The sequence below is a fragment of the Centroberyx gerrardi genome, chromosome 1 (assembly GCF_048128805.1).
Source record: "Centroberyx gerrardi isolate f3 chromosome 1, fCenGer3.hap1.cur.20231027, whole genome shotgun sequence".
NCBI classification, from domain to species: Eukaryota; Metazoa; Chordata; class Actinopteri; order Beryciformes; family Berycidae; genus Centroberyx; species Centroberyx gerrardi.
In genome coordinates, this window is record NC_135997.1 from 28278364 (window position 1) to 28382105 (window position 103742).

General features: G+C 41.9%; 5 protein-coding genes across 5 annotated transcripts; 3 read left to right on the forward strand and 2 right to left on the reverse strand.

Annotated features, from left to right (window-relative positions):
* The first annotated feature begins 298 nt into the window (after positions 1-298).
* Positions 299-8419, forward strand: ap3s2 (adaptor related protein complex 3 subunit sigma 2). The gene is made up of 6 exons (XM_071897348.2): positions 299-475; positions 1936-2027; positions 2488-2599; positions 3110-3181; positions 6763-6870; positions 7238-8419. The coding sequence occupies exons 1-6, from the start codon at positions 407-409 to the stop codon at positions 7361-7363; spliced, it is 579 nt and encodes a 192-aa protein (XP_071753449.1). The 5' UTR covers positions 299-406; the 3' UTR covers positions 7364-8419.
* Positions 8420-8728: 309 nt separating this feature from the next.
* LOC139910158 (aminopeptidase N-like) lies at positions 8729-28526 on the forward strand. Its single transcript, XM_071897383.2, has 21 exons — positions 8729-8902; positions 14374-15125; positions 15378-15520; positions 16100-16239; positions 16563-16689; positions 17929-18083; positions 18623-18736; positions 18957-19100; positions 19665-19730; positions 20439-20504; positions 20640-20815; positions 21164-21240; positions 21463-21596; positions 22858-22913; positions 23015-23162; positions 24089-24180; positions 24372-24482; positions 24660-24827; positions 25684-25824; positions 26701-26782; positions 26952-28526. Exons 2-21 carry the CDS (start codon positions 14503-14505, stop codon positions 27102-27104), a joined length of 2916 nt encoding a protein of 971 aa, XP_071753484.2. The 5' UTR covers positions 8729-8902; positions 14374-14502; the 3' UTR covers positions 27105-28526.
* A 1188-nt stretch (positions 28527-29714) lies between these two features.
* LOC139910140 (aminopeptidase Ey-like) lies at positions 29715-41734 on the forward strand. Its single transcript, XM_071897360.2, has 20 exons — positions 29715-30340; positions 31876-32018; positions 33126-33265; positions 33974-34100; positions 34721-34875; positions 35041-35154; positions 35299-35442; positions 35777-35842; positions 35992-36057; positions 36892-37070; positions 37206-37282; positions 37386-37519; positions 37618-37673; positions 37754-37901; positions 38549-38640; positions 39584-39694; positions 40225-40392; positions 40622-40762; positions 41034-41115; positions 41573-41734. The coding sequence occupies exons 1-20, from the start codon at positions 29715-29717 to the stop codon at positions 41732-41734; spliced, it is 2931 nt and encodes a 976-aa protein (XP_071753461.2).
* A 973-nt stretch (positions 41735-42707) lies between these two features.
* On the reverse strand, positions 42708-43804 carry LOC139910141 (uncharacterized). The gene is made up of 2 exons (XM_071897361.2): positions 43085-43804; positions 42708-42794 (listed from the first exon to the last, which is right to left on the reverse strand). The coding sequence occupies exons 1-2, from the start codon at positions 43802-43804 to the stop codon at positions 42708-42710; spliced, it is 807 nt and encodes a 268-aa protein (XP_071753462.2).
* A 15527-nt stretch (positions 43805-59331) lies between these two features.
* Positions 59332-74517, reverse strand: sv2ba (synaptic vesicle glycoprotein 2Ba). The gene is made up of 12 exons (XM_071897347.1): positions 74043-74517; positions 69942-70122; positions 66999-67150; positions 66007-66140; positions 65226-65315; positions 63231-63344; positions 62782-62870; positions 62453-62617; positions 61503-61636; positions 60762-60962; positions 60461-60620; positions 59332-59515 (listed from the first exon to the last, which is right to left on the reverse strand). Exons 1-12 carry the CDS (start codon positions 74515-74517, stop codon positions 59332-59334), a joined length of 2079 nt encoding a protein of 692 aa, XP_071753448.1.
* Between the last annotated feature and the right edge of the window lie 29225 nt (positions 74518-103742).

Below are 103742 nucleotides of genomic sequence, written 5' to 3' on the forward strand. Positions count from 1 at the left end.
GTTTAATGCCGCCCATTTGGTCACTTCTTATTTATTTTCTATTTCATTCTTTGCTGTATTTGCTCATTTTGTCCTGCTGCTGGAATCAACCAATTGCCCATTAAGTTTTCTCTGACTGACCATTCACTAATGTTAGACAGTGGGTATTACATGTACATATTACATTACATATTTCATAACATCATATTAAATCGCATAATAAGTCTGCGTCATTTTAATGACCCGTGCGGAACAAATGATTTGAGGACTTTGTTAGAGGTCGACTGCTGAAAATGGAGACGTAACCGGATGTAACCAAAAAACCTTTCCGGCAGCTGGGAGACCGTTAGCACCGTCGCTATCTAAGTCGTCCCAGTTAAATTAGAGCGTGTTTAATATTGTCATTTGAAAACACCAGAGTATAAAAATGATTAAAGCCATCTTGATATTCAACAACCACGGGAAACCGCGGCTGATCAGGTTCTATCAGTATTTTGTGAGTATTTTGAGGGATGCTGTTCAAAACATTAGCCTCTTGGCTAACGCTAATGCAGTAACTTCAATCTCATTTAGGTTAGCTAGCAGTTAGCTTCCTACTTGCTTTTGTCTGCTAGTGCTGCCACCACCATCATTATCATCACCATAATCATCAAAATCATCATCATTATCACTGCTTCGCATCATCTTCGTTGTTGTGTATTTATTGTCTTGGCTGTCTAACATTTAACGAAGAGATACAGTTTTGTCAAAGTCACAGATGCTAACGTTAGCTGATGCTAGTTTCAAGGGTGTACTGGACCTAAACTCACTTTATCCACATTGTTATTTGCAGAATACCCCCTTTTTAGGCTGAAATTAATCTTTATGACATATTTTCATAGTGTAAATCATAGTAAGCAGCATCAAACTGATGTAGATGTGGTCTTGCCAAAATAAACAAAGCATAAATGATGCTTTTCTGAAAATATATTGACGGTTGTTAGCCTTATGGTGATCACCGACTGGGGGTCATAGTTTACATCTTTTTATGTACGACTGCAACACTGCTTGTAACCCGAGATAAACTTCAGCCTATATCTATATAATAGACCTATAGACCTATACCTATATAACAGAGATCAATGAACCAAGGTTAAAGATCAAGGCTCGCCCTGAACCACAGTAGCAAGCAACTATTGTGCCAAGCTGCTGTTACATCAAAGTCAGTCAATTGCAAGGTGTCTGACAAGGCTAATGAAAGCGTTCAGGAACCACAGTTGAAGTTTAACTAAAGGTTGTTAGCTTGCAAGATACTGTAGTTGGCACACTATACTTTGTGACATGACAGAAGTTATTTGTTGGTAGATTAATATTTCTTCATCTCCTTGCGTCCAAATTTCTCGAAATTAGAGGAGCTGTGTCAAATGTTTTTTTTAGTGTTGAATGTAGAAAAAACCTAAATACATAGCCTAAGTATTTTGGCTATCAAGACTTTAATCATTTAAATGTGATTTAGTATAGACTGTTATTATGTGTTTACTGTCTGTGAGTGGAAAGTTAACAGTTGGATAGGTAAAACCAATGATCACGGTATAGCCATTATCTCTTGGTACTTACTGGTAAATGAAAGTGAGTTTTATCCCAAAGTGAGATATCCACCATTTGAAGAAAGTGACACTTACTATGACATTGCTGGCATAAACATAAAACTCATAATTGAATATCATTGAAGTTATTAGTTATCTGGTGTCCTTTACTGTCAAAACAGTAACCTTTACATGATATAATGATGTTTTTTTTTTAATGCTCCTTGGTGCCTGGAGGTCCCTGTACCACTTTCACTGTTTTCTCAGCCAACTAGATGTTTAGAATGTAATAGGACCCCAAATGATAGTTGGGTACCTGTAGAGGTGACTGACTACAAGCCACAGACCGGTTACTAGTGCTTAGTAGACAGTGTCATGTGTTTCCTGGCAGGCGGAGGATCTGCAGCAGCAGATAATCCGGGAGACTTTCCATTTGGTGTCCAAGAGGGACGACAACGTCTGCAACTTCTTGGAGGGGGGGAGGCAAGTACTGAAGAGTCTGCTGTGGTTCTGGATGATATTCACATTTTCACATTTGAAGGATTAAGCACCTAGGCCTATTTCTTTATTTATAACCAAAAGGATTTCCAAAAGTGTTTGTCAGTGGCCAGCTATGTACCACTGTTGACAAACTGCTGCTACATGACTGCATTTGTTTATGGATTTTGAGACTCTAGTTTATTGACAGTGTTTGTAAACATTGGAGTAAACCACAGCTGTAATTTGAGTCATGCTGTGTTATTACAGTTGGAAAAAGCTTTAATTTCCATATCCAAGCTCTTGAAGAATCTGTGTGAATCTACCTATGATCATTTACATAGGCCCAACAACTAATTTCAGAGCATGCATTTATTTGTTTGGTTAAAGAATGGCATTCCTGCTGTCCCAATATTACTAAACACAGCATAAAGTTAGATCAGAAGTTGTTTTTTTTTGCTTGCAGTCTCATTGGCGGCTCCGACTACAAGCTGATCTACCGGCATTACGCCACCCTCTACTTTGTCTTCTGTGTGGACTCGTCTGAGAGTGAGCTGGGCATTCTGGACCTGATCCAGGTCAGCTGCTACTTATCACTCTGTGTAGATATTTAATACTTGTTTTCTGAGGTGGAATCACATCTCCCTTTCCCATATTATCTTCTATCTGCTCTGAAAATGGTCCAGTCTTGTAAAAAAATAAAAAAATAAATTACCTCTCCCCTCAGCTCTTATTTCCTAACCTAGCTCTTTTCTATCATACATGAGTATTAGCTGAATCTTTGACTCTTGACCTCCTTGGTTGCTTGTAATGTTGATGTAGTGCTTGAATCTTACTCTACTGTTGACCTCACTGGAAGTCTCTCTGGAAAACATAAATCACTCTACATCACTGATATAGACAATCAGTGTAGCAGATTGCCTTTTTAATGCAGTTGTGGTTAAACTGGACTTGGCTGAGTTATCACCTGGAATGCTGATATGCCGTTATCATGTTTCTGATAATGTCACTTCAAGGATCACTCTTCCATATGTGGTCATTTGTATGAGAAATGAGATTCTTGACCTTGTAAACCCTCTTCCTCGTAGGTGTTTGTGGAGACGCTGGACAAATGCTTTGAAAACGTCTGTGAGCTGGACCTCATATTCCACATGGACAAGGTGAGATGAGGCCGCATTTCGGCTGTTTTCTGGGGTTCTGTCTATTCGATAAGCTGCTGAAGTGGCTCCAACAGATGATGGCTAGTTTTGCTTCTCGGATCGATGGTCATGTTCAAGTGTTTTTGCAATGCATTACAACTGCAAGTATGAAATGTTAATTGACACTGTTGAGTTCAGTAGCGTTGGAAGGGGTTTGATTTAGGCCTTGTTTTAGCAGCAGGGCATTAGCTGTTGCATTAGACTGGACTGCTGGTCCGCACGTCTTCCGGCTCATTCTCAGACCTTGGCTTAGGTCCTTCCCTAGATTTGTCTGTTTGAAACCAGACAACCTCGCTGATGAGGGTGTGGCTCTATAGTCAGCATGGAAGAAGGGTTAGGGCTTTTAAGGATTATATGGCCCAAATGGTAATACCTATTATTTTGCTAGATATTGTGATGATAATTATTGATCACGATTTTTGGAAACATCATTATTTTACTCCACTTTTGGCATCTTATATAAACTACAGTGGGCATTCTAAATGAATTGAGATGTTTCAATATTGCCGATGTGCCAATATTCTATGATTATTAAAGCTACAATGTGCAAGTAAGTTTGTCTTGACTTACTTCATGCTAGCAGTAGAGACTGAAACTGTGCAGACTTTTACTGCAATATGTTCTTCAGGCGGACACATATTAACACACACACAGCCCTAGAAAAATGGTGATGATGATAAAAGGACACATTTCTGAATATGCAATGTAAAGTGTATTGTTGGTCAAGTTCCATCCAATGAGCTGTCTACCTACCTATGATTCAGCAGGGAAAAGGTATTTTATAAGCACACAACTAGAATATCAAAAGAAGCAATAAAGTGATAGAAAATAATAAATCCATCAAGCAATAAACACAACAATAGACTATAAACAATTATGGGATTATGTAAACATATGCTTCAACACGCTAAGTGGATTGTAAAAGTGGGTATGGGAAAGAAATGGATTGCTAACATTTGTCTTCCTTCTCTCAAGAAGAACAAACGGTAATGAATAAATATGAGTAATAGAAAAACATGATAACAGTGAAAAGTAACAGTGTTGCTGCTGCCAAGCCTAGGGAGGACTGCTGGAGGAAAATTGCAGTAAATTCTTATCACTGCCCGTCATTACAGTTTTTTATGATTGCTTAAGCGCGATTTTGAAAACGGGGCTCATTTTGTCAAAACACCACACACAACAATTCACACAACCACACACACAAGTAGCAGAACACCTCAGATCTTTTGCAAAATGAAACACTTCATTCAAAACTATACAATAATTTATAAAAACCCAATTTTGTCACTGTATGGCGCACACATGGTTCATACGATCTGATTCTGTTTGAACCAGTTACACACTGCTGTGCTCAATCTAAACACTTTTAACATTTCTACTTTTCTAATGATATAGTCTGGGTTTGATTTTTTCAGAGATATTGTTAGAGTAAAGTACATGAATATATTGACCAAACACAACACACAAGACCAGTACTGCACACTGATGAAAATATTTATTTCTCTCCACATTGTAAAATCAGTCAATACATCCATGCATTTCCAAAGGTTGCATTTTGCACTGAAAATCAGAACAGAACATATTCTAAATAGAATATAGTACATAAACACAGCAAAAACATTTGTGGAGACAAAAAAGAAAGCACTGCAACGTTGCCTTCCATTTTTGTTGAAGACAGGTACACTCACCTGTTGCCTTTTTATAGTGCTTACGCCTGATTGGTGAGTTTACAATTAAGCACCTAAGTGTCTGTACACCTGACGGCCGTGTTTGATCAATTGGTTATAGGTGTGGTATTTTGAAAGGCAGTGCCTTGAAATGGCAAAGAAGTGACATCATGTTAGATTTCTGTGTCTAATGTAGAGAAGTGTGTTTAGTGTTTTGCAAAACACTGTGTGTAGTGTTTTGCAAAAAGTGTGAGGCTGAGAATGTGCTTATAGTTGTGCAGATCTGGGCTGAGGTTTTGCTCTCTGAGTGTCAGTTTCAATAATTGTGCTTTATGTGTCATTTTAGTGTGTAAGCAATCGTAAAAAACTGTAAGACAGTGTTCATTCTTCTCATTGAAGAAGTCCACCTCATGTTTCCCAGGGCTGTGGTGATGGAATATGAGTGCAGTCTATATGTCGGGAATCCTATGGGCAGACGACGAACACAGCCAATCTGAAAAAAAAAAAAGCACTGTCCCGTGTTTTTGACAGGGTCTTATTTGCGGCATGTTTAGCGTCACTGTACTTTATTTTCTTACTGCTTTCCGCCAATGTTGATGTTGCTGTGACTTCCCTGCTCTGTGGCCACTAGCCTCACCTTGGTAGCCACAACCAGCTCACCACTGGCCACACCCACAGCAAATATCGTACGCTCAAAAATGTCCCGAACATCACCGAAAAGACAATTTTAGGCAAATGCAGGGGTGTAGGCACAAACACAGGGTCACAGACAGACGCAGACTGATCATGTATAATATATCCTATTTAGGTGTCATTATTTTAATGTGAAAGTTGCATATTGTAGCTTGAATTGTGGAAGCTAAAATTTGGATATACAATTATACATGATTGACAGTGCAGGCCAAGAGGGTTCTAAGAGTAAGGTAGTGTTAAATTGAAGTGCTGCAGTGTTCAGGCTTCATAGCAGCTTACTTGTCTCTTCCCGGAGCTCAGTGAGATGTGTTGCTGGAGGCTGATCAGACGCATCCACGGCCATCTTGATTGAATTTTCCCAGCAGGAAATTGATGTCATGTGGTGCTGAGGGGTTTGGGCCGAGGACTCGTTTGAAGTCGGCGCTGTGATCCGCCGAACAGGAATGTCCTCAAGATGAAACCTGGGAATCTCCCTCCCAGACAGAGGCCTTTGCTTTCTAACAGAGAGAACTCTTCCTGGCCGGACAGCGCTGTAGATGTGGTCAAACTGTAATTCATACACATTTGCAATATTCAACAGACAGTTTAAAGTTCTTTTTTTTTTTAAACAGAAAATTCTAATATGTCATGAACACACTGAATGAACTAATTCTTGAGCTTGGTTTATATTTGCTGTTGTATTCACAAGCCATCCAGTAAAATAGCAACTATTTTCTGTCTAAAAATGTGTTTTCACTGTCTAAGTTACTGAGCTGCTTTTCTTTTCTGCAGGCTGCATCACCAGTTTTTATGGGTTTATAGCATCTTTGTCCTCATGTCAACTCAGGAAACTGCTACCGATGTAGTCGTCTTTTTATTGTTCACATCGAGTTAATTTGTTACCAGCAATACAACAATTTTTAAATGCATTATTGAACACTATACATCATAATTGTACGGCTGCATGAGGCATGGTTTTTATTTGGAGCCGCCAATGTAGGACGTTGCCGAGTGCAACTTTAATTATTGAAGCATACATTTTACATTCATTATTTTATGTCTTTTGGCGGTGTATTCTAAATGTTAAGTTACATAAAAAGAGGCATTTCTTATGACAGTAAATGAGTTGGCATGTACGGCGGTGCACAGGGTTTTGCTGTAGTCTTACTGTGTGTTTCCTGCTGGGTTCTGCTCTGTCTGCAGGTCCATTACATCCTGCAGGAAGTGGTGATGGGAGGCATGGTGCTGGAGACCAACATGAATGAGATCGTAGCCCAGGTTGAGCTGCAGAACCGCATGGAGAAGTCAGAGGTCAGACTCTGCCGGCCACATGAATGCATTTTCATCCATCACCACAGTGGCTGACACATCACAAAATGCATCTTCCTCCGTTTTACTGCCAAACTAGATTTTAGCATCAAATAGGACTCCACATTTCCCAGCCTGGTTACCAGTATTTAGTAGACGGTGTAATGTATTCCCAGCCTGGTTACCACTAGACAGTGTAGCTTACTAGCCACAACCACAATTGGCCAGCATGGGGCCGGTGTTCATTTCACAACTTGGTGTGTGTCCTCTTTTGATTTTCATCACGCTGCACAGTTTTCACCTCTGTTACGCAACAGGTAATGAAAGATGTGTGATGTTGTGATGATATTGTTCTCTTTTGTTCGGACAGGGAGGGCTGTCGGCGGCACCGGCCCGCGCCGTCTCTGCCGTGAAGAACATGAACCTCCCGGAGATTCCCCGCAACATCAACATCGGAGACATCAATATCAAAGTGCCGAGCCTCTCCCCGTTCTGAGCGGACGGAGGGCGGCGTCCCGGCTGAACTCTGCAGGGCCGATGTACTACTGATGGCTTTGTTTCCCTGCAGCTCCCCTCCAACCAGCTCTGCTATTAACACGGAGCATACTGATGTTTTTATATATGTACTATGGAACCGCAGCAGCTTATTCTCGCCGCCATTCCCCCCCCCAACCCAATGTTTTTACATGTACGGGAGATGAGCTGTGGATTATTTTTGAGTTCTACTGTATTCAAGTTACAGATTACTCCAGTTTTGGGATTTGCACAACATTGTAAAGTTTGATGCTATGAAGCATAAAGAGTAATATTGACATCCGTGTATATTCTGCTATTCCTTTCATGTTTCGTTTTCTATTTCTCCATGTAGAGTTGTTTGTTTTCTTCTCATACAGTTTGCCTCTCTTCTTTCTAAATGAGCAGTGAAGTGTGTTGGCCCATAGTACTTATTTCCTGCATAACTTTTCCAAATCTCCCTAAAGTTCATCACTGGTTTTCCTGCCTGAGTTTTAAAAACCTCCCTTTGTGTCTGGAATGAGCTTATGGAGTCTGCAGACCTCACTGTAATATGATCCCGGGCTTCTGTATCCGACTATTATATTCTCAGATCTCGTACCTCTTGTTGTAAGTGTCCGTACTCTCACTATCTGGGGTCAGACTCTTCCTACATTTGTGCTGGACTGATTTCTTTAACCCATTTGTAATATATTACATGTGTGTTTCTAACTTCTTTGTGACTTGTGAATAATGTTATTGTTCTCCTGGGTGCAAAAATGCGGGCGCTGAGCACAAAAAATGTAAATGCTCTTTAGGTCCAGCCAAGTTTCAGTGTGTTGTGAAAGGCTCTTGCCAACATCTACTCTTAAGAGAAGCAGAAGGCTAACTGACCTTTTTTGGATCTCTAAATGATCTCTAAATGTTTATATGAAGTGTGTTTGTGTCTTATCGACTGTACCTAGCAATCTGATTAAGGGGTAGCGTTCTCTGAAGGGGGAAATCAATCAGTGTCAAAGACATTCCTCGCCAATGTAAATTAAATAAATGAAAAGACAGATCCCTGTGAGATTGACTTGTGTTTTTATCATGCACTGGCTCCTCCTTTACAACCCGGAATATGTCAAAGTCATGATGTTTCTGCGTCTGAGTCACCCGGCTGCGGTCGGCCAGCATCATGTGAACCTCCGCTACCGAAACCATCTGTACATTTTGTACCGCTAAGCATCTTCTGAGCCGGGTTCCTCCTGTTTAGTCCCATGCTTAGCCATAATGACTTCACAGTTTTGTTGATACAGGCGCATTCTTTCAACCCCCCTCCCACTAATTCAGGGAAGGTTTTTGTGGAACTGGAGGGATTTCCCCCCCCTCCCAACATCGCTCCTCTAGGAAAACCTGTGGTAGCTTTCACCACCTCCCACCTCCGCCCTCACAGATGGAGAAGGAGTGTTTCCCATCAGCCAGGATCATTCCAGCTCAACCTCCACGTCTCGCACAGTCTTAACACAGTGCCTGTAGTGGACATCCAGCTGCAGAGGGTTTGGTATGTAGTGTTTTCTCCTTTATCTGATATTTGAGAAGTTTGTGTTTATCCACTACACAGCGTCAAAAGTGGGTTAATTGCCAAGTTGCATGCTTTGTATGTTTCAGCTTGCCGTGGCAAAGTTGATGTAAACGTATCAGGCATTGGAGTTGCCTGTGTGTTACAGCGTTATTTCCCAGCTGGTGCAATATTTCCCTGCTGCTTTTACACAAAAGGAGGTTTCTCAGAAGTGGGTCCGCAGAGAGAAGTGGCTGTGGGGTTCTCAGGGTTGTGATTGAGCACCGACTTCAGTAAATGTGGTTTATATTTGCTGCACTGGTTTTTGCGACAATACCAGGTGTTAAAACTGGAAAGCAGCTTACCATGCGAAGCCTTGGCTTTCTCAGGACTCCAGGGTAATTGGAACTGTTGAGTGAATGGTCAGGCAGAGAGACAGATTTATCACTGGTCTGTAGCATGAATGCAGCTTAGACAGAATACATCCACAGTGAGTTATAGTTTTGTAAACACAGTGTATGGAAACAGTGACAGCATAACAAAGTCTGGGATAGGTTGGCATGAATCAGTGCCAAGTTATAAAGTCACAGATCCGGTTCATGACTGTTGCCTTTCTCTGTCTCTCTCTTTCTCCGTTTCATATCATCTGTTTAAAATGAAATACCTTTATAATAATCTACGAGTAACCGCACCTTGAAATGGTATGCATATTGTAAATGGAGTGCTTGTCAAATGCTTCCTGCTTTATTGAGTAGGAAGTAATTCATCCTGTCCTTCAGTCCCACTCTGACCATTAGGACTTCTTGGCTCTATGTGAGGTTTATCGGTCATCTGTCTTCTGTTCTGGGAAGCCGACATCCAGCACGGGATCTGCTGGATGTAAACTCTGCAGCTCCTTCAGCTGGGCCACTAACAGACTAGCCAGAGTTTATCTGACTAGCGTTGAGCTGGTAATGGTTACCACATGGCATTGATAGTGAAGGCCACAGGTTCATGTGCAAGTTGAGGTTGTGAAAAGGTGTTTCCTCACGTGTTTAAGATAGGATGAACTTCATTGATCCCTAACCTAATCGGGTCAAAGAATAGAGGTAAACAAAGAGTAAAAGAGGGAATGAGGGATATAAGTAAAATGAGAGTGTCTGTAATAGTAATCAAATGTTTCTTCATGATAGCCATAATAAAATTTACTTTAGGATGGCAAACACAACAGGGTGGTCACATGGTCCTCTTGTTGCCATTTCTTCACTTCAAATATGTGACTTTTGGACCCCAAGAAAAACATTTGCTCGGAACCCATGTTAAGTTGGTCTAAAGTGACAGTCAGGACATTAGAAACCATTACCCAACTGGAATGCTGATTCTATTCTATTGTTTTCACGCATTTACTATTTCAACAGTTTTATCATGTTTCAACTATGACATAATTAAACTTTGACCATTTGTATACACCGCACCTAGAACAGAACCTTTGCTGTGGTCCGTTTTAAGATTTGATGTTATTTTTGGAGTCACAAGTCATAGTTTAGTCATCATAAAATGACACATATGGACATGTCAGTGTTTACCTTTGTGTTTTGTAGCCATTGGTGGTCAGTGGTAAGACTCAGATTTAAGAAAAGGTTGCACTAAAACTTATTTTTTATGCTGACACAAGCCTTATTCTAAACATTGGTCACCTAATATTGGGACATTTTGGCTAAAATGTAATGATTCTTTTTATATTTATTCCACATTTATTTTCTCAAGGACTGATAGCAATACAGCCCACCACAGCTCAACGATTATAGAAGGAACATTCCGTTATGATTATGATTTAAGATGATCATTATCGCAATCATTTTTAGGAAGTAATTATAGTTAGTAATTATTTGTAAATGAGCATTACGACAGCAGCAAATTAGTGTCTGGGAACTTAGTGTATTTCAACTGATATCTTAACATTTTCCAAATGCAGAAAATACCTGTTGAGAAATGAACTGTAGGTGCCTTCCTCCTTTTGGCATGGCCTGGCAGAAGCGCAGACTGCTGACTGGGTCTAGTATGTTTCATATTAGAGAGCAATCCTTTAGAATAGAATGTCTTAAGTTTGTGTGGTCTTAGGCTGCGGTGGATTTAATCAAGTCCATTATATCCAGATGTTCAGGCCTTATGGGATCCCAAACTCACATAGCCGATGTGAGTTTGGGATCCCATGAGTTTCTCTACTAACATGATACGGTAGTAGATAAAGTTGCATGTCAATTTTTTTTAAAGCCTTAAGGGCTCATTGATCTTTGCTCTGCAGGTCCCTGCTTCATAATAAAATGTTTGAATAGTCTTAAGCATGTCTTGTCACTGCTCTCGCCTACTGCTGCCTGACTAGAGAGTAGGCTGAAATCCCTTCTGGCCAACCGTTTACCTGTCCAGACTGTCCAGTTTGTTGGGATACAAAGGCTGCATTGTTAGAATTCATTGGAATTCAAATTTGCATCTTCACATCTTGCTGTGACCTGCGCTGTTGAGCTTGTTCCTCCAAAATGTCTTCATACTCTGGATCTGAGTCGGGCTCGAACATGTAGCATGTCTTGGAGCGGCAGCCATTATGCTAATGTCTTCTTGTTAGTTTGCTCTCTCCAAAGGAGGAGGGGGCGGGCCTTCCAGAACGGCCAGCCAATCAGAGCAGTAGCTCATTAGCATAAGAAGCTGCTTAGCCTATGTAAAACGATATTGTCTTGTAGGTTAACTGGTGCGCAAATCAGATGTGTATCACAAGAGCATGATAACTAATTGAGGCTACTATGTTAGCTAGCTAATAAGCTGTCATCTAAACACAAAATTGCTCAGATTCATCAGTGGTGAAACGCTCGCTTCCCGGTCAAAAATAACACAGAAATGAACCAAGACGCACGTTTAGATATACAAGCAGCTGTTCACAACTGCTGCCCAAGAGTTAAGGACCTCCACTATGGCGGTTTACGTCACCTGAAAGCCCTGCTCTATACTGCAGTGTTTTAGAACTGTATTATCACGGCACATGGCCTTACATCAGCTGAACCAGCACAGTTACTGATAACTCTGGGTGTTTCTGTTCTGTTCCCTGAACGCTGATTATATGATGATGCAGAGCAGGAGGAAATACAGGCTATCAGATAAAAAGGGAGGGAGGATTATGTCACTGGAAAACATTTTCACTGTCAGGGTGTTATAACTTTAAATAGGCTAGTAAATGTGATGTCTTCCACTGTCCCCTCACGTGAGGGCCTATCCTGAGTTTCAGTATGCACTGTACTACTATGTTAGGTGTTACCACTGATTCCTGTGTAATTATTGATCTCGGAAATTAAAGTGATTCAGATTTTGATGATGTAGAGTGGGAAGTATAGAGTCTATGTCCCTCAAAGGGGAGAATTATGTCACTGGAAAGTTTTGGTGCAGTCACATGAAGATGCTGTAATTATGTTGCAGTCAGTTCATGATAACCATCGGAATGACTACGGTTAAAAGCCTGCTTCCTGCTTTCAAACTCATTTGAAGCTATCGAGACACCGTGATTCAACTCGACGATTCGTGATTCTACTGACTTTGGTTGATAATATTACTTCATAGGGAAGTGTGAATGTTTTTTTCCCCTGACCTGTCATTCTTATATCAGTACTCAGCTTCTTAGAATTCATTATGAATAAATTCCAGCCTTCTGCTCTCTGTACACCGGCTAGATGCAGGAACTGCAGATTATCCATTATAACATTTATGGACCTTGTTTTATTGAATCTCCGTGTCAATGTTTCCAAAGATATGATGAACATTTATGTTCTTCCAGTATATGAGCCTGGACTACATAAAAAGCGTTGGACAGCAGGGATTAAAGATTATCGGGGCAATATATCATCATATCAATCATCCAGATATGTTCATGTCTATTCAGTCTCCTATTGGCTACCATCTCTTACACACATGCTCCTGATTGGTGGATGCATCTTATTGTTCAGGCAGTTTCTCTGTTATCTATTAAAACAGATTTAGCTGTTGTTCCCCACTATTCTGTTAGCTTTAAATGTTCGGTGTGTCTAGAAAAATCTAGACACACCCTTTAACTACCGTGACAGAATTGACTTTCAAATTAAATGTAATGGACAAACATCTAGCCAAAATAATCAATTCATTAACACAAATGCATAGGGACAAAATCAAGGGTGCAAGTGCATCAACAAAAAACAAAGGGTTAAACGTCAATGTTAGACGTCAAAGTTCATGCTTTCATCAGTGTTCTATGGAGATCAAACACACCGCTCATTAAGATAAGACTTCCTACCTAGATGAGAGAATTGACAACAGGTGAGTCACTTCGACTTCCTCACACTTACCAATACATAGATCAACCTAGCTTATCAACCAGAGGTGGAGATCTGAGATCAGTCAGTGACTACAGCCCCCCGCAGTGAACCCACAGCATTCTGACTTCACAAGCAAAGCAATGTATAAACATATCAATAAAGTAAACAGAACCCAGAGAATCAAAACTGCCAGAATCCATAATTTAGCCCCCCTCAACAGCAATGATACAATAAAAACAAATAATCGATTTCAATAATCTCTTCCATTTGTGCGCCCTACCATTGCCACTCCTCAGCAGACATATTAATTGGGTCAAATGCACTAAAACTTTCCTGTCACATGTCTACCCCATTCCCACACACAAAATGCTTGTGCGGACAGTTTAGTAGATCAGAATTGGCACTTTGACGTGTGCAACGGCACCAGACACACTTACTGTCACTCACACTGACAATACTGTATGGCCCTCAGTGCGATACCCAGAGAAGCACTTCTTGAATATTTAAAGGTTTTGCTTGTAGCATGTTTAAACATATATCATTGTCATATTAATTATGATACTTTGTATAATCACCGTTAACAAATTAGATGATTGGTAGCCTCTATCTCTCGCCAGTGGTACTGTTAATATTAGTGTTCATTTAAGACCACATTTCTCATAAACCCCAGTTTCTCCCCGTTGCAAAGAGGATGTTGCTATTTGTCCCCTCCCCCTGGTTCATGTCTTTCACTTTACTGAAGAGGTTAAACATGTTGGAAGTGATTTGTCCATTGCCCTTTCACTTCTTCCACCATCTGCCATTACCATAAACTTTGAATATTCTAGCTCCAGTTGCTCTAGAACAACGTCCTCACCCTGTTGTGTTCTGTAGTATCTCTTTGTGTTCTAAAGCAATCCAGCAGTTGTAGAGGCTGCCAATGTCTTGTTGGTGTCTTTTTTGTTTTATGGTCATTATACAAATGTTTCAAAATCAATGTGGTAATAATTTATTGATGTTAAATTGCTACACATGGCGCTTTTAACAATTAAACATTAATGACAATTTGGAACATGGCCTTTAGATTGTACTGTGCACCACTACGTGACATTTAGGAATCTGAGAATTGGTGAGCTGCGGACTGGATGACTGAGGTCTTTCGATCTTTCCATCTCTCCTTAGGTGTTATGGAAATGTGTTTTTTGCCATGTTAATAGCTCAGCCATTAACCGAGCAGGGAAGAGACCTTCTGCCTTAAAAGAACACAGACTGAGATCCCTCAGATTTCTGCTCTGACCTCCTCTATCGGCCATGGGGAAAGGCTACTACATCAGTAAAAACCTGGGCCTGGCAGCGATCGTCCTGGCTGCTGTCGCTGTGGCTACCATCATAGCTCTGTCTGTAGTCTATGACCAGGAGAAGGCTAGGAACCAAAGGAGGCCTGGAGATGGAGCAGCAGGCAGCACCACCATGCCTACACCCTCTACCACCTCCTTCTCCTCCACCACCCCCTCCACCCCTAAGGAGCCCTGGGAGCGCTACAGACTCCCCGACTCCCTCTCCCCCGTCTCCTACAATGTGACCCTGTGGCCTCGGCTGGAGCCCGACGCCGGCGGCCTGTACGTCTTCAGCGGACGCTCGGCGGTGGTCTTCAGATGCGAGAAGGAAACCGACCTCATCCTCATCCACTCCAACAAGCTGAACCTCACCACCTTCCAGGGACACCACGCCAAGCTGAGTGACCTGGACGGAGCGGCCGCGCCCGGCATACAGAAGTCTTGGCTGGTGGTGAAGACGGAGTATCTGGTTCTTCAGCTGAACGGCAGACTAGCCGTAGGAAGGTCCTACGTTCTTTACACTGAGTTCCAGGGGGAGCTGGCAGACGACCTGGAGGGCTTCTATAGGAGCGAATACATGGACGACGGTGTGAAGAAGTAAGCAACCTTTCACACGTAGCAAAAGAATAAGACTAAAACTAAATCTAAGACTAAGAAAAATAATAATTTTTAGAATATGTTTTAAACTGACATGCCTTGCTTGTGAATGTTTACACAGTGCACCGTGATTCTCCTCTTTAGAGGCAGTTCATTTTCATGGTTACACTGTTCCTCCTGTTGGGACTTTGGAGTATGTGTCGTTGGATTAATGTTGATTCTGTGTTAATATTTAATTGGGACATTTTCCAGAGTTGTCGCTACCTCGCAGATGCAGGCGACGCACGCCAGGAAAGCCTTCCCCTGCTTTGACGAGCCAGCAATGAAAGCCGTCTTCAACATCACCATCATCCACGACCGGGACACCGTGGCTCTGTCCAACAGCAGGGACATCGGTCGGTTTCAGAATCAAGGAGTCCCTTTTAATTCCTTTTACACTCAGTGGAAGCAGATTACATTAGATTAAATTACCTTAGATTCAACTAGATGAAACTTTTGTGGGGAAACCGGGTCAATGTAGAAGCAAATAATAAGATAAAGATAAGAATAGAACAAATACACATATTGAAGATAATACAGTAAATAATTGCAACACAAAGTACACAAATGGTGGATAATACAAGATGTTAAATAAAACGAAGCTCATGAATGTCAGCTTGAAGTCAATGTTCAAGTGAGGAGTGCAGTGAAGTGGGCAGTGGTTAATGTACTGCGGGTGAGTAATTCCTGACAAGTCAAGTCAAATTTTAGCAAACATTGCATTACACAGCAACAAAGGGCACAAATAGAGAAAAGAACAAGAGAGAACAAAGACATCACAAATTCTGAGATATAAGGCCTCTGTGTTTGTGTGTGAGAGAAAGATTTTGACTCTAAATAATAAATAACTTAGGCAACATGTCATGAGAATATCAACAACTAAATGTTAATGCTAACAGAGACTCTGAGTCCAACTCTTCCCTCTTCCTCTCCAGATGTTGCCGACTCTGTCATTGATGGCGTTGCTGTCAGAAAGACCACGTTTGAGCCCACAGAGAGAATGTCCACATATCTGCTGGCGTTCATCGTCAGCGACTTCGCTTACATTGAATCAACCCAAGACAACAATGTGATGGTAAGAAAGCAGTTTTGTGAGGGCATTACACCATTTTAAAATCTGACTGCAAAATACAGTTTTAGTTTCTAACATTACATTTCATATTTTAGACATTTAGCTGACTCTCTTATCCAGAGTAACTTGCAATGAGGTCAACAGCAGAATTCAATTCAATTCAAGCAACGAATATTATGGATGACAAGGGTCAGAGGTCACAGTAAAGTATTCTGTAACCCCAGAATGATCATATCAGAGAGAAAAAAATAAAAATAAAAATAAGAGCTGAGGAAGGGATTTTTTGTTCAGTTAGTGCTGACTCAAAGCTTCTACATTCTTTACAGGTTCGAATTTGGGCTCGAAGAAAAGCCATTGATGACGGGCAGGGTGCCTATGCTCTCAATGTTACAGGACCCATTCTTAAATTCTATGAGCGCTACTACAACGCAACGTATCCCCTCTCCAAGTCAGGTAGGATAACTCTGCATCAAGATCACTGGCAAACGTTTGCCAATGAAAAACTAAAATGAATTACATTTCCATAATCTCACTGTGCTAGCATTCAGGCTTTGCATTTGGGAAGTTCTACAGCTTGTGTTCACTGTGTTCAGGCTTTGCACATTTACCTTTTAGTATTCTTATGCAGAGAGACTTCCAAAGATCGCAACAGTAGGATAAGCTTCAATTCCTAGATCACCAACATTACAAGCAACCAATACAAGGTCAAGGGTCAGACTAAGTCACAGCACCCAGACAGTAGATGGAACAAATATTACTCTGACCCTAGAATGGTTCTCAAAGCTACTGTATTTTACCTGGGCACCGTTTTCATTCAACCATTATTTAAATCTTGGGAGACACATTGAGGATGGGTTTCTCAGTGACAATGGTGCCAAGAATTACAATGAGCAATTAAAAACAACATTATCTAAATAGAATGTAAAATACACACATGTATGTATATATATATATATATATATATATATATATATATATATATATATATATATATATAAAAACAGACACATTATGTCACAAATACATACACAATCCACAGAAACTTAGGAGGCATACATGCAAATATACACAACACAGTGCAAACACAATCAAAGTCGAAGGTAAAGAACAGGTATCAACAGGCTATTTAAAACAGGTACAGTTAGATACCTCTTGAGACTAGATGAGACCACTGAACAGACTCACAGGTATCGGTGTTTCAAGTTTTAACAGGTTTTGCAAAAGCAGGAGCTAAAAGCGGTTTCAGAATTGACGCTAGGAACCTGAAGCATGATGTTGTTGGAAGAACGAGTCTGGTAGGGCCCAGTGCTCCAGATTTGAAATATAAGGAGGTAATCTCCCATGTGCCAGTGCTTGTCCCGCCTCATATAGATTACCTGAAATATAACACTGGAGCACTCATTCAAGTCTGCATGTTTGTACAAACTTGAACGAATGGTGGATGGGTGGATCAGGTGTATGCCAAATTTACCAGTACGCCCTCATGATGCAGAAAAAAGTATATAATGGCAATAAGCAAAACAACATTAAATTGCCAAATGTTTTAATGGTGTGGTGTGATGCTCTATCTATCCAAGAGATAATGGATCGCATTGGGGCTAGGCCTATACTGTAAGTGCATACATTTTTAGCCTTAGCGGTCCATTTCTCGGGCACCTGAATTTGACTTCCTGATGTCCTTGTCCTCTCCAGATCAGATAGCGCTGCCTGACTTCAACGCCGGTGCAATGGAGAACTGGGGCCTGGTGACGTACAGGGAGACGGCCCTGCTGTATGACCCCATCATCTCCTCCACTGGAAACAAAGAGAGGGTTGTCACTGTCATCTCCCACGAACTCGCCCACATGGTGAGCTACCACATTTCTGTCAAACCACTGACATCACATCCTGTATGACATCACCACATGGCATGTGGTGGCACACTAACGCAATTTAGAGGTGGTAAGACCTGTAGCTACAAGTTTAAATACTCTCTAGAAAAAGCAAAAAGGGTAGGCTACATACCAAATGTGCTTCCTCCACAGCTTTTGCTCGTTTGAAGTTAACATTGAGACAAGTTTACATCGCTAGCTTAGCTACAACACTAGCAACTTCTCAGAGTAAATTTGAGTTAATACACACTCTATGGGTAAATTAAATGAACAAGATGAAACTGGATGAAAACTCTGTGGGGGGTAATAACGGCCGCTGCACATTGTTTAAACCTCACCTTTGTAAAGTTTTGTTTTGCTAGCTAGCTAACTGTAGCAGCTGCCTTCTTGTTCCTATGGCAGCAAAAAAAAGTGAGCACCGATGCCAGGCTCCGCCCCAGCGAAATGTGACTGGTTTCCCTGCCTGTCTCCTGGTGTGTTTCCTTACCTGTCTCTGGGTGTGTTGTGTTCTCCAGTGGTTTGGGAACTTGGTGACTCTGAGGTGGTGGAATGACCTGTGGTTAAACGAGGGCTTCGCCTCCTATGTGGAATACCTGGGAGCTAACCATGCCGAGCCCACCTGGGACATTGTAAGAATAATGGCTGTACCTTTAAGAGACTGTCACAGCGAGTCTACACACACCTAATAAAACATGTATGTTTCAATCTTTATGTTCATGATGGACCCTGTGTAGTATGAGAGAGGCAGGGGGTTTCGTAATCATATTTCCTCTGGCAGTGTGGCAGTAGCCTGTACTGACATGTTGGTTTAGCTGGCTGGTTCTTACTCATCTCTCTGCTCGGCTACAGAAAGAGCAGATCATTCTCTATGAAGTCCACAAGGTGTTTGCTGTGGACGCCCTGGCCTCCTCCCACCCACTGTCCCGCCGAGAGGAGGAGGTCAATGATCCTGCCCAGATCAGCGAGATGTTCAACACCATCTCCTACAGCAAGGTCTGATCCTCTGCTAGGGTTTCATACAGGATCTGATACTGGATCTTATCAATGATGTTTCCCCCATATATATATATTATATACATATCATTTTGCAACAGAACTCTTCATTTACTTTGGGGAGTAAGTAATCTTCATGATTTACTTCATCTGATGAACCATCACAACTGTCACATTTTTTTCAATAAGTTGCTCTTACACAATACAACACTGGCTCTCAACCTTGGTGGCAGGCAACCCCCCAAAACAAGGCAATGCCTCCTTGTGAGAATGGAGCACTTTGAATCAAAATGATGATTTCTATTTTCCATTTTCAGACAATAATTAAAATCATGAAAATACATTTATACAATGCAAATATATGATTTTCACATTCCATCATCTCTCAATGCCCAAAAATCAGTTTTGAGAACCACCGCAATACAAAATGTTTTAATTTCTATTCTAAGCATATGTATCAACAGGCCAAAAAAATTTAATATCAGCCTTGGATTGAATGCAAGATTCTTTGCTCTGATGAGAAGTTCAGACTAATGAGTTTCTGTGTGTTTGTGCTGTTCCCAGGGGGCAGCGGTGCTGATGATGCTGTCTGAGTTCCTGACTGAGCCTGTGTTTGCCAGAGGACTCAGTGTGAGTATTAACTCTGAAGACATCATCACTCTATTACTATATGACTGCTACTGTGGTGTGTAAGTTGTGTGTGTGCACTTGTGGTGGTGATGGTCTGTGTGGGTATGACCAAAAATGCTAAATGCGTCAGATGGTCACTGACTATCTGTCTGCTGCTTGCCTACCTGTTGTGTGTATGTGTGTATGAAATGCATTCCCCTGAAACCTTTTAGATAAAAGTTATTTCAGAGTGTTATTTTAAATACATGAGAAATAATGCTTAAATGATTCCTCTGGTGTTGGTGAAAGTTAGTCTCAATTTCCAGATTGGCTTCTCTCCCTTATGAAATTGCTGTTGCTTTTAGTTTTTTCCTTTTATATTTTACATAATTATCCTAATGTTTGAAAACAGCAGCGTAGCAGAGACCAAACTAGCTTGTTGTTTATCGGTAGCTCAGGAGGTGGGACGAATTGTGGAATGATAAATCTAGCTTACTCCATGGACTACTTTCAGTGTAGTTGAAGTGCTACATAAGGCAAGACTTCCGAACTAAACAGACCCAACCGTTCAGGTTGAGGGCTTTCTGAGCATGTGCATTGATTTTAAAAAGTGCCGCTTTCGTCAGTCAGGAACTACTTTTCATTTACGAATAAAATGTATATTGTATGCATTCCCTATCACTGTTACTGATGGCTGGCCTGGTGTTTCTCACTACTTTCTCTCCTCAGTCTTACCTGAATAAGTTTGCCTTCAGCAACACGGTGTATACAGATCTATGGGACCATCTCCAACAGGTTGGTTTGATGACAAACAAACTTAACAGACACAACTTTCAACAGCGACTCAGTTCATTATTTTATAAGGAATATGAATGCTGTTGGTGTGTGTGTGTGTATGTTCATATATGCCTGCCGTCTGTCTGTTGCCAGGCAGTAGAAAACACACCAGGTATGCATCTTCCACACACCATCCACGACATCATGAACCGCTGGACTCTCCAGATGGGGTTCCCAGTGGTGACCATCGACACCCGGACAGGAGGTATCACCCAGAAACACTTCCTGCTGGACCCAGAATCTGTAGTGGACCAGCCCTCTCAGTTCAAGTAGGAATCAGTTTTACCTTATCCTGTAAGTTCCATGTACAGGATATATGAAGAGTTTCATTCCAAAAACGATATCTTCCATTTGGGAAAACTGACCCCTACTTTCACAAAGCGATAGCTGGCATGAAAGCAAACACACTGTGGCTTGCTGTTATGAGGCGTCTTCAGACCTCTGCATCAGTGGTGGGTTCAAAGTCCTGACTGAAGCAAAGTCTTGCCAAAATGGATGTATAATGTTTTGGAATTAAACCCTAGATATAGTATATATAAAATGTATGCTTGTTAAAACCAGCATCACCATTCAACTTTTACATTTACTCATCTGTCTTTTTCTGTGTTTCTGTCCAGTTACACCTGGTTTGTGCCAATTAAATGGATGAAGAGAGGCGTGGAGCAGGAGCAGTACTGGCTCCTTCAAAACACAGGTACAGTCATGTTAACCCCCGCTGTGGTCCGGGGATTTAAACCAGTGCTGGTCTGTCACTGATGTGAGCCTCCATTATTACTGATGATTTCACCAGCAAGATCATTCTGTAATCTGTAATTATGTTAACTACTGTACAAACTTGACATGTATTGTAGACACAGAAACATGGATGACAGGACAGTGCAATTTATTAATACACAGGGTATGATGTTTTTACCAGACACCCACAGTCCGATGAGAGCATCAGGAGAGGACTGGGTGCTGGCCAACACCAATGTGTCTGGATACTTCAGGGTGAACTATGACCCTGATAACTGGGAGCGTCTCCTCCACCTGCTCAACACCAACCACCAGGTGAGTCACTCACCTCCTCACCTGTCTAATGCTAATGTCTTTAATTACAATGTAAATGCAAGAATATTACATGAATTTTGAGGGTATCTGTGAGCCCTTAAAATGTCAGAAAAAGTCTTAAATTATCTAAATTTAAGGTTTTAAAAAGTATTACAATGTTTTCAATCCATATTAGAGGTTGTTTGTATTGACAGGTTTCTTTGCGCTTCATCTCCACTCTTAGATTAATACAGAACAGGGTTAGTAGTACAGTATGCATCCTACCTGCTTTACTAAACACAATTGGACTTCATGTCTCTTAACAAATCTTTTCCTATTGTCGTTTATCTTATTCTGCTCATTTATAGTTTCAGAGCTTTCATTAGTTATGTTAAATCAGTAATATGCTGGCTTTGCCAGCTTTGTTTCTTTATTTTGGATTTTACATTGGTCTTAAATTCAATTCCAGGTAGCATTCAATTTGGCTTTCTGAAACCTGCAGCCAGCCTGATTGTATGCATGATAATAATGAAAAAAAAAATGTATCCTGAGTTTTTGCTGAGTCAGCAGCTGCTCTGTTTGCTCCAAGTTTGTGTGTGGTTGTGAGTTATATACAGATAGCGAAGCCACCAGATGTGTTTGGTTATTTGTGTGTGTGTTGTTTTGACCCTGGTCAGGTGGTGTTTGACCTCACTGTGTTCTGCATTAATCTATTTTTTGTTTGTAATTTTGTTAATGTGCGATGGGCCTGTAGGTCGCTGGTAGGATTTCGGTTTGAATCCTGGACCAGCTGGAAAAATCTGAGTGAGGAAAGTGAATATAAAATGCTCTCCGTTAACAGCTACTGTTGACGTGCCCTTGAGCAAATCACTAAACTACTACCTGCTCCAGTGGAGCTGCTCAGTAACCAACAGTAGAAGACTGTGGTTGTACTGGGCAGCTCCCAGTGTGAATGTCTGAAACTGTTTGAATGTGGAGCTGAGAAAGAGCAGGGAGCTCAGTCAACCTTCCCTTTAAAAATGAAGGTTAAAAACCTAGCGAACATCAGCTATCAGGCATATGGAGACATGCAGGAGCCATGTCTTGTCATTTGATCTGTCATGTACGTAATTGACCACTATATAGGTCAGATCGACTCCTGTCTGTTCCTGTGCTCCGATATCAATATCACCATACAATGCTAGTTTGTATTGCAAACAAACAAATAAATCAAATGTGTGTGTGAGTGTGTGTGGTATGTGTGAGTGGTAAGAGGCTCACTAATCCTCTTCATCTCCTTCAGGCTATACCAATCATCAACAGAGCACAGATCGTGGATGATGCCTTCAACCTGGCCAGGTGAAAACATTTTCTCACACACTAACACACTCTCACACATTACCTCTTCCACTACTTGGTAGTGTGTGTAAAGCATGTGAATGATTTGTTCTTCTCTGTAGAGCCAAAGTAATCAATACAACGTTGGCCCTGAGAACCACCAAGTTCCTGTTCAATGAGACAGACTACGTCCCCTGGGAGTCAGCGCTGAGAAACCTCAACTACTACATCTTCATGTTCGACCGCACTGAGGTGTACGGCGTTTTACAGGTCAGTGCTGCAGCACTGATACTGATACTGATACTGAGGCCAATACTGTTACTGATAATGATACTGATACTAAAACCAATACCACTACTGCTAATAGTAATACTGATACTAATATTAATACTAATAGCACTATTAATATTAATATTAATGCCAGTACTGATACCAATACTTATACTGATACTAATAATGATACTGGTACCAATACTAATGCTACTAATACTAATACTGATACTGATACTGATACTAACGCTAATACTAATACTAATACTGATATTATTGATACTGACACTGTAATACTAATACCAACACCAGCACCACTACTAATACTAAAATGAATACTAATACTCATAGTAATATTAAAATTAATACTACTTATAATATCACTATTACCATTATTATTGCTATTATTATCTCTATCACTACATATACTACTACTGGCTGACCAGAGGTGTCACCAGTGTGAGAGTGACTGCTCAATATCTTTCTTTCTTTCTTTTTTAATGTCATTTTAAATAGTTGTGGAGTGTGTATGTCTTTTTTCTGTTTTATGTGAAGCACATTGTATTAGCCTTATGTATGAAATGTACTATATAAATAAAGTTTGCCTTGCCTTGCCTTACTGCTAATAAAACTACCACTACTACTACTACTACTACTACTACTACTAATGATAATAATAATAATAATAATAATAATAATAATAATAACAGTAATATACTCACTTTTCTATAGTACTTTTCTTCACAAAGTTGCTTCATAAAGTACTGTATAGAAAAACAAACATACTAACAAAACATTAAATCAATACAAATCAATAACAATGCTATAGGCGTAAAAGTTTCCAAAAGACTAAAGACTAAACTTTATAAGGGGAAGTATAAAAAGACTGGACACCAAAACTATTGCAGATATTTTTTTTGTTTTAGGCATACTTCAAGAAACAAGTCCGACCTCTTTTTGAGCACTTCAAGACGCTAACAGCTAATTGGACCAAAGTACCACCGGGACACAACGACCAGTAAGACATTTTACACCAGAAAATTTATTTTTTATGAAAGAGCAGGTGACTTGCCACCTGATGACTTTTCTTTGAGATATAATTTGATTTAATACAGTCTAAAATTAGTCCGATATTACATTTTCCACATGCAATATTGTTATACTATATTGTAAATTGTTCCATATTTCCTCCTGTATCTCCCTTCTCAGATATAACCAGATCAATGCTATTGGAATGGCCTGCAGTATGGGCGTGGAGGGCTGCAGGGAGCTGACCAAAGGCTGGTTCAGACAGTGGATGGAAAACCCAGGCCACAACCCGTAAGCACACTGGAGTTTAACTCAACACTCCCCTTTTATAAATTGTTTTAGCTGAAACTCTTATCCAGGGTGACCATTGAGGTCAACAGCAAAATGAGCTTCAATTCAGCTCGCTACCCATTGAAACTGACATTTGTTATTGATTTTCTGATTGATGTTTGACATGGTGTTGAGCAGGATCCATCCCAACCTGAAGACCACAGTGTACTGCAATGCCATAGCCTCCGGCGGCGTGCAGGAATGGGACTTTGCCTGGAGAATGTTCAAGAACGCCACGGTGGCAACTGAAGCCGCCAGACTCAGGTCGGCCATGGCCTGTGCCAAAGCTCCCTGGCTTTTGAACAGGTAGGCACATCATCCACACACCTGGGAAGAACCAGTGGTGGGTTTTTTTTCCCATGGCACCTTGGGGAAGAGGTAAATTCAGGTTAGTCAGTCGAACAACATCGAACAAATTACGTCACTCCTCTATACCTGTACTCTATCAAACCAAATTACAGATTAAAGCACTTGAGAAAAATGACAAATCATGTCAGTTCTTTATTGAGCAGCATCTAATTAATGAAATAAACATTTTATTAGTGTGAATGAACTTCTAGATCTTCGACACAACAGGTTGTTGGCTTGTCATGCATGGTGTGAATAATGCAAGTTTGGTTGTAGCATAGAACAGTGAATGGGTGATGTGTTTGATTTTCAGCAATCTGGGTTGGTGCGTTAGCCATTTAATGGTTAAGCAGAGGTTGTTGTGTTTGGTTGTAGATGGGGATTCCCCGTATCTGGGTTGTTAAATTGACCAACCCAGATCAAATCAATAGGCATCTTTTGCACAATTATTGTTATTATTTTTACAAAGATGCACTGGTTTCAGTTGATAAATGAAACTGTTACCTGTTGAATATAGAACAGGCTATGATTCAGAATACCTTTCAAATGCACTGATTGGGTTGATTAAAGACAGTGCAAGTCAATTTGAATGAAAACCTTTATATGAAACGTTTTGTTCCAAAGTTTTTTATAGGATAATAGGTAACTTAAATCCACGTTTAACAAAACTATGACCCTTTTTAGAGACTGGATCCCCTAGATTTTAAATATATTGAATGATGATCCTCAGGTAATGATTCTTTTCCAATACGGATATATGAAAAGGGCATTTTGGAAATGAACTCTTAATATAGAAATGTCTTGGCTTACCCAGGTATTTGGAGTACACCCTGGACCCAACTAGGATCCGGAAGCAGGACGTCACCTCCACCATCCAGGCCGTGGCCAGGAACGTGGTGGGGATGCCGCTGGCCTGGAACTTCGTCAGGGCAAAATGGAGCTACATTTTCCAACAGTAAGACCTGGGCCCGATTTCCTAATTAGCTGGAAAAATAGTCAGCACTCTCAAAAAAATGAATTAATGAAGGAGCAACATTTAATACATAGCATCCACAGCAGCCCTCAACTGAGTGTAAAAGTGGAAAATGCTGAGGATTTCTGGGTAAAGGTCTTTAACTAAAGTGATAACTTTGCCTAGTGCACAGCCTGCTATTTTTCCATTACTTAGCCGGGGAAGATTTTCTACGCATGCAAGCACTTTTTCAGCCCCTCCCTGCGATAGTTAGTATTAACTAGAACTGCAAAAATAGCAACATTGTTGCGAAATGAATCAGTGACCACATTGATGATGACGACCAGATGGTGATGACGACGAAGGCATGTCGCAACTTGTTGATAAAAATACACATCACTCACTCACCAAGTTTTGGAGCCCTTTATACTTCACCCAGTCTGTCTTTTTATTTATTTGCAGAGCACTACCAGACTCTATTTGCAGAGTTTACGTTTTACATTGACATTTAAGTCATTTAGCAGATGCTCTTATTCAGAAAGACATGCTGTGCAATGAGGTCAACAGTAGAATAAGCTTCATATTCGACTGTAGGTCACCATCATTACTAGCAAGTAATAGTAAGGAGGAGGTCAATGGTCAGAGCCACAGAGCCCTGACAATGATCCTGTGACCACAGAATATTCATGTAAGAGAAAAGTGCTAGGAAAATAAATTAAAATAAGAGCTAATTAGAGAGGCCGTTAAGTTATTGTTTATTGATGATTAAAAGCTTGAAAATTGTGGTTGCCCTTCGTCAACTTGTTTAGCGAGAAACAAATAAGTAGTAAGAAAATCCATCTTTAAAATGAACTGCTTCCTTCTCTGTCTGTCTGTCAGGTACGGAAGAGGATCCTTTTCCTTCTCTAATCTCATCAACGGGATCACGACAAGATTCTCCACAGAGTTTGAGCTGCAGCAGGTATGCAGCCCACAGGGCCGCAAACACACTGAGACACACACTGTAATCTCATGAGGTTATTCAGAAGAAAAGAAAGATGCCAAATACAGAAAGTCTGTCTGTCTCTTATTTGTTTCTCTCTCCCTCCCTCCCTCCCTCCCTCTCTCTCTCTCTCTCTCTCTCTCTCCAGCTAAAGCAATTCAAAGAAGACAACCTCCATGTTGGTTTTGGCTCGGCGACCTTGGCCCTGGAGCAGGCTATAGAGAAGACCACAGCCAACATCAAATGGGTGGCAGAGAACAAAGCCCATGTGCTGAAGTGGTTCACTGAGGAGTCCACATGAGACCGCATCCAAACCAAAACGTTACTCTCCGTGGTTCAGTCAGGGATCAATAATAAACGAGAATCATTTTAATCCAGCTCTTTGTCTCGGTGACACGGCTGCAGAGACATATTGACAACTGACGACCTCAACTTCAGTGCAAAGGGACAGCGCAAGACGTGATGGACAGTACACCACACATATCTCTCCTCTACATCAATGATGTAGTGGTCAATAAAAAGGATGGTGAGCTATGACCTCTAGTCAGTGATCATCATAAGGCAAACCAGCACCAATATAAACCAAAATCAATTCTACTTTCAGAAAAGCATTCATTTATGCCCTTTCCCCTTGAAAGACCCTATCATCATATAATTTACATCATTCAACGCTACTTACTATGATGGATTCACTGAATTCCACCATGAGCCAAAACAGCTTTAATGTGCCTTAGGATTGATTCTCCAAGTGACTGAACTCTATTGGAGGGACGCCACACCCTAAGCATGATGGGAAGTTTCTGATTAATTGCCTTTCATGCAAATGACGTACATTCAGTTGAACTGTCATGTCAAGATTGCGTGTGCGTGCGTGTGTGCGTGTTCATCTGTGTGTATGCAAATGTGCGTTGAATGCAAATGTGTGTTATTGCTCAGCAGATAGCCAGTGTTTTCTCACTCTCCAGCTACAGCAGGTGTACAGCTGCTACAGGTGCAGTAAAGGAATATTTCCTGTAGCTCCTTCCACACATGAAGTCAGGATATTATTCTCAACGCTGGATATCTGTACATGGAGAATCATTTTGCCCTGCAATTGAATGAAGTGGTACTATTTGATTTTTATTAGGTTTCAATTTGTTTATCGTTTCATTATTCGCCATGAGATGTGTATGTTTCCGCGTTGCACTGTATGACACGACTGTATGATGATTTTAGTTCTTGTATGAAGTGTCTCTGTCCTATTTAAGCCATACATACAGATTTTGTACCCGCTTGACATTAACCACAGAAGTAACATCGTTAAATACATAGCATCCTCTCCATGCTGTCATCTGAAAGGAATTGAAAGCTTCAGATGATGTCTTTGTAAGTGATAACAGTATCTAACGCACAGCCTCTCAGCTTGGATCACCCTAGTGGGCATTTGAACTAATATGAACGCTTCTCAAACCAGAATACAGCTACAGCCCCCAGCACTCCAAAGAAAATTATTTTTGTACTATAGTCATTGTGGTGAGCTGGGAGGGGGGGGTGAGTGTTTGTCAGGCTGATGATACAAGTGGTACCGGCTGAATACCTTTAACTATACAGAATCTAATCCCTGGTCTCTGTTCAGCTGAAGAAGCTGTGATCACCCTGATGAATGCTGTCAGAATCTGTTTGTGTTTATTGTTTTAAACGTATGATGGCTTCTGAAAGGGAAAAATAAAAGACTGTACCTAGACTGCGATCTCCCTGTTGTTCATGTTCCTGTGTGTGTGTGAGACTACTTACTTTGGAAATTGCTCCTGTCATGCAATCAAGTTCTAAACTGGAAAATGTACCCAGATATACTCTATAGTACTGTCACCTGCTCCACCTGCTCCAGTTCATTCTCTATGGAAGTGTTTTGTTATGGGCAAGTGACAACATGAACTGATGTGGAGCTTCACTGACTTTTTACTGACTTTTAGGGTTAATTCCATTTTAAAATGTGACCTGTATATAGTTGAAAATGTTGAAAAACGCTAATGAAATTTACAAGGACGTTACATTTAAAGTTTCAAAAATCCTTTTCAGGGTTCCAGAAGTTATTTTCATTGTCATAATTTAGCTAAACGTGTGCTTCGAAATGATATAGACAGCAGCACAACACAGTTGACATTTCTTCATCCTGTCCGGTCATTGGCTGTAATGATGATTGTACACGCAGGTTTCAGAGTTCCTGGTAATATGAGGTGTCCGACTGTCAGCTTCATCATCCTCCCTTCTGCTGAGTTGGCAGCTGATGTTCCTATTTCACTTCCTCACAGTGGGACGGGGTTGACATTTAATACCATCTACAGTATGACTTGAAACAAATGAATAATTATTTCCTATACTATATTTCCTCAGACCAAAAACCAGATGGCACGACATTATGATGTAATTTTTATCTGTCAGTTCTGTTGAGGCGAGGGCCAGATGGAGAAAAGGTGTGCCTCCAGTTTAACCAGTGGAATGGCTCCATTTATTAAAACAGTTTTTTTGGCCAACTATAGTAAACGTTGGGTAGTTTAGCGCTTAATCTTTTAGATGAAATAAAAGTTTGTGCAGTTTTCTGAACCCATCCTTTACCCGTTTCTTAACTGAGAATGTAATCCTCATTTCCCTACTACAGCATGGCCGAATCTGCATATGCTTGACATTTTCAAACAGAGCACACACACACTTCTGAAAAGGCCCCTCATTCAGAGCCATAATAGAAGTATAAAGTTCACAGATCAGGTTGTGCTCTTATCGCAAGGGGTTTTTACAACCCGTTGTTTTGGACTTTCGGCTGTTTCGCCCCGCCCCTCGAGATCAGTTATTAACTTTGGGCTGTATCTCTATATACGGCAGGGCATAAATAGCAATCAGTTTCCACCTCCTGTCTTCTTCCTCTGGTGGAGACATGGGGAAAGGATTCTACATCAGCAAAGCAGTGGCAGTGATTGGTGCGGTGGCAGCCGTCGCCGCCGTGGCCACCATCATAGCCCTGTCTGTGGTTTACTCTCAGGAGAGGTCAAAGAATGAAGTGACAGCTCCCTCCACCGCCGGCCCCGCCACCACCACCGCCTTCCCCTCCACCACCACCGCCTTCCCCTCCACCACCCCCTCCACCCCTAAGGAGCCCTGGGAGCGCTACAGACTCCCCGACTCCCTCTCCCCCGTCTCCTACAATGTGACCCTGTGGCCTCGGCTGGAGCCCGACGCCGGCGGCCTGTACGTCTTCAGCGGACGCTCGGCGGTGATCTTCAGATGCGAGAAGGAAACCGACCTCATCCTCATCCACTCCAACAAGCTGAACCTCACCACCTTCCAGGAACACCACGCCAAGCTGAGTGGCCTGGGCGGAGCGGCCACGCCCGGCCTGAGCAAGACCTGGCTGGAGGGTCCCACCCAGTACCTGGTGGTCCAGCTCAGCGGCAAGCTGCAGGCCGGCCGGTACTACGAGCTCCTCACAGAGTTTGTTGGAGAGCTGGCCGACGACCTGGGAGGATTCTACAGGAGTGAATACATGGAGGATGAAGTGAAAAAGTATCATGTTCTCATTTAATTATACTTTCTAAGTCTGTCTATCTAAGTTTAGGTACTTTATTTTAGCTTTGTTTACTTGGGTTAAGGTTAAGGTTAAGGTTAAGGTCATGGTTAGGGTTAGTTATTTCACACTGAGGATGTAAACAGAGTACTAGTAGTTGTCTAGTAGTAGTGGTAGAGATAAAAGACCTGGACAGTTTTGCAGGCATGGGGATCCATCCCAGGGTTTAAACCAAACATTCACTTTGAGATGAATCAATTCAAGGCTGAGGAAAGCACTGTGGAATCCCTTTAGATTGAAAGTAAATCCTGATTCTTCTGTGTGTAATGCATTTAAATGAAACGTGTGGGGTGGGCTATGCATGCCATGGATTGTCTTTGAATTCCACTCCCTTACCAATTTAGTGAATGAGATTTAGTGTTTTATCCCTTTAAACTAGGTACAGGACATTTCTCTGTTTGGTGCATTCATCTCTATGGATGTACAGCCGTCTCAGTTAGTTATTTGTTTGTCGTTTTCTAGCTCAGCTTCAATCTGAGCCTGAAAAACACATAGAAAGAAGAAGTCAAAGAAATCAAATCTAAAACAAAAAGGAAGAGTTCCATACCAAAATGCTACAGATACATTTTGAAAGAAAATTGTTGCCTGATGTTCGTTACTCAATATTTCAAAAGCAGGTACCCGGCAATTTTTTTTCTTTTAAAGGCAAAGACCTTTACAAAATGGTAATCTTCTATAATAACTTTAAAAGAAGGAATCCCTCCTTAAACACTTAAACTCTGTGTAAAAAAAAAAACAGCTATTGGTGATGTAGACCTTGCATTCCTGGATCCATTGTCAGTTTGGTGTATTTTTCTTATTCCTGTGGATAACTGGCCAAACATAGATGACGTGATGTCATGTTGAGATATTTCCAGCAGCTACGATGAAGTTTGGTAGGAGAAACATATGTTCAGCTATATAAAATATCAACAGTAAAACACTCAAGAATCAAAGAGCAAGGGCTTCTTTCTAGACTAAACATGTTGCACCGACGTTTAACAGTCATACAGGAAGAAATGCAACAGTACCCTCAATAGTCCACAATACAAGGCAGCAACAAGGCTTGTTGCATTTGAGTAAGGGGCGTGAGTCTCACTTTTCCTTGACTGGAAAAACTCTCTTGATACTTTGCTATCACTATCAGTATTGCTCTCTCTACCTGAGAGACATAACGAGAGACACTAACTGAACTAAGTAGATAAGGCAGGTTGAAGGAAAGGGTACGATTACACAACAGCAAGCAAACTAAACACCCAATCACTAAATAACTCTTGGAATGCACTGAACATCACAGATTGATAATATTTAACAGTGCAAGAGTAATGGAGTTCTCCTTTAACTTGTATTTTATTACTGAAATCTATTCAAATTATGGATATCTCATTTTGTAGTAAAACTCTTCAAATAAGCACAACTAGATAAGAAAATGCAGTCACATACTAACACTTCTGACACATGCTGAGTCCTAACCGTTGGTGTTTGCTCTCGTCAGAGTCGTGGCCACCACTCAGATGCAGCCGACCGACGCCAGGAAAGCCTTCCCCTGCTTCGACGAGCCTGCTATGAAAGCCGTCTTCCACATGACGCTCATCCACCCCCAGGGCACTGTGGCTCTGGCCAACGCCATGAATTACGGCAAGTTCACGACTCAGTGCTTCTCGGCGCAGCTCACGTACACGTGAAGAGTTTCCTTCCCGAATGAGATATGAAGGGTTTCCTTTGTTTCCTTCCTAGTAATTATTTTCAAAAACACAGATGATGGATTGTATGCTCAAAAACGACTTAGAGCAGCTTACGAAATAAACATCTTAAAGCTGTGCTAGGTAAGATTTTTATGGAAAAATACACCTGTCTCATCAGCCTGAATCACAAAGTGAAATTCTGGTGTCAGGTTTGGTCACTAGTTGGAAATTGTCTCCACACGGGAAGTGACGAATCAGTGAAATACAAACAGTCTCCTAAACAGAAGTGAGCAGTGCTTCATCCAGATCTTTTTCCTCTCTCATCCCTTTGGTATCTTTGGTATAAAGCATCACAGACCGGCCGGGTTGGCAAACAGTCACTTCTCGATGCCTTTTGGAGCCACAGATGTGACCAGCAGTCAACATTTTTTCCTAAATGTATATGCAGGTGTTCTTGAATAAAGTCAAGTGGTGATCAAACATTTGAAACACTGTAGGCTGCTCCTGAAACCTGGTAATCATGTGCTGTCTTGACAAAGCCCCTGTCCAAGCTACAGCACTGCACTCCACACTGAAAACTGCATAGGAAACAAAAGGCATTCTTCGTAATCTATAATACTGATGTGCTAGCCATCACAAAAGCCCCCAATTGTTTATATGCCTTGTAGTTTCTCCACAAGTAGCCTACTGCAACACCCACTGCTGCTTAATCATTTTCAAATGTTGTAGAAAGAACTGAACAGGAATGTTGTAGCACAAACCACTTGCCAGACCATTGAAAGGGGAACCTAACTTGATTTTTATCAGTAATTCTTCTCAGAAGTGATCCAAAATTGGGAAAGTAACATGTAGCGAGCGTGCTGCAAAACATGGGACTTCTACAATAGCTACATGTGTTTAATTTGTATTTTATTATATCTATATAACATGCACTCTAGGTGACCAGCCTGCATGGACTTATAAGACAGTCTAAATAACTTCTCTACTGTAGGCACACAGTGAACCCTTTACTGATTGTCTCATCTATAATAACCCTGCTGCTGTCTTTGTCCCCACACAGAGACTGTTAACGTCACGATGGATGGCCACAGTGTTATTCAGACAAGCTTTGAACCCACACAGGTTATGTCCACCTACCTGCTGGCTTTTGTCGTCTGTGAATTCGCACACATCAGCACGCCACCAGGGGCAGAAGTTTTGGTAATCCTTCATTACATCCTACTGTCAGCATGCAGAGTACACACTTCATTTTATTATATCTTCTCCACAGCAGGGCAAATAGGGCATTATTGGAATTATGCCAACTCTTGAAAATGATAAATGGGAGTAAAATAGCTTTATAGGACAATGCCAGTGTCAGAGAGTTATAGCCCATTTACTACTGTCTATGTCTAGTTAACATTTCTCCCAATCATTTTGCAATGCATGCCTTATGTGATAAGATTTTTTTTAACATTTGCATTTATTTTTTTTTTAACATTTACTTACATTTTTTTTGTCATTTTTAAAATACAAACTTCACTGTGTCAAACCCAGTTTGAAATTAACCGCTCTCCTTGGGCACAATGAAATAACAATAAAACAAAAGTTCTGACAAGGGGGGCAAGAGAAAAGATAATTTTTTCTGCAGGAATCAATAAACTATTACATCATTTATCAGCTCTGAGAATGGCAGTTGGTCCTAGTACTAGTGCTACTACTACTACTGCTAATGAAAACCAAAGTGAAATCCAAGCTGCTGAGCCCTGCCGCCCTGCTCCTCTACAGGGGTATTTGTCAGTCAGTTGTGGTCCCACAGAAGGAACATTATGCTGTGTGTCTATGCTGCCCTCTACTGGACACAGTTCATGTTTCTGGTCTACCACCCCCTGTCTGTCCCGTCTGGTTAAAGCATTGTTCTGTGTCCAGATCAGAATCTGGGCTCGGAGGAAGGCCATAGAGGAGGGCCAGGGAGACTACGCCCTGGAGAAGACTGGACCCATACTGGCCTTCTTTGAGCATTACTACAGCTCCCCCTACCCCCTCAGCAAGTCAGGTAGGAAGCACACAGCTCTGCAGCAGGGACTCGTTTACACTGACACTGACAGCAAAGAGGGATGCAACTACTACTACTACTACTACTACTACTACTATAATTACTACTACAACTATTACTACCGGTACTACTACCACTACTGATAGTATTTTATATATACTGTATATTAACCATGGGTTTATGAAAATCAAGAACCATGATATATTTTTTGGACACACAAGTTTTCAGCCTGAAAGCAGTGATATACACTGGTGGTTGGGGTCTAAACAGGGATTTAGATTTAGTTTAGTTCAGAAAAACTTTATTATCCCTCATGGGGAAATTGGATTTGCACAATTTCATTACAATGAACTACAATCAAATTAATACAACATGATGCACAGATGAACAATTTAGAGCTATGGGAAAATAAAAACCGCCCAACCCTAACACACACACAATACAACAACACACCAACCTAAACTCAGTTTATCCACCTTTTTAAGTTGACATAAATCTTTATGATTTAAATACATGGCATATATCATGATGTATGTAGTTTACCCTCTTTTTTATTTAACACCACATCTCTGGTCTTAAGCACTGTAGGTACCTGTAGTAACCTCTCTAATTGTTTCTAGACCAGATAGCTCTTCCTGACTTCAGCGCTGGAGCCATGGAGAACTGGGGCCTGATCACCTACAGGGAGACGGCCCTGTTATATAATCCTGCCATGTCGTCCAATGGAGACAAGGAGTGGGTGGCAACAGTCATCTCCCATGAGCTTGCTCATATGGTACTATAGCACTAAGGACTAGCAATGATGTGCTGCATCCCATAAAACAATCAATCTTATATAGTAATTTCCTCTCATGTTAAGCCTTAATATGAAATGAAGTGACTTGTTAGAATGGACATGTTTTGCAGTGTGTTGCACTAACACGATGCTATATCCCCCCAGTGGTTTGGAAACCTGGTGACCATGAGGTGGTGGAACGACTTGTGGCTGAACGAGGGCTTCGCCACCTACGTCTCTTATCTTGGAGCCAACTCTGCTGAACCAAGCTGGAATATAGTGAGTTTAGCTCTTTAGCCCGTTCACTCAGGACACTTCTTATAGAAACGGGGATGGGGAATGACCACCAGCCACCAGACAAATATGCTTAAAAAATGCCTAAAATGCAAAAATGTAAAGGAACATTTTACTGTGTCCCTCCAGAAAGACCTGATAGTTCTGAATGAGATACATGGTGTGATGGCTGTGGACGCCTTGGCCTCCTCCCACCCCCTGTCATCCAAAGAGGAGGACGTCCAGAAGCCAGAGCACATCAGTCAACTCTTTGACTCCATCACTTACAGCAAGGTACAGTAGAATTGTGGGTAACACTTTAATGGTACGATAGCCTAATTATCTGTAAGATTTTTATGCAATAATACACCTGTTTTATCAGAACAAATCATGAAAGGAGGCTGCTACAGAGAAGACTCCAGGATCCTCTCTCATTCTCTCACTGTCCTTAATGAAATAATAGTGAAATTACGCTATTTTCCATTTTTGCTGGGGAACCCCCATCAAGGGTACCACAGAATTAAATTACTAATAAATCACTCATCACCATTAGCAGATCGCTGTAGCCCTGTCACATCTGATAAGTCACTCTCCAGCCCTGCTAATGTCCTGCTGCTTGTCATTCCAGGGAGCTGCGGTCCTCAGGATGCTGTCAGAGTTCATCACTGAGTTCGTCTTTTCCAAAGGACTCAGTGTGAGTACAGATGGTAGATAAAACAGATGAAACCCATAGATAAAACTCCCAAAGGTTGATATCTAATCTGTAGGAGTGATAAAACTCTTGATAATTCAGCACATAGCACGGCCAGAGTGTAACGAATGTGTTGTTTCCTCTGTCTGCAGACGTACTTAGAGCAGTTCGAGTATAACAACACAGTCTACACAGACCTTTGGAAGCACCTGCAAATGGTAAGATGGCACCGGACGTTACATTTAACACACCATCCTGTCAGCACGACTGCTTCCTTACCACACAATAGCTTATATAAAAAGAAATACCACCATTTTTGAGTCTGTCCATACAGTGGGTACTGTAAAGGGGACTGCCACTGAATTTCAGTATGAAACTTGATCTCCCTTCATGGCCTGAGGGATTTCTTTCTGTCCTAAGCTGTTATAAACTCTTCAGTGTAGCACCAGAGATCTGTGTGTCGGTTGTATAACCACACTGGGCTGGAGTGACAGTGATGTAAAGTCAGCTCTTTTATCTTGCATGTAACATAACTTGTTCTTGGCTCTCAGTGTTATGTAGTAGTATACTGTAGTTCATTGTTCTTTGAATTTTGCTGAGTCAGCCTCAACAAGCCATGGGCATTCATCAAGACAGCAGTGCAACTTCATGATTGTTTTGTTCCTTTTAGTTTCAGCACTTTGTGACTTGGTGCCATACAAATACTTACTCTTATTGTTATTGTTTAAACTCTCTAAATTTACACTTTACATCTCAGGAATTTATTGGACTCTCGTATCCAAAGTGATTTCCAATGAGATCAACGGTAGAATAAGCTTCAATTCCTAGATCACCAATATAACATGCAACTAATAGTAAGGAGGTGAAGGGTCAGAGGTCACAGCACCCAGACAATAGATGGAGCAAATATTCCTGTGAGCCTGTGAGTATGTATTAGTATTGCTGGTAGCAGGGTGGGCTCAGGGTCAGAGAGACTGTGGTTGAAGCAGAGGATTTTCCTACAGGGACAATAAACTATCACATTGTCATGATTTGAACGGTCTTCTTCCCAGGCGGTCGATGCTACCACGCCCAGCCTAGAGCTGCCCTACTCTGTGGAGGACATCATGAACCGCTGGATCCTCCAGATGGGGTTCCCAGTGGTCACCATCGACACCCGGACAGGACGCATCACCCAGGATCACTTCCTGCTGGACCCAGACTCTGTAGTGGACCGGCCCTCACCCTTCAAGTAGGAATCCATTTTAGCCAATGACTCGTGTGTAAATGTATTGTACCCTATTATACTGACCTCACCGCCTCTCTCTCTGTATGTACGCTGTATGTGTGTACGTATGTGCATATGGATGGATGGATGTGTTTCTAGTTATGAGTGGTTTGTCCCTATTAAATGGATGAAGCCAGATGGATTTGAGAAGCAGTACTGGCTCCTTAACAAAGAAGGTAGGATTTCATTCCGGCACACTCTCAGAGCAGCTTAAGGATGATGAACATTGTATAAAAAGATCAAGTTTTCCTCTGTTTTTTTTATCTCTATCCCAAACAGATACAAACACAAACATGACCATCGGCGCCGGCGAGTGGCTGCTGGCCAACATAAATACAGCTGGCTTCTACAGAGTCAACTATGACTCTGAAAACTGGGAGCGTCTCCTCACCAAGCTCGGCTCCAGTCACCAGGTACAACACCTGCAGCTGGAAATGACACTGCAATACTTTCTATGTGCTTGTAAATGAATATTCAAACGTCCAAACTCAATTTCATGTTCATTTTTCAGGATATTCTAGTGATCAACCGAGCTCAACTCATCGATGACGCTTTTAACCTTGCAAGGTGAGATCATTTTTTTATATAAAGCATTATTGTCACATTTTGACAGATAGATGTTGAGTAATTTCATGTGTCCTATTCAGGGCAAAGGTGGTGAACACGACCCTGGCTCTGAGGACGACCAAATTCCTCATCAGAGAAGTGGAGTACATGCCTTGGCAGACGGCCAGTCGCAATCTGGACTACTTCTTCCTCATGTTTGATCGCAGTGAAGTCTATGGACCCATGCAGGTTTGTGAATGATAGTCAACATGCATTATACTTGGTAAATAAAGTGATTCTGATTCTGACCATAAAAAATTTGCTTCTATAAAAAATTATGGAGCAATGCAGATTGGGTCTTTATGATAAAAACTGTACTGGATAACAGCAATTGGCAGAACAATGCCAAGGCAGTAGAGGAAAGGTAAAAAGGTAATAAAAAATAGTACAGGAAACATATAAGGCAATATAAATAAATATTAAACTATTAAAGTGTCTGAAGTGCCTAAGTGGTGTTGAGCATTAAGTCTGGTGTGATAAATAGCTCCTGTGTAAGATTGAGTCCAAGGATATATTTTAGGATATGCACTTTATTTCCATTTTGTAAAGAAAAAAATGTATCTTATGTTCAGTGCTCAATATTTAAGAAATGCTGATTATTACATGATTACTTATGATGTAAGTAAAGGGGTGATGAAAATTAATAACTTCATTAATATAGAGCAGAATACTTTCATGCCAGTAGTTATTTTCTCAGAGTGTGTGTCACATTGTTCAAATAGTGGCTATATCTAACTGAAGAATGTAACTCCTCATTTAACCATTTCTACATCACCTCTTTCTCTTCTCAAAAAGAAACACAAATTAACAAAACGTGTGGCATCTTCATCCTCCAGGCTTACATAAAGAAACAGGTCACTCCTCTTTTTAACTACTTCAAAAATCTCACTGTCAACTGGACCAAGATCCCTGATGGACACACTGACCAGTAAGGAACTTAATGTGTTTGCCTGTTTCATTCCTGCCTGCTTTATTCTTCTGTAATGCTGTTTTGAATTGGCATCTGTAGCATTTATTTTATTGTGCCTTGACATTTCAAAGTGATTTTTGAGATCCCTCTGTAGAATTCCCATATGATACCAATATGACCAATAAAAGTGTAGCCTTTTTAACTCTATAGGCTATATTAATTAATTAAGGTTTATTATTTATTATTATGATAAACCATAATAGTAAAAAGATCCTTCTAGGCTGATGTGATTCAGTCCTACAAGCCCCTAACAGCTGAGTCAAATGGTATTTACAATCATTTTCCCGGTGATTTATACATTGACACACACAAAGAGCCCCATCTCTGTGGTGCTCCATGCAGATTAAAACAAAAAGATGAAACTTTAACGATCCCCATGGGGAAACATGGGTAATCTGCCGGTGCAACAGTCGCTCCCCATCCGCTGTCGTAGGCTGAAAACTCATCTTCTCAAGCAGTGTCTCTCATTAACCCTCTGCACACTGATCACATCCCCCTCTCCCATATATACCTCCTCCATCTTGGAAAAATATCCTCCTATTTCTCTCCCTCTTATTTGTTTCTTTACCTAGCACTTACATTATCATTCTGTGGTCACAGGAATGTTGTCTAGACGTTGTGACCTTTGACCCTTGACCTCATTACTACTGGTTTCTTGTAATGTTGGTGATCTAGGAATTAAAACTTATTCTACTGTTACACTCATTGTCAGTCACTCTGGATCAGAAACTGTTGACTATCAGTAACTATTGGCTATCAACATCTGTCTCCTTATACCCATAAAACTAAAGGAGTAAGCGCTCCAGAGTTCAAATAAAGCGCTCCAGACATGCTTGGTGTGAATCACCCTTACTGTCAGTGTTTTCCTGCCTCTCTGATCGTCTCCTGTGTTGCTGTCCAGGTACAACCAGGTGAATGCTATTTCCATGGCCTGCAGCACTGGAGTGGAAGGCTGCAAGGAGCTGACTAGCGGCTGGTTCAGAGCATGGATGAACAACTCCACTAACAACCCGTACGTTCACAGACCACACCCTCCTTCCTTCCTTCCTTCCTTCCTTCCTCCCTTCCTTCTTCCATTCCACCCTTGATTGCTTACTTAGATCTTTCCTTCCTTTTTCCTTTCTTCCTTTCCCTCTAAAAAATAAATATGCCACGTTGTTCTAAACCAGCTCAATGCATTTCAATGTGAATGCTGTTAACTGCTGATAGTGTTGAATGTTGTCCACTGTTTTGTACGATGCACAGTGTTTTCTGTGCTCACTCTTGATAAATAGAATTGTATTGTTGAGTATTGTAGGCCTGACTCACATACCATGTGTTCTTTGTGTTTGTATTGTTCTTCCTTGCCTCCTTCATTATTGGTCTGATGAAGATCTCTATGTTTGGAACATGCAATTCTTTTTGCTTTTCTTTGTTATGTTTTAGTGTTGCCTTTTTATTATTTCAGGATGAGTCTTTCCTCATTACCTCCCTAATTCCTTCCACTGCTATAATCACTTTGACTCTTTTCCTTACCAAGCACATGTTCTTTGTATCGTCCAGCATCCATCCCAACCTGAGGTCTACGGTGTACTGCAGTGCCATAGCAGCAGGAGGGGTGGAGGAGTGGGACTTTGCTTGGTCCATGTACAAGAATGCCACCATAGCTTCGGAGGCTGATAAACTGATGTACAGTCTGTCCTGCGCCAAACAGCCCTGGCTGCTGAACAGGTCAGTAGGTCTGAGACAGGATAACCTTCAACTGCTAAATTCAGCTTGCTCAAAGTTCTTTTTTTTTTATTTAGTTTTTGTCATTATTATTAGCCTGCATTGACAGAGAGTGGTCACTACTACTTTTGCTGGTGCCTACTGAGTAAGATTAGATTAAACTTGGGTTGTTACAGCAGCAGAAGGTGATAGTACACATTTGGCGTTTGGCCTCACTGTGGGTGTGTTTCAGGTATCTGGAATATTGTCTGGATCCAGAGAAGATCCGTAAGCAGGACGCCACCTTCACCATCGTTTACATCGCCAGTAATGCCATCGGCCAGCCTCTAGCTTGGGACTTTGTCCGGGCCAACTGGGACCATATATTCAATGAGTGAGTTTTTCCTGATGGACACAAGTGCACAATTGTGCCATCTGGTGGTGCTGTGTAACTCAATAGCCAGAGCAAGGCACTAATGCTGCCAGGGTTGAGGGTTCTGTTCCCACTCATGCTAAACATGTATGCAGTCATTGAAATGTAAGGAGGTTTGGATCAAAGCATCCACCAAAACAGCAGATGTTACACAGTCTGGTGTTGTTAATGCAATGATTTAAGAAGAGTCAAAGCCTTTTCACAAGGTATTTTATTTTTGCCTTTTCTTCAGCTATGGCGGTGGATCATTTTCCTTTGGAAGACTAATTGATGGAGTGACCAAACGTTTCTCCACGGAATTTGAGTACAAACAGGTACAGCTCCTCTTATATTTGTTGTTTTTAAGGTAGCAACAGTTGATGATGATGATGATGATGATGATGATGATGATGATGATGATGACGACGATGATGATGATGATGATGATGATGATGATGATGATGATGATGACGACAAAGACAACAATACTGGGGTTTCATCCTGGTATATGCTAGTATATCCAGGTATATACTGGTATATTCTGGTATATTCTGGTATACTATGGTATATCCTGGTATATACTGATATATACTGGTGTATGCTGATATATTCTAGTATACACTGTTATATTATGGTATATATTGCTATATGCTGACATATTCTGGTGTATACTTATTCTGGTAAACTGGTAAATCACATTTATATCAGAATTATCATATATTCAATGAGTGAGTATATACTGCACATATACGGTATTAAATCTCATTCATTTTTCATGCTGTTCCGCTCCAGCTGCAGCAGTTCAAAGAGGATCATGCAGCAGGAGGGTTTGGCTCAGCTGCCGCGGCTCTGGAGCAGGCTCTGGAGAGAACCAAGGCCAACATGAACTGGGTGGCCATGAACCAGGAGCAGGTCTTCGCATGGTTCACTGACGAGGCTGCTTCTCCAGTATAATAAGCCAAATAACACTGCCCTGTCCAATACACAGCTGAAAGTTTGTAAATGTAGTTTTCTATCATGCAAATGTTCTCTATGACCACTAATTTTTTCTCCAGCTGAAATCAAATGTTTATAGAGATATAAATATTATGAATGTGATGTTTATGAAGTTGAAGGATTTGTTTTTTAAACTGTAAAGTTGCGGTAAAGCCTTTTATGGATAAAGTTTATTTGATACCAATATCTTCTTTTGTATGTTCATGTGTTAGATATGTACCGTCAAACCCTGACTAATTTAGAAGAATTCGAAAACTGCAATGTTAAGACTGGAACTATCTGTTTTCTAGATTCCAGTAATGTCAGCCCAGTCTCTGATTCAGCTGTGTCCAGGGCCAAATGGATATCATGAGGTTTTCTGCAGCGTCTCAACCGCTAATGGTGTTTACTCAGAGAGAAAAGGTGCCAATTAACTGGTCCCAGTTCAGCTGCCAGTTAGCCCAGCAGGGGTCTTTCCTTAAACACTTTAGAGTGGATGTGTTCTCTGTTTAGCGCCCCAGTGTTTGTCTAAGCTAAGCTCCGTCTCTGCCGGGCTTCAGAGTCAGAATGAAGAAGAGGACTGAGCCAGGCACCAAGTCAGCCTGGATTCATTTGCTTAATTTTGCTCAAGTTTAAAATCTAAACTTTTTTATCATAGAAGTAGAAAACTGGCAATATATCCATCTGAATTCAAAATAAATAGAGTAAGAATAATAGGGTACAAAAAAAAAGTAAGGGCTGTTATGATAAATAATGAATTTTATTCTCCGTACTCTTCACATTGTGAAAACCCAATAAATATACAATTATTTACAGTAAAAAAACATACAAAAAATATATATATTTTGTTTAAAATAACAAAAAAGAAGTTTTGTCCTTATCCTTCGTCAGAGGTCATTGTTGCAATGAAAGTGGATAAGCAGATAGAGTCAGTTGATAGCGGCCGTGTCTTTCAGCACTGTCCAGAGAAGGCAGCATGTTGTAGCTGCTGCTGTGGCGTCCAGTACTGCTGGTTGGTGAAGCAAACTCCACTAGAAACCTGACAACAGACAGACAACAGATGCTGAGTTACTGACATTGTTCATTCAACGAAAAAAAAGAAAAAAAAACACATTTCATGGTATCGATATACTTTACAATAGCGTTATCACTGGGTATTCACATGTGGAATAAACTATGGACAATTATTGTAAGTAAATGAAAAGTTTGTAAATGAAAAGTAAATGAAAAAGCCATTGTAAAGTTAAGGGTTACAGTACATCTCTGATGGAAAAGCCACTATTAAATGTTTAAAAAGTCATTGAATTGAGACCATGGACATGAACATACCTGGTATGAGTGCTGCAGAGAGGACAGCTGGGGTGTGAAGGCCTGCTCCAGTGAGTCCATGGCATCATAGCCTGGTTCCTGTGGGCTGTAGCTGGCGGCCGGCTGACCCAGGATCTGGCTGAGGGTTTGGGGCTGCTCCACGAAGCCCGGGGATCTCCTCTGCTCCAGCGTCTCCTCGCTGAGGCCCAGCTGGGCCGACAGGTAGGAGATGTAGCGGATGGTGAGGCGCAGTGTCTCTATCTTGGTCAGGGTCTGTCCGGCCGGGGCCACGGAGGGTGGGAGGTAAGTCCTGAGGTGATGCATAGCCTTGGTCAGGTCCCTCATCCTCAGCTTCTCCCTCTCGCTGGCTGTCTGCCGCTTCTTACCGGGGTACCTGGACCTGGGTTTCTTGGCGGTGCCAGTGGTGGAAGAGCCGGCCGTGGAGGATCCGGGGCAGGGCAGAGCCTGTGCCGTGCTCTGAGGTGCTGCTGGGCTGCTGAAGATCAAACAGTCCAAGGCGTCCTGTTCATTTCCACCGGCCTGGAGGGAGGTGGGGGAGAAGCAGAAGGAGTCCACGGAGGAGGTGGGAGACAGGCTGCTGCCGGCGCTGAAGTAACCGGGGTCCGAGGCCGGATCGTAGGCAAGGGGATTGTAAGGCTTCTCCAGCAGGGAGTCGCAGTCAAACAGGAAAGAGCTGTGGTTTCCCTGGAGCTGGAGAGGAGAGCAGTAGGACATCTCCATAGCTGCTGCTGAAGAGAGAAGCAGGAGTAGCAGTAAAAGTAGTAGTAGTCGTTGCAGCTTCTTCCCTGAGCAGTGAGTTGTCAGTGTGTTGCTGGTAAGGCAGGCAGAGGATAGTGAGGAGGACCAGGGAGGCTGCTCCATATATGTGGTGTGAGGTGTGAGGTTGCACCTCCGGCAGCCACCTCTGGTCCTGAGAAGCTCTGGGAGCAGGGCTGACACCCAGGCCAGGGGGTCCATGGGAAGCAGGCCCGCTCCAGGATAAGGTGTGACCTGGCAGCTAGCACAGGCATCATAAACTAGACAGATTCACACTATGCAACTCTAGCATGGGAACATAAGCATGTTTGGGACAGGGACTCGACCTGGGTCACAGGTCTGTCTCTAGGCCTGGCTAATGGACAGGCATGAATTGTATTAGAAATCTAGAGGATGGTTGGCTGGGATCGGGAGCAGCTAAATAATTTGTTCCCTAAAAAAAATCCCTTAACTATAAACTTAACTACAGTTGAGATGGATGAATATTTGTTCCAAGAAAACCAGCTGTCTTTATCTTGTCTCAAACAATCACCTAATTAAAAGACACAGAGCCTCACAATTTCACAATCTTCCTGGTTATGAACTGTTTTTTCTCCATGCTTACATAGTAAAGACAGTTACAACAACAGACATCAAATCAAAAGTAAAAGAATTGAATGAATTAAGTAATTGGCAGCAGAATGATTGAATGAATGAATGAATGAATGAATGAATGAATGAATGAATGGCCTTGTGGTTAGCAATGAGAGAGACCGTCCCAGGTTCGATCAAACACAATAGTCAGTGCTTCACCCATATTTCCTGATGAAACATCCTTGTGCAGGACACTGACCCCTACCTACTCATTAAGTGTATGAGCGTCAGATAAATGTCTTAAATGTTAAATCTTATGGATGACACAACTTTACTCGCACCATCCGTGGCCACTTTACCCTCGAATACCTCATGAATTGTGATGATGAAAAATGAAGAGGGATTTTGGCAGGTCCACCAGTCAGTAGTACTACTGCTTTCTTTCTTATTTGGTTTCCTGCTCAGTCTGAGGCTGCAGAAGTGTGCCGGGGCAGCTGTGAGGCGTGAGGAGTTCACACCTCGTCCTGTTTGGACAGGAGTAGGCCTCACTGTTAGCCTGGGAACTGGAGCTCAGCTAGCACTAAGCTACTGGCTAACACATTTTTTTTTCATGAGAGCAAGTTAGAGTTGAGAACAGACTATTAGCACAGGAATAATAGACAAAATTGCAGCCTTCAATCAATTCACTATTGTTAGATGCATTAACAGTAGTGATGATTCAACAGCCATATTATATCTTTAAGAAGTACTTCATGCCCCCCCCCCCCTCCATGAATCACACCCCTCCTCTAATTGCTTTAATGTGCCCTTGTCTTGAAAATACTCTCTACTTCCCTCCTTATTTCCTTTCCTAACACTTCTGTATCAGACATCATCATTGTTAGATCACAGGACTATTTTGAAAGGAATATTATTCCTCCTCCTCTATTCCCTCTTATCAAATTTGCTCTATAAAAAAAAAAACTCTAATTCTTTCCTTAGCATGTATTTCTTTTTTCTTTTTTTTTTAGCATTTCTGTCAAAAATATTGTGAGGGTGCTATCTGACCCTTGACCTCGTTATTATTGGTTTAGGAACTGACTGTACAGTTGCAATTTGGAAAAGAGCAGCTAAATATGAAAACAGCTAAATATGAATTTAAAGGTACAGCAAAAAGCTTGTCAGATTTATAGTTGAACATTGGCACATAACTGCTGCATGTAGATTTGCATTTTAAGTGCAAATCTACATGCACTTGAAAATCTAGAAACTGAACATAACACATCAACATACATTTGACATCATTCAAAACACAAAAGGTATTGCATAACAGATTTACATGTTACATGTAGCAACACATCACACTTGTGTCTTGCTCTGGCAATTAAGATCTTTGCTACCAGATCAAAACAAAAAAAATATGGAAAGGCTTTGCTCCAAAATGCTACGTAATCCATATTAGAAAATATCGTATCTGATGTTATTGCTCAATATTCTATTAAAAGTGATAATTGCATCTTCTAAAGTATTTTTAAGAAGTCTAAGTTTGCTAATAACTTCATTAATGTTCAACAGTGGGTTTTACTTTCACCCAAGAAATTTGCAGAATATGTATAGCATTTCTGAAATGGAAGATATCTCACTGGTTTATTTTTGATATCCTGTGGGTTTGATTGAAAGCCTGAGTGTCAGGAGAGGACTGTGGATCTGAGTCCAGACCAGCGTTCCCACAAACCTCCGTGTCACATTTGACTCCTGGTCTTCAGCAGAGGTGCAACCTATGGATCCAACGTGTGAACCGGTCTCGCACAGCTTTCCACCTCCTCGGTTATGCAAGAAAAACAGCCGTTGGAATTAGGAGAAAAACATCTCAAACACTGAGTCAAAGTATTGATTTGGTTGGATTTTTCTGAGGGCTTTAAAACACATTTCTTTAATACAAGACACATTTCTTGTAGGTGCAAACTTAGTGGTTTGGTTTTTATTTTCTTTGTGTTGGACGGAGGTGTGTGAGGCGACACTGGAGCTGACAGCTGACTCATGGACTAGCTCCCACAGTAACCTTTGACCCCACCACAACATTATGTAACCTGATGAGTCACTGGACCAACCACTCAGCTCCTCTTCATCTCTATCCTTCCTTACACTCAGTGTTAGATTGATTGCATTGCTGAGTGCTTACATATGTTATTGTTACATACAATATAGCTGTCACTTCTCTACTGCCCTGTTGCATTATAACACTAAGTTATACTGTATGTTTGCTTGTGTTACTCTGTTTCATATTATATGATATAATTAGCCACAATTCTGATTTGCAGCATTACATAAGACTTGAAATCATGCAGGCTGCTTGAATATAATTTAAGAGTTTTGTTCCAAAATCAAATAATCACCATTCAAAAAGGAGAAACACTCATAAAATGATTGATAGCACCATATTAAAACAGATTCTGGTGCTTTTTTAAAGAATAGTAGGCAAAGCAAGTCCTTGGTTGATTAAATGAGAACACTTACAGACTGGATCCTCTAGAGATATTGAATGATAAACTTCAGATAATAATTTTTCCCCCTAAGTAGATATATAGCTTTTTGAAAATGAACTCTCTAATTCCATTGTGTTGAATTATTTCAAACGATGAAGTGCACTTCATTATTTTGCATGATGAATCTTCAGCAGACTATTCCCAGCTGATCCTCCACTTTCTTCTCTCCCTCCCAGGCTGATAGAGAACCCATCTCCCCTTAATCCACATTAGCCCTGACTGTGTTTACTCACATGTAATGAGTGAATAATCAGCATAGCAGTGCTAACCCTTTCATCCCAAACCCTTTCAGCCCGGAGAGTTTATTAGCTTTGCTGTGATGAAAGGCCTAAGTGAGTATATTAGGCTCTGTGTTAGGCTTGCTGCTTGCATATCAAATGAACTGCATCTATGTGGCAAACCAAACACTCAGGTCTAATTCTCCTCTACCTGATATGCAGATCCACACTTCTCTATGAATATTAAAGCCCTCTCAGTTGGTCTTAGCAGGTAATTAGGGCTATAGGTGAGAGAAGGGGGGAAGAGTGGGGGAGAACTGATATCTTAGTCTAGACTTAGCGGTGCCAAGGACTCCTCTTTATTTGCAAATCCCCATTAACAGAGATACACTAAATAAACTAGATAAACTGTGGCTGAGGCTGAAGCTCTGATCTGCTCTGCTCTGCTCTGGCACAAACCTTTAACCAAGCTTTTCACATGTACCATACCATGACAAAAAAAAAAAAATCACATCATGTTCACAGAAGGACCTAAAGTCTGTCTGTCTGACCTTATTCTACTTTATGGTATTTTTTATTTGCCATGGTATCACAAAAATATTCCCATAATATTCCTAGAGGGATATATAGTGTGTCTGTGGTGAGTTTAGTGACCTTATCCCACTTTATTTTATCTGCAATGGTATCACAATAATATTCCTATAACATATATAATTTATAGTTTTGCTGTGATATTTGTATAGCATCCTAAAATTTATCATGGGATTACCGTAATTCTTTTATATAAGGACATGCAGAGGGCAGGTGAGATGTCATTGTGCTTCTGAGTTGTTGTGTCTATTTGTTGATATTTTCCAACCAAAAGTATGCAAGACCATAATGGGTTCATGAAGACCCCAGAGATGATGTTGAGAGGCATTTATGGGTTGGCAGAGTTTTGAAATAAGGACTTTATTCTGTGCATGTCATAAATATTATCCACAAGTGGGCTGCAAAAACATTTTAAGATGGTGGATCATATGGCTTAGGTGTACCATGTAGTCGTGACCTCACAGGTTCAGATCTGACCTTTGACCTTTGTCTCGCTCTCCTCTATTGTTCCTTTCCTGCTTCACTGTACACATAGTTAAATTATATTAGTTTGTTGGATGAAATCTAATACAGTGGTTCTCACCCTGGGGAGTCAGTTTAATTCTAAAATACAAATTAATTGCTGACTTAATTAATTTTGAGTATTTGCAGCCTCCAGCCTGAACGTTCCCCATCCAGCATGTTTCACTGCTATAAAGCACTCTTACATTTGTTCTAATCCACAGTGTATCCAGAGGAATATTTGATCAAGCGGTCAACAGACTGAACTCTGAGCTGAGTTCACTGTGGTTTTCTCACCTTGGCTCTAAGAGCTTCCATTTCCCTGCTGATGGTTGTAATGACGGACAAACTGAATCAGAGTTTTCTGTTTTCTCATGGCATGGCTCGCCATTGTACCCCTTTCTCTCTTGTTTTAAGCACTTCTTTCATGGTGACTTGACTTGTGACTTGCTTGACCTGAGCAATGACTTGACTTGTCTTGCTTGACGTTTAGCAGTGACTCGACTTGACTTGCTTGAGTCTAAACACAGTGACTTGGGACTTGCTTGAGACTTGAAGGTTAAGACTTGAGACTTGCTTGTGACTTGCACATGTGTGACTTACTCCCACCTCTGGTGAAAAGAGAGAAGTTCCCTAGATCATACTAATACTAAAACTAAATCTAACACTAACACTAACACTAACACTAATACTAAGATTAGTACTAAGACTAAGACTAATGCTACTACTGCTGCTAATACTTAGACTAACACTAATACTATTCTAATACTGATGCTGTTACCACATAGTAATGATAATAATAATAACAACAATAATAATAATGATATTTATGTATAGCCTAGCACTTCTTAGACTTAGCCTATCACAAAACATAATACTAATGCAAATATTCCTACTACTAACAGCAATATATGCTTTAGTTAAGGCAGTTTTTCAAGCATACTTATGAAGGTCTTTACACACAGTAAAAGCAATAACATTTAAGCCATAGGGTAAACCATCAAAAATGAGACACCCGACTAAAATTGATAAACAAAGAAACAGACCATATGAAAGCCTGTCTGTAAAGGTGTTGGGCTTGTGATGAGTTTGCCAGCCTAAGCTCCTCAGGCAGCCTGGGAGCCTGGATGGTTCAAACCTGGTCAGGTTTGGTCTGTCGATGAGATTAGAGGAGAGAGAAGAGAAGCTGATCCCCACTAGACCTGGGTCAAATAATTCTGATTGTTTGTTTTAGCCTGCTTGGAGTACCAGATGGGTGGGGTTTACTGGATCTGAACAATTTCTTAAGTGTGAAGCCATTTGCCATTGTCACAGAAAGTTAGACCAAACTGACTTTCCAGTAGTTCCCAGTGATTGTTAAATCTCTCTGGTGTTCGTTGTATTGTCCTGTGTGCCCACCCATCTGGAGATGAAGTAGGATAAAACAGTTAAAAGCACGAGTGAGTGCATAAGGTTTTTTACTGGTAATATATTGTAGCTTGTTAAGTATACTTTGTATTATGTGACAACTGCAAAACGATGATGAAATGAGAGTTGACTGGTAATCTTGACTGTTGATTGTAATTGTGTGTTATTTCCATGCTGCACACCAAATTGCTTTACTGAGGACGCTGAAGTTTCCTAATCTAATTTTAGAGAAATCTTGAGTTTGTTCAGCAGATTGTCAATGTGACAGTATGACCAGGAGAGGGCGATCTACTCCTGTTTTTATTTAAATGAAAGACTTTCTCCAGGAAATGTTGACTGAGCACCATGCACTTTTCCAGAAACATCATGTAACTAAATAAAGACCATTCACAGAGATGATGACGCAACATGACACATTTTACTGTTTTATTATAAATAGTGGTATAAAGAATTATAAAAATAGTTCATAGACATATATCGATATTTACATGGAACATTTCATAGGACAAAATAAATAACACTGAAAATAAGATATACATTTCAAATAAATTACTGGTTTCACAGTGAGGCAGTAAAACAGTGAACTAGTTTGTCTGGCTGTTGTTGGCTGATGATGAAGAAGGTGGAGAGTTTAGCCCCAATACTCCCTTGGGACCAGCGGGCTGCAGAAGTCTTTGCCATACATCTGTAACAAATCATAGATACAAAATATTGATTAGGAGATTTTATTAGCATCTTGCACTTAGAATTATTTCAAAAACATGCAGGATAGCTGTTGAGTTTTACACACCTAATCAACAAGATTATGTATGTATAAGAAAAGCAATGATTAGGAACTTTTAGCAGTTTGTACTGAGTATCACAGGTACGTAAGCATGCTTTAGAAAGGGCTTAAAGTCGAGATGAAACGGCATTTCGAGAGTATCTAACTTCCGTATCGTGACGTATTTCCGAGTGAAACAGGAAAGACAGGCGGGACATAACGTTGGGAGGAATTTGATTTGAACGTTGAAAAGTGGGCGTGCCATAACACCCGAAGACACACCGAAGTACCATGCTGTTGCTAGCTAGCTAATGGGTGGATGTCATGATATTATTGGTTGAAATTGGTTATGGGCATGCTCACGTAAGCACATGGCATATTTTGTTTTACAGGAAGAAAACATGATTGAATTTTGATATAAGAATACAAAGAAATTGATTTTTTGTATTTTTTTTTGGCATATATTGGTATATAGGTGCACAATATGACCGGGGATGTGATCTAAAAGGGTTAAAAAGGCATTTTTCATTTCATCTCGACTTTAAGGGTGAGAAACTGGCTCAATGTGGTATTCTACCACTGACATGACTTGTCTGTATTTTAGAGCAGGAAGAAGTTCTAGTACATACCTGACAGGAGGAGGGGTGCGTTGCAGGAGGCGACTGCAGGACGCCATCCATGTTGGCGCTCAGGACGTCTCCCTGAGCAGCTTCACTGTACAGTCCGCTGTACTGACGCAGGTCTACTCCAAAACAACAATTCCCAGAATGCAGCGAGGCGGGCTGGCTCTGACACGGGCCAGGGTACTGGCTCTGGTCCAGGCTGTGGCTCTGGCTCTGCAGCTGGGCCCACTGGCTTTCCGCGGAGCTGCACTGGAAGTAGCTGGAGATGTCCGGCGAGGAGGCGTCGCTGGCCGAGCCGTCGCCTTGCTCCCTCCTCTGGAACAGCGCCTCCTCGCTGAGGCCCAGCTGGGCCGACAGGTAGGAGATGTAGCGGATGGTGAGGCGTAGCGTCTCGATCTTGGTCAGGGTCTGTCCGGCCGGGGCCACCGAGGGCGGGAGGTAGGTCCTGAGGTGATGCAGAGCCTTGGTCAGATCCCTCATCCTCAGCTTCTCCTTCTCGCTGGCGCTCTCCCTCTGCTTGCTGCGGATCCGGGTCGCCCTGGTTCGGCCCGACTTCCGGCCCGGTCCGGACGTGGAGGAGCGGGCCGAGGGTTTGAGACTCTGGGGGTATCCGGTCTTAGCCCCCTTGGGAGTGGACTCCGGCGGCTGCTGGTAGGAAGGGGACAGGCTGGAGTCCATGGAGGGGACGGGGGAGAGGGTTTCCGAGGAGGAGATGCTGGAGAGATCGGAGTCGGAGCACCACTGGTACTGCAGGCCGTAGGCGAGCAGAGGGACGGAGGAGGTATCCATGTTGTGCGGAGGGACTCAGTGGTCAGACTGGGAGGACTGGGAGGCTGTGAATGCCGCTCTGCTCCGTCCCTCTGGCTTATAAGTCCAGGCCAGGCCACAGAGGTGTGAAGTGACACCTCCGCAGACTCTCCCAAACCATCACTGTCTAAAGCAGAGGCTACTGCCCCTGAAAACACACACACACACACACACACACTCCCTCCCTCACTCAGACCCTCCTCTCTCTCTACCTCTCTCTCTCTCTCTCTCTCTGTCTGGGAAAGTTCAGCTGCAGGAGTGGAAGTGTGAATTTCGACTCCTGCTCAAAACAATAAACAGTTTTTGCTTCTTGGGTTTTTGTCTCTGCCACAACCCTGATGCATTTTGCACATGTTTTGGGGGTGAAAGGAAAATTCCAAAAGATTGGGAAATCTGTTCTGATTGATCTAATTTCTCTTTCACTCATTTTGAAACACCAAAGCCAAAGAGCCAGTCAGCCAGTCACTGGACAGCTATAACAGGGAAGATATTGTTCACTACAAAATAAAACTGTCTGTTGAGAATTAACACATCTTCGTCTTGTCAAATGAGGGGTTTGATCACTGTCACGTCTTCAGTGGCAGCAGGTGAACATGGTCCTTTATGGTTCAATGGGTAGAGCAAGGTGCTAAGACTGCCGGGGTTAAAAATGTATACCATCATGATAATGGAGCTTTGGATAAAAAATGTCCACCAAATAGCAAATAAATTAAGTAAACTGAAGGGAAAGTCTGCACTAACCAGACTAAGTAAAACACACACTGTCCAGGAAGTTCTCATGTATTTTAGACCTTCATTGGCATTAATCGAATCAGTCCTGAACTCTTATCTTTACTTCTTTTCCTACCACTTACATGATCATTTGTGATCACGCTGTGACCTCTGACCCCTTCACCTCCCTTATCCTGATCTAGGAAGTGAAGCTCATGCTACTGTTGCTCTCGTTGTAAGTGGTCCCGGATAGGAGCCTGTGCTAAATGCCTAGAATGTAAATGTAAATGTGTGTTGATGTCTAATGAAGTGTGATGACCTGCATTAGCCAGCTAAAGTGGAGGTGTGATGGTTTCACACCCCCGAGAACGGAGTCTGGAGGCGTCACTTCACACCTCAGCTGTGAGAACCAGGCCCGCTAGAAACTACTGTCACCGCTAACCTCTCTCTATCCCTCTCTCTCTCCCTTTTTGCCCATCTCTCTCTCTCATCCTCTCATCCTTCTTTCACTTGTTCCCCCTGTCTCCTTTTCTCTCTTCTTCTTTTTCTCTCTCTGTACAGTTTAGGAGAAAAGGTTTTGGTCCTAAAATCAGTTCTCCGCCATTCAGAAATTGTGACACCTATTCTTACAAAATAATACAGCAAAGTTACGGCAAATGATGTTACTTTTTAAGATAGTAGGGAACTTCAGTCCTTGGTTGACTAAATGGGAACACTTTACAGACTGGATCCTCGGGATTTTAGCGACATTAAATGAGACAAGTTATGAATGGATATATACTGTAGTGTTTTGGGGATTAACTCTTTATAGTCAATTTTCCTTCTTGACTTATTAAATAGTCAGATTGTGCCAAGTGGTAAGTTTGAGATAACTGAAAAGCCCTTGTGAACACTCATACACCCACTGGCCTTGTTCATGCTCACATTTCTTCAATGAAAAGCAACACAGAAGAGCTCAACAATGCTCAACACACTCAGATTTGGAGTCAAATTTCAGTACTTTTTAAGCCATTACACTGTATTTTTCCCTCAGCAGCTTGTTACGAGCGTTTTGTTCTTAAACTTTATATTCCGGACATGTTTATTAGATCATCTTAACATCAGACCTGTCACACATCCCAGCCCTACAGCAACAGAGTAGATAATTCCAGCTCTTCCCAGCTCAGTTTTCATGACACATCAGGGCTTTCAGCTTCAAGGCTTTATCGCCCCTAATGGCAGAATCGGCTTGCGGCATGGCATATAACACCATACACACTCACTGAAATGAACAGATGAAATACAAAAATGTGCATAATGGCAGGGTGGAAGTGTTCAGAGAGACTGTCCTTCAACTGCAGGACCCGGATTCAAGCTCCTGTGTAGGCAAGTAGCCTATTATTATAAAACAGTAGAAAGGGCAGTAGAGGAATGACTGGGGGAGTCAGAGGCAACAAGGAATATACAGTAACACAATACATAATCACAGTAAACTAGATAAAATACAAGAAAATTACACAACACCTTAAACAAACTCGTGGAAAGGTGGGTGTTGTGTCAGGCTGAGGCCAGGCTGCAGTGAACTGGGGTTGAACCCGCAGTGTGACCCTACCGGTCACCCTGACCAAGGTGAGGCTATGGGAGCCTGGCTGGGAGTTTGGCACCTCTGGGTGGACGCCCACCCACAGTAGGCTCTGAGGCTGGGCTGCCTGCCACCTGTCTGGGCCTCCTGGGTCCACCAAACCCCCTCCATGACCTCCGCCATCTCTGTTCCTGCTGCATGGAATAATATAGAATTAGCTAAAACTGGAATTAACCCTGTGGGGAAATTGGGTCGCAGCAAATAGTGATGGGATACAGCAAAGAAAAATAGAATTTAAATAAGACCAGAGCAAATGTTGGTTATATGAACATACACTACTGACAGTCTCAACAGTATAAATGTATGAAAAAGTATGGACTATAGCATCAAGACTTACTTGACTTGACTTGCAGCAGTACTGCGACAAATTAAATATATATACAATATGAGAATTTACCAAAAACTGTGAAAGATGTATAGTATGAAATAAGTGAAAAATGTATAAAATACCAGTATATATGCAATATATAACAAAAGAGAGGAAATATGAGAATATGAAAGAAAACCATATGTGAAAATTACAGCATGTATGCAGTAATAATAATGCAAAAATCTCCTTTCTTTCTCTCTCTTATCGGGAACCAATTTCTCCTATTGGAAAAGTACCAGAGTTGACCTCCTTCCACTGCTGTTGTTTGGACACCAGTGTGTCCAGACTGGGAAAGCTTCCCTGCTAGTTCAGCACTGATATGACTCTGTATTGTGGATCCCAGTACGACAGTCTGAGGTCCCAGTTAGAGTCATTTCTGCTGAGTGTCTGTGCGGTTCAGACAGAAAAAGATAAGAAACCCACTGTGACCTCTGACCTCTCTGGATGGAATAAGCTGCAGAGTCTTCTTCCTCTTAGTGAGTTTGAAGCAGCTGTTTGGACTATGGAAGATCGAGGGTTGGTACGTGTTGATGCTTTGATTAATGCTTAGGTCAGACTTTAAGACTGCTCCAATCTTCCAATCAGACTAAACGGCTGGGCTGCTTGCCATCCTGTCAGGAACCTGTTCACACTACACAACAGTACAAAGATGGGGCATCACACACATGGAGAGGAGAGATCACACACTACCTGATTCTGTCATTCAAAAGCATTTACCCATACGTCCAGAACTGTTCACTGTAAATATAATTACAAAACAGGTGTTCTATGGTTTCTTGCTTTATTGTACAGAAGCTACTGTTTACATTTACATAACAAATGTATTTTGAAGTGTCACAAGGATAATATCGATGAAGAATTTCGTATGAGGCTTCTTTCACTTCATTTGTAATTGCATATTCATGTTGATTGATCCAGGCATACTGACATTTATTCCTGCAAATAAAATTGTATAGCAGCTTAGGTGAATTTGGGAATCTACTGATGTAAACTACCTACCTACCGTTGTTGTTAAAGTGACTTCTCTACTGGTGCATTCTCTTTTTCACCCCCCTGTATTTAAATTCCTAATCTTGTTGGGCTCTGACTGGTCTGGAGTTGTCAAGAGGCACAAGTCTCCAGTCTATAGCCCGTTCACACTACAGGAGAATCTGCATCCACCGTTAGGATGGTCCAGTCAGGCGTAGAATGAGCGGAAAAATCATCTGGTGTGACCTAGCATTAAGTGAGGCAATGAGAAGGTCAGGTTTGGGAATTTGGGCCACTACAGCTGCCGAGAATAGAGGTGTAGATTGGAAAACAGTGAAGAGTGAAAAAGGTAATAAAGGATGTAAACACAAATAAAATCAAAATCAAAAAGAGACCGACTTTACCATGTTAAAATATGGGGATATATTTCATTTTAGGCATTTAGCCGACATGCCAGAGCAACACACAGTGAGGTCAACAGTGGAATGAGCTTCAATTCCTAGATCACCAATATTACAAGCAACCAATAGTAAGGAGGTCAAAGGTCAGTGGTCACAGCTCCCTGATAATTGATGGAACACATATTATCGTGACCCTAAAACGATCATGAATGATAGAGAAGTGCTGGGGAAAATCATGGATGATCATCATGGGCAGCAGGGTGGTGTAGTGACCAGGGAGGGGTAGGGAGAGTGGGGAGGTTCTGGGTTCAAGCCCCCAGTCGTTCCACCCTGCTGAAGTGTCCTTGAGCAAGACAAGCTGGCTCTACCAGCTCCAGGGCTGCTGCTCTGCAGCTGACCCTGACCTCTGACCTCCCTGTGGAGGGGGGAGAGAGAAAAGAGGGTTTTCCTACAGGAAGCAATAGAGGAGCACATTACTTTATTGTGAATCAGTCCTAGGTGAAGTTATGATCTGTCTGAAATCCGTGTAGTGATAGGGAATTGTGTGGTTACTGGGCTCAGCCTGTTTGAGGCCTGTGAGAAATGGTGGTGTGTGTGTGTTGTGTGTGTGTGTAAGGGGTGGTGGTGGTGGTGTGTGTGGGGGGGGCATTCTGCACCCTGGGTGTGAAACATAGCAGGCAGCCTGATATGGTAAACTGGACTGGAGGGGTCAAACAGAGGTGGACAATAAATTTCATCTAATTGTAAGAGAGTGACATTCGCTGAACATTTCACCCTACGGGACAATAAAGGATTGAATTGAATTGAATTGAATTGAATTGAATTGAATTGAATTGAATTGAATTGAATTGAATTGAATTGTCTTTCACACAACTGGAAACGTCTATACTACTATATTTTCTGTATTTGAAAATGTGCACAATTTGTGTTAAAACAACAATTGTGTATTGATTTGATGAGAATGCTATGATAATATTCTATTACTCTGGACCTTTTCAAACTGTGAAAACCTACAAATGAACCTATAACTGAAGTAATGTTGATCTGCCAAATCTCCCTCCAATTAAATTCAAACAAAATCAAACGTTAAAATTCAAGCCATTAGTGCCCGAGAAGAACATGCATGTTCTCTTCACTGCCCACTGCAGTTTGACATCCTGCTAAACCTGGTGGACGGATCAGCAGTGTGTCTTCACACCTCGGCCAGAGTAAACACATCCTCCTACTACTGACACTTGCTCACACTTGTGTGCTGCCATGTTTTTACAAGCCCCCCCCGCCCCGCAAGCCCAGCTGCTATAGACATGGGAACAGGAATACTCCCACTCACTGATATGATACATAATATCATATCAAAATTATACTATTACATTGTCATTTTGAGGTTCAAGTCTGTCACTAACTGGTAGGCCGTGAGAGGAAAGATTCAGCGTTTTCTTGACAAATAAAAAATTCTCGCACATCAAATACAATTACATTTTTTTTATTTTTTACCATCACAAAACAAAACAAAAAATTCAAGGTTCGTCTGTTCCTGTGTGTTAGAACAGAGACAAACAGTGCAGCACTGCAACGCTAATTTACTCTCTGTCCACTAACTCAACATACTGTAAAACTTCCCACCTGTCTTCACAAGTTTCTCTATCTGCCATAGTAAATATTCCCAATGCACTCTCCTTCCAGGGAATGCTATCTTCTCCTCAGCTTACTTTAAAAGGAAGAACATTAGCTGTTGAATTCACTCTGTCTAACCTGCGCTGCCACCTTTACATCATGAGGACCACAGCGGAAATGAATCTGACTTCATCATGACATCCTCCGTGATTTTATTTGACGTTTCATGTGTTTTTCCAAGTTGTCAAATCACATTAAATCAAATCAGAAACTCCCATTACTACTACTGACACATACGGTAGCCACTTAGTAGTTAACTAACATTCAAAGTTTAGAAAGAAGGGGCTTATCTTCACAATCGTGATGCTGCTTTGATTGTTTCCTTCATTGCACCCCATTTTGCATCTATCTATCTATCAACCAGGGAATCGGACTGTACGCCCTCACATTAATACATCCTGTTCATACAGCTGAAGGATTTATTCCAGTCATGTTGGAGCTACTATTTTACAACTAATATACACGTGTCTAAAGTATGTACAACAGCAAATACAATATTGGTAGTCAGGCTATAGTGTTTAGTAAATATATAGACATGTGGAGAACAGCCACACACACACACAGCTCAGTCATGCCAAAAAAAAGTAACGTGCTCCTTAGAAATCTTGATACATGTTGTCAGAAATGCAGCAGGTTCTGTAACACTGTTCTTCACCAGAACGTCAAAAAGAGAGCATAATATCAAAATATCTAAACTCACAGTTTTATATCATTCTTTTTTAGAAAAAACAGATGAATAAACAAACAGAACAGAACAATTCCTTACATTTTGTCATGGCAAGATTTGACAGACAAGACTCAGACTCTACGTTATCACTAGCTAGAACACAGCGCTACAGTTAAGGACGGACACTATGGCTCAGAGTCAAGACGACAGAAACAGAAGGAGAATCCAGTCTGGCGCTCGGGTCGGGTTTGGATCAACACTGAGAAACGGGACCGGATTCGATCAGGAAATACATTCCACACTTAATAAAATGATCGATCCAGGAGTAGACCTAGAGAAGACGAACCAAGCGACCACATGTGAACTAAAGCAGAACAAACTATCGACCATAGAGACCAAGGGGCAGTGTGGAATAAACAAAGACTTGGTGGATGAGTGAGAAGTCTCCTCCAGTGGTTACACTGCTGCTGAGCCTCGGCTGTGAATACAACAGCGTTCAAATTCAAATTGTGACTGTCAGTCCCCTCACCTTCCTTTTTTCTTCAACCAGAGATTTAAATCAAAGCACAACATGGTACCATGAACTACATTACCTTTCAAGTACATTAGACATAGTTCTCATCTCTTGTATTAATCTTTCTTTTACACAAACCTCAAACATAAAATTTGCTACACTGGGTGCATGCATGCATGTATGTGCAATGTGTGTGTGTGTGTGTGTGTGTGTGTGCGTGGGGAGGGGGGGTAGACATTTAAAGAATAACAAACACACATTTTCACATGTTGCGACAGAAATAGTGGGGCAGCCTGAGTGGCTAACAGAGGGTGCGGAGGGCAACCAGAGGTTTACATAGGCAACCAGACAGATTTTTAAGATCATATAACCATGACTCAGCCTCTCTGCTCTTTCACACACACACACACACATACAGCTCAGATAGCATGGCCGTCCCTCCCTCCCTCTCTCTCCCTCTCTCTCTCTCTCTCTCAACTTAACCCAGTACTTTCCAAACTTTTACACATAGCTATACTGTGTTTTTTTGGCCTGGAGGCTGCAGGAGTTTGGCTTTTCAAGAGAGGACTTTCTCCCGGGTTTCGGGCAGCTTGAGAGCCAGCAGACCTCCGCAGACGAGGGCGGCGAAGGCCAGGAAGATGGGGATGATCTTAGTGACGCCGATGAAGGCGGCGAAGATGAAGCTGCCGATGATGGCCGCAAACTTACAGATCCCGTTCAGGATACCGAACGCCGTCCCTCTGCAGAGACACAGAGAGAAAGATGAGGTGGCATGGGTTTAGATGGCTATCTGGAGAATAAATGGGTGAGGATGAGACGCAGAAATGAAAAATGTATTGACAGTGCAAAACAAATTTCTCCCTGGGGCACTGCTATCTGTCTCAAGAATAGGAAAGGGGCGGTACAAAGGAAATTATAGAAAGACATTGTAAAAAGGCAAAAGGTCCAACTATGTGCAGGCAAAACGAATACTGCCGGCCAGTAGGTGGCATGCTGGTCAATGAAAGACAATTGATTGGTTAAAAGAAACAGAATCAGAATTCTCCTCTCTTCTAGCTCCCACCTCCATCCTTGCTTGCAAATTACAGTTCACACACATTCATTTTGTTTTGACAGGGATTGAACCACTGACACACTGAAAAGTCTGCGTACGCAAAATGCAAGTTTATAATGTAATTGAAAAGGGTTTTGAAAGAACAAATCCATTTGTCTTGCTCTTTTTACTCAATTTTTCATGCTCAAATCAATTTAACAGGGAAATATCTTCATGTTTACTCATCATAGTCTTGTTCCTACAAAGGCTCAATTTAGCAATGCTTGCTCTAGCGTAGCCTCAAGATGTCACTGCACATCGTTTAGATTTACTTGCATCTTGAATCCAAATGCGACTACATGTATGTGCAAATCCAGACATGACCAAACTTACACATGTCCATATTTCTCTACCATACAAGGCTATTTATTGGATTTGTTGGACTTGGAGTGGTCTGTCTCTGAGACATCCTGAGTTGCTTTAGAAAACAAACATCAGGGTCTGTTTTTCACATGTATCTGTTTTGTATATTCTCAAGGAGGAGCCCGTCTTCATCCGGCTGATTCTTGCTGCACAGTATGTGGTGAAGATTTCCTTTTAGCCGAGGGGTAAAGTTGGACCACAGCACCGGAGGGGTAAAGTTGGACTGTACCTTTTAGCCGAGGGGTAGAGCTCTACAGAAATGACCTCCAGGCCGTTCCACGCCGCCACGCTGACGCCATAGAACAGACACTGCCAGCAGATTACAGCTCCCTGACTGAAACTCAACAGCAACAGGAAGGTACAGGCAGAGGAGGCCAGCATTGACCCTCCTACAGGAGAGAGAGAGAGCGAGAGAGAGAGAGAGAGAGAGAGAGAGAGAGCGAGAGAGAGACAGAGAGATGGAAGTTTGACAGATGATGATACACTGAAACAGATCTGACAACAGACACGCTCTCTGCATCTGATCTCACCTATAATTCTGATCCTTCCTATCTTGTCCATGAAGAGCGCTGAGATGATGTTGCCGGGCAACACGGCTAAGCTGCCCAGGAAGCTGACCATGTAGATGACGATGTCGTTCTCCTCCTGGAAGTTAAGGTGGCAGCCTTTCTTCGGGTGGAGGAAGGTGGTGTTCTCCATTCGACAGTCTTTGAACTTTTCGTGCCAGAGGTCTGGAGAGTACGGAGGGAAGGGAGAGAGATTCACTCTTACATTTATGTGTTTACATTTTACACTGGGGCCGACGCTCTTATCCTCTCTGTGGCATCAACTTCAGAGAGACCTGGAAACTCTCTTATCCAGAGCGACTTGCAACAGTAGAATAAGCTTAAATTCCTAGATCACCAACATTACAAGCAACCAATAGGAGGTCAAAGGTCAGAGGTCACAGCACCCAGACAATAGATGGAACAAATATCCACTGTTCTCTAGACTGATCGTGGATGAAGTTGGAAGAAATAGAATCACATTAGATTAAAGCTGAGGAGCAAGCCTTATGGGATCTCGCTATTGACACAAGAAAAAATCTCCCTCTTGTGAATATTTTTGTATGACTTTGCAAGTCATTTTGTGAATCAAATTTCTTTTGATATACTATATTTCATACCACTAATGACTTGGCTTTAGTGAACTCCGGGCCTTAACGGAGCCAGCAGTGCAAAAGTGCTGTGCAAATTTTGTTATGATCATTTATTACCAATCCCATGTGGTACCTGTGTTATAGAAGACAGTGTTTTTGATGGTGCAATTCTCAAAGAAGGTGTTGGTGGACTTGATGTCCTCAAAGTAGCAGTTCTCAAACAGCGAATCCTCAAACTTCACAGACTTAATCTCTATGTTTGCAAACCTAAATAAAGGAGACAAAAAAAAAACACATCAAAGAGAAACATGAACAACCGGTGAATTATGACTTTAAAGAGAAGGCTCAACTTCTGAAGTATTTTTTTTTTTCCAATTTGACATTAATAAAATGTAAAGGTTTATTCAGTTGAATAGAACATTCATACCACCTTAGGCATTTTGTTACCCACGCTCTTGGTTTTAAATAACTGCAAACAAGAAACTTTTTCTGCTTGCTTCTTTAAAACTTAGAACCAGGACACAGAACAAATCCATATTACTTAGGTCTTCATTCTTCTTGTACCCTAAATACAATTTATATACTTGATTTTCAACATAACAAGAAAGTGGTTCCTACTGAGGTTTTTACAAAACATCACTTTAACTATGAATGAATGAATGAATGAATAGAACAGCACATTTACTTATGCATGGGAGCCAATGTAACTATCCCTTGTGCTGTTTGATCCTGTGTATTAGTAAATGTACTATACTCTATACAATACATACAGTGCCTTCAGAGAGTATTCAACCCCCTTTACTTCTGCACATTTGTGGTTTAACAGCCTGGATTCAAAATGGAATTTTTGTCACTGATCTTTACACAATAACCCCTAATGTCAAAGTGGGTTTATTTATTTACAAATTGTTACAAATAAATTAAAAATGAGTATTCATCCCTTGAGTTAAGGTGCATCCAATAACCCTTTGAAAGCCCCTGAGTTGTCTCTATTGGAGTGCACTTGTGGCCAATGCAACTGATTGGACATGATTCACAACACATTTGTCAGTATAAGGTGTAGAGGGTGCTGAGGGAACCTACTTGTCGTGGATGTACTCTCCCTCGCGGTGGATCTGGTTGACCAGGGAGAAGTTGAAGTGGAACCGTTCCACCCGCTCTCGGTGGAACACCCGCACCTTGGCCTCGTACTCCTCGTACTGCATGTACTTGATCATATCAGGGAACCACACTCCCAACCCGTGGTAGCTGACACACACACACACACACACACACACACACACAGACAGACAGACACAAAGACGAGAGATTTTAGACTTTAATCACCGGAAAAACTGTTAAAAAACTTTAAGTCTCACCTCTCCATGTGGGCCTACAGGCTAAATAGTTAAATACTAAATGGCTGTTGCTACCTGAAGGCCAGGCAGAACCAGATGACAACCAGGAAGAGGCCCTGCAGTCTGAGCTCTGGAGCCGACAACGACATCATGTTGGCCATCACCTGGAAGACAGACAGACAGACAGACAGACAGAAAGACAGACATTAGCTATAAGACAGACGTCACACACCATACTGTCTTCATCTTATGACTCATGAGGGTTTTTTCCACATTAAATAATAAATACAATATATGATTATCATTATCATTACCACTCTGTCACCCTGTATGCCTAAATTCCCCCATTTTCCTGAAATTGGCGGTTCAATGATGTGAGGGATGTTTTTTCCCCATTAGCCTTGTTGTTGAGACCAATAGCGAGGTTAGAAAGTATTGGGTAACACTGGGAAGATAACATTACATCCTGTGTTTCAGTAAAGTCTATTCTATTGTGTTCTATTGTGTAGGTGTGACTGGCTGACCTGCTGCAGCATGGTCATGTGTCTGATGGTCCAGCGCTGGAAGGCGGTGCCGGTGTCACTCTGGATCTCTATGAACTCGTCGTCCTGGGCCTTGGGGGTGTTGATATTGGTCACCTTGACAGGGAGGAGGGGGCCGTCATCATCATCAGCATCATCATCATCATCATCATCATCATCATCATCATCATCATTATCATTACCAGCATTGTTATTATTAGTGGAGTGATCGGCCTTATTTCAAAATACTGGCACTTGTTTTTTTCCACTTGTTCTTCTTTAATAAAAAGTAAATGGCTTGAATATTTCCTTTTCAGAAGAAGCGTGGGCAAACATCCTAAGAAAATGTCAACAGAAATTCACACCAGATTAATTCAATTCAAGATTCTGAACAGTGTTTATGGGCCAGCTTCCAAAATGACATGGGAAGGAATGCCGCACAATCAAAGCTTCATTTGCATATTTTATTCAGCGTTTCAACAGGCAAGCTGTCTTCATCATGTTATCTGTCACTGTAACATTTGCGCTGATATTGAAACAGGTGGAGCTCATCAAGTCACATGGTCGGAGCAACAGGTGGAGCTCATTATTACTATTGTCGGTGTTTATGATGTCCACTGAATTGATGTATAAGAGCGTCTTTTGTGTATACGGTGTACACATTTGTTACCTTGTTTTTTTTCTTTTTGCATATTTTCCTTAATTATGTATTCTGTCACTTGTAATCTTTCATTTTGAGACTGTTATGATTGCCTGATTAACTCTTGTGACTCCTAATAATGAGCTACACCTGTTGCTCTGACCATGTGACTTGACGAGCTCCATCTGGTTCAATATCAGCTGTGTTGAAACGGTGAATAAGAAACGCAAACGGAGCTCCTATGTAACTAAACAGAGCTTCTATGCACTTATGTGTTCCTATGTAAGTTCATGCTACCAGTCCCAGAACCTCACCAAGTTTTGGCGTCTCATGCACAAGTGTATTGAGAGATTCCTCCACCTTGAAGGACACGCTTCCCTCACCATGCACTGAATGGGCTCAAGCTGTGATCATGCTGGGTAGAAGATTGCTTGTCTGACAGCGGAAGTCGGCATATATGCCCGGTCACTGAGAGACTAAGTAGCAGCATATGAGCTGTCTTTCTCACTTTTTCATGGAATAGGAAAGTGCTTCCTAAAATTGGAGAGGTATTTTGATTCAGAGGTCTTAAAGATTAAGGCTGGTGTTTTTTAATGCATTGCTTACCGTCAACAAATCCTATGAAAATAACAAAATCAACAATGCGTTTGCTCTACTCCCGTTACTTTCTGACTTCCCACGTACCGTTTTTAGCCGTCAACCCGGAAATCATTGGCTCCAATTGTAAGCTAAAAACCTTGAAATATAGCTCACAAAGACATAGTTTCAATTTTAAAAATCGCTAACTGTTACCACGAAAAGTCAGACTGTTGTAGTTATTACCAAATGAAATTCAAATGGGAACAAATTCTTCATTACGCCGGGGGCTACTTTCGGTGCTACGGAACTACTTTCCTGACATCGCAAACATGTTTACAGCCGGCTTATTAAGTTGTTTGAGGAAAAAGTCGGCTGGCCCGGTGCATCGTGATGATGAAATATGTTGCCCAGAGCAACGGCATGGCTCTTTGACGTGTTTTTAATCGTTTTTTTAATACAATGGAGTTCTATGGCTGCTGGGACATGGCTGCATTGGGCATCGGCTACATGGACGAGACTTGCTGGCAAAAGAAAAAAAGAAAATTGCTGATTTTGTTATTTTCATAGGATTTGTTGACGGTAAGCAATGCATTAAAAAACACCAGCCTCATCCTTTAAGCTCAATTCCCATATTATCCCCTTTAATCTGCCCTGCACCAGTTGTAACACAGACTCCTGTTATATCTCCTTCATTTTATTTTGTTAACGGCTTGTTAAGATGGATATTTGACACTCGGTGATGGAGCAGAACGGCAGTGTTGTTGTGAATAGAGACTCACAGTGAAGACTCTCTCCGGCTCTCCCTTGGCCTTCCAGTTGGTGTCGTGGACCTGTCGCAGGATCATCCACGCCTCGTCATGTCTGGCATTCTGAAACACACACAGGCTTTCTTTAGAGGGTTCGAGGGGTCCTTGAAGGGGTTTCAGGGGGTCTCCAGCAAGATATGCAGTAGTTTAATTTCACTAGGATTTAATTTAATAGAAATTACCCAAATTACATAATGTGTAAGAATGAATATTCAAATCATGTCACTCTCACCGCTATTATCTCCCCATATACAGTGTAGTCATTTCAACTCAGTACTAAATAAAAAGCAACGATAATGTTCCCATAAGGTCCCTGGGACTACATCTGATCAAATGGGGGTGCGGGGGCCATAATGTGTGTCTATTTGGGGGTCTGTTGAGAAGCCCGGCTGTAACATACACACACAATACCACAGGTGGTTAAACTGCTGACAATATCCTGGATGAGAAACATGGGTGGGTGCTGTCCCGCTGACGCCTTAGCAGCCCCTCGCTACCTAGCACAGCGGTGGGATGTCGCTGTGGTGCCTCATGACTCATCATTTTTAACCAATCACAACTTGATGCTTAATAGTGTACACCGACATAACGAATATTAGGAAAGGGAACTTACAACTAGTATCTATCCTGTTCATCCTGAGCTCCATGCTGTTTTCCAGCCCCAGCCTTCAGGTTACGTGTTCAAGCGTACCTGACAGTGGATGCTGAGGGAGGGGGTGGATTTGAACTGGCAACCTCATTTCCAGTGTCTTACCTCCAGGAGGAATCGTGGGCTCTCCGGCATGAAGATGACTCCGACCAGCGCGGCCAGGGCAGGGAAGATACACACCAGAATAAACAGCCTCCAGCTGTGGAGCTGGAACTCTGTGCCGATGGCGAAGCCCCAGCCTGCAACACAACAGCAAACCCATGAGCTGCACAGGAATATTTTGAAAACCCATCTTTGTAACTTAAAATTCAGTTTCCAATTCAGTCAAATGTCCCTACAAAACTTTTCTTATATGCACTAACTTTTCCACTTTGGATGTGTCATTTGTATTCAAAACATTGCTTGAGACTGACAAGTTGGGCCAGGTTTGGACCCACACAGAATAATTTTTCAATTCCTGATAGTGCCATGGTTTTCAGTTTGCTTTATTTTTATGTGAATTATTCATTTTTAAGAAGTGATTGTTGGGAGAGCTTCTTAAGACAAGACATATGAGCAAGCATAATGAAGAGCTGAGAAGCAGACCGAGCCACAGCTTAATGTCCTGGACCAGAATGACTCCCAGCACCATTGGGGATTATCCTTACGTCCAAAGGGAGCACCTTAGGGCTCCTCATTAAATGAACAGACCCCTAAAGGGTTTGTAGAAGAATCCCCATGTTAGGGGTCTGAAGTACTGTCAGGGTTTATGAACTCTTAATTAAGGACTTCTGGGAACCTTCTGCATTTGCAGTCTGAAGCTACCCTAAAGGTTTTTCATGGTTCTTTTATTTTTTTAGAGTGTAGGAGTCTTTTCACTTTCACATCCTGCTGGTCATGCAGACTGGGAGGAGCTGGCCTAACACGTCAAATGAGACAAAAGCCTTCGAAAATGTTCCTTAAGTGAGTCTCATTAAGATAAAATGAGTTTCAGTGATATCAAACATAAAATGAATTACATTTTGTCTCTGTCCCCTGAGTGTGTGCATGAATGTTTTTGTGCCTTGATATGTGTATGTATATATAGTATGTGTGTGTGGTGTATGTGTGTGTGTTACCGTAGTGAGGGATGATGCCCCAGGCGGTGAAGGAGGCATACAGGCCTCCCAGCATCCAGAACATGCAGAGCCAGCTCAGATGTTCGCCACGCTTATCCATCTGCAGGAACTCGGTGAAGTAGGTGTACACTATCGGGATGGAGCCGCCGATTCTGGAGGAGGAACCACAAAAAAATTCATTTCTATTGCTTCTCATTGACTCTTATTTCCGTAATAAACATTTGTCTATCATCCATGATCAGTCTAGGGTCACAGGAATATAGTCTGGGTGGTGTGACCTCTGACCCTTGACCTCCTTACTACCGGTTGCTCGTAATGTTGGTGATTTAGGAGTTTATTCTACTGTTGAGCTCATTGGAAAAGCATCAGATAAATGACAATTTACAACAATGACAACAATGTAAATGTAAGGAGTTTTTTCTGTTTTATTGTATGTTTTCTTTTTCAGAATTCTGTAAAAATAGCCTTATTGTCAGGTTGATGATCAACTGGTCAACTTGTATTTTTGAAATGTTATCATGGGTCCTGAGGTCATGCAATTTTGGTTGCTCCTTGATGCTTGGTCTGTTTTAGCCTTTTGACCCTCTGTGTAAGGTCAATATGTTTGTAGTTCAATATGATGCTGGGACTGACCAGAGCAGATAGTTACGGTAAGGTTATGGTTAAAAGCCAGGGATGTTTTAACTTGCAGTTTACAGTCTGAGGGCCCTCCAAGTTAGAAATTGTTCATCTCATGAGAGTGAAAGTTTTATGGCTACAGCTGGCTGATAGTCTTGGTCAGGGGGGGAAGGATATAATGAGCACAGCAAAAAAATCATTGCGCTCTTTGTGTTACTGTTGTTTCTCTCACTCATAGCTTTGAGATCTTCTTTCATAAAACAGATTTATAGATTTCATAAAACACATTTGTAGTCCTGCCAGTGGCTTGACCAAACTCCAGACCTATAATTTGTTACTCATTGGAATGAGTTATTAGTTAATACTGAGGCCCGTGTACACCTTCAGTTCAAGTAAAAACATCACCAAAACGGACTCCAACCTACAACATCATCAGTACATGACATGCATGTTTGTGTGTGTGTAATATGACCTCTATTTTTCGTGTGTGTGTATGTATGTATATGTGTATCAATGTATCTGTACGAGTGTATGTACTTATGTGTGTGTATATTTGTGTGTATGTATATACTGTATGTATATACATATGTATATATATATATTCTAGTATTTTTTTATGTGTATTATTTTTAGCCTGTCTCATAACTCTAAACGAGTGGTCCTCAACCTCCTTTTTTATTGGGGTACTGTGTTTGTTGCTCTGTTTGACCTGTACGTTGAGGAGTGACACATAAATAAAATGATATCTATCTATCTATGCATCTCAGCCTGATGATACCCCAGACCCTCCACATGACAATCGTTGCTCATGTTTACACTTTTACACCAGAACATTTCACTGACATTTTCCCTGATTTGAACAGACATGTGTTGAACATCAAGGCAAGCGCCGCCGTTCTGGGAGATTTTCCTTTTTTTTTTTATAACAAGAAATGTACAAACAATTAGACAGGGTGTGTGACTGAACTGGAGTCTGCCTGTTCTTTGTGTTTTGTGAAGCCAGCAAAATGGGCACAGTTCCTCCGCAGATGTGTTTTTATGACTAACGTGGGGCTCATCATCGTTGTAAATCGGCAACAGCTGAATGTTTTATTTTGGGGACTTTGTGTTTCTTGGCTTGGCGAAAGCTGTGACATGAATATTTCAGGTCTGTGCGTGCTCAGTGCAGCGCAAGTACCTGCAGTATCAAAAGAAGTGTGACTTTGAGTTTGATTTAACAATGTGGGAATGTGGTGTGTTGCTGGCCTGCTGCACATGACAGCAGGTACAGTAGTAGCCATCACAGCTCTTTCGGGAGAGTTATACAGTATATATTTGAACCAAATCAGTGTAATGTAACCCAGAACTCTTGTGTCTCTCAACCACACCATTGTGTAACTTCTGACAGCTGGAAAGAGAGCAAAACTTGACTTTTCCAAACACTTGGGGATGGAGCCAAAGTGCAGCAGTAGTTCAAAAACATGCAGTATAAACAGGGACTTGTACAAGGACTACATACCAGGGTGCCAAACTGAGTCCCAGTGAGAGCTGCTTAACTGAACTGAAAGGAAACTAATGACCTATCACTGTTTTTCAATAACAAAAGATACAATGTAAATTAAATAATAAATGAAATTTCCCATATAGCCCAAGGAACCTTCAATGATTTCCGGCTGCTTGTCATAAAGTAGGCTACTAACATGACAAATCAATGTCTGTATAGCAGGCTGTAATCATTTAGCTATGTGATAGGTTTAAAACACGATTCAGTTCCTTACTTTTCTTACTAAATGCCCTGTTGGCGATCTCAGCTAAAAGAAGTGTAAATGTGTAAAATTGATGAGGAATGTAAAGCTTTAGTGAGCTGATTGGTCTGCTTGAATCATATTGTCTTTATCTCCTGGCTTGCACAATGTAAATGTTTGTTTCCAGTTTGTTTCCAAACTGCTATATATGCATTTTGAAAAAAACAAAAAAAAACAAAATCATTATCTGAAGTTCATCCTTCAATACAATATCTCTAAAATAGAGAGCATCCAGTCTCTTAAAGCATTATCAGCTTGTCGACCAAGGCCTTAAGTTACCTACTATTTAAAAAGGAGCATAATTTGTTTTTAGACAGTAGGTGTCACTTTTTTTCAAATGGCGGGCATCTCATTCAGGAACAAATCTCTTCAAATGCAAATGAAGGTGAGGTACAACATTTTTTTTTCAAAATGTTCTATATTCATTTTGGGGGAAGAAGGGTTAGGGTTAGGCTTCATCATTAAAAACCTCTAAAATCTAGAGGATCCAGCCTGTGAAGCTGTTGTCATCTGGTGTTAAATGTAAATGTGTGCGTCTCACCCGAAGCCGGAGCAGAACCTGAAGAAGAGGAAGAAGCCGTAGCCCTGGGCGAAGCAGGATAGGAAGGAGAAGACCAGGTCGATGGTCAGGACGTAGATCAGACACTTCCTCCTCCCCATCTTATCGGACAGGCCCCCCCACACCAACGCCCCCACCATCATGGCCACGTACACCAGCAGACCTGCAAACACACACACATATATAGGCATGTAAAACACATACTCACACATCTGTTCTGCTGCTGAATCCATGGATGAGTGTGTTGTCTGGTCTCCACAAGGGGGCTCACTTTACCTTTCCATGAACGAAGGTAAATAGAGCGACCATCACACTTTCCACTATGATTTAGCTCTGTATGACTGAAGGTAATGAATGCTTAGAAGTGTGTCATTATAATGTACCTAGAAATGTCCTTAGAATAATAATAATGTACCTCGAATAATGACATAACAGAAAAGTAAGGGTCATGATAACCACCACATTCACCTCCCCTATGATTTCATATCGGGCTATTTTCATTTATTTTTAGTTCCCTTGTGATTTCATGGATCTTACTGTTGTTCTACCACTTCCCACCATATTCCTCCTGTTGGCATTTAGAGTCTGTTATCTATTCCAGCTGTCTCTGCTGTCATCCGGATGTTTTTGTTGTTTTGTTGAGGTGTTAAGGTGACATGTTTTATAAGACCTGCACAAATTAGTCATTGCATTTCTTCTTTTTTGTGCTTTCTTATCCCTTATCATGCTTTATCACTGACTGCACCATTCATTCATTGTCTTTACCCGCTTATTCCTATTCAGGGTCATACAGGGCTGGAGCCTATCCCAGCATGCATTGGGCAGAAGGCAGGGAGACTCCCTGGAGAGGTCGCCAGTCCATCACAGGGCGAACACAGATAGACAGACACTTATATTCATACCTATGGGCAATTTAGAGTCTCCAATCCACCTGACATGCATGTCTTTAGACCCAAACCTACAACCCTGTGGTAGCCGGTCAGCCTCTGCAGGTAGCCAGCAGTATGCTCGGCCTCCTGGTCCATACTTCCCCTCCTGCTCTGTGTTTTTACTACACACAGCCCTAATTACAGAGGACCTAAGCAGCTTACCGGCACGTGGAGCCATAGTGTGCACCTCCCCTGTGGATTACTAGACTGTCCAAACGCTCCGGCGCTCCACACGCCAAGCTGCACATCCCTCCCTCACCCTCCATTCAGCCGGAGAGCTGTCACTCACTCAGTCAGGACACCAGGAGACCAACATTCAAGGCTAAAGTGTTAGTTAATGTCTCAGCCCTGTTGTTGCTTAAGGCAACATATGGAATATTCAGTGACCTTCCTTTTAAAAACAGTACAGCCATGCAGTAAGATACTGTTTTTAATACACTAGACTGCTTTTTAAATAAATATAGGAAGTGTCTTTTAAATGAATACAAGACTACAGGGTGGCAGGGTGGCCTAGTGATTAGAGGAAAACCTAGACAAGGGTTTCTCCCAAACCAATGCTGGTCTCTCACTGTAGTATCCTACCACACAGTGACAGCCGGCAGACCCTGTCAGACCATGCATTGTTCAGCCCAGTTGATCTATTAATGACCTAAAGAGATGCATTAAATATGTACATAATGAAGCAGGTCTGAGGCCTTTCAGTGTGTGTAGAATACTGTCATCTTTTTTAAAATATGAAGGGGTTCATTCCCAAAATGAGAAATCAAAATTTAAAAAAATGACAAGCTGGCATGAAAATAAAACTCGCTATTGAATATTATTGATGTTATTAGCAGACTTGAGCCCTTTACTTAAAAAACAGATTAAGATTTTAGAGCATCTAACTACCTGTACTTTTTGAATACTGATCAGTGAACACCAGGCTGCATAGCATTTTGGAGTAAAAGCCTTAAAGTAATAATCTGCTATATTTACATATAAATAAATGTCAGTTCTGCTACTCCCTATCACTGCTTGATATAACACAACAGTGATTCAACCTACAGTCAGTTCATGAAAGCTTTTACCTTTGCTGTTCTAAACAGCCGGTGTCTGGTAGGTCTTTGCTGGGAAAAATCCTCTGACACACAGGAAGTGATGCGTTTTATGTATTGTTTGTTTGGAATAAACAGAAGAAGAACTGGGTAGTTAGCATGAGCAGTGATAGCCACCATGGCTGAACAGACAAAGAAAAGAGCGCCACCTACAGAAACTCAAACTGCATCAACAGAAAATGGAGAAAGACGTCACAGTACTGGACACACTGTTTGATTGACAGGTGATCTCTGGGAAGAGCAGTGCAGAAACACCACAGCAATGAACTCTTAGCATCAAAGATGTTGTGGATTACCACTTTCATATCTAGCACCAGGTAAGCATCATATGTATGCATGTATAGAGATGCAATAGCAACACCTTTACAGTGCAGGTTTATCAGTTTTGTGTTCCTGGGATAGTTGTGTGGTTAAATCTCTCTCTGGAACCACATCCCCGACTGGCCTGGGGTTAAAACCTGCCAGAACTTTCTCTTCTGTGTCTCTGTCTCCACTTTTCCTCATCAGATGAAAGCGTGAAAATACTATAAAAGGTGTGTGGACCAACCATCCTCCTCTTTGTAACACAAAGTTTAGTAGTCTTTGTGCTGTCCATGGCTAAGGTTATGAAACACATTTCTGCTCCCATGTCTCTGGTGAACAGAGCGCATGAGCATGAATCAAATAGGATCATTCTGTAGAACTAGTTCATATGCTCAGCCACCGATCAGTCTTCCTCTCCTCCTCTGCACAAACAGACGCTGTGATTTTATTTTCGACAGGCCTTCGTCCCGCTTCCACCCGGCTGTCAGGGGCCTCAAGTCTATCTGACAGCTCTACAGCAGGCGCTGCAGGCCGCCGAGCTCTCTGACTGGTACAACATGCTCCGTATTAGCTTGGGAACACACACTGAATACGATCAGCACTGGGTTCCTCATCAATCTCTTACAATGCCTCATCCCAGGAGCCTGTTGTTACGATGTAATGAGCGATGTGCAAGCTGCCACATCGCCTAGCTACACGCTAGGCCTGGGAAATAAGGCGAGAGATACTGCAGGTGGATCAAGACTGACTTTAATTTGCAGTTTAGTTGTCTCCACTGAAACTCAGGGAGAGTTTCCAGAGACATTTTACAAGGCATCTTTCCAAATAAGTTCTACTCTGCATACAAATTGTTTTGACCTTTTTTGGTATGATAGGTATGATAAGGTATGATGCTTAGGAACTAGTGAAGCTAGCAGGCTGCCACAATAAAGAAAACACTTAATATACACTTAATATACGATATACTCAATATACTGAAAGCAGGTGCTTCCGTACATATTTGGTTTCTAAGATAACTAATCAATCAACATCCCATCATGCTTAGGGTGTGGCATCCCTCCTATAGCGTATCAGACATTGTAGAATCAATGCCAAGGCACATTGAAGCTGTTCAGGTGGCTTGTGTTGAGCAAATGCTCTATGTTGGTGTTTCCTGTATTTTGGCATTTGCCGGAATGTTCCAGGCCTTCTCCTCTAATTTGTCCCAGTGGCTGGGTGATATACTGTCTAGAGGAAATTAAGGCTTTCATGCCAAAAGGCTGTATATCTATTTTGGAAAAAATCTTGCTTGCCAAAGCCATTTTTCAAACATTATTCCATCCTCAAACCAGAGCTTGTTTGAAAGTAGAAATCTTAAAATCACTGCTAACTTTAATAGTAAGCTGTGGTACGCTTATTTTCATGCTAGAAATTATTTTGTAAGATGTCATTTTTTCAAATGGTCGATATCTCCTTGGTCGATATCTCCCTCCTTGACATGAAGCACTTCACATATTGAATCATCTTGATCTTTCCTTTATACCCTAAAGCATCAACAGAGCAAAATTTGGACAGGCTAAATATCAGCCTCTAGATGTATTTTTTACATCTCTCTGTCCATAACTCCATCTTGGTTTTGGGAAAAAAAGAGGAGAAGAACTGACACTGTGGCAGTTGTCTGTATGACGACCACACAGTGATCTACGAAAGTACCAGGTCTATGAAAGTTTCAGTGACTCCTCCTTTCCCCCCCCCCTTCTATCTCGACCGTCACTTACCCAGCATTCCCTTGTCGGCGTTGGATATGCACATGTCCTTCTCGGCGCTGGGCAGGACGAAGCCCACCACGAAGCCGTCCACGCCGTCGGCCATCAGCGCCAGGCCCAGCACCACGAACAGCATCCACTGGAAGCGTCCGTGTCCGCATTCCTCCATTATGCTCTCGTACTGCTCCGGCAGGTCGTCCACCTCCTCCTGCTGGGTGGCCATGCGGGCCTTCCTCCTGGCCTCCATCCGCGCCGCCCGCCGCGCCTCCTTGATCTCGTCGGGGTGCGGGATGCCCTGGTACTCCCCCTCGTACATCTGGTCGTCCTCATCGTGGCCCTCGGTGTCGTCGCTGGCGGCGTCCTCCTCCTGCGGCGGGTAGTCCGTCTGGTAGGGGTAGCCGTCCTGGCCGCCTCCCTCCTGGGTGTAGGTGTACTCTCCGCCCTCGGTCACCTGCTGGGTCACGTTGTTCTGGTAGGGGTCGTCCATGGTTCCTGCCGGGTGTAAGAGGAGCGGGACTGACTTAGCACCGTAGCCGTCGTACGCTGAGGAAGCTCGAGTCGTCGGCTATAATGGCATAATCCTCACCGGGCTCCTTGTGTTGCTGTAGGTGCCGCCGTGGCCTCCTGTGCTCCAGGCGCCAGCAGGACACTGCAGTTTGTCGGTGGCTCTGTCCTCTGAGGAGTCTAGTTCTCGGGATAAGGCCTCAACAGCTGCAGTGAAAGAGCCTTACCTTCCCTGGTCTGCACTGAGCTGCACGCTGAACCTGCAACACAGGGAACACCGGTCACACATGGAATTGTACATATGTCAGCGCAATGCCCCATAACAGTAAAGGAGAATGTAGGAACAGAGGGAACTTTAGTACATTGCTATGCAACAGGTGGGACGGTTTGTGACCTGTCAAGAAAGTTAAGTTAAGTCAAGTCTAGTCTAGTCTAGTCAAGTCAAATTAATTTGTTTAGCTCTTAATCACAGTTACAGTCTCAATGGGCTTCACACAACCCATATTATGAAAACAATAAATGAAAACAGCACCTCCCCACCTTAGAACTCCAACTAAGGACAAGGAAAAACTCACGAAAACCACAAAAACCTAAGAAAGTATATGAGCACATGACATACATAGGATATATCCTAAGTAAGTATAGTACATGATATTTTATTAATTGCTTTTGACTTCCCTGTTATGGTTTGCTTTTATGTTTCTAGCCTTGTTTTTATATTTGTTACCTTACTTTGGTTGCTTTTGCTGTTGATTTTATGTGTTTTTTCTTTGTTTTTCCTTTACTTTTTTGTAAAGCGCTTTGTAACTGCATTTTAAAAAGTTCTATATAAATAAAGATTATTATTATTAGTATAGTCAGTATTGCAAAAGGGATGTTAGGCAGGAAAGAGCAGCTCAGGACTCCCAGTCTCCCATGTTGGCAGCCTGGCTTTCCACACAACCAGATAATCTCATCGTCTCACCGGCTCCAACAGGAATACAGCACACTGCTCTGACGCCATTTTGATCTATCACATAACACTGCTGTAATGACGACACATTCACATCCTTCTTTATTTTGACAGTGCAAACACAAACTGAGCTGATGGAGAGACTCTGTGGAAGCTATCGAGGGTTTGAGCTCATATTGTGTGAGTGCAGAATACGCACCATAGTCACCAACATAGGAACACTATTTAAATTGCATTTTAGGCATTTAGCTGACTCTCTTACTGTATATAGAATGACAGTAGAATAAGCTTCAATTCCTAGAACACCAACATTACAAGCAACCAATAGTAAGGAGGTCAAGGGTCAGAGGTCAAAGCCCCCTGACTAGATGGAACAAATATTCCTGTGACCCTAAAATGATCAGGGATGATAGAGCAGTGCTAAGAAATGTAATTAAATGAAGCCCAGATCATTTAGTTTGGTGCTTTATGAAGGACCATAAGTAACTTGGGTAATAATTTCACAAAATTATGACACTTTTACAGGCTGGATCCTCCGTAACATCCCAGCAGCATAGCAGAAGAAAACACAAAGCACGTGAACTGAACTTCAAATTTCAGAGTCACCCTGTCAAACTGGTGACTTCCTGACAGTGAACCCAGGAAGCTCCTTTTATTCTTTTATTTCAACCTCAACCTGCTTCACATTCATACTGGGAGCTGCCCAGTACAACCACAGTCCTCAGTGCACCTCAGCAGTAGTACCCTTGATGGGATGGGAGAGTGTTTCTCATTCACATTCCACACCCGGATCTTCTGGGCTGGCTTCTGGATTCAAACCAGCAACCTTCTGGTCACAAGCCTGCTCCTCTAACCTCTAGGCTGGTGCCACGCTGAAGGCTCTAATCCTCCCAGGCAGCGATTACTGTCGCCTACAGGGCCGTCACCACTGACCACTGTAACCCATCTAACAGCCTGACACACTGCTGGGCGAACTCCTCATATCCACCATTTGAACCTGTTCTTTCACTGTCATGACATTAAAACATGTTGTGGAAGATTAATGAAGTAATTAGCCACTTTAAAGGTGCAATATGTAGCATTTTAACATCAATAAATCATGACCACATTCATTTTGAGACGTTAACGTAATTACCATAAAAAAATGAGACCATCGCCAGGAAGTTGTGCGCCACCGGGTCAGATTTGGTGGGAAATCTGCTGGATTGCTTTACAGCGTGAAACAGTAAGAGGACACTGTTCTTTCAGAGCAAACAGAGCTAAAGCTCTCAGAGTTTCTGGCAATGGCAGATGTTGGAAAGAGTGAAATCACTTCCAACATGTTTATCCTCTTCAGTAAAGTGAAAGACACCAGGGAGGGAGAGGGGCAAGGAGCTACATCCTCTTTGTGACAGGAAGCAACAGAATTTATGGGAAATGTGGTCTTAATTTTGAGAAACACCAGTAGGCTACTAACAATGCTACTGGTGTGTAATGGAGGATACCAATTGTCTCGACCATGGTCTCATCTGTTTACGGTATTTATACTAAGGTATCATTGTTAATTTGACAATGATCTATTGATGTTCAACATGTAGCACCTTTAAGATTTTTACTTCAAAATGAGTAACATTTTAGAGGATGTGTTCATCTGTATTTTTGAAATTTAAATGAGAACCATTAGGGGGAAACAAAGCATTGATTTAATCATCCATTTTGTCCAGTACTATTATTCCTAGAATATCTCTAAAATCTAAAGGAATCAGTTTGTGTGTTAGCATTTTGTCAAACAAGGACTTAAGTTAACTACTAGGGTTTGACCAAAATTATTTTTTACTGATACTGATATTTTTGGATTGAAGCTATTTTGTGCCAGTATTCAATACCTTTAAATTAAACAATTTTTATGCCAATTTAATATTTCCCAACAAATTACAAGTATCAAGTGTTTCCTCCAGAATTTTATTCTTTTCAGGATGGAAAAGCCTCTGAAACTGCCATACCATAAGTACCATAAGTTTTATTTTTTGCTTTATGTCATTTTGTAAGAGTAGGTGTCAAATGGACATTACGTTTTACAGTGAATTCAAATTGAAATGTAAATGTTTAGAGCCAAACCTCTCAATTCCTGTGCAAACTGCACTGATCCAGGAACAAGTAGCCAACAAAAACCAGCAACAGAAAAGGTGAGTGTTTGGTCAGGTCCGGTCTGGTCTGGTCTTGTCTGGTCTGGTTTGGTTTGGTTTGGGTTTGGTCTGGTTTGATCTTGTCAAGTATGGTTTTGTTTGGTCTGGATTGGACTGGTGGTCTGTTTTTGTTTGGTCTGGTCTGTGTTTGTTTGGTCTGGATTGGACTGGTCTGGTTTACATGTGTTTGTTTGGTCTGGATTGGACTGGTCTGGTCTGTGTTTGTTTGGTCTGGATTGGACTGGTCTGGTTTGCATGTGTTTGTTTGGTCTGGATTGGACTGGTCTGGTTTGAATCCATAATGATGAGGATGATGAGCACTGTAATTTAATCCAGATTAAGACTGCAGATATTTCATTCTGCCCTTGGTGCCTCAGATTATTGTTTCACCATGAAACTCACAGAGGGAGCTGACAGCGGCGGTGCAGTCTGGATTGAAGTGCTGAAATCCATTTGCTGCTCTTGAATAAAAACACAACCAGACACGTGATGTTGAATTCCCAAACAGTAAAGGGAACATTTATGCCTTAATCAGTTTCTGCACCAGGAGTAAGAGGAGCTGCAGTCCTACAGTGTGATCATGATCATGAGAACATCTCAAGCTATTTTTTAGTTTTGTTGTTTCCTCCAGCAATGTGAATAATACATGACTGATTCAAGACAGAGAGAGAGAGAGAGAGAGAGAGAGAGAATGGATGCTCAGTCTCAGTGAGAAAGGCAGCATTGCCCTTCATCATCCCGCTGCATCGCCCTCACTTGTCCAGCTGGCACTTACATAACTGTTAGGCCGCCTGTACTCTCTCTTTCTGTTGGTCTGTCTCTCTCTCTTTCTCTGTCTCTCTCTCTCTCTCTCTCTCTCCCTCTCTCTCTCTCCTCCACCTCTTCTAACTTATCGATCTGCATTTGTGTTTATGAATGTGTCAACTCCCCCCGCCCATAATTCAGACGTCACATCAGCATTTATGTCTGCGCCGGGTTTGAATAGGTCATGATCCGGCTTCCTCGGAGTGTGGCTCGGTGTTTAAAAGTCAAGGAGCTCTAGTGAATCATGAAAATCAATGTGAGTGTGAGGTTTAACAGGAAGCGGAGAGGTCACCGTGCAATTTATAAAAAGGCATTTCCAATTTCAGGGGTGACCTTTTTCCGTTCGGATCGTTTATTATTTTGACTGAGCGTTAGGCAGCCGCAGCCTGTCATCTCCTCTTCATCAGTGGCTTGTTTCTACGGAGGAAAACGAAGCCACACAGTAGAACGTGTGTGGAGTTACATATTAATGCTGTGAGAACTGACTCCCTGCAGAATAGCTGCATACGGCACAACACATACACCAGTAGAGCTGCTCTGTGGCTGACAGTAGAAGACTGTGGTTGCACTGGGCAGCTCTGCAGCACTCTGCTTTACATTCATACAGTCATTCACACCTGGGAGCTGCCCAGTACAGCCACCCCACTGAGCACTGGATGTGATTTCATGCGTCTCTTTAGCTCTCATATAGCCCAGGATCTTTTTGGTTATGTATAGCCCAGTTTTAGATCAAGCAGTAAATACATTATTACATATTTAAACAATGCTTAAATAGCTGTAAAATTTGCACCAGAGAAGTCCATATGTACGAGCTAATGCTTTATTTCTGTCATCTGCTTGGATCTGTTTGTTTTGGTTTGGCTAGTCATCTACTAAACTCTCACTTTTAAGCCCCATGTAGCCTCATTTTAAGCCCAGACGACTATAAACCATTTAGACGTCTTTTAAACGGCTAATCAACATGGAATTGCAGTCTACTGCTCTTGGTCATTGGGAGCTGCCCAGTACAACCACAGTCTTCTACTGTTGGCCACTGAGCAGCTCCACCTGAGCAGCTATGTGCTTTGCTCAAGGGCACATCAACAGTAGTTGCTGAGGGAGGGGAAAATGTTTACTCATTCATTTTCCTCACCCAGATGTTCCCAGCCAGGGATTTGAACCTGCGACCTTCCGGTCCCAAGCCCAGTTGTAAATCTACATGGAAATGGAACGTATCTTTGAAACATACTGTACCACTATGTGTCCTGCTGTAATCAACTACACAGCTAACACAACTCCCACTCTCCCTGTCTGAACACACACACTCCTCTCACTACCACTCTCACTTTTCCCAGGATATTTTCCTCATTATCTGCCTCGTCAGGGTTATTCTAATTCCTTTCATTTCCCTCGGTTGTTATTTATGCATTTTGCTGTTTTTGTGTTTTTGTCATCTTGATCTTTTTTTCTCTCTCTCTCTCTTTTTTCTTTTTTGAGGTGAGATGTCTTTGTCAGCCCCTTGGGGTTTTCTTCATCTCACCTGCACAGTTTGTATTTCTTTTTTTCTCTCCCTCTCTGTGTTCGCTGCTGTTTTCATGTGTACAAATAAGCTAAACCCGGAACCCGACCCTGAGAGTTGATTTTACAAAGGATCCCTCAGTAGAACTACAATACATATTGGTGTTTGATCTCAGTCTGACAACTGCATTGCTTCTTCATGTTTACATGGGGAAATACTGCAAACAGTATCTGCAAACAGACTTATTTTCTGCCCGTACATCTGAAATTATGTAATGGTGTTTTAACAGATTTCAAGAGCCCAAGGGTCATGAAACTCACTGACAGGACAGGAACAATATGACATCATCAGAATAAGAGATGAGGGGTTCCACCGAGCAAGGCACTGACACTGCCAGGGTTGGGGGTTTGATTCCCACCCATTCTACAAATGTTTGTACTATTGTTGGGGCCTTTGGATAAAAGTGTCCACCATGTTGCATGAACTACATGTGCTGTATATGTTGGTGGAACAGAGTAAAGCACTGTTCACTTTAATCTCAGCTCCTCGATGACCTGTGGAGGTCAAAGGGGAATCCCTCATGGTTTCTGTGGATGACCTGTCTAGTAACCAGCCAAATACATTAACTGGCAATACTTTTCTGAATAGGACACAGGACTCACTGGTCAAGGTCATTCTTGTAGCAAAGAGCTGTTATCCTGGGCCATGGCGAATATAGTGCTGATATTTTCATTGCAGGTCTTTTATTGATGCAGTAAATATTATAACAGAATGGTTGGACTATTGATCAGAGCCACCAACCCCCAGTTCTATTATTAGTGAGTGCAGATTCCTCTTCAATAGAAGACATCCAAACTGATAGGAGGAGTGTGTCCTCCTTCCTACACATCTTTACACATCAGCTTCAATCAAAAGTTGAAGAGTTTGAAAAATGTGGCACCTACTTTTACACAATGATTGATGGCAATACATTTAAACAAATGATGGTACTTTTTCAAGGATGGTAGGTAACTTATGTCCTTGGTTGACTAAATTAGAACAGTTGTACAGGCTGGATCTTCTAGATTTAGATATATGGAATGATAAAGCTCAGTTGATTCGTTTTTTTTTTCTTCCCAAAATGCTTGATGATTGAAGTAGAACTCTTCATATTGACTACTTGATGATGGTGTCACCGCTGATAAAACCTGAAAAATGTGATTATGGTATTTCTCCCAAAAGTAGCGGTGAATATTTTTTAAAATAATGTGATTCTAAGTTATTACTCTGTGCCTTTCTTGCAGTTTATAAACGGTATCAAGAAAACATTGCATTGATGATTTAATTTGCCTTACAAAAGAACAAACTAAAATACCACAACACAGCATAGATTTCAAATAAAAGTTGACTTACCAAACTTGGCATTCCCTTAACATGAAAAAACTCCTGGACAAAAAAAAATCCAAACTTGGCAACAAAATAAAAAAGCTAAAATCCAAGTAGCGTTTTTCAGATGTCCAAAGCCTACATGTCAGTTTACCCTGAGGCCGTGCTGCAGCCGAGGCTGAGGGATTAGGATCCAACCTCACGATCCCCCCCCCCCACCCCAACCCCCCCCAGGCTCATCCCCACAGGAAACTCCCTGGTACTGCCCCCCCTGCAGGACCTAATGGTACAGTCCATCAGGCTTAGAAAGCAACAGGCTCCACTGGCAGCAAGGGGGAGAGACACACTACAAGATTTTTTTTTGTGGTACTCTCAAAAAAGGATCTTCCACAGGGAGGTCAGAGGTCAGGCTCAACTACAGAGCAGAAACCATGGAGCTGGTAGGGATTCAGTGTCTTGCTCAAGGACACTTCAGCAGGGTGGATGCTTGAACCCGGCCCTTCCGGTTTAAGGGCGGTCTGAGGCGGGAAGGAAGGGCCAGCGGTTTATTTCTTTGGGTGTGGATGAGTGCAGAGGTGATTATGGACGTGTCTGAGTGGCAACAGAGGCTGGAGGTGGATAATCACAGCTCTCCAGCACCATATATCATTCCTGTGGTTTACATACAGACAAATGTAAGGACTAGTGGGAGCAGGAAGGGCTGCTCTTGTGAAACTGGCACCACAAAGAGAAATGACGTAACGGGAGAAGCCGCAGTTAGCTGGGTTAAAAACATTCAGTGCAGCTGTATGATATGATGCACTGATATCACGTTTGTCTGAAAGTATAATGTATAAAAAAGATAAATGTTACTTAAACATCAACTCGATGTAACTGTATTTCTTTACCAGCCAAACTCTCACCGGGCCAAAAGGTCTGATCTAATGTGTTTCCACTGGACTGGGAGTGGCAGAGTGGCCTAGTGATTAAAGACACTGTTCTGTAACATGAGGGTCACAGGTTCAATACCTCCTAAATGTAACAACATAATATCTACTGTTTGGACTGTTATCCAAAGCACCTTGCAGTACCCTAAATACATACATTTGTAGCATGGGTGGCCCGAGTGGGAATCAACCCCCCTAACCTACTGCCATCCTCTACCCAGGACCTACCTGCTCACTCTGGGTAAGAGGTCAGCTAAATGCCTAAGAGGTCAATGTAAAATAGGCCAGCATGCAACAGGACTTCTGGTCATTGCCTTGAATCCAGCAATGACCAGACGCCCCCTTTCAGACACATTTTTACAGCAATTCCATTAATACATCTGTCCACGTCCCTGGAATGAATTCTATGCCCAATACAGCCCACACCGCCCCCACCCCCACCCCCCTCCACCCCCGACCAGGGGATATGGTAGGGCCTGCTATGGGACATCATTATAGAGAGTAGATGTCTTGCATAGAGGCAAAGCTCCCTAATCCGAAGGCCAGATAATTCGAGTGCAAAGAGGATTAGCTCCACCCCGGCCCGAGCCATTGGCTAAATTTAGACCCCATACTCTCTGTCTTCACCAGTCTCCATTTAACCCCTCCTCCAAGTCCCGCCCACGACTCTCATGCCCATCCATCCAGCCGGTGCGTCCAACCAATCACACGCCGCAGTTAATCATTACGCCAGCTTGACATTTTCAGACCTTTCCAGTCAAATAATCCAGAATCTAGACCCAACAGCCAGGCACCCCATGCTCTGTCAATATCAGTAACGCAGAATGAAAGCACAGTTTGAATGTACTGGTACTTTCCGACTGTCTAGCTGTGATCATGTAGCTGGGAGGGAATGTTAGTGTTTGGGTGTAATATGTACGCGATTCCTCCCTCCTGTCTCTGCCCTTCATCCGCTAGGGTTCGTCCTCTGGCGACCATGTTGGGATTACAGGTCATTGTGCCTATTGGCGTGCCTCAGGAGAAGGGGGCGTGGCCTGCGGAGTCCCTCCAATGGCGAGCGAGCTGCGTCCCAGAGCCGTCTCATGCAAACATCCAGGAAATTAGCAGCCTCTCTGGGGGGAGGATTCTGGGAAATAGTGATCCCACCCTCTGCCTCTGTCCCATCTCTTCCTCCTCTGCAAATAAAAATACTGTCTAGTACCACTCTACTTAGCTCTTGTTTCTTTTCCCTAGTACTTCTCTATCATTCATGATCATTCTAGGGTCATTCTAGGGTCTTCCAGCTATTGTCTGCAGTGACCTTTGACCCTTGACCTCTTTACTATTGGTTGTTTGTAACGTTGGTGATCTTGGAATTGAAGCTTATTCTGCTTCTCTGGATAGGAGCGTCAGCTAAATGCCTATAATGTAAAATGTAGAATGGACTGGGTTGGCTTGGGTTGAAGAGATCGGCCACTTACTGCTCTTCAGTTATGAAACTCAAACCAGGAAATGAATGATTAAGAGTGTTTAAACATAAATGCCTACATTTTAAGATAACTTGTGCAGGTAGACAAAGGAGAGTAGACCTTTCCTCTTCTTGGCGGAGATGGACACTTGTTGAGTTTCCATGTCGTTTGGTTTCTGTTGGTTTCAGCTGTGTCTCAGTTCTTAAGTTTTTCCTCTCCTTTTCCATTAGGCAAAAATATTTTATATGCCCCTTGGAGTTTCTGTATCTCGCCCACTCAGTTTGAATTTCTTTCTTCTTTACTTTTTGAAGTGCTTTGTCATCTGTATGTGGGTGCAAAACACTGAGGAGACACAGGAGACACTGGTAATATTACCGTTACATAGTCTTGTGCTATTTCTGTTCTGCTGAGTGGGCCTTAATGGAGTCGGTCCTCCCTTTGTTATGGCTGATAGTTTGTTAAAATCATCGTTTGGCTACTTCTATTGAACAGCACTTCTTAGTTTAACTCTGTCAAAATGACTGAATGATTGAAAAATGATTGAAAAATGAGTGCAAAATGAGTGCAAAATGAATCCAAATGATGGTACTTGGTCCTTGGTTGACGAAATGAGAACACTTCAACAGAGTGGACTCTCTTGATTTTAGACATATTGAATGATGAACTTCAGGTAATGATTTGTGTTTTGGCTTAAGAGCATTCGACCCCCATACGTGTAGGACTTATACTTAAGGCTACACGACTGACTTGGTTACATGTAATGCACATATTCAGAAAGAAGAAACCTGAGATTATGTGTCTAAGATGGGCCCTCCCTGTTTATTCCCCAAGTCTCCTCCTCCTGATTCATCTACAGAGAGTCGCTGTACCTCGACTCCTGTGTTTCTTCCTAATTAGAGAGGAGAGATCTGAGGGATTTAATCTGCTGGGGTTTAGTGAATGGAGGTGGGATGTGCAGGTGAGGGGCGGGTGGAAGTGTGTGTGTGTGTGTGTGTGTGGGGGGGGGGGGGGGGGGGGGCAGCGATGCTCTGACTTCATCAAATCCCTCTCAGCTGATTGGACATGCCAACTCGGCTTAAGTCACCCGACCTGTCGTCTGGCGTGCATCCACAACCTCATGCATGGACACGCATGCATACATGTAGACTTACACATACATGTACACAGTGATGTAGTTATCTAGGCAAAGTGAGTGTCAGTGGGTTTACCATTCACTATATGCCTGGGTTTGTATACAAAATGGTTTTCACTGGTTGGGATCATTGCAGAAATATTTGCACACGTAAACACACACACACACACACACACACACAGTTTGCATGCAGTAATTTGTATTGTGGTGTGTTTAGACTGTGTGAGGACAGTAAATCCCTGCTGATGGGATCAACTGGACTTACTGACCTGCAGGACCACACACACCTCCATCTACTGGACACAACTGGTACTGAAATTATGCAGAAATACAAGACTTCAGTGGCTGTTTATCAAGAGAACCTCATCAGTTTCCCTCACAGAGATGTGAGTTTTGACCTGCTGGCCTTTAGCTATAGATGGTCCTACCAGCCCTCTCGTGCATGCAACACCCTTCACACACACTGATAAACTGATACACACATCATATCCAGTTTATGGTTTATGATCACGGTTGTGTGGTTCAACATACGTCACTGCATGATCTCCAGTGCTTGTTATGACTTTAACAAGAGCTCATAGTGACTCACAGTGAGTGAGCAGCCAGGTAGGGCTTCAGTGTCTTGTTCAAACACACATTGAGATCTAACCTGTGACAATTTGGACAGTGACCCAACCTAAACAGTTACCAGCTGAATGAAAGTGACATGATTGGCATACTTTTACCTGGGGAGTTAGACTGTATTGTATTTAGATGTTGTTTGAGGCACTTTTTGATGCTTGGATACATTTTTACAAGCTGAGATGAGGAAAATACGAGGAAAATATGAGGTACGAATGTGAATATCATACAGCCAAAGTAAATTCTAAGCTGATAGTTATAATGAGTTTATATGGAACCTGGTACCTGTGGGGTTGGCATGTACAGTAAAAGCCCCACTAATATGTATTGCCAGGAAATAAGGCAGCTTCAGCCTACAGGAAGGTTTCAGAGATCTTTTTAATCTTTAATTGGCATCAGAACTTTGTACACTGTAGAAACTTTACAGCAAACAGTCAGTACCGCCCCCCACAACACAACTTTTTAGTCTTATATAAAACTTTACAACATAAATTCATAGTAAACATCATGCAAATTATATAAAGATTGAGTCTTTTAAGGGGGAAAAAAAAGCATAAATTAATGTTTTTCTGAAAACCTTAATCGATTTTTATTTAAAGTGGTGGTTATTTGCTTTATGATGATCACTGACTGGAGGCCATGGTTTAGCCTCCTATTCATTTCCCACCACATCGCTGGCTTTAACCAAGCAAAGAAGTGTCTGTATTAATCAACTAAATTAGGTACTCACTGAAGTCACATTTATTTGTATAGCGCTTAATCACAGTTACAGTGTCAAAGGGCTCCATACACCCACACTTTGACACATTAAATTAAAAATGAAAAACACTCCTCAACCTTAGACCCTCGATGACAACAAGGAAAAACTCTCATGAAAACCTCATTAGGAAAAAAAAAGATGGAAGAAACCTTGGGGAGGGCCTCACAGAGAGGGGATTACATAACATACTTAGAAGATGAATACTTAAAGCTGCACTAGATGAGATGTTTATGTAAAAAATACATACTGTTTCATCAGGCTGAATCACAAAGTGGGGCTGCAACAGAGAAGAGTGTCACATCCCCCCTAATGGAGACACCATAGACTCATTTGCCCAAATTAAATGCTGGTGTCAGGTATGAACACAGGTGGGAAATCCTTCGACGAATTGAAACTTAAGAGCAAAATCCAAGCTGTCTCCTAAACAGCAGTGAGCGGCGCTCCGTCCAGAGAAAACTGAACTCACCAGCATTAGATCTTTGTGCAAAGTTGCCCACTGCAGCTTTAATTGAAAAACATCCCCACAGCACAGACTAAGAGTGAGTAGAAATGTTGACAGTGTTAGTGAGCGTAAGAGGCTTTTCACCTGATTTGTGAGCGAGCGCTTTCAGCTCACCAGCAGCACCTCAGCCAAATGATATGCCCCCTCCCTCCACTAGCAACTAGTGTGTTTTTGTCTCTCTTTCCAAGTGTTTACCCAGGCCAGGGGGGTTTTCAGCGCTCTCTCTTCCATCCTCTTCCCACCAAGTCCTCCAACTTACAAAACCTCCTTTTATCGCGGCACAAAGGCAGCAATGTACTTCTTTGTGTCATGCTTGTCTCCGCGTCTCGCCCATGTTCTGGCAGCCTGCGGACCGCCCTGCTTTAACATTCCCTCCACGTCCCTCCTCTCCTCCTCCGCACTGCAATAATGTGTCTAAGTGCAGCTCAGCATGGCGGCGAACGGAGGCTCTTTTCAATGCCACCTCCTATTTATCTAACCCACGACTGGTCACAGGTGGAGGAGAGGGAAAAAAAAAAAGCTCAGATGCTTGAGATGGGAAGTAGTAGTGCCTGCCTGCAGGGCGTCTGAAACAGCCTGCCTGTGGTTCCATTTCACATACAGTGAAATATATGGAAACCACACCTGGTGTATTTGTAACACTGCGTGAATGTGTTTGATGAGGTGCCGGATATCTCGTTGATCCAGTCTGTTCTCATTCAGTCAACCAAGGACTTAAGTTACCCTCTATCCAGCAGTTTTTTTTAATTTTGTGCAAGCATTCATTTTGTAAGAGTAGCGATCACTTCCTTACAAAAGGTAGAAATCTTATTTTGGTATAAAGCTCTTCAAATATTTCATTCATGCCCTTCAAGGTCTAGTCTATGTCGGGCTAAACACTTTTTCTGTATCAGTTCTCTATGCTCTGCCTGTTACAGCCTAAGAGAAAGCATTGCACAATACAGGCCATATATTGTTTTATTGTCTTATTGACAATAGGCATTTATTTGAGAGATAGTAGCTTGACTCATCAGTAATGCTGTGTTACAGTTCCACAGCAGTATGTGAGCTATATACTGAGACTGGAGTGAGACAGACTCAGATCCAGCTTGTCCATACCAGGCTGGGAAGTGATCACCAGACTAATACTGGTAAATGTTAGTCTGTATCTGGTAAGTCAGTCTAATCTACAGGTAATCAGCCATCATTTGGAGTCCTATTCTGTTCTAAACATCCAGTTGGCTGGTAAAACAGTGAAAGTAGTTGTTAAGTTTTGGGATGTAGCAGCTCCTGCTTCATACGCAGCTCCCCCTGTCCCCCCGGGGGCCATTCTCACATTAGTAACAGTGATTTCATGTCTTGAAGTGCAGGCTTACATGCTAGCAAGGCTGAAAACCACTGAATGTTTCTTCATAGCCACATAATAAAAGCCCTGCTCAGCTCACGTCACTCAAACGGTCCAGTGAAAAAAAAAAAAAAAAGTCAGATGAATCTGCACTGTGGAAAGGGATGTGTGATTTTCAACACATTCTTAGCATATGACAGCATACTCTATGTTTGTGCTGTTTTTCAATACAACAAAGCATGTGTTGTTATTAACAAGATAAGACGAAGCTGATTGATCCCTGGAGGGAAATTGGGTGAACAGCATGTCTGGGTGTTTTTTTACCCTTTATTTATTTATTCCAGCAAATGTTCACTGACGATGAATGAATGCTCCTTTTCAACAACGCCCTGCTTTTCACTCGTACATATATGTTGAAAAGTAGCGTTATTCAAAATGGTACACCCTTTATAACTGCGTTAAAACCAACATATTGCCACTAGATGTAGGCTTTTAAATGCTACACACTAGTGGAATCATATGCTTATCTAAGACAAAATTATATCAGCTGCTATGTCTACTTTCTGGATCTACTGTGGAACAAAATCTATTTGAGGTTTGAGGATTTTTTTGGCACGGCTATGCGGTACTTGGGTCTCCATTTCCAGTGACATTTTATGGGTCTGTACAGTGATGTAGTGGTAAATAAAAAGGAGTGTAAACTATGACCTCCAGTTGGTGATCATTACAAGGCAAACAACCATTAGTAGAAAGAAAAATCAATTACATTTTCAGAAAATCATTAATTTAATTGTTTTCCTTAAGAGACTCTATCTTTTTATAACTTACATCAGTTTGCTACTACTTACTATAATGTATACTGTGAATTAATGACTCATGTCAGGATAAAATGTTAGTAAACTCTATTTCGCAAATTAAAAAGGTGCAGGGGTAAAATGAGATTAGTTGGATTTTCGCTCCACTACATCCCTGGGTGTGTATACAGAATGTTTTACTGGTAGGGATCATTGCAGAAAGCCTGCTGCACCAGCAGATGGCAGTTCATACCGCAAGAGATTCTTGTTGTGCATAGAGAGTTATAAATACTCTCATGGTGAGACAACAAGCCTCCCAACAGACCATTACAAACATGCACCTACTATCTGCAATGCAATGCTTCATATAAGAGTTTTTCCCAATAAGGGGTCACAGGGGTCCCACATCTGACATGCTGGTCCCAAGATTTGACTATGAGTATTCCTGAATATTCCTATAAAGACATAGTGTGACTGTAGTACTCAATAGTAGAATTTATAGAATCATGTTTTATGGTATTTTATCTTCTATGGTACTACTATAATATTCCTATAGGATATGATATATAGTTCTGCTATTTCCTTCTAAAATGTGTTATAGGGTTACCATAGTTTTCTTTTTCTTCAGAAAAGTATTTTAGTTACAGTATGGGGAACAGATGGTGGAATTGGGGTGTGGCTGGATCAACATGACATGAACACCTTTACACATGAGCGCACATCAAGGTTAATATAGTTTACTAAAACTAAGACTAAAACTAAACATGGAAAAACATTTGTAAGCTGATATAAAATGAAAACTGGATTGTATCTAAAAATCTGAAGATAAACTAAACTCTAATAGATGCCTCCTGAACTAACAAAGCCAGCTTAACAGTAGGAGAGAATTATCTGGAAATGAGTACAGACCACATGTATTAACATTACAAGGATGTGAAACTGTAACTGTATTTCTACTGTTACCTTGTTTCACTGGAAACATGATAAGATCTCAGTCAAAACAGGCAGCAGTTGGCAGCTAAATCACTTCCATTTTATCGATTTGCCTTCAGAATAAAAGCATACAAAAGTGATAGTTCGCAGTGGTCCACAGCTAGAATGAAAACTACCTGGTAAAATAGAAAGTCAGCAGTCCTCTGGACCCAGAGGGCCGGATTTGAGGACCACTGATGTAGCCCCACAGTTCTCGCCAGCATAACAAACGGATTAACCTACACTCCAAAGATATAGATATTGAAAAATCGAGCTGTCCTGAATAACCTAATGTGCGCTTCACAGTAGCTGGCACCAGTGTAAAAAGTTAAAAATGAATTTACAACTCATACAGTACGGATTCTTTAGTAATTGTATGTGTTCATGAATATCACGGATCTAACCCAGTTTCATACACAAGTCAAATATGTAAGGCATCAAGAACTTATTTAACTCAATGACCGTTATTTTGAAAAATTCAGACAGGAAGCTGTACAGATTCTGTTGCTGGCTTCTGCCCATGAAGAGCAACTCGGGAGACTTCTCCATACCCGTGACAGTCAAAATACGAAAACCTCTACTGAAACTACATAAGACAAACCTTAAACATTTTTAGAAAAGTAGAAACTATAGTAAAACTAGGAAACCCCCGTGTGAAAGCTAACTGAAACTAATGTGAAATTGAATTAGGTGACAGAGCCCAGAGAAACCCCAATGCAAATGGGGAAGCGGGTATAATAGCCCTCCCGCTAGCTCCGCCTACTGAGTTGTCCTGGGAAACACTAACAACTGTTGGAAAGTGGATTCCTCCTGTTTCTAAGCAAGGCAAAGCACACCGCCGCTCATTCAGTTCACTCTGTAAACCTTTTAAAACGACATTTCAGCTCAGCTCCAAACAGCGCAAGTCAACCCATTCGAAGGATTATGAGTCCAAAAGCTGCCGGTGTACACTGAGCTTCATCTGTCCGAGGTAAGAGTCATTTACAATGCCGTTACAATGTTACACACACTCCAGACTGATATAAAGTGGCTCTGTTGTTACTTTGTAACTTTCAGCTTACTTTTCTATAAAACACATTGTTTAATGGCTGCTGTGAGCTGTTTTCTTTTTCTTTTCTTTTTTTAACTTGTTGCTTGGTTGGTGGCCATGACATCCTTAGTCACAGAATAAGGGCAATGTGTGGAAACTTCTCACGTTTCTGTAAAGCCTTGCGAGAAAGAAGCACAGCAATTCTGTAGAAATGTTGAAACAGTAAAACTAGAATATAGCTTGTATATAAACGACAGGAGATAAAAAAAAATACCACAAAGCACGATAAAGTCACTATAAACTCATTATTAAGTACCACAGACACACTGTAAGGATACCATAGGAGATAAAACTACCATAAAGCACAATAAAGTCACTATAAACTCATTATTGAGTGCCACAGACACACTAGACTCTATATGAATATTATAGGATTTACACACTAGTGATTTTTTTTGTCAGGGAAGTTACAAAGATGGTGTCACATGTCATGTTTTTTTAATAAATGATCCAAATACACAGGCAAGTTGATGTAATCAAGGCCGATTCACTTTATACTTTACTCTCATGCTGATGGAAAAGGTCTGCGCAGATGTAAAAGAAAACAGCAGTCTACTAAATCTCATTTGCTCTGGCTTGACCTCACCCACTCCAACACATTCAAAGGACCAGGTGCATAAAAATGGCTGCCTCCTGGGTTCCCATGGTGCAACACAGCCAGGGTTTACTACTACCTCTTCCTGTCTGAAGTCGCATCATGGACCTCGCCTCCTTCACATCCAGGGTGACTTGGACCGTGTCTTGCCCTGGTTCAAGTTTTTTATGAGTGTGAACAAAGGCAATGAACCGGAAGAGGAAAGTAGAACATTTCCCACAAGGCAACACAAAAATGTGACATTTTAGACCAATTAAAGACACTCACGCAGCGGAGGCTGGTGTGCGAAGAATTCTTCTAGTTTGGCCAGCAAGTGCTCACCGCGGAGGCCCAAGCCATTGTGCGGCTTGATTTTTTTCTGCAAATGTGTGCTTTTGTCCCTCAGAACCTGCCAAAATTTGTTTCTGCAGCAAGTATACTGCCCACTTTACACCTCTTCCTCCCTGTCAAACCTGACAAAATCTGCTTTTCCCTTTTTAGAGCACAATTTGAGCCCCTACCACCACACAGAACTTCTGCATTTTCTTCGTTTTTTTTAGGGAGTAAGGGCAATAACGTTACAAGCTTTATCACTCGTCCAACGTGGTAGCATGTCCCTCGTAACCATTGGCGCCGACTCTCCAAACATTTTGTGACAAGCCTGTATTGCCGTGCAGGCCTGCTCCCCCCCATCAGAGAGACTTTGTTTAATCAGTGTAGACCTAGCAGATCCAGCAGCCTCAAGTAAGCCATCTAGCTTTTCTGTATCTCAGTTTGTATGCTTGACGTTGTGGGATTGGTTTGAAAAATTATAATGGCATGAGGCCGCTATCCTTATGGACCTGGTTCAGTGCCAGTGGATTTAGGCCAAGTCAGCCTTCTCAGCAGAGGAGACTGGCAGGTGAATGAATCCTGAGGGTATTAATGTCTGCAGAGGAGGTGACACTGTAAAAGCAGGAAATACACCTGTAACAATGCCAAATCCTGCCGGTAACTTCTTCAAGGTGTGTCTGATTATAGTGCCGCTTTAAGTAGTTTGAATCTCAGTGCTGATTTTGAACCTTTATGTCTCCAGGGAAGGTTGACTGAGCTTCATGCTCTTTTCAATACAGAACACAAAACTCAACGATAAACTAAAAAATACTAGAAGGGACCAGGAGTTTGTAGTCAGGAACCTTTGATGCTCCTCGTCATAGCTACTCTAACATATGCATTTGCATATTCATGTACACATACACATACAAATGAAGTGTTTAGTTTGAAAACATCATATATCCATTTTGGAAGAATGGTGCCACCTTTAAAAGTAACCCATAATGGTTTAACTTTAATATCAACAATCATTTTGTCAGAGTAAGTGTCCATTTTTCACACTATATATCTCATTTTATAATAACAAACTTCAGATTCAAATACATATGAAGTATTCAATTGTAAAATGAGATATTGACACCTACTCTCTTCAGGTGGTCAACTCCTTCCAAAACAGATATAAAGAATTTTGAAATTATATTGTATGTTCTTATCCAGAGTGACTTACAATGAATGCAGTAGAATAAGCTACAATTCCTAGATCACCAACAATACAAGCAATCAGTAAAAAAACATACACAAATACATTTTTATTCACAAAACGGAGGTTATCAGGACAGGAGCACACAATTCTCCCATTGAACAAAAGCTTATTAGCCTGCACTCTGTGTCACTCCCAGCTAAGTTTAGGCTGAGTTGCGAGGCGGTCCCAGTCAGAAATATGTATTTAGCTACAGTACAAGAGACAAATGAAAGAGGACTTGGCCTCACATTTAGTACTGTAAATTACCATGAGGATTCTGCTGGCTCCAAGCTTAACCCAGCCAATTTATCATCTTCACAAACCCCCTAATTTAATGACGATGGAGGATATGTGCAGTGTCAGCCTTGTAATTACACTGTATTTACTATAGAATGGAAGCATTAGGGGAGGTCTTACAGGTACCAGTTTATGATATAGCGGTGTCTCTCGAATGGTTTGGCATGCCTGGGAGGGCGACTGCTGAATTCCCCGGTAATATTCACAATACAGCCTTGACTTAGTTTTTGTTAAGACTGGAGTCGTTGGAATCCCCTCTGCACGCCATGCGACAGCGGTACACACCGTTCCAAAACACCAGCCATCTCTACAAGTTGTCCACACTTTGTGCTCCAGGCGCTCAACAAACAGACTTTGCTGTTTGCTGTTACTGTATCTGCGGTGCTACAAAGATCTGACATGATCTACCAGCACCAACTCTCTACAAAAAAGTTGGCAAGCACAAGCTGAAGTTAAGTTTAAAATAAGTTCTTGGTGTAAATTAAAATCCGGTCATCAAAACCACCTTCAGAAGCTGTCAGAGACACATTTCAACACATTACCAACAAAGTATAAATGCAATTAGTCTCCAATCCAAATACAGGAGTTACATAGGGAAATAAGCCTTCGTGCGATGATCCAACCAGGAAGCACACAGAAAACAAACAGGCGGCAGCTCGGATACTAAGATACTTGTTAAAAATGGATTGTCATGATGGATGAGGAACAAGCAAGACGAGGCATTTACTATCAGTTTTAAAGGATGTGAATATTACAAGAGGAAGTGACGTGCGTGACATTCTGTGTTTTGGTGAGGGAAAGAGAAATGGGATTACAATGTGTATACCAGAGGTGTGTTTTAATGGCTGGCGTAAATATAATCCAGCTACATCACATCTATACACAATCTTGATATGAAGTGCGTGTCTGCTCACTCAGTGATAGTAGCTGTGGATGACAGTGTCAGCTGATGCCTTAAAGGTAAATGTTTTGTGTTGCAAAGTTTTTGTGCTCCAGGTACTCTGCAATCAGACACTGCTGAAGACTGTTACTGTATCTGTGTAGCAGCAAAGAGGAGGCTGTGATATGCCTTGCTGAACCAATAGGGAGTAGTGTTGGGGTAGCTCAGGTGGCCGTACTGCCACTCTATCATCCATTCTGTATGTGTACCATGTACTAATACTCAGGATCTGATGTAACTCTGGCTTGTGTTATTCAGGGTGAGCGCCTATATGGAAACCTGGTTTGGATGTTAGAGGAAAAGGGCGGTTAGGGTGAGAGTGGGTATGTCATTGGGGTTATCAAGTGGACTCCTCCCATCACTGATGTTTGGTTGGCCTACAGTTAGACCTACAGCACTTCCAGAAGGACCAGCAGGAGGTTCTGGTGTCGCAGAACCATGAGGCTCTATTAGGGTTAGACTGATATATCAGGCCGATATTTGCCTTCTACCAAATACCACCTCCAATACATAAAACCAGTCTGTAAAACCTGCAGTGACATCTTATTTCCTTTGCACGTTTTATTATCCCCCCCCCCTTATTTTCCTTAGTTTCCCTACCATTGAATAGGTGAGGTGGAAGAGCCACTAACCCTAAAAGAATTACATTAGTCTGGGTTTCATTGGAGAGTTTTAGTGTCCCATGATGGTCTAAATGCTGGGTCAGGGGCTTTTCCTGCTGACAAGAATAAAATTCCGGGGAGAAACACTGAATACTTGTCATTTTTTGGGCAAAAAAAAAGTCAAATTTTAAAGATATTCAATATCAGCAGAAAATTTGAGCTATCAATACGAAATCATTGATATTGGCTCCAAATCAAAGTCAAACTACCCTCTATACCCACTGTACCTCTCAACACTGATCAGAGGTATGCTCACCTATGGATTTACAGTATCCTGACATTAAACCTTCACTCATGCTGATCATTTTGGCTGATAGATGGGTAAAAGGTGCTCTATATAGCCATACCCTAAACTGCAGCATGCCAAGAGGAAGGAGACTAGAGACTAGAGGCAGGATAGGTGGAGTTGGAGCATTGGAGTTCCAGCAGACACCTGACCTGTGGCCTATAGGCTCCTCCTCTCCCCTCTGACATCACGGCTTTGATCTGCCTACTGTCTGTGTTAGCACAAAGCCATATTTAGCTCACTGTAATCAGTGAGCGCTCGCATGCCGGGCTACTAAGGATACCTGCATTGTATAAACACACCTGCTCTCACTGATGGACTTAACATGAATTTTGTGTGGACTTGAGGGATTTTGGTCGCGTTAATTACCATCAAATAGACTGTGGGTAAGGTTTCCCTTGATGCCTAAATGCGTGGCTTACTTAGTTGTGAGAAGTGATGAGCCAAAGTGCTCTTAAAGTTGCTCTGTAGTTTCTGGTGGTGAAATTTGGATTATAATCAAACATGGCATAGCTTTGAGGCTACAGGTGGTGACCTCCAATAAATTAATGTAGTATTATGCACTGAATTATGTTGATTCTGATGGTTTTGTTCCTTGTTTTGGTTGTGATGATATTCCCCAGGGCAAAGTCTGACTGCGACGCAGTTTGTGCCTAGCAACGCCTGCCTTAGTGATAACGCTTCATGGCTTTCATCAGAAAATACACCAAATAGCGGACTGTTAAATTAGGCTGTAATTGGGCTCTGTTTATGGGAAATTATATGCCGCCTCATTAATTTGCCTCTATACATACTCATTTACTTGAAAGTCAGTTGCTTTTATACAAGTTGATAAAGCTATTGATCAATGGCTACTGTGTAGAACTACTGGTTAGATGATTATGAAAGACTTGATATGTTTCAGAAAGGGTGTATTTTGCATGGCACATGCTATCTCTAAAGCCTGGGCAAAACAGAAACGTACTTTGTTTGTATTGCATGATACCTCTGTTTATTTAGCAATGTGTGTGTTATACACAAATATTGCAACATGATGTGTGGATGTGTCTTGGGCTCGGCACCCATGCAGAGTGCATGACACAATCAATCAATCTATCAGATACAGCTAGATGTTGTGCTTCTGTTGAGGCCTCACTCGCTTTTATATTTATGGAAATTTCAAATAATGTTGATATCATGCTAGTAGGGCTACATGATTATGGCAAAAATGATAATGCCAATTATTTTGCTAAATACTGTGATCAAGATTATTAATCATAATTATTTGTCTTGGTTTCAGGCAGCAAAATTATTTCATTGCAATTTGCACTTTAACATATATTTTCACCTTTAACAGTGCTGTATTTCTCAGAGTAGCAGCAACTAGAAAGTCTTGTTTTCACTCTGTCATACTCTTATTGTGGTCCTTATTTATTACAAAATATAAATAATAAATACTACTTTATGAGCTACAACCCAAAGGAAAACTTTCCACAGAATCTGTACTTGTTTGTTGTCACCTGATTTAAAACCGAAGTATCTCCAACTGACAGACAATGATCCACTTTTAGGAACGAGAGGATTTTCCTCTCTAATGTTGGGCCGATCCATTCTTTTCCACTTTGCTTGTCGCTACATTTTTCCAAAGATGCTCTAAGTTTCTCTGCCTGCTTCTCTAACTTAAATGTAGTTTTGGTCACATGGATGCACGTTGCACATTCAAAGGTTGTGATTGGTCACGTGTAATGGAAGTGCTTGATACGTGGCTGTGGGACTTTCAAGGGAATTGAAAATATAACGGCCACTTAAATATCACAGACTGCTAGTAACAGTCATGCATTTAAAAAAAAAAAAAGTGGCCAATGTGTCAGTAAAGGTTAATTGATACTTTAGCTAGATCAGTGTTCTCAGGTTTCCCTGTGATGCAGGTTTCATACCTTACTGGATAATGTTAATTAAAGTTATAATGATAATGTATTACTCATCCAGTAGTGATGCAAGTGAATATAAAGCTTAAATTGACGCTCTTCCACTTTAAGACTGAAAGTCAACATGGATTAGTAGCAGCTAGGGCTAAGACTATTTTGCCAGATATGTTGATCACAAATATTAATCACAATTAGAAGTCTCAATTAATTGGGGAAACTAAATAGTTTTATTGCTCTTGTTGCATTATTGCATCTTGATTGTTTTCAACCACAGTGAGTGCTCTAATTGAAATGAAATGAAGTGCTTCAATATGGATGAAATGCAAGATTATTACAGCGGGAGCCAAAATTGCAATGTATGATTATACCCAATATATTGTGCAGCCCTGGCAGTAATCCAGCAATGCACATCAGTCCCTTGCACTCGTGTGCAGAGTATACCTTAGAGACACATGACTGCTAGTCAACACTGCAGTGAGCTGGTATTAATCTGATCAGAGCTGCTGTGAGACTGAGGTTAGCGTTGCTCAGGATTCTCCAGGCTAAACCTCTTAGCTCCCAAATGGGCCTAACAGCCACTTTCCCTCTCTAAACATGTGCTGTCTCCCAGGGCTCTGTTTGTTTGATTTGCTCCTCAGCACCTATTTTGTCTTCTTTTCAATGTCAGTTTGTTATTGCACACCCCATGGCTGAATGAGCAAGTACACCAGGCTGACAGTGGACTCGCTGGCACATATTGATCGTTTTGAGAGATTCGAGTTTGTGTTTTGCTGCTGTATAGTGAGAAGACAAAGTTGAAAACCGCATTGCTCACTCAGCCATTAGCCCATCAGAATATTAGCTCAGTCCTGTGCTGCGGGTGTCTCTCCTCGGAATACTTAACCGTGTCTGTAAACGTAGCCTGTCTGCAGTAAACCATTTCTACTGAGCACTCACATGGTTTCCTGGTGTGGGAACAGAGGGAGGGGGCTGTCAGACCTGGGGAGGAGCGCTGATCAAGGCCCAGGCCCAGATTACAGGCCGTCCCTCAGCGCACCTCACAATAAGATAATGCTATCTGGGCCCACAGGTATTTGGTTTCAGTGGAGGGGGTAATAACTGTCACCAAACACTGAGGAGACCTTTCATCCCCCGGCCTCGCGTTGTCAGCCGGCGTTTGTGTGCAGTCTCTGCACAGAGGCTGCTTTTGTGTGGCAGGGTGAGGTCGCGTCACCATGATGGCCTCATATCTGTCCATCGAGACAATAGCCAGGTTTGATTAAATCAAACAGCCGCGACTATCTAAATGGTAGTCAACATAGTGTGTCGAAGTGACTGTGGTGCCGTTGTTCAGGAGGTGACGTATACCTGACTAATTTAGCCGTGCCCTAGAAGAACGGTGCTGATAGTGACCCGTGAAAAGACGCAGACAAAGACTCAAGCACAGTGCGAACACACTTTGCTCTCTGAGGTTTTGTGCTATAGATGTGTGTGGTGTTCTTTGTGTTGTGGTAGCAGGCCAGTAACTAGTGGTTAACTATGGGAGAAAGCATTGGAGGTTAAACAAACCTCCGAGTTAAACATCAAACCCCACTAAGCCCCTCCCTGACAGCCAATCAGCCGTGACTAACACGACTCCCAGCAGACCCAGACAGGGCTTTAACCCTCCCTCGCTGTGCTACATGTGGAGGCTTTGATTACAAATGTTATGTATCCATTTAGGGAAATAATTGCTGCCAACAGTGTATTGGTTAATTCTTCATGAATAGGAGTGATTTCAACATCAAAAGTCTCTTTTTTTTTTAAGCCAAGGTCTTAGGTTGGCTGATAACTGCAATAGTATTCCATAATGAGCCAGACGATGGATGTCTCGCTTTTGGAATGAAACTCTTTATTTGCTGTCTGGATTGGCAAGGACAAAAAAGGGAAACTAGCCCTTGTGGCTAAAAATGGCTAGTTTCAGTCGGTCTTTACTTCTGCACCATATTTCATACATAAAATTCAATTTGATATCCAGTCCAAGCTCCAATACTTTCAGTTCTAATAAAAAATGTAAGACATGAAAGATTAATAATAAAAGAATAAAAGGAAGGTGGAAACAAGGTAAGAAGATTGGTACAAATAAAAGATGAAGTCAAGATCAGAGCTGTTGAATCTTTCCAACAGTTCCTGGCTTTGGACAGTTCACCTGAACCCTGGGCTTTAAAATCAGCCTGCCAGCTCTCCCTCCCTGGCAGTCGGTGTATCTGCCATTTGGTGGCTGTTTTTATCCAAAGCGCCTTACAGCACCATGAGCCCTTACGTCTTAAGCGAGGGTGGGAATTGAACCCCTAAACCTGGCAGTGTTTATGCCTTGTTCTACCCATTGAACTACCTGTTAAAGGCTCTTACAATGTTGCCTGCTAACTGTTGGAAAACCAACAGTATCCCAAGAGAATGTGATGTCAAGACCGAGGGGTCAGTAAGTCATTTTTGTGTGTAGTTGGCATATCAGTGTATATCAGGATGAAATACAAAGATAGACAAAGACAGGCAGAGAGAGAGAGAAGGAGCTATCCAGGACAGGTAGAGCTTGTGATGTTGTGTGGGCGGGTGGAGGGGGTGGGGGGGGTACACCTGCATAGGTGAGACAAAAACAAGCCCTGCCCCTCCCTGAGACTTAAGTCCTGTCTCTGGTGTCAGTATGGAGCCATCGTGTTGGATGACACCTCAGGTCTATATTGGGCCTCTGTCCCTGTGTACAGGTGTCCACGTGCCTTTGACTGCAGCTCACCAGGCACAGCCAAAGACTAAAGGCTTCATCTAAGAAGCTGCCTCAGGTAACTGCCGTCCCCATAACATGAATTTTCATCAACATTCTTCAGGTTAATTAATGGCCAATGGGAGGTTCTGACCTAGAAGAGTTGCAGTGTGAAGCTATAAAGCAATAAAACACTGATGCAAAGCTGTACAGCCAGGCCCAACCTCATGTGTTCACATCGTGTGACCATACCATACCATACATAATTAGCATAAGTAGAACAAAGCAATATAATCTTATCAAAGTCTACATGAGCAGATGTCGACAGTTCCCAGGGCTTTCACCTTTTTATTTTGTGGCTTTATTTATCCAGGGAAGGATTGATGAGCGCCATGCTCTTTTCCAGAAACCACAGTTTTCTGTTGTTTGATACTTGGCAGCTTCACTGGAGCAGTAGGGATTTTAATGCCTTGCTCAATGGCAGTTGTTGAGGTAGAGTGTTACTCATTCATTTCATTTCCCCACCCATACCTTCTCAGCCGGTCCAGGAAATCAATTTGGCAATTTTGACAAGCATGCTGCTCCTCCTAGCTCCAGGCTGCCACCTCTGATTTACAGGACAGGTCTGATAGGTGGGTTGGACCTGAATGTTCATCGTTCTGCAAAGGACACACAATCAGTGATTTAGTGCAAAACTCAAGCTTGACCAGTTATTAAACATTGTGAGCTAAAAAGCAGCAATGTCATTAATTGCAAGTGAGTGTCATTAATTATACGACTACTGTAGTTAGCTGAGTTGATTCTTTAAGTTATGCCAGTTTTTGGAGTATTTTTAAACTTCTACTTATATGTAACTAATATTTAAAACGTTTACTCCTACTTTCACTTGATTACCTTGTGAGAACAGTGACACTCACCGTTGTTTACTGTAAAACACAGTAATTCTGGACTTTATTTCCCATGATGCTGTTTGTTGACATTATAATAAGACATTTCAGTTCTCTTTCCGACACGGCTGAAAAGCCCAGAGGAGTAAGCCTGTTTCTCCACCAGGAAGCTCTCTCTCCAGCACGGGCTTCGTATTCTCTTTATCTCCAAAAGAAAGGAGGTGCTGTTGCAGGTTCCTGACGGAGCTGAGAGCTTAGCATGTTTTTACAAGTTAAAAATACTTTTTACTAAATCAGGGCTGTGCTTCAAACAGGTTTTCAATTGTCTCCTAGCAACAGCAAGAGCCCTGACCAGCACTTCACACATGTACTTGTTTCACTAGTTGAAAAAGAAGTGGCCTTTGGACACAGGGACTAAGATGTTCCTACAGGAAGTCTCTGAGGGAGCGGTGCTGACAGACCAGATCCTGTTGATGCCGTCAGGGGCCTCCTCAGTCACCTCTGATGTACCCGCCGCTCTCACCACCAACCTACTGCTTCACTTCAGTTCGAACCACAGTGCAAGTTTACTTTGTTGCATTTTCACACAGACTCACAAGTAGCTCGTTTATTGGAGTTTTGGTAGCCTCTCATCCTGCCAGGTTAGAGATTTTGTCAGCGGGGGGAGTCAAAACAAATCTGATTCCAGGCCCTGTAACTTTAGCTAAGCGTGATGGACTTGTTTGCTCTTTGTTGTAATTTCCCTTCTCTGGTGTTCATACCCGTTAAGAACGCATGAATAAATAGCTGAATATGAGCATCAGTCCAAACTGCGGTTTGCCCTCAGTTCATTTTGTTATACTCAGCTCTTCAAGCATGAGTGAATCCATGTGACTTTTGTTTACAAGCTCTGGTTCGCTTGTAATTGGGCAGTGCGAACCTAAACAAACCAAGCACAAAAATGCAACCAAGTCAACCTTTTCCACTCTAGTTCAGCTGAAAGAAAATTAACGCTAGTTGTGATTTGCACCCTTAGTGTTTCAGATGATGCTCTTATCCTGAGCGACTTATAATGGGTGGTTCAGTGTCTTGATCAAGGACACATGGCTGTTGATGGACACACATTGGGTGTTGCAGGGATCAAATCTGTGACATTTTGATTATAGAACAGTCTCTCTGACCAGAAGGCCAAATTGTTGTCTGACTCTACGTGCGGAGGAAACCTTGCCAAGCGTGGCTGTAGCTCAACAGTCATAGTTTTTCATTGTTGCTGTTTATGTGATTGAGATGTTCAGTGGTTGGCACTGAGGTGAGAGCTATTCCTCCCGGTGGCCACAGAAAAAAAACATACAGCTAACTACCAAAATAAAGGGAACACTAAATTAGGGATATAAAGTATTGACAGCAGGTGCTTCCACATGGTTCTGGTCCCTAAGATAATTAATCAATCAACATCCCATCATGCTTAGGGTGTGGCATCCCTCCAATAGAGTGCAGACACTCGATGCCAAGACACATTGAAGCTGCTCTAATGGCTCATGATTGACCAACGCTCGATTAAGACACTTTATGTTGATAGCTACTTGTATATATTACATGCACTTAAACCCAGTGAGGCGATTACTGAAACACGGATGATGGCAGGGTGGTACATCTGTAGTTATTATTAAATTAGATTTTACTTTGATCATCTTCATCTTTTCAATTTTTACCAACAGCCGTGATGCCACATCCCCTGATTTCTGTTCAGTTGCAACTGTGTTGCAAATGAGTAATTCTCATGCAGTTCATTTGTTATATTTGATTGATTTTATTTCAATGTCATGCAATCTAAGATGGCATTCACATGGGACATTTGGTATCCGTCACATTCACGGACAAGTTGGCGTTGAAACCACGTAGGTAGTGTTGCAGTGGGCGTGTCTCGAAACCTTTTGAAGCAGTCTGTACACATTTCATTGGCTGATGAAGTCCATTAGCAGATGACGTTTACCCTTGCTCCATCAAAAGTTCCACTAGTTTAAACTTTTTGACTGACTGGGTTGCAATAGTTTCACGCAGTGCACTCCGTCAATCCATGTCATCTGTCAGTGCATAGGTCTCATTGAAATACATTGGATATTGTCCCGTTTTTTTACGCATCAGATGCTCATGACCACCGCCTTAGTTGGTGTTTTTCCCCAGCTTTACAGATGTGTAAACCTAAGTTTTTCAGTTTTCACCTAAGGTTTCAGAACAGCTGGATCCTATCTTAAGTTTGCACTAAAGCATACTTCTCAGCTGTACCTGTAAACATAGTCTAGTCTAGAAGCTCTCGCTTAGCCTTTTTCCTTCATTCTTATTAATGATACAGAAATAATATGCAGCCTAGGTCGTTATTTATTCAACTGTCATTTATCCAGGTTAGTCCCATCAAGATCAAGGGTCTCTTTTTCCATGGGAGACCTTGTCACAGACAACAGCAACAACAAGAAAAAGTGTTTTATATTAATACAGTACCAGTCTGTACTGTACAACTGTATTGTGTCTGTGTGGGGGAAGCCTCAGCTGACAATTGGGAAGGGTATAGCAGACAGTCCGATTAATGAGTTGTGAAGTTAATCCTGTTCATCCTTCCATTCATGCTGCAGTCACATGGCTATTATGGTGTATTTTGATAGCCAGGGGACCTGTGGAAGCCATAACAGGTCCATTCAGACCCCTGACTCGGCGTATCACCGCTCCATTCCCAGCATTGAGGGGCTTTTGTCTCTTGATTTATTGGTCCATTTGTGACGGCTGTGCACTTGAACGTGGCCGGTGTCCTGCCTCTTTGTCGCCTTGCTGCCGCAGAGGAAGAAAAGTCTGTTTTAACAGCAGTTCAAAGGCAGTTTCTGCTATAATGGAGACTCTATGGAGCTCGGCTGAAGGCTGGTTCCCGGACCCACGGTTTTAGACGGAGTTAATGGGTTGTGTAATCTCTATAAACAGGTGTCGGGTGGCTGTAGGGCTGAGCTTAGAGGATGTCATTTCTCAAGGATCTTACTCTGTTACCAGAGAAGGGAAGTGG

Excerpts from the sequence above, each read along its gene's own strand:
- LOC139910140 (XM_071897360.2), top strand. The coding sequence starts at position 29,715 with ATGGGGAAAGGATTCTACATCAGCAAAGCAGTGGCAGTGATTGGTGCG. Across the intron at positions 35,155-35,298 it reads CTGAACCAAGCTGGAATATA|AAAGACCTGATAGTTCTGAA; the intron begins GTGAGTTTAGCT and ends GTGTCCCTCCAG. Across the intron at positions 37,283-37,385 it reads CTGGCTCCTTAACAAAGAAG|ATACAAACACAAACATGACC; the intron begins GTAGGATTTCAT and ends TATCCCAAACAG.
- ap3s2 (XM_071897348.2), top strand. The coding sequence starts at position 407 with ATGATTAAAGCCATCTTGATATTCAACAACCACGGGAAACCGCGGCTG. Across the intron at positions 2,028-2,487 it reads AACTTCTTGGAGGGGGGGAG|TCTCATTGGCGGCTCCGACT; the intron begins GCAAGTACTGAA and ends TTTTGCTTGCAG. Across the intron at positions 3,182-6,762 it reads TCATATTCCACATGGACAAG|GTCCATTACATCCTGCAGGA; the intron begins GTGAGATGAGGC and ends CTCTGTCTGCAG.
- LOC139910141 (XM_071897361.2), bottom strand. The coding sequence starts at position 43,804 with ATGGAGATGTCCTACTGCTCTCCTCTCCAGCTCCAGGGAAACCACAGC. Across the intron at positions 42,795-43,084 it reads CTCTGCAGCACTCATACCAG|GTTTCTAGTGGAGTTTGCTT; the intron begins GTATGTTCATGT and ends GTCTGTTGTCAG.
- sv2ba (XM_071897347.1), bottom strand. The coding sequence starts at position 74,517 with ATGGACGACCCCTACCAGAACAACGTGACCCAGCAGGTGACCGAGGGC. Across the intron at positions 65,316-66,006 it reads GCCCACGATTCCTCCTGGAG|AATGCCAGACATGACGAGGC; the intron begins GTAAGACACTGG and ends TGTGTGTTTCAG. Across the intron at positions 62,618-62,781 it reads TGGTTCTGCCTGGCCTTCAG|CTACCACGGGTTGGGAGTGT; the intron begins GTAGCAACAGCC and ends TGTGTGTGTCAG.
- LOC139910158 (XM_071897383.2), top strand. The coding sequence starts at position 14,503 with ATGGGGAAAGGCTACTACATCAGTAAAAACCTGGGCCTGGCAGCGATC. Across the intron at positions 22,914-23,014 it reads GATGCCTTCAACCTGGCCAG|AGCCAAAGTAATCAATACAA; the intron begins GTGAAAACATTT and ends TCTTCTCTGTAG. Across the intron at positions 26,783-26,951 it reads CAGAGTTTGAGCTGCAGCAG|CTAAAGCAATTCAAAGAAGA; the intron begins GTATGCAGCCCA and ends CTCTCTCTCCAG.